Source organism: Chamaea fasciata, unplaced genomic scaffold (assembly GCF_029207755.1).
Source record: "Chamaea fasciata isolate MVZ Bird 193981 ecotype frontalis unplaced genomic scaffold, bChaFas1.0.hap1 SCAF_5, whole genome shotgun sequence".
In the NCBI taxonomy this organism is placed as follows: domain Eukaryota; kingdom Metazoa; phylum Chordata; class Aves; order Passeriformes; family Sylviidae; genus Chamaea; species Chamaea fasciata.
The window spans coordinates 60576171-60718233 of NW_027094090.1; the positions used below are offsets into that span (position 1 = coordinate 60576171).

The 142063-nt window shown below is 40.8% G+C and overlaps 7 protein-coding genes across 11 annotated transcripts; 4 read left to right on the top strand and 3 right to left on the bottom strand.

The window, feature by feature from the left end:
• The first annotated feature begins 860 nt into the window (after positions 1–860).
• On the top strand, positions 861–10521 carry HSP90B1 (heat shock protein 90 beta family member 1). Its single transcript, XM_066183934.1, has 18 exons — positions 861–986; positions 1450–1549; positions 2138–2279; positions 2368–2484; positions 2856–3187; positions 4132–4243; positions 4718–4837; positions 5433–5549; positions 6249–6386; positions 6470–6547; positions 6635–6700; positions 6959–7228; positions 7441–7686; positions 7975–8111; positions 8481–8559; positions 8656–8811; positions 9345–9443; positions 10261–10521. Exons 1-18 carry the CDS (start codon positions 938–940, stop codon positions 10288–10290), a joined length of 2388 nt encoding a protein of 795 aa, XP_066040031.1. The 5' UTR covers positions 861–937; the 3' UTR covers positions 10291–10521.
• Positions 10522–14376: 3855 nt separating this feature from the next.
• Positions 14377–16413, bottom strand: UQCC6 (ubiquinol-cytochrome c reductase complex assembly factor 6). Its single transcript, XM_066183941.1, has 2 exons — positions 16258–16413; positions 14377–14645 (listed from the first exon to the last, which is right to left on the bottom strand). The coding sequence occupies exons 1-2, from the start codon at positions 16411–16413 to the stop codon at positions 14550–14552; spliced, it is 252 nt and encodes an 83-aa protein (XP_066040038.1). The 3' UTR covers positions 14377–14549.
• Positions 16364–26393, top strand: TDG (thymine DNA glycosylase). Its single transcript, XM_066183935.1, is given in 11 exon segments — positions 16364–16680; positions 16682–16714; positions 19289–19437; positions 20214–20440; positions 20927–20996; positions 21570–21705; positions 21785–21867; positions 21949–22043; positions 23550–23721; positions 23998–24126; positions 24229–26393. Coding segments are annotated over 11 exon segments (1548 nt in total). The 3' UTR covers positions 24366–26393.
• A 109-nt stretch (positions 26394–26502) lies between these two features.
• Positions 26503–39918, bottom strand: GLT8D2 (glycosyltransferase 8 domain containing 2). Of its 4 annotated transcripts, none has more exons than XM_066183936.1 (10): positions 39668–39918; positions 37722–37776; positions 36228–36323; positions 34946–35114; positions 33124–33241; positions 31713–31797; positions 29575–29687; positions 28978–29144; positions 27655–27767; positions 26503–27086 (listed from the first exon to the last, which is right to left on the bottom strand). In XM_066183936.1, the coding sequence occupies exons 2-10, from the start codon at positions 37738–37740 to the stop codon at positions 26914–26916; spliced, it is 1053 nt and encodes a 350-aa protein (XP_066040033.1). In that variant the 5' UTR covers positions 37741–37776; positions 39668–39918; the 3' UTR covers positions 26503–26913. The 4 variants fall into 4 exon arrangements, with proteins under 4 accessions (XP_066040033.1, XP_066040035.1, XP_066040034.1 ...); XM_066183938.1 differs by lacking the exon at positions 39668–39918 and adding an exon at positions 39633–39652; XM_066183937.1 differs by lacking the exon at positions 39668–39918 and adding an exon at positions 38274–38380.
• A 2593-nt stretch (positions 39919–42511) lies between these two features.
• Positions 42512–61877, top strand: HCFC2 (host cell factor C2). Its single transcript, XM_066183942.1, has 16 exons — positions 42512–42677; positions 44523–44671; positions 45065–45225; positions 46272–46480; positions 46972–47056; positions 48096–48199; positions 48788–48976; positions 50113–50298; positions 50720–50823; positions 51841–51997; positions 52975–53175; positions 54357–54427; positions 55655–55792; positions 57098–57283; positions 57723–58008; positions 58936–61877. The coding sequence occupies exons 1-16, from the start codon at positions 42512–42514 to the stop codon at positions 58959–58961; spliced, it is 2418 nt and encodes an 805-aa protein (XP_066040039.1). The 3' UTR covers positions 58962–61877.
• A 6805-nt stretch (positions 61878–68682) lies between these two features.
• NFYB (nuclear transcription factor Y subunit beta) lies at positions 68683–84417 on the bottom strand. Of its 2 annotated transcripts, none has more exons than XM_066183944.1 (7): positions 84258–84417; positions 76158–76251; positions 75533–75663; positions 73524–73721; positions 71718–71799; positions 69345–69424; positions 68683–69124 (listed from the first exon to the last, which is right to left on the bottom strand). In XM_066183944.1, the coding sequence occupies exons 2-7, from the start codon at positions 76249–76251 to the stop codon at positions 69092–69094; spliced, it is 618 nt and encodes a 205-aa protein (XP_066040041.1). In that variant the 5' UTR covers positions 84258–84417; the 3' UTR covers positions 68683–69091. The 2 variants fall into 2 exon arrangements, with proteins under 2 accessions (XP_066040041.1, XP_066040040.1); XM_066183943.1 differs by having other exon boundaries at positions 84230–84314.
• Positions 84418–95214: 10797 nt separating this feature from the next.
• TXNRD1 (thioredoxin reductase 1) lies at positions 95215–130812 on the top strand. Its single transcript, XM_066183945.1, has 15 exons — positions 95215–95293; positions 105791–105900; positions 108084–108209; positions 111247–111319; positions 111434–111553; positions 112356–112498; positions 112628–112743; positions 114116–114341; positions 116355–116447; positions 118092–118168; positions 119778–119934; positions 122054–122161; positions 123535–123630; positions 125791–125925; positions 129127–130812. The coding sequence occupies exons 1-15, from the start codon at positions 95215–95217 to the stop codon at positions 129187–129189; spliced, it is 1722 nt and encodes a 573-aa protein (XP_066040042.1). The 3' UTR covers positions 129190–130812.
• Positions 130813–142063: the final 11251 nt, after the last annotated feature.

Sequence of the window (142063 nt, forward strand, 5' to 3'; positions counted from 1 at the left end):
CCCCTCACCTGAGGCAGCTGCTGGAGCCGCCACTCCACGGGGCGGCCGCGGGTGGATCAATAAAGGCCCCCAGGGGAGGCTAAGGAGCGCTAACGAGCCCCCGGGAGAATGGTATCCCTGGAGGAGAGCTGGAAACCAGGAAAACGGGGAGACCCGCCAAGCACCCGGGCCTTCAAGGGGGCGGGGGGGGCGCACGGGGTACCGACGGAGTGAACTACAGTTCCCGGCATGCAACGCGCAGAATCGGCGCATGCCGCCCCCGGCGTTCCGGTCCCATCTCGGTGGGGCGGACAGCGGGATTCGCCAGCGCCGCCCTGGCCCTGCCGGCGGCCCAGGCCCGGCGCTGCTCCCGCTGCTCGGCCCGGCTGATTATGGCTCTAATCATGACTTGTCGCTCCTCCCGGTACCCGGGGGGTGCCGCCGCGACCGGAAGTGCCCGTTGCCATAGCACCCCGCGTCCCCGATGAGCATCCCGGGTGTCCCCGGAAGCGGTCGGAGCCGGTGCTCCGTGCGGAGACGGTCCCTGTCGCTCCCGCGGCCGCGCCCCACGTGGTCCCGCCGTTAAACACCGCGGGTCATTCATCGCAGCGCCGCTCGGGGCCGCGCTGGCCGCGCCCCCCCGCGCACGCCATTGGTCGAGCGGCGCTCCGCCCGCCAATCGGCGCCGGCCACGCTCCGACCGCAGGAAACCGCACATGGAAAGTCACGATTGGCGACGACGGCTGCAGGCCCCGCCTCCCCAAGCTCTCCATTGGCTGCATGTTTGGCGTGGTGCGCTGCTATTGGGCGGAGTGGCGCTGCCCCCCCCCCACCCTGAGGTAGATAAGGCGGAGGGGGAGGGCCGCGGCCGCTTCAGCGGGATCGGCGGCGGCGCGGGACGGGCTCGGGAGCGCGGGGCGGCGGCGCCGAGGGCTCTTCTCTTGTCACTGCGGCCGCCATGAAGTCGGTCTGGGGGCTCGCTCTGGCGTGTGTGCTGCTCCTGGCCGGTGAGCGCCTGCGGGTTTCTAGAAGGTTCTGGCGGAGGGGTGTCGGGGTCCCGGCCAACAGCCTCCCCGCACCCGCCTTCCCCCGCCGTGTGCTGGGGTGGGGGGGACGGAGGCCCCCGAGGGGAGGTGGGGTCTCGGGCGGGACCCCTCAGTCTGCCCCGGGGGAGGGGAAGTGGTGCGCGGGCCCCCGCTGCCCTGGCCGGGCCTGGCTCTTCCCGGGGCCGGGGCGGCGGGGGGAGGGGGCGCGCGGCTCATGCGCCGTCACGGGCGGGGGCGGGCGGTGGGAGGGGGCTCCCCTTGCCCATCGCCCGTGGTTCCGGCTGGGCTGAACTCCCCTGGGGGCAGGCCGGGGAACTCGAGGGGCACAGCTGAGCCTGGAGACGTGGGGAGGGGTAAGCGGAGAAGTTGGGCAGTGCGTAGTGTGGGGGTCGGGCTCAGAGCGCTGGTTTCCTTGTTTTGCCAGTGTCGGTCAGAGCCGATGAAGTGGATGTAGATGGGACCGTGGAAGATGACTTGGGTAAAAGCAGAGAAGGGTCTCGAACGGATGATGAAGTTGTACAGAGGTGGGTACGTGGGGCGCTCTGCTTTTGGAAGGGTCAATTTGAGCACCACTAATGCCTAAGAAGTAAGGGGGGAGCGTCATTCAAATAAGAGCTACAGTCAGCTGGGGAAAATAAAACATTCCTGTAAAAGATTGTTTCCTTCTAAAGAAAAATGAGCTTGAGAACTTGGATTCAGAAAAGTTCGACTTGTTTTTATTGAATATCGATAACTTTTAATTGGGTTTTCCTCGTGCATGTCATAAACGGTGTCAGTTTGATGCCTATGGATGAAATAGCTCTATGCCAATGAAATGCCTCACCTGTGAGGTGCACCACATGATGAGAATTGCAGTAGCTTTAAGATCACCTTTGTTATTCCCTGAATTTTTAATGAAAAAAGTCTTATTTGCAAGCATGAATTCTCACTCAGGGTTTTGCATTATGGTTATGTAGTTGAGGGTGGCCACTCTTGCACTTGACTCATTTGATCATGTAATTTTATGCTGCATCAGTGATTTAAGTATTATTGCTGCTGCTTTCTGCTAAAATTAAATTAATCATGCTGTTTGTGGGCAAGATTCACTGATAGGTTTTTCATTGTCCTAACAGAGAGGAAGAAGCTATCCAGCTAGATGGCCTAAATGCATCCCAGATCAAAGAAATCAGAGAAAAATCTGAGAAGTTTGCATTTCAGGCAGAAGTGAACAGAATGATGAAGCTGATTATCAATTCGTTATATAAAAATAAAGAGGTTAGTGCCTTCGTCTGCAGATCATGTTAGAATTTTGGGAGTTGTGTGTCTGTCTCCTGGCATTCCTGACCGCTGGTTTCTGTTGCAGATTTTCCTGCGGGAACTTATTTCAAATGCTTCAGATGCTTTGGATAAGATCCGGTTGATATCATTAACTGATGAAAATGCTCTTGCTGGCAACGAGGAACTTACGGTCAAAATCAAGGTAAGAAGGATTAGATACAAGCAGCTCTTTCAAAGAAGTGGTGGAGGAATTAATTATACACTGCATCATTAAATTTGAATGTCTGGTTTAATACTAATGCAAATACAGACTAGGACCACATGAGGACCCTTGCAATTAACTTTATCAAAAACGTTTTCTCTTTTAATGGTAAAAATATGTTTCCCTTTTTATAAAGAGTAGCTGAAGTATTGGACTACTTTGAAGGAGTGTTTTCATCATTTCTGTAGTTAATGCCAATTCAGTTTATTGTAGGCCAGGCATGTTTGAGTTTGAATAGCTATTATGTACCTTTGGCATGTATTAAAATTCACAGTGAAGTCAAACTGTATTTTTGTCTTTATTTTTTTCAGTGTGATAAAGAGAAGAACATGCTTCATGTTACAGACACTGGTATTGGCATGACAAAGGAGGAGTTAGTTAAAAACCTGGGTACCATTGCAAAGTCTGGTACAAGTGAATTCTTAAACAAGATGACTGAAATGCAGGATGACAGCCAGTCAACATCTGAGTTAATTGGCCAGTTTGGTGTTGGCTTTTATTCTGCTTTCTTAGTAGCAGACAGAGTTATTGTCACATCAAAACACAACAATGATACTCAGCATATTTGGGAGTCAGATTCAAATGAATTCTCTGTGATCGATGACCCAAGAGGAAACACCTTAGGACGTGGCACAACCATAACGTAAGTATTAAGTTTCTTTAGTCATAAAATAAAAAAGGTTGTGTGGGTACACTTTGCTTATTGGAATATGTGAGTGACTTTAGATTTGTGACTGATTTATTTCTTGTAATACAGCTTAATTCAGTTTAATAGGAATATGCAAAATACAAACATTGTCCAAAAAGAAATGCAGTTCACTTCGTGTCCTGTTGGATGAACTAACAAAACTATGAATGTCTTGACAACTGTCAGCAAGTAATTCCAGACAGTTCAGCTGCCTTCAGGCTCCTTCAGTCACTCAGCACCATTCTGGCCTGGCAAAACCTATAGAGGGGCTGTAGAGCTTTGCTTGGAAATTGTCTGCTGTTTATATATCAGTGAGGCTGCTCTGCTGCAAATTTCAAACTGGAGGTAGTTGGCTAGTCGTCTTACCATTGTTTTCATGAGCAGGTGAATTTATTTAGTCTGGCTTTAGAGGATGTTTTTCTGGAGGAGGCACTCTGTAAAAACATTGATCTTGGTCAAAATCTAGTTTGAAGTAAAGCCCATGAGGGTGCATCAAGATCCTGATAAGTATAGTAGGACTTGATGTTGTCATTTAAACTTTTAAATATTGTGTTCTGCCTCAGCCAGTGAAAACAATTGCTGGTTGAGTAAGGATTGTGTTTTTAAGAGATGCTTGATGCTGAACTAATAAAAAAGCTTACTTGCATAAATCTGAATTGCTACATCTGCAGCAAAAATCACAGGTTTTTCTGAGTTGGCACCCACAAGGATCAAGTCCAGGTCTGAAGTGAATGATCCTATATGTGGATCAACCCCCACCCTTGGTTATTAGCACCATGCTTTGGCTCAGTTGGCCAATCTCAGTGGCATAAGAAATGTATATTCTGCTATAAAACTGTCAAAACACTTGTCCAGTGCTTTAAAAGATTTGGGATTTTGTTTGTTTGTTTTTTCTTTAGCCTTGTCTTGAAGGAGGAAGCATCTGATTACCTCGAGCTGGACACTGTTAAAAATCTAGTAAAGAAATACTCCCAGTTCATAAACTTCCCCATATACGTGTGGAGCAGCAAGGTAAGTGTATTTAACTGAGCATTGTTCAGTATCTGCTTTGTTTATGACATCTGTCTGGCCAGATCTTTCATGAAGGCTGAGGGCCTGCCATAGAGCTGCTTCGTGTCTAATTTCTAAACTTTCTCTGTCCTGACTCTTTTGACTACTATTTTACTAGCTTTTTTTTTTCTCCAAATGCTGGTCTGTTGTGAAAAATCACAAACTTTAAAGGAATTTGGTTTTATTCTGACTCAAAAGAACTTTACCAAAGGTAAACCACTGCTAATTACTAATAAGGATCTTTTGTCCACTCGCTTTTGTAGATAAAAGCTCTGTTAAACAGAGCCATGGTAACTGAAAAACACTACCCATAGAGAAGCTTGGAACAGACAAAGAGCAGAAGTCAGGGTAGTGCTGGGAAAGATTAAGGTGTTTGTGGGAATACTAGAACATACTTGGTAAGAAGTTCAAATCTCCTCCTTTGGTTGTCTCTAGACAGAGACTGTTGAAGAACCCATTGAAGAGGAGGAAGCAAAGGAGAAAGAAGAAGAAGAAACAGATGATGAAGCAGCAGTTGAAGAAGAGGAGGAAGAAAAGAAACCAAAAACGAAGAAGGTAAGCTTTGTTAGCCATGGGGTCCTGTAATTTGTGTCAGATAGAGAGCAATTTTCCTAGGTAGTCTTGCAGAGGTGCATTTCAGTATGTGTGCTTTCAAGAAGCAAATCCTTTTAAAGTGAGATGGTAGGAGAGAAGATTTTAAATGACACAGACTAGGTAGAAGTCAGGCAGATGATTGGCAGTAGCCTTGTGAAGCTGTGGTCACAGCTAATTATAAGTACTTGCATGAACTGCTTGGAATGGTAGTGGAATTCTGTAATCTGACACTGTTGACAAGTTTAAATTTAATATACTCTGCTAGGAAGATTTTTCCAGAGTGGCATTAGAACAGAAATACGGGTGCCCAGTGAATGTGTTAAATGTACATGGAACACGCTACATTTTAGACTAAAATTTTGTTCCTATGTGTTGCACTAATGTGTATACTTAAAATGAGAATGTCCAGGTCATTGTGCATAATTTTGTAAATTAGAAAGAGCGTGTTTGGAACTTTAACATGCCATTTTATGTTTTTGCTTCAGTGGAGTGCCTTTAATTGACCTAACCTGAAGTAAAGAATGAGTCTCTTTTTTATACTGTTGTGTTTACCTAGGTTGAAAAGACTGTCTGGGATTGGGAGCTCATGAATGACATAAAACCAATCTGGCAGAGACCATCTAAAGAAGTTGAAGAAGATGAATACAAAGCTTTTTACAAAACCTTTTCCAAGGTAAGCTCTGGGCCTCAAGATGATTCAAAAGCAAGAGGTTTGCTGTAGTCTCTCCTGCTATGTAAATAAAACTGAGTGCTTGTAGGACAGGCTATTTCTGAAGAATTAATTAACTGCTGTCAGTAGATAGAACTGCAGAGAGCCTGGAAGGTATAACATCTCAGGAATTAATCTTTTTTGCAGAGCAGGAGGTACTGCCATCCCAGTGCTGATTAGTCTAGATTTGGAAACTATTACGTTGCAGCTCATGTGGAGCTTACTGATGTGTTTAAATGTTGATAGGGAAATTTGTATTTAGTCTGAGGGTTGTGGTGTTTGTTGCACATGGTGGAAGGAAGAGGGAGACAGAGTTTCTTACAAGTGTTGCGTCTGTATCAGTACAGTGTAACGTGTTACTTAAGAGTATCTTAACTGTGGTGTCATGATACTCTGTTGGTTATTGTCCAGGTGGTAACTTTTCAGGGACTGGTTTGTTAAAATCTAGCAAAACACGGGTGGTCTCTAGGGAGGTTATTGTTACATGAGTAACTCTGCTCTTGTTACTTAAAATTAGTCTCCATGATCAGCTCTAGCAAAGCATGGCTACTTGGATTAGTTGTAAAATAATTGCACTTATTTGCCAAACTCATGCTATTACTGGAAATGTATCGACTCACTGGTATTTTTTCCATGTCAGTTAAAAGCATTCTCTCTTGACAGGAACACGATGACCCGATGGCATACATCCACTTCACTGCTGAAGGGGAAGTAACTTTCAAATCCATCTTGTTTGTTCCTAATTCTGCTCCACGTGGATTGTTTGATGAATATGGATCCAAAAAAAGTGATTTCATTAAGGTAGGACAGAAAAGTGTCTGGGTATGGTTTTGAGGAAAAGAAAAACTCTAAAGTAACTTGGGCACTCTGCTCTTGTAATTCAGCTGTACGTTCGAAGAGTGTTCATCACTGATGACTTCCATGACATGATGCCCAAGTATCTTAACTTCGTTAAGGGTGTTGTAAGTATTAGAAATCTTACTTGGATTTAATTTCTTTTTTAGCTTCAAGTACTTCCAGATACACTTAAAACTTTCTTTCTCGATTAGGTGGATTCTGATGATCTTCCTTTGAATGTATCCCGTGAAACACTTCAGCAGCATAAATTGTTAAAGGTAAGCTAATTGGTTTTAAGTTCCTTGATTTTAAGCATACAACAGCAGCAAGGTTTGGAAGACTTAATAGCTTGATGAATTTTGTTACATGACTGAAATTAATGTAAAGGGAACTCAGTTATTGCTGTTTCCAGATTACCTCTGGAATCTACTTCAGATCAGGGATACAAAGTGGAATCTGTTCTTTAAAGTGAGGTTGCGTTGAGGGCTATTCCAAATACTTACTGTTGTAACTCAATATTGCTGGGTTTTTTTTAGGTGATCAGAAAGAAACTTGTTCGCAAAACTCTTGATATGATCAAGAAAATTGCAGAGGAAAAGTACAACGACACATTCTGGAAGGAGTTTGGTACTAATGTGAAGCTTGGTGTTATTGAGGATCACTCCAATCGTACCCGACTCGCTAAACTTCTGCGCTTCCAGTCTTCTCACCATGAAAGTAACCTCACAAGCCTTGATCAGTATGTGGAAAGAATGAAAGAGAAGCAAGACAAAATCTATTTCATGGCTGGTGCCAGCAGAAAGGAGGTATGTAAGGGTCAAAGAGTGAAGGGGTATAGTATGTTATAGTACCATAAATGTTGTGAATGGTGTATTTACTGTAAATGCAGAGACTCCATGCTTATGTTACTACTGCAGTTCAGTTTTTCTGGTACCAGTATTTGCCAGATAGTTGTACAGGTTTTGGTAGCTGCTGCTACCATGCAACTAAACTGACATCTTAAATGTTTGCATCCTAGGCTGAGTCCTCACCATTTGTTGAGCGTCTGCTGAAAAAGGGCTATGAAGTGATTTATCTGACTGAACCTGTAGATGAATACTGTATTCAGGCTTTGCCAGAATTTGATGGCAAGAGGTTTCAGAATGTAGCAAAAGAAGGAGTTAAATTTGAAGAAAGTGAAAAGTCTAAAGAGAGTCGGGAAGCCTTGGAAAAGGAATTTGAACCCCTCTTAAACTGGATGAAAGACAAAGCTCTCAAAGACAAGGTAAAACATTGTGTTATATGTAGTGATTATTTTTACTTGTTGTGCTTGCTACAGTGTACCTTGCTGATTATTTGAGCACAGACTTGATAGTAGCTTCTCTGTCTTCATGGGTAAACCTTTTTGGATAACATCTTTATTCAGGAAGATAATGAGTTAGAATGACATCTTAGACATTTTTCAGAAATTCTTTAATTGACCGGGAAGTGCAGAGTTACTTTATTCACTGTATAAGCTATTAGTTCTGTGAACTAACGTGAAGGTGTTTTGGGTTTTTTTTTTTTCCTACAGATTGAAAAAGCTGTGCTATCTCAACGTTTAACCCAATCTCCATGTGCTCTTGTGGCTAGTCAGTATGGATGGTCTGGTAACATGGAAAGAATCATGAAGGCTCAAGCTTACCAGACTGGGAAGGATATATCTACAAAGTAAGCTTCCAGTTCTGTAGCAGCAGACACAAAATGCAGTTGATGGCCTCCCTTGCTTGGTGTGCCCATAACAAGCTTCCACCCAGTTCAGATGATCCTGGGTGTTTCTAAGGTCATTTACAACCAAGTTAGTCTCCATTGTAGCCTTAAATTGTTATTTTCAAACCCAATATGTAAAAGTGCCTGGTGAGCAAGGCTCATCGGTGGCATTTGGGATCTGCCATTTGTTGACAAGAGAAGATGAATGCTTTTTATACTTGCACCAGTATTTAAGGGGGTGGGATTACAACTGTTACTTGTGAGTGTAACCAGTGTATGTAGATGTAAAGATATAATTGGGTCCTGTACTTAGTGCATTTCTCTTCTCAGTTACTATGCCAGCCAAAAGAAAACATTTGAAATCAACCCCAGGCATCCACTGATCAAGGACATGCTGAGGCGAGTCAAGGTAAATAAATAACAGTAGTAAAACATTGACTTACTTGGTTGCGTACAACCTGCTTTAACAAGTCTGTTTTGATTTTCTTGCGTTCTTCCATGTTAGGAAAATGAAGATGACAAAACTGTTTCAGATCTTGCAGTGGTATTGTTTGAAACTGCAACTCTGAGATCAGGATATATGTTGCCAGACACTAAGGAATATGGAGACAGAATAGAAAGGATGCTTCGTTTGAGTTTAAACATTGACTTGGATGCAAAGGTTTGTTTGTCTTCCACTTGGGCTGATAATTGACTTACTATTGCTCCATCTTAATAACTGCAGCTGCCTGATTCACTTGCATAAAATAAAGTGTACCCAGCTTCCTGCACTTGAGTGGGCCACCAAAAGTCCAGCCATGAGTCTGTACTTAATATTCATGTTCTCCCTTCCTTGCTCTTCTTTGTAGTTGCTTGAGATTATTTCATTATACTTCTCAAGTATATTCCTGTCCTTAACTAAGTGCTGGCTCTGCAGGAGTAAAGTGGGCACACAGGCCTTTGGCCCCTGTCTCTCTAACGGAGAAATTCTTAAGTGGGTACAAGTAATACAGGTTCTCATAACACTGTGCAAGAACTTCTGCTGGCTGTTTTGCTGGAGTGGATCAGTGCTAAACAGATCTTGCTTTTTCCTTCAGGTAGTTTGTGGCAAATGTTAGGAAATGATAGTGAGTACTTCCATAGCCTGTATTTAGCTAGTGCACAACTAGTTAACCTAAGCGAGTAAAGCAAATTGCTTCTTACCTTTGTGTACAGGTGGATGAGGAACCTGAAGAGCCTGAAGATGCAGCTGAGGAGGCAGAGCAGGATGAAGAGGAAGTGGATGCTGATGCTGATGACAGTGAAACACAGAAGGTAAGGTCTCAAGTTTGATGCTTTCTTGACAATATTTATGTGTGACTTCATCTGTGGGTGCTACCTGGCAATAAAGTTGTTCACTTTGCCTTTCATGACTCTGGATTTTAGTGTCAGGTGTTCCAGGCTTTTCTTGGAGGGGAAAAATACTACTAAACTGTAGTGTGAAAAGATGACACTGATGTATGTTCAAAGCTGGAGCTAGATTAAGCTTTGGAGATTGTAACAGTGCCCTGTGGCAAGAAAATGGCAGCAAATCCTCTAGTGAAGATAATTATCCATGGTATTGCCACAGCTTGCGGGCAAAAACATGAACAAATCAGCAAGAGTGTAATTTTAAATGCTTACAACACTCCAGACAACACCATTGCTTCTGAACAGTTCACCTGTGATGTGAAGCCAGTCTTCACTTAGCTCATGCCTGCAATTTCTATTATGTCTTGATGGATATGCTGAACTCTTGTAATACCATAGCTTCTTGATAATACTAACTTGCAAAGTTGTTGTGAGGTGCCAGCTGGGCCTGCTTTCTTGGGTTGCTTTTGGAAGAGACCTGCAAGATGATATCCTGCGACTAGTGCAAATATATAGCTTATAGCAATGAAATTTCCTACTGATAAATGCCAGATTAGGTAAGAATAAATTGTGGAAAGAGTATTTATTGTACTATACCTACTTAATTTTGATGCCACTACCATTACATTTGTACAGCAGTATAACCTGCAATGTCAGTAGTATAAATTTCTGTTCTTCTGGGACAGTTTTTGTAACCTTCCACTTTCAAAGAAATGATATTCTGATTCTCTTGTCTTCACAGGAATCCACAGATGTGAAAGATGAACTGTAAACTGCACTCAACTACTGTCCTGCATTGGAGGGTTAAGAGGGAATGTGAATTAGATTTTGGTTTTTTCCACTGTAAAATGTTGAGGGATGGTATGGGGTTTTAAGGGTAAAGGAGGCTTTTTTTTTTAAGTTCACTTTTCTAAAAACATTCCTCATGAATGTAAATTTGTATTATTTAACTGACTTGGTGTAAAATCTTGTCATGTACAAAATAAAATGTTCCCAAACACCACCAACTCTAAATTTATACATAGCAAGCTCATTGTGTGGGCTTGCAGAAGTGAAGGTGTAAGGTATGGTCCTGAGTGTTCAGGTCCTTTGTGCAAACAGGCTGCTCTTGGCACTACTTGGGCCTTCTCATACTGGCACAGCCACACCTACTTGTGTAGCATCTGCCTGTGGCTGAGATTCACAATTACAAACCTGCTCTACTGCTTAGCCAAATACACCTGGTAGCTGAGAGATGTACTGAACTTGCTAATTAAGCGTTTGAGTTTGGTATCTCCTGCAAGCCTGAGAAGCAGGAGATGGGGTGTTTAAAAATGGCATTGGAAATAAAGCCCTGACAGCTTGTGGTGAAATCTGTGACTTGACTCCATAGAATGGACAGCAGAAGCTTCACAGATGAGGAGGGAAAACACGTTTCCTTTCACTAAATATGTGGACAACTACCACCAGAACTGTCTGACTGCTTGTGAGCTGGTACCATCCTCCATGGCACTTGGAAACCCTGCCTTTGACTTGTGTAGCTACAGCAGTTGTTTTCTGCAGGTTTTTTTTTTTAAAGGTAGAAGTTCTTTTCACATATTATTAATATTTTCACATATTCTTAAATGTTTTGACTCTTGTTCTAGGTCTCTGGTGGCAAAGCACTGTAGATACTTAATGTGACTGAAGCTAAACCTGGTTAGTTGTAGACATGTTCAACTTCCATTCATTATGTTAGCATTATGTAGTGGTTGGATGAAGCTCTTTGTTTTCTCACTAGTGCCTCTAAAATATCTTCACAGACCTGGCAGAAAGGTTTGGGGGATTTTTAGTTGCCTTCTCCTGTGGAAGAAGGACATAGGAGTGGTGCTTCTGTACAGTGATTCTACTTAAAAACGAATCTTTTCTGTTTTGTTAACAGAATTTCTGTAAAGGTACAAATTTCTGCAGTGTGAAGCAAAATAAGCTTTTTTATTAGGTGAGGGCACTAAGCACTGACCTGAAGAACTTGCTTTCCATTTACTAGGCTTCTGTATTGCCCAAAATATACCATGGATCAGTGTGGTGGTTGTGTCAGGGTTTAGAGAGTTGGATTGAAGTTTGAGATGTCAAGGAAAGGAAGCTTAGTTTGGGGGGTTCTCAAGGGAGTTTGGGAGGGCTCTGGTTTCTGCTCACTGCAGTGGTATCCTAGAGAAGAGCTTTTGTGACTGGCCCAGGCTGAGTGGTCTAACAAAAATCTCAGCGGCCAGCACTGTCAGCTTTAGAAGCAGCCTTTGGCAGTAAATTACTGAACAGGGCAGGAGCACCGTTTCTTGGGACACCTTCCCCTTACTATAGCAGTGAAACTTTGTGCTCTGTAGCAATCAGCCTCCTAAAGTACCACTTCTTTTCAGTGATACACTCAGAAATGTGTCATTACTACCCCCACCTCTCTATTTGATCTCTGAGTAGCAAAGGTCACTCCCACCTCCTGTATGGTTGGGAAGGATTTTGCCTAACAAACTAAAGGGGAATATTGGAAGTGTAGGGTGGCCTCCTCCAGTATTCTTAATCCATAAATTTCTTAATCCATAAATTACTTGTAGATTTAAGCAAACTCGGTTCTGTTGTATAGCTGAAGTTCTCATTGCTTTGATTGGTTTGAGGGTGACAAAACAGATTAAATTTCAGAAATAATAAAGAGCATACTTGAGAGTTACACTTTGTGCTTCTTCATAGACTTTAGCTGAGAGTATCTTGTGCAACATAGCTGTGGTCCAGCTGCTTTCTCTACACCCTGTAGTGACAAGTGTTTGCTATTGAGAAGCAAAAAATGCACTTCTAAGTTGACCTTTTTTTTTTTTTTTTTTTGGTCAGATCTGAGGCAAAATGATGTCAGTAGTGGAAGTGTCTCCCAGTCAGCACTGTTACTTTCTGTGCTGTAGTTCTGCTGATTCTGGGCTGTCACCTCTGCTGTTAAAACTTGGTGCATTGTCAGCTTTGCTATTCCTAAACGGGCAATAATGAGGACATTTCCCTCAGTTCAGTGTTAGAAAAGGCTGAGCTCCCTGTTGCTCAGTTTCCAGCAGCAGCAGGATACACTTCAAAATCCAAGCCTAATTAGTAGAAATTTCACTCTGCAGCCTTTAGATCTAAAAAACCTCTAGAAAGTAGAGAGAAATGCATCTTTCATGTCAGAAATCAACATAAGAGGTAATAATCTGACAAAGTGTAACAGTGCAAAGGCTGGTGAATGCGGGCTTTTTAAAGGGATCATCAAAGAACTGCTGTTCCTGCCCCAGTTAGAACAGAAACAAAATACTGCTGAGCTGTCCCATTTTCTGTTTAATAAACTTTATCTTCTGCTGAAGTGGAAAGTTGCCAATCTCAGTTTTGTTTAGGTGCAGTAAAGGGAAAGTCTTTCCACCAGACACGGATCTATTAAGATGTTTTCACTGATAGATTTTGTTTGGGCTAAACATCTGTGTTTTACCAGAGCCTCTCTCTCAATGCCTGAGATCTCTCTTAGGATCTCTGACATCTCCCATCTCTTAGGCTGTGACCTAGTTATATAAAAAGTGCACACATGGGCACACAAGACCAGGAGACGAGCTCATCCCATCAACAGCTGTAAAACTTGGTGAGAGCAGACACATACACATGCATAAGAATTATAAACTTTTCTTCCTAGGAAAATCACTCCATATTTTGTAGGCATAAATAAAATAATAGCTTCATAGCCAGAACCGTGTACATGTAGCACTTCCAGTGATCATTTCTGGATCCCTCTGCTCTGACAAGACTTTGAAGTACTTTGGCAGTAGGAATTAGGGAGCTTTTTGTTTCCTTACTGGGTAATGTGTCAGACTGTGTTTTTTACGAGTTAAACTTAAGTGACAACAGAGGGTGAAGCCTGTGCTTTGTCCTGGCATCTTTCTCAACGGAAAGCAATCCCAGCCTTCCCAAGCTCTATACATTGAAAACTGGGTTGCTGAGCCTTCACAGGATGGTGACTCTGCATCTTCAAGTTCCTGGCACAAGAGTGTTGTGGTGATTCTATTTCCAGACTGGTAGGTAAACCTACACTTGTTATTTCAGAGTTTTGCACACTTACAGCTATCAAAAGCAGACAGATGAAAACACACAAATGGAGGACAAACAACTCCGATTTCAGTGTAACCTGTATGTATTTGCCCCAATTTAACTGAGATGACTAAGCTGTAAGATTCCAGCCTTACAGTGTGTGGAGTCCCTCGTGCCATTACAGGAATTTCCAACTGCCCTACCCTGGAAAAGCGAGGATTAAAGATACCCCAGGTGTAAAAAAAGGCTACTCCCCCATCGCTCCTTGCAAACATTGTGCAATCCTCTCTCTGGGTTTCGCAAGTCCATCACTCCTCCCATGGTATCCCCTTTCCCTATTTCCTCATTGGCTACGGGGTCTGGGGTCCAGTTCCTCTCTTCCCTATGGCCACTTGCCCTCTGCCCTACCCCCGGTACCACCCATGAACATGAGACCCTACACAACCGAGGAAAACCACATGGGCGCACTCCTTCTGGCCTCGGATTCACCTATACCACATCGAAAGAAACGCTCGCTGGAAATTTATCTGGGGCCGGGAGCCTTCTGCCTCCGTCCTGAGCTAGCCTGGTAACATGTGTGGTTGTGTGAGCTTGATTGCTGCCTGAAAACTTCTCCAGCAGTTTCTCTACGGAGAGGTTGACTGGGATTTAGAAAGGCTGTAACTGCACTCCTAAAAGGACACACTGTTACAACAGTGGACCAAAGCTGATTTCCTGCCAGTGATACATCTGTGTCATGTTTGACACCTTATTCTGAAGGATACTTTAAATGTAATCCAGATTTAAAGAACTCACAAGCATCTTGGCACACAACTGATGGGGCTTTTACCAACAGCATTCACTTTATTTTTAAAGCTGCCTGCAACTCTGCTTAAATGAAAGCAAAAACGCATTACAGGAGCACAGTATTCCACACGCGTATTTCTGCAACTTGAACAGTTGGATAAATATTTTATCAGTTCTAGTTATCCCAATGAAAATAAACTCTGGTCACTGTTGTGAAGTCTGAACTTCGCTTGATCTTTCTTTTAGACCCAACAATTCTGTTCTCAGTTCTCCAGGCTTAGGAGGTATTTCAGGTATGCTCTATTAAAAACAGAGAAAGATATCAGTGTCGTGACAGAGGAAAAACTGAACTCCCAAAACGGTAACCAAGCTAAATTTGGAAGAGCATGACAGCTAAACTGATTTTACCACCCTCTTTTCTGAGCAGAAAAAAATTCCTACATGCAAAACGCCTTGAGAATTATTACCATTTTGTAAATCTGACTTACTTTAAAGTAGCAAAATACAATTAAAAAAAAAAAAAAAAAAAAAAAAAGGAAGAACAGACAGTCGGTTTTAAAGGAGCAAATTTTCTTTTTGCCATTAAAGTGAGTTAGGTAGAGATGTTCTAGCACAGTTGAAATTTTCACACATGCTGCTGGTGATAGATAAAAACGTTTCACTGCTTCGACTGCCCTGATTCAGAAATTAAGCACTGAAACTGGAGACAAAAAGTACCAGATAACATGACATTTCAAGAACTGCACCTCCTTAAAATTCATGCTACTTAAGAGATATAGATCATTTGATCACTCTGAATAAATATGTCTATTTGCCTGTAATGAAGGCTACAGTAGAGACTACTAAAACACATAAATTCTAATGCATCTATCAAAGACTGAAGCCTCATTGCCTAAATTTTGAGCTGACAGCTCAAGGATGGTAATTTTTTAAAACTTATTTCCCTCTTGAAAGTAGCCCAGAGAATTAAAAAACCCAAGAAGTATATGTGAGCAGGAGGATAAGAGAAAGCTTCCAAGTCAGGCCAAGAGGCAAATCCAAGCCATTATAAACCCTAGCGGATGGTCTCATTTAGAGTTTAGTTCTGTGACTGTAATTTTGACAACCTTGTCTGTCATGATTTCTAATGTCCACTTTTGGTCGCCTTCATTTCCGTTATTGGAGGAAACAAAATCTATTTAAATCTAGTACAGCCCCTTCTCAGCACTTTGGCACACTCTTTTCAAAACCCACCTTCCCATAGCAGAGACCCCTCCTCAACACGTGGTGCCATGTCCAGAGTGACGCAACTCCCCAGAGGAGTCACAGAATCACAGAATTGTTAAAGAGTTGGAAGGGACCTCTGACAATGATCCATTCCAAGCCCCCTGCCAAGCAGGATCACCTAGAGCAGATCACCCAGGAACGCGTCCAGGTGGGTTTGGAATGTGTCCAGAGAGGAAGACTCCGTGACCTCCCTGGGCAGCCTGTTCCAATGCTCTGCCACCCTCAGCGGAAAGAGGATTCTTCATATTAGGGTGAGACTTCTTATGGTTTAGTTTATGGCCTTTGCTCCTCATCCCGACGCTGGGCACCACCGAAAAGAGTCTGGCACCATCCTCTTGGCACCCACCCCTGAGGTATTCATAAGCATTAATAAGATCCCCTCTCAGTCGTCTCTCCCACGAGACGCCGCAGACCCTGCACCATCTTCGTGAGCCTCCACTGGACCCGCTCCAGTAGCTCCTTGTCCTTCTTGTACTGAGGAGCCCAGAGCCGGACACAGTGAAGTGCTGGCGGCCTGGCCAATGCCTCTGCAGAGGCTGATCTCTGTCCACCGCCAGGCCAGAGACCTTTCCGAGGCACAGCCTCTCCAGCAGACCCTCCATCCCGCACACACGCTACCAGCGACCGGGACCCTCCGAGCACTTACAAGGTCAGGCCTGTAGTACCTGTGCACGACCTCGGCCCCCGCGAACATGGCCAGCATGCTGGCCGCCAGCGCCCGCAGATAGGTAGGCCAGGGCACGCCGGCGGGCATGGCTGCGGGGGCGGGCCCTGTGCACGGACCGCGCCGGACGTGCGTCATCCCCGCCGCCGCCGGGAGAGGGAAGGGACCGGGGAAGAGGGTGCGGAGGCCCGCCCTCAGCAGGGAGCACGGCGCCGGGCGGGGTGAGTCGCGACACAGCGGCCGCACCGCGGGCCCGCCGCCCGGCGCCCCGCGCGCCCCCGCGCGCCCCCCGCCCCTGGCGGCCGCGGCCCCGCCCTGCGCCCCCATTGGCCGGCGCGGTCACGTGAGCGGGGCCGCCCGGAGGGTCGGGGGGGCGCGGGGGCGGCCGGCGGCGGCAGCGGCGGAGCGGCCCCGGCATGGAGGGCCCGGAGCTGGGCAGGTACCGGCGGGCGTCCGTCCGCCCGCAGCCCGCCCGGGCCTCGCGGGGGGATCGCCCCTCATCCTTCCTTCTCCTTCCCCGCACCCCAGGGCCGGCGGAGCCGGGGCCGGGCTGCGGCGGCCGCCTCCCTCCCCTTTCCCCGGGCACAAAGAGGGAGGGAGGGAAGGCGATCCCGGGGCGCGGAGGCTCCCGGGCCCGTGGCTGGGGCAGCGCGGCGGCCTTGGGCAGCGTGGGGCGCGATCGTGTCCCTGTCCCCAGGGGGATCTGAAAATTACTTAATACCTGGTTTTGTTCCAGTGAACATATCCTTTCCTTTACCTTTTTCTTTTTTTTTTTTTCCCCCTTTGTTTTTAGCATGAACGGAAGGGGGGGTGGGGGGAGGGAAAAAATCATGAACTGAAGGGAGGGGAGAGGAACAAATCACTACCTTTTCCTCGTGATACTGAAAGTATTTATTTAAATGTTCTATAATATATATACATCAATAGCGAAAAACAAAGCCAAAAAAAGTATTTCTGAACCCACGCGAGAAATCTGGCCTAAAATATGTGGGAAACTTAGAGGTAGGGGTAGAACTTCACTCTCAAAGCAAGTGTGTTTGTGGTGCATATTTTTTCTCTGTTCAAAGAGAATTTTATTCGCTTTACTAGAAGGAGACTTTATATACGTGTAAAATAAGAAGGTCTGTATTGCAAAAAGATATCTGGTCTTAGGTTGGATGCTTTCACATTTTTCTTATTCCCTCTGTTCTGTCTCTATGATTACACTTTTATTACATTATGGCCTGGATTCTGCATGTCTCGGTTTCTCGTGTGTTTCCCAATACAAATCTGAAAATCAGTTTTGTTTGGTTCATTAATTGCACAAGTGTTTCATATAAAATTGAACTCTTCCAGCAGAGGGTTTAAGGTATTCCCTGTACTCAGAAAATCTCCTATAGCTTTGTTAAGCAACTTCCCTGGGAATCTGACAGACCTATGTTCGTGTTTATTCTCCTTGTTTTAGGATAGATATTTGGTTCAAAATTAGTGGCTTGATCACAAGACTGTGAGTTCTTCTTGCATAAGACTGATTGACAGTGGGTTTCTTGAAAACCCAATGTGTAGTAGGGAATGGTCCCTTCTTTTGAGAAATTTAAAATCAGAATAATTTAGGTTGGATAAGGCCTCTAAGATCCTTGAATCCAGCCATTAACCCAGCACTGCAAAGCCCACCACTAAACCCTGTCTGTAGATTTCCACATCTACATCTTTTAAATACTTCCAGGGTGGTGATTCCGACTGTTCCCTGGGCAGCCTATTCCAATAGTTAACCATTTCTATGAAGAAATTTGTCCTAATATCCAATCTAAACCTCCCCTGCAACAACACGAGGTCATTTGCTGCTTGAGACCAACCCAGCATCAATCTCTTTTCAGTTGTTTGTGGAGAGTGATAAGGCCACCCCTGAGCTCTCTTTTCTCTGGGGTAAATACCCTCAGCTCCCTCAGCTGCCCCAGACCTGTTGCCCTTCTCTGAACACGCTCCAGCACCTTCCTGTAGTGAGAGGCCCAAAACTGAACACAGCATTCAAGATGTGGCCTCAGCAATGCCAAGTCCAGGGGGATCAATCCCTGCCCTGCTTCTGCTGGCTACACTTGCTAATACAGGATGCCATTGGCCTTTTCGGACAAATATCTCTATATCTAAAAATAATGTGGTATTTTTAAATATAGCTCTGAGATGATAAAATTATTTCCTGAAAATCTGCTGTTCAGCAAGTCCTTTCTATGTTTTTGTAAGGCAGTAGAAGCTATGGACAAGAAGGTGGCTGTGTAGGTAGAAGAGAGTGACAAAATAAAGCAGAAATGGGTGTGAGGGCTGTATATGACTAATAACTGTGGAGGGAGAGAGCTGTCTATGGAAAAATGTCTTTATGCATAGAAGGAGACTGGAAGGATCTTTGTGTGTGTGAACACTTCCAGGTAGAATAACTGGAATTCCTGTTTTGGGATCCTGTGTGTGATAGCGGGACAACATCTGCCCCATAATTTGTTAAAGCTGTTTAATAATCTGCATAGTAACAAAAGCTGTGTGTATTCTTAATGCTTTATAGCCTTGAATGATTCATCCAGTCTGTATCTTATCAGATCAAATAACTGACGGCACATAAAAATTATCTAAAATTTGGGAAACTTGTGGATATCCAGAGAGCTTTAGCTCCACATGCATTGTAAATTGTTGGTCTGTTTGACAGACAGTTTGCTTTGGAAATGTGTGCTACAGTGTTTTTACAAAAAAAAAAAAAAGGAAAAGAAAAAGAGAGAAAAGCTCTACTGTTGCCTTACAAATGCTGTGTTAATTCCACATCATAGCAATCAAAGAGAACTGTGCTGTTAATGTTGGGGTTAACTGATACCAGCTAAGCAGCCAGAGTGCTTCGATGGTGTGGATAATTTAGTGCCTTGCTAACAGTCATCAGAGGATGTTAAGTGCAGTGCATGCCAGCCTTGATAAAATTTGATGTTTACGTTCTGTTTGGTACATCAGTAAGTTTCTAAATTGTTGATACATTATCTCTCTCTCTCTCTCTAAGATACTACGCATATCTTCAGCAAGCTCAAGCATTTTACTCGTTTCCCTTCCATCAGATGATGTCTGCAGTGCCCAACATGGAAATGATGACTGAGCAGCCGACTCTAGAGGGCATTCCAGAGCCAAACGTTGCTCAGGAGCCTCCAAAAGGTACCTTGACTGGGCTGTGCTAGTGAGCTCAAGTGAGAGTGGTTGACTGGGGAAAAAATATTGCTCTTAAACTGCTTCCTTGGACCCATTGGATTTCCTTTTCTTGATGCTCACTGCAGAAGTATTGGTTAGTTGTATTCTTTAAGAAATTTGTTCTAACAGACAATTAAAAAGACAGGAAGTAAAGTCATGTGAATGTATGCACATTGTTCAGTTTCATATAATTATCTTGTTCCAAGAAAAGCAGATTTTTTTTCAATAGGTAAATGCATTATTTTAGCTGAAGTCATGGGTTTTAATATTGTGTTAGAGAGGGTTTTTTAAGATTCATGCTTCAAAATACCTGTTTTTTTAACTTTCTGCAAGAGAAGTACAGTATAATACTGTTTATTTGAAATGTTTTTGTTTGGATGGTTGCTTAGTTTTCTGTGGTAATCACAGGTAGGGAATTGGTTACTAAGAATTGTTTAGTGTGGCTTATTTAAAGAAATATGAATTGTTGGGAAGTGACACTGTTCTACAGCTCAACATTATTAATGAACATAGAGAGGGAGAGCAATTTCTGGGTGTTCATGTCATGGCCAGTGCCTGTGCTGCCTGAATCTCTAAACTTTTAAGAGCCAGAAGATGAGGAAGCTTCAGATGTGTTGTTTAAATTAATGAATTTTGAAAGTAAATTTACCTCTTTGATTTCTCTCCAACATTTAACTGAATCAATTTGAATATCTTCCCTGCAACATTGGAAATGTAGAAAAAGAATATTTATTATGTTTCAGAAGTTAAAAAGGGAAGGAAAAGAAAAGCCAAAGCAACTGAGCCAAAGCAACCCAAAAAGCCTGCTGCTAAAAAAGAAAAACCAGCCAAGTCAAAAGGCAAACAAGAAAAGATCACAGATACTTTTAAAGTCAAAAGAAAAGTGGACCGTTTTAATGGTGTATCTGAAGCTGAACTTCTGACCAAGACTTTGCCTGATATTCTGACCTTTGATCTGGACATTGTGATAGTGAGTAACTTAAAATTACAAGATTAAGTAGAAAAGTCTTGTATTTATTTGTTATGATTTACATTGTTTCTGCTTACTCATCTATACTGCTTATATGGCAAGATCTTGCAAGATAAAGTACATAAACTATTTCCTGTGTGTAGAGCTGCTTTGCATTTTCTGTTGAAGCCGTAGTAACTTAGTCCTAATTTCTGAGAAACCTAAGGCTCATGTTTAGTGCAGATTCATGTGAGCCCATATCTCAGTGCTTTATTTCCTGGAAGCTCTGCACCCTCTGAGCTGCTCTTTTGACCTTGCACATCTAAACTAGGGACTGCTGCAAAATTGTCAGTTTTTTTTAAATAGTGATGGAAGGTGCCATTAGTACATTTTTGTTTATTAACAGTAACTTAAAGAGAATTGAATAAGCACCTTTACTGTAACTTGATTAAATTCTTGAGTAGCAAGTCATGTTGTCATTGTTGAAATGGACTGGTGTCTTTGTAGATCGGCATAAACCCTGGCCTGATGGCAGCTTACAAAGGACATCATTATCCAGGACCCGGAAACCATTTTTGTATGTTTTTGTTCTCCTTTCTTCTTTTAGCATTTGCACAACTTTGTTAGAACTTGTGGCATTTTAGTTAAACTGGTTTGGTTTTTGTTTTTCCCCTGGGTTTTGGTTTGTTGGGTTGTTTTTTTTCTTCAGAGAGGGGTTTTTATATGCTAAATATGAGTTCAAGACAGCGGGTTCTGTCAGAGAGGCCAGGTGCAAGGGGAAGCAATGGCAAGATTGTCAGAGAAAGCTGACACATTGTATTTGCCACATTCTTTCCGCCCAAATCCGTATTGATCACTGCTTAAGTGAATCACAAAATTCTGAGCTTTTAGAACAAAAGACTGGTTTGCAGGATCATGATGGGGAATTCCTGTTCTCTAGGGCCTTTTGCCCTCTTGAAGGAAGTAAAGCAGTATTGGCTATTTTAAACCTTTCTGGATAGGGCAGTAGTCTTCCCAAATTAACTGATACATTGTTAAAATAAATTCTTCCTGTAGCGTTCCAGCACTCAGATGGTGGGGTGGAATTTTTTGGTTCTGTTTTCTTTTCCTTGGAAAAAGGCAAATGCATATCTGTCTTCCTACTTGACAGGGAAGTGTCTGTTCATGTCTGGTCTAAGTAATGAACAGCTGAACCACATGGATGACCACACCTTGCCACATAAGTATGGGATTGGATTTACAAACATGGTTGAAAGGACAACACCTGGAAGTAAAGACCTCTCCAGGTAAGACAACAAAGGGAAATATCAGGCTTGTTAATGAATTAATAGTTGTGATTATAATTTTGAGTACTTTGTGTTTTAGCAAAGAGTTTCGGGAAGGAGGGCGAATTCTGATGCAGAAGCTACAAAAGTATAAACCTCGTATAGCAGCTTTTAATGGAAAATGTGAGAACTTTTACTTTCAAATGAGTTTTATTCTGTCAGTAGCCTTTTTTTTTTTCCACTTACCCTATATTTTCATCTTAGGTATTTATGAAATTTTTAGTAAAGAAGTTTTTGGAATTAAAGTTAAGAACTTGGAATTTGGGCTGCAGCCACACAAAGTGCCAGATACAGAAACCGTAAGTATTGAGACTGAGAAACAAAACAAAACAAAACTAGGGTACTCCGTTTTGGTTATTAAAAAACTAATGAAATCTTAGGACTTGCACACACTTAGGATAACACCAGTTTGACTGAAGTACAAGAGGTGAAAAGTTTTTACTTGGAGAAAGGGGAGTAGTGCAGTTTTTAACACATCCTTAATGCAGCTTCTTCAGACTTGCAGACTTCATTTGAGAAATGGTACGTTTTGGTTAGTAGGTTGATGCATTCTCTGAGGACTACCTAAAAAACAAGTAACATATGCCTGCTTTTATGATAATTCTCATCTGATCCCCTGTGTCCAATTCCCTGGATATTCATATTACTGGACTTTGATACTGACCATGACCATGCAGTGCCACAGTGGGGGAGAAAGAACAGCAAGTCCATCCTTGGGCCACTGCATGCAGCCCTTCTGCATTGCAGGATCTGGGCAAGCCCAAGTGCTTCTGTCAGACTGAGTCTCCTTAAACTGATGGGCATTTTGAAGTTAAATTGGATGCTTAATATAAAGCAAGCAATTTGATGAAGAGTGCATTAGTCATAGACCTCTAGTGCTGGAAAATATCTCAGGAGACCAGCTATGTATCATTGGAGATTGGTTTGTTTAATGTGTTCTTATAAACAAGTTAAAGCAAAGGCAATTACGCTACTTGCCGAGGGAGCTTATTCTAATGCTTCATTACCTTGTCAGTTCAAAAGTTTGGATTGTTTTTCTTCTTGTTTCTATCCTCAATTACTAGAGCTGCAAGTTTCAGCTGCCTTTCTCTAAAGGTGGAAGTGTTACCATTAGAGCCTGAAGAATCATTGGATAAAGTGCTTGCTCCTTAAGTAGCTCTTAAGGACTTCTGCAGTAGATGTATTTGTAAGAAGGATAAATAATCCCCTTTACTGATACTTGTTCATAAAGACTGCATGGTAATAGAAGTATTGAATACAGTTTGTTTTTCTTGAACTAACTTGATATCTTTAGTTAGGGCTCTTGGCAGGGATGGAAACACTGAAGCTGGCTCCAGCTACACTAACAACAGTTTCACAGCCTGGTTTATGTCACGCAGATGCACTTGGCCAAGATGCCAGGCTAATTAACTGTGCTGCCTCCCTCACTGGTTTGGGCTCTTTGCATGCTGTCACATACTCCTCCATGCCCTAGCTCAGAGCTCTGCTTGTTCAGGGCGTTCTGGAGTGTGCTCTGCTCTCTTGTAACACACATGGGTACTGCTTCTCCTGCAGCACATAAATAATTGGTGAAAATTGTGCTCACTTAACAGCTGGTAATCAGCCCCTGTCTTCAGGGCAAGACAGATGGGTAGCCAAGAAAAATGAAAACTCCATTTAGCCCCTTCCACAATCACCTGTGGCATTATTTGAAGTTTGTACAAATGGTTGAAACAGTGAGCTTAACTGTTAAGTTGTTTTGAATGCACTAAGTATTAACTCATAGCTCTGGGATCAATAATGCTATTTTTCTTGCCCTTCTCAAGCTCTGCTACGTTATGCCATCGTCCAGTGCAAGATGTGCTCAGTTTCCTCGGGCACAAGATAAAGTACATTACTACATTAAGCTGAAAGACTTAAGGGATCAACTGAAAGGCATTGCACCCAACACTGAAGTCCAGGAGGTGCAATACACATTTGACTTGCAACTTGCACAAGGTATTTTTATTTTGTTAACACTTCATTAAAATGTAATGTAGTGTACAATACTAGCAGTTTCCCAAGCAGAAAGAAAGGGGAGGGGGAGATGTGATTCTCTAAACTGTGTTATATAGAATTACAGATTCCAGTCTCTTTTATACAGCCGAAATTATCTAAGGGGAGCAGGGATTATCTTGTAGAATTTGTGGCCATTTTTCAAATGTTTTCTGATAAAAATGCTTTTTGATAATTTTTATTCTAAATATTAATGCTTGAGCTGTTCTGTTTCTGCAGAGGATGCTAAAAAGATGGCTGTCAAAGAAGAAAAGTATGACCCAGGCTATGAAGCAGCGTATGGAGGAGCTTACTGTGACCGTGCACCGTATGACTCTGAGCAGTGCAGCTTGTCTTCAAATGGAGCTGGTAAAGTGCTTGGGGCAATCAGTCTTTGGGCCATTGCTGGGGAACAAAGAGCCCATGGTGTCAGCTGCCCTTAAAAATGCTGTGATGTTTGTTTGTTCACAGGCAGCAACGCACAGTTCTGCGAAGGGCCGTCCTTCGGGGAAGTTCCTAACGGACAGTGGATGACACAGTCCTTTGCAGACCACATTCCAGAGTTCAATGCTGGCATGACACGGGAAGAGGAGGGAGGCAGCATGTAGGAGCTGCTCCTTCTCGGCTATGCACACCTGCTGCAGTTTTAATGCAGTGATCAAGATTGGTACCTCGGTTCTCCAACTGAAGCATCTGAATAGTATTTTATCTCCCCTAGTTATTTTATTATAGTCCAAACTAAGTGTGTGGTAGGCTAAATCAATGAACTAGATAATTTTAAGGAACTGTCAGAACTTTTTTAAAAAAAGTTAGCCCTTTTTTGTATATGAGTTTTATATTTAATGTATACCTGACAAATTGCTTTCTCATTTGTGTAGATTTCTTTGGGGCGTTAATTTTATTCCATAAATGGTAACGTGGTAGGAGCAGCAGCAGTATACTTCTTACTGATGCCTCAATATTTGGATATCTCATAATACTTTTATATCCAGAGGGGCAAATTGGAAGTGTACCCTTACCTTGTGTGAAATGGTGCTTTTAATCATGCACAGTTAAGGAAATTGTGCTTTTTAAGCCTACCTTTTACCTTTTTAAAAAGTGTAGGAAGTTGTGTTCTGCAGCTGTGAGTGCTGTCTTCTGGGTGGGATGAGGGAGCTCTGTCTGTCCAGTGAGTGGACCAGATTCAGGATGAAGGGAGTGAATACATCATCTCAAGTCACAACACTGGGGAGGAAAATTTGTGTCACAGAGGACAGGGCCCTAAATATTCTAGCTGAGCTGTCTAAAGATAAGTTTTCCCTACCACTCCATCTCTTTCTCCCTTAAATTCCAATGTAAGGAACTGGAATTCCTTTACAAAAAAAGCAAAAACAAACAGCAGTGGTAGTTCTTGAATTCCATGGCATTTAAACTCCATTATTTCCATGAAGTTATTCCCTTCACCTGACCTTTAGCAGGAGATAACCCCTCTGAATGTGATTGAAAGAATGCATTCTCTTTTAGAAGTCATGTACAGCTATGTTATCTACATCAGATACAATTAGCACAGGGTGAAATAGATTTACAATTTAGCAGTTTTTAACATTATTCTCTTCAATCTGTAGGACTCTAGAGGGTGTTCCCTTTATTCCACTTAAAAGTCAAAAACACTGAGTTGAATACAGGGACAGCTGTTCCATGAATAAGAAGTTGTCTATAGAAACTGTAACTCTCTTCTGAGGAACTTGCCTAAATGATACACATTTTTGGCCAATATTAGTGACTGAGAAAAATAATGAGATTCCATCCTGGTGCCTAACTCTCATCTTCTTTCTCTCTTTTATCATATGAGGAAAAGATGAAGTAAAAGCAATAAGCTGATCAAAACATGAACGTTTTGATGATCTTATGATGGTGCTTCACATACTTGAAAACAGACACAAACAGTATCTCCACACTCCATGCTGGTCAGAGAATCCTGTACCAGTGTGATTTATCCTCCCTTCACAGCTAGTGACAGTTGTCAGTTGTAACTGGTTGGTGTAGGTTCTAATCCTGCTGTAACACCTCTTACAGGCATCACACACTGTCAACCTGTTGTGAGGCAGGCATGATGTTTACAGTTTCTTCCCACATTATGTGGCTTAATTCTGAGAATCTTAAATCAAGTGAGTGTGCATTATGATTCTGATTGTGTTTATTAGCTGCAGCATAAAGCTGTTCCACCTATTGTCAGAAAGCTATAGGACTTGTCTTGTCTTATTTAAAGTGTACTGTATCATGTATTGCTGTTTACATGGATTTTTTTCCTGCAGGTGCTCAAAGTATCTTGCATCAGGGATTTGTTACAATTCAGTTTCATTTTCAACAAAATTAGAAGCATGAAATTAGCACTGCTGAGTATGTAGTACAGTAGGATGTAACTCCTGAAAGGCTATCCTGTTTGAGTGGAAGGGAAAGGTCTCTTCCTTAATGGAATCACCCACTTGGTTATCTGGGTGTAAAATACACTTGAGTGTACAATGACCATTCCATGAAATACTGCAATTCTGTGTCCTCCCTCAAAACTGGTGCTCTTTTTGTTACAATGATACAGAAGTTCTTAATCTGTCCTAAATCTATCAATGTTTCACAATAAAATCAGGAATTGAACTGCAGTGTATTGGAATGTGCTTTTGCATCTTGCTAAGTGTACTACAGGATGTGTCATACACAGAAATGCCACAAAACAGAGTCACCACACAACAGAACTCAGTAACATGTGCCCAGGTTTTCAATTCAGGTTGTTTAATGTGGGCTAGATAACTAAACATTTCTTGTACATAACACTGCAGCTATCTCCTGGGTAGATTTTTCTACCAGAAGACATTGGACTCTTACTTAGAAAGACCTTAAATTAAAGCACACTGTCTGGCACTGAATTTCACCTCTGTTTCGTGAAAATACTTCATTGTCAAGTAAACTTGTTTCCTCACCTTACATGAAAGTCAAGATTATCTGAACTGTGTACTGTAGTCACTCCAGTCTCCCTTCTCCTGCCATAAGCACACAAAACTGATGGTTGGTTATTCATATTTTAACAAATACTTAGTTTTCTAAAATCAATTAATCATACAACATGTTGCATCTCAAACTATTAAATGCATTCCATACACTACATTTTGCTGTGTTTCAGTATCAGCTATCAGGACGAGTTAATTTAAACTTCCCTGAAGGGTCAGGAATAAACCAGTTTTCCCAAAGATCAGTGTGGACACTGGGGTAGTCCCAAGGTTTGTATCTCCCATTCCAGTGAAGTAATTTAGCTTCTTGAAGAAATTGCTCTGAGTAACGGGCATCAGGACTCCAACCTGCATGGGGACATTAAAAAAAAAATTTTTGAAAAATGCAGGTTTTGATAAAAGAAGACACTGTAGAGTGAGTTAAATTCAGGTAACTTTTTTTCAGAAGTCTGATTAGTATGCTTTCTTGTTAATGTACAACTACTTATATGATAGAGTAGCTTTTTTCAACTTGATGCCTCTTATGTTGCATCAGCAAAAAATCTCAGCCAGTTTCTTCTCTCAAAGTTTCCTTTTTTAGCACTTTTAACATCTTGGCATAGCTGGGATTAAAAACAAAGTAAAATCCATTCATTTTACCACACGAGCTAAGTTATGTTTTTTTCTAGGATAATTCACCACTCCCAGGTGAAGGGAAAATACATCCTCCAGGATGTTTACAACAAACACTGTTAAGCCTTTCTTTTTCCTCTATTGCTCCTAGAAAAAGACTGATTTTTTCAGTCCCTCCCTATATTCAGATATTTCATATATTCTTTCCACGTAAGTGGCACATGAGGTAAAGTCACGTAAGGTCTTGCACTGGAATCTCACAAACTCACCTTAGTTCCAACTTGCAAACAGAAATTAAACTTACCAAGATGCCTTATGTGCCACATAGGATTAATAGAGGAATGTTTTCCATGAAATACAATCAGCATTGGAGAGGTTGCCACGCCTCCCCCAAGGGTGCTGCTATAGAGGTTTTCCCTGCAAAAGGAAAAATAAAAGAATATGTTCAAAACCTCCAGGAGTCTTTAGTACAAAGGTAGAGGATTAAAAATATATTATCTGGCAAAATTCAAAATCGTTTGGAACAGACAAGTTTTCAGCATACTCCTTCCTTGTGCTGTTAATTGATTATATTTGCAACTCCAATTCCCGTGGAGTGAATTGTTGCTACCGAGTAAAATGGGCGTCAGACCCAACATGAAACCAATTTTTTCTACACAAAAACTATAGTTCTCAAGGCTGACAAAGTTAACCGTAGGAAAAACTGTCAACATAAAGCAATCAAACACAATTTAGTCAGGTTTCTTAAGAAAATGTATGTTTTCCATGTTTTTAATTCCCTCTTTCTTCCCCTTTCTCCATCGGCTAGCTTTTATACCTTTAAATTACCTCCAGCTAGATTTTTTCAAAGCCTAGTTAGTATAAATTGGTATCTAAAGAGTGTCAGTTTCCTATGAATTTTGTGATAAATCCAGGGCTAGATCAAATCAAACTATGGTAAGAGGAGGCACTGGTGGGGGTAGAAACTAACGAGTAATGTACACAGCACAATAGCACAAACTTTCATATCAATTTTACCTTAGTAAATTTAAACTTAATCCTTTGCAGAGAAAGAAAATAAACATCAAGTTTTCAAATGCATGTTAACGGGGAACTAATTTTAAAAATGGTGGGTTTTTTCAGTGTGTCACAATTTATTTGTGGAAAATAACAAAAAGATATCATGTAAAATTTCATCTAGTAGAGAAAAGTAAGTGTTTTCTATTGGTGTTTTAAAAAAGGTGGTGTCCAATTACAGCTTGTTGATGCTACAACAGGAGAGTCCCCAGGCAAAGAAGGAAACATTCCTCCTTTAAGCTAGCCTTGGGAAGGGAAGATCATTCGGTGGCTTCATCCCAGGCTAAGTTGGTCACCCAAAATGAGAACCACATGTTCTCAATGTCCCTAAGGATTAAGTGTGGTTTGTGATTAAAGACAAGACTAAAATTCCAAGTGGTCATTTCCTCGTACAGAACTGGTCAGATTTAAACAGATGGAAATGCTGGAACATGAATTACTTCACTTGACAAGATCTCAAAATAAAGATGGCTTGGAGTTAAAAAAAAAAAGTGTAAGAGCTTTTAAACAGAAAGTAAAACTGTAAACCAAGCATTAAAAGTAAAGTGAGAAGCTAGATTTCTACACATACTCTACATTTCTTTGCATCCACTTTTCCAACTGCTTTGTAATCCGCTGATGTTTCCATTCAGTCATGTTAGCAACAATTACTCCAGGATTAAAGGAGCAGGTGCTGGGGCTGATGCCAAGATCTCTAATGGCTTGCTTTCTGTAGTCCAGGAATCCCATGTATGTGTTCTAAGAAATAAAAAAAGTATGTTCATCCCCTATGAATCCCTATAAAGACACATGTAAATGCACCTCACTCTCACTGAGAGGGAGACTAAATATACTTCCCCAAAGATGAGTTTCTAGATGGTGTTTACCTGTCATGAGTTCCATATGATGAGGCTGTAAGGCAGGATACTTCCAGATACTAAATTTTTCCACAGTATTGTACCATGGAATTTTGATAAGGCTTTTCCCTTGCTATGTTTGTCTTTTGGTAGACCACAGTAAATCATGCAGCATCACAATTGTACCACCACAAGAAGTCCTTAATTACCTGTTCAACTATTACAAAGCTATCTCTATCTATATACACAAAACTTCCACTTTGGGGAAAACATAAAATCTTACACTTATGGGCAAACACATTCATTATTAGAATTCAAGAATGTCGTCTTACCTGCATCCCTACACTTCTAATCATTTCATGTGTAGAAGGCAGATCACAATCATCTGAAAAAGCTGCTGCATGTCCAGGTGCTAACTTAGTATCGTAGAGTTCCTGGATGTCACCTGATTACAGAAAAGTCACAAGCATCAGACAACACCTACTGCACTGCTACAGAGCTGATAGGATAATGTCAGCTCTCATATCTTGCTTACAAACACACCATTTTTTAAGGATAGCCGCTACTGAATTCAGTAATATGGGACCATTTTCAAATTTGCACCTCAAAGCCTAAGGTCTGTCTTTAGATCATTGGTATTTAATACATTCATATTCTGGTTGTCCAAAATCAGCTACAGCAGAAGCTGACAGGACTGTTAAAAAGCCTGATTACAAACTTGTGCGTTCAGAGAGCTTGTCTTCAGAGAGGGAGGGCACAGCAAATTCTTCTGAGCCTTTTCAAGTCCCACAAAAGTGTCACTTCAATGTCTTGCACAGATGAGGTTTCTCCTGGTGTTGTGGCAGATAGACCTTCTAGGAAGATACCTGGATTCCCAGCAGTGGCTGTTTGAAATGTGACTGACACTTGACCATCCCTGCTGGCTTCACGGCCCACCCAGCTCCTTCTTTGTAATGCCAAACATCTCACTCACCTGACTGTCAGGTACCCAAGATGTGCCAGAACAGTTTCAGGGCAGGTGGGAAGCACAGCACTGCCACAGCAATCGAGTGAGCCTGCACCCCAACCCTCCACAGCTTCCAGTTTTGCTTTCATGTCTTTTACTTTTGTACTGCTGGTCATCTGCCAGGTCAAACAACTGGATCAGCTGCTTCTGCAGCTGCACAACTGCAGGTTACACACGTAAGAGGAGCTGCCTGGGGACAGGAGAGGCCACTCGGTCAGCAGTAGCCTACCTCGAGGTGTAATGTGAAACTGCACCTTTATACTGCAGCTCCTCAAGCACCATCTGCTGACACCCCCGGGAAAGAGAGAGCCCAGTGCTGGTGAACGCAGGTGCGGGGAGGGGTGACAGGGAAGTGGGGGGCTCAGCTTGACCTGCTCGTGAAACTGGAGTCTAAATGAAGACCTAGAACCTTTCAAAGAGTTAAATATCACTGCTGCCCATTATTGACAGACACAATAATAAAACCAAAAAGCAGAGACTGACACTGGAAACATCCATGTTGGAGAACTGTGATAGGAAGTCTATGGCAAATTAAAATGAGACAGGCAGAACAGATTAGTTGTCCCTTATAAAGCCAATAGTGACCTCTAAGTGCAGGTGGTCTGAAATCTGCCTCTAGAGAGACAAAACTATAAACAGGTGCAGAAAAGCAGTGGAGAATTATGCTTTTGTCATGTGTAAAATCACTGGTCTTAATGTTCTTACTGCAAGACTAATTTAAGCCAAAAAGTTTATTGTAGTTATACTCAGTCCTTTCCAAAAGAAATTTTGCTTAGTTGCCCACCAGGGTTAAAGCACAACACTGGTTAAAAAGTGCTTTTCTTGTTAAAAAACAAGACCATATAATAAAACAAATATGAAAACAACAGCCCTACAGAGAAAAAAAAAAAACAACAACTGGGAAAGAGAACAGAAAAAAAACTCACAAGAAATTAACCTTTAAGAATAATTGGTCTTCAAAAGAGATATCATTGATGATAAGAAAAAAAGAAAATATTTTTTCAGGATTTGGATGTCTTCTAACTGCTCCCAATTGACCAGGAACTCTGAAATCTTTGTGATTCTGCAAACTGCTTTGAGTAAATCCCTCTTGCTCTCAAGAACAGCAATTCTGGATAAGGAATTGGTAGCATTTGTGGGAATTTAAACACTAGCAGGAAATGCATGTCACACACAATAAACATTGCAACATCTGAGTGAAATCCATGGTATCTTTCAGCAATAGACCACAATCAATTAAAATGAAACCCACCTACAATTTTGATCACAATTACTCAAAATATATGTGGGTAAATTCTTCCTCAAACTTGCATATTTAAACAAACAGATTTTTTGTAGTTTCCTTAAGTTTAAAACTCTTAGCAGCTGCCTCAGTTTTCTCTTATATCTCATATTTCCAAATGGCTGTAAAAGCTGCAATAACTTTGATTTTAATTCTGTTTGAATTAAATTCTGTTAGCTTACCTTGAACAATGACATCATCATCCAAATATATTACTTTCTCATGTTTCTGGATAAGCAGAGGAAGATAAAATCGAACAAAGTTCAGCTATTAAACAGAAAGAGAAAATAAAGACTAAATGGTAAACCTTTTTAATGCAGTAGTCTCAGGCTTCTCTCTCTAAGTCAGTTGGAATTTCTCTCTTTATTGAGCACTAATCAGTGACCATTTGCTTGCTCCCCCACAGCTTTACTGCTATCTCAAATCCAATTATTACTATTATTGCTATTATTATTTATCCACTACTGCCCTAACCATGCAGCCCAAATTCCTCACAGAATCCTTTAGGCTGGAAGGGGCCTTTTGAGATCACCTTGTTCAAGCCCCCATCTGCAGCAGAGTCCACTCGAGCAGGCTGACAGGGACCATCCCAGTTGGGGTCTGAATATGTCCACAGATGGAGACCCAACAGTCACTCTGGGCAACCTGAGACTTTTGAACTCATGGTTTTAAAAGTCTTTTGCCCAAGGGGAATTTCATGTTATTTCTGCCCATTATCTCTTGTTGCTCCCCTCAAGTATTCATACACATTGTGAAGATCCTCGTGAATCTTGTCTTCTCCAGACTGAAACAGCCTCAACTCTTGCAGCCTCTCATAGAAAAGATGCTTCAGCCTCTTAATCATCTTTTGCAGCCCATGTTGGACTCACCGCAGCAAGTCCCTATCTTTCTTGTACTGGTGGGCTCAGAACTGGACAATGCACTTCAGATGCAGCCTCACCAGTGCAGAGCAGAGATGGAGGAGCACCTCTCTGGACCTGCTACCAATGCTCTTCCTAGTCCATTTTTACAGCATACATCACAGCAAACACTTCAAAATGTAATAGTATCATCACTCTAAAGGAATGATTTGACTGGTGGCACAGACATGGGATAACTTCTACAACAGCAATGAAGAACAGAGCAGAGAGAAAGGGGACTGAGAATGCAAGAACAACTGTAAGAACTCAGACCATTTTACCCAGCCCCTGCCTTCAGAGTGGTCCCAACCAGATGCTCAATGAAAAATAAAAATAAGCATCCAGAACAGTTGTTACATGTATTCTCCTAGCTTTCAGCTATTTTCAGCTCAAGGGATTTTCTCATCTAGATGTGATCTAAATATGAACTTTGATCCTAACTGAACCCTTGTACATTTTTACATCCACAAGACCTTTCAGCAATGAATTCCAGAGATGCAGTACTCATTGCATGAAAAGTGTGCAACATCTTGTTTATGCTGTCACTCTGGCTAATTTCTTCTCACATTCATTGGCTCTTGCATTGGAAGAGACATATACACACACCCCCTGCATGAAATGGAACAGATCTAGGATGTTTTAAAGCCCATAATAAGTATCAAAAACCTCAATAATTTGTTATTAATTAACTCACAGGTTGCAGTAGCTCAGGACGGGATGCATCTTGTCTGATTTTTCCTTTTAGTACCATAGGATTGAATTCCACAACCTTAAATTTTATTTCTTTCAGTTTAGAATTTTCAATCCATTTTCTGTGATGGAAAAAAAAAAAAAAAAAAAAAAAAAAAAGTGTTAAAAGAAATATCAAGCGCATGGCAAGTATGAAATTCACAGACACTTAGGAGAATAATAAGAGACCTTGAAAGTTCACTTGATCTATTCTATACCAAAACAGAATCACTTATGTCTACTAACTTACATCTTAAGTCTACAGACCTACATTGCACACAGACCTTTGTTAAACCTGTTCTTAAAATAAAATACAAAAACTCCCCCACAAAAACCCCAACGAAACAAACACCCCACACCACTCCCAAAACCAGAGATTCCAGATGTAGTCCAAACAACTCATCTTTCACCATTACTTGCAATAAATTATATTCTTCTAAGTTTTCCTGGTATAATTAAAGATAATTATTTCTTATCCTATCTACAGTGTTTTTAAATATGAGGTTAGTTATTTCCCTTTCACAGTTTTATGTTCTTCCAGATGACTTCTACATCACCTCCTACTTATGTTTTCTTTAGGCTAAACTAATTTTCTTTTCATATTTTTGTCAGATTTCTTATCACCACTGTTTATTTTCTCTCCTGACACAAACTGTGTGTACAAAGGCTGTAGAAGTGAAGTAGCCAGAGGTGAGAACTGCTAGGAAATGTTTTAGTTTTCATTCACAACTTGGTCCTCTTTAAGACAACTTTTCTGAATTTTAACCCTGAAACATAATGAACTGAAACTTCATGAAATTACATTCATTGAAATATCAGTATATAATTTCCTTTCATGAAATTAAGAATTCTCATTTCATGAAAGGAAATCAAATGAGAAATCAAGGAATGAAGTGAAATGAAAAGAAGGGATATGAAATATAATAAAATTTTTAAAAATTAAAACTATGTAATGAAGTGAAATAAATGAAAGGGAACAGAATGAAATGAAGTGCAATCAAGTGAGATGAAACTCCAAGAAATTATATTAATTGAAATCTCGAGATATCATTTCCTTTCATGAAATGAGGAATTTTCATTTCATGAAAGGAAATAAAATGAGAAATGAAGGATTAAAGCAAAATGGAAAGAAAGGAAAATATAATAAAGTGAAATTGAGAAAAATAAAATTCTGAAATGAAAGCAATGAAATTGAATGGAATGAAATGAAGTGCTGTGAAATGAACTGAAACTTAATGAGATGAATATTCATTGAAATCCTGAGATTCCATTCCCTTTCATGAAATGAAGACTTCTCATTTCATGAAAGGAAATGAAAGGAGAAATCAAGGCATGAAGTGAAAAGGAAAGAAATGAAACTCATTGCAATACTTTTTGGGCCTCTTTTTATTACTTTAATACATTGTCTTAACTGAAACTAGCTTTAAACAGCAAGTTTTTCTACTCTGAAGCTGAAGACACAACACCAGAGGAGAGGTAAGTGCAGTGCCACAAAATGGGATGGTGACAGGTAGGCAGTGTATCCTTACTTTACTTCAGACTCTTCTGCAGCCTATCTATAAAAAGCTGAGAAGCACAGGTATGGCCTGGCTGTTTCACACCCCTTTACACGAGTCAGTGCCTTGTGGAGAACAAAGCGGTCCTTTCTCCATCATCTACAGAATCCTGAGGTTGCTACCAATGCACTACATTTCCCTGGAAAGTCCTCCAAAGCCTTATGCCTGTGCTAGGGGGAGCAACAACGTGGCTCTAATTACAGCCCAAAACCAAGCAAGGTTGGTGTGTACCGAATATGTGGGATGGTTGTCTTCAGCCCAATGATGTAGAACAAAACATTGGCCTCTGTGTTGCTGTAGATGCTGCTGATCGCTGCTACAGCTGCGCCCATCCTGCCCGCGGCAGCGCAGATCACCACTGGGATTTCTTCTTCCATATCCTCAGGGCTCTCCAAATCCACTGCAAGAAATAAATGTGTTTTACATCAGATCTGGGTCACAAAAATGAGTAAGAACTACCATAAGCAATGGAATTATTTAATTGACACTTCATTTTTCCTTAGTACATCCCTATCTGGCAAGGCACACAGCTTGAGTTGTTGCTAATCCAGAACCACTTGCAGGTTGGCTGGACTGTTGGATGCCTCCAAAAAGAATAAATGAAAGAGTTCTCAGCATCCTCTACTCAGCAGCAGCAAAATTTAGCCTGTCCTTCATGTAGCTGCTTATTCATATGAAATCTGGAGAGGTTTGAATACCTCTGGGACTTCTACTTCTCAGTTATATTTAGTACAAATTGAACAATAGGTTCCAAAATTATCAAAGGAGAGAGATAAGTCAAAGACGGTGCAATCACATGAGCTGCACTTCTTTGGCAAGCTGGCTTGAAAGGAGGAGTGCAAAAATTTGTACCAGAAGGAAGCTACTGATAAAAGGGAAAAACCTAACTATAACAGATATAATTATACTGGTTAAAATGTAACAAGTACCGTCATAACAACTCCAACAAAAATATATTGAAAACTGAAAAAGAAAGGATTTCTATCAATATGTTTGTTTGCCTTGGGAACAGTGAGTAAACTTTTTATATAAACATTTATATAAACATTTAATACTCATCCAACCTTATTAACCCTAGCAGGTTTCTGTCACTATAGGAATTCCAGCTAAAACTTCTGCTGTAAATATGAAGATTTGATGGTTTATCTAAAATGAATAATCAGGCCAAGAACATTCCCAAGGAGGCAGGTCGTGATCAAAGTTTGTTACCACTTGACAACTCCAATTTGTTCAGCTCAAGTAAGGATATACTCCAGCATCAATCTACATCAGTGACATCTAGATAAAAACTTAATCAGAATTACAACTCTTAGTCATCACTATCAATCTCCTATAATTTTATTCAAGCAATTCAGAAGCCAAATGTTTTTCATACCGGACTATATGCAACAGTGTGAGTAGCTCGTCTACTGCAGGACAAACAGGATTCAGTAAGGTGAAAAGGGCTGTTCAAGTTAAGACATGAGGAACATAAAACAGGAACATAAATGAAACTGATGTGCAAGTCACTTACCTGTTTCATTTCTTAATGCCAGTGGCACTTGGTGAACTTTGTTATACAAAATAGCACACACGGTTAAGACAAGAAGTAACAGTAAGATCTGGTTAACTGAAACAAGAGGGAGAATGTGTTAACAATCCATATAACAGCTAATTCTCAAGCATCTGATTAAAAAAAATCAAATTTGTAAGCAGTACAGATGATAGAAGAATTTGATAACCTCTATCTGTTGTGTTCTCATGTTATTTGATCAAGCTAAAAATTTTACGTTAGAAACAAACAGTAACTCTCCCTTACTAAAGCAATCCCCAGCTATCTGATTTTCATGGTTAATTTGCTCACTAAATCATAAGATTCCCAATATATATGGGTTATCTGTACTAAAAAATTTACATGTTTCTGAATTTTACCAGGAGCTTGGAACATTTTTTTCCTGGCTAGTCTGTTGTCTTTTACAAGTCACTTAATGAGTTAATTGTTTTTATGTAGCCTTTCCATTCTGTCATGCTTCCCTGATAAAACTTCAGACACAGGAGAATTTTTTATTTATTTCAATGTTGAGATCCTGAAGGTGTATTTGAGCAAAACCCCTAGAAATTCTAGAAAAATAAACCCACCACGCTACTGAAACCAGGAATGTTTCAAAATGCTTGTTTCGACAGGTGATTTAAATCAGTAAAATCAAAGCAAGGCAAAGACCTGACTGTATATTCTGATATATAGTTCCTAGAAGACTGTCCTGTACAAGTTTAAGTCATTCAACACAAACCAAGTATGTGCAGGTGTTGGGAGAGTTCACCGAGCACAACAGGGAAGGAATACGTTGCCCTCATCAACAGTCACTTTGATGATGGTTGTTCTTTTTTTCAGACTACTTTGTTACTTTTGTACCACCATAAAATGTATTTAAGGTGTTTAAAAGAGGAAAGACAACAGAGTTTTGATCTATTTTAATCAAAATGGCCAACTGACCACAACTGGGCATGAGACTAGATTGATAGTGGTAAACCAAACCTGCAGTAATTTAAACCAGCTGTGGAAAAAGCCCATTGACTTCTGAGAAATTTTGAGCACAGAAGTAAAGGCAAAAGTCCATTTTCAGTTACTGACCCTTACAGGGGATAAGATCCCCAAAGTTCTTGGGGCCGCACCTCTATTTTGAGTATGAGCAGCATTAACGTGGAGAGCTCTGTAAAATTCAGCTTCAGTCCTCTGGGCACAATTCACATGAAAACAGCAGCTGCTTGCAGTATTGGTGAGAAATTTCATAATCTCCAATCTGATGCAGTAAAGCAGTGAGTAATTTTAAATTAATGTGAATTATTGTTGTACTTATCTGACACAGTTAACAGGAAAAGACTTGTTTGCATACTTAAAGTTAAGAACAATTTAGCAATACTAGAACTATAAATTTGTATTCAACTGTGACAACAGTTGCATGAGAAATTGGATTTGACATTTCTGTCCTTTTTAAAAAACGCATCTTTCAAATGTTTTTAATCTTACTTTTCTTTAAAAGAGCCATGTGTCCTGTTGGATGAGAACTGTGATCTGTGGTAAACTAAAATAAAAAAAAAAAATTAAAAGAAAAAAAAAAGTGAAATATCATTAATGCCAGAAGTGAATTCTACTTAGTTATACAAAGCACTACATTTTGGATTATCAAGTGTTACTGGTGAACTCGTAAAAGTAAAACTGCACTTAATATCTGTAAATACTGGGGTTTTTTTTACAAATAACTAAAATTATGGGTTAGAAATAGTTTTATTAATAATTTAAGCAACTAATAGGTTATAAAAAACATTTTAATAAATCCCATCTGATCATCTATGCCAGTAGGCAGTTTTTATAACATTTTCAGATACTGTGCAAAGAAGTATTAAAACACACACTAATGCAATTTATACATATATTTATCTCTGATTTCATCTCAAACACAGTAACTATCGCAAATACTAATCTTTTGCTGGAGTATGCCTTCCTAAAATAGGGGAATATTATACAGTGTCTTCTGGACTCTCAAAACATTTCAAAGCAACAGTGAGAATATTTTCTTACAGCTGCATTCCTCCAGTGTGTGTAGTGTGCCTTGTATTTCTGCACATTTTTTGTGATGCTGAAGAAAAGATGGTAGCCTTCCCTAAAATAGTGCTTCTAGGCCAGGCCTGAGAAGACAGAACATAACCCTTAAAGCACAGGATTATGAGAAATACAATATTCATTGGAATTCTGGACCCAAAACTACTATTTACAAAGGAAAACACAAACCACATAACCAAAACAACAACAACCAACAGTAAAAAACAGCATCAGAAGTTGGTGGGGAGAGAAAAATCCAACCGTGTGATCTAACCTTTATAGTATGTAGGCATAGAACAGAAAATAATTCTTCCTGCTTCCACACGTACAGATATGGACACATTACAGCACAGATAAAGATAGAAGATGGATTCTGTGCACACATAAAAATGAAGTTTGTTCGAGCTCCTTGACAAATCAGACAGAACAGCAAACATTCTTGAAATCTGAGTCACAAAACTGACCACTTCTCATTGGTTAGTGCTGAAGTTCAGGCAGCATCCTAAATTAGTCTCTACTTTGAGCAACAAGTTAAATGACAACAAATATATATATACATATATATATATATAAAAATCTAAGATGTGGCTGTGTTTATAAACCACTTATATTCACATGTATTTAAGTCCCAGCTAATGACTAAATTGCAGTGAGAAAGGAATATTCTGGAAGTTCTTCCACATCTGCACTACTTATCTACATTCCAGCAGACCACTCTCTTCATGTGGTATTAATTTACACAGAGGAAATCAAGCTTATCTGTCGGAAAAAAACACAGCTGAGAAAGCCTTTCTCTCATGCATTACACAGAAGTATTGTTTTCTTTTACATTTAAAAACTTTACTCATTTAGGTAAGCAGAGAGACAACAGAAGCTGCTACACTCTTGGACTAATATCTAACCCCACTTTTGCTGATCACAATCTTCCCCTGTTTTTTACAGAGCTGCCTACTATGAATTAGCACTTGTAACAATAGCCACAAACAGTCCTGATGATCACTGCAGGATGAAAGCTGCACAGCCACAGCTTCATGTTATCTCCAGAAATTATTAAGTCCACACAAACTGAACCATGTTTTAAACTTTAAAATCCAAAGACAGACTCTCACACACGTTGAGTTCTACAACTACAGCATTCCTAAGCCTCTGAAACACCAATTGATTACCTACTGATTTTTAAGGAAAGAGAGGTATGTTTGCTACCCTGCAAATATTTACTCAGTTTTTTTCTGACTGTAGACATTATTTCCTGGAACCTGGCAGTCCCTAACTCAGCTGCCAAATCCTGTAACAAAACGAGGGGCTGCAGAAGGGAAAGCTCAAAAAGAGTGACATTACTTCTCAGATATTTCCTGCTTAATTAGTCTTTTTACCTCTTCAAAGCAGCACAGTACTCGGAACTCCTCTCTCCTGAAGCGCTGTGGAGCTATTTACTTGGATCCTAGATAGCCCACAGCTGTAAGCACTCTTGCCAAAGCGTCCTTGACCACCATCTTCCTCTGAAGTCACCCACACAAGGGCTTTAACAGGGCACAGAAACAGTTTTATGATTCAATTCCTTTTTCGAACTCTTCAAAGTTTACTTTGGAGTTGTGCTGGTTTTCTTTCCTTTCTCTGCTGCTGAGGAATAGTGCAGAGTCCAGACACTGCACTGGAGGAATGAGAGCGCACAAACCACTTCCAGATGTGGAGAGTGATGATGCAGGCCCAGCTTTGGCAAACTTGCCTCAGAGCTTCAGCTAGCAGATTGCAAACAAATCCCATAAGACAAAAAGTCTTAAAGGGGTGGGGGAAAGAGAAGGAAACAAACCCTTCCAGAAGTTACTTCCAAAATCTAGCTGCAAGTTATGTTTTCAGTCATTATTTATGGTAAATGTGAACAGGTAACTAGAGTGCAAGAGCCAGACTACAACATGCCAAAGTCTAACAGGAGGCCAAAGTTTTTCCAGTGTTTGTTGGCAGAGTTCTTGAGAGTCAAAAGCTAAGGGAAACTCACAAAAGTAAACTCTGAACATGCATTTTGACTTGAATCATGTCATTTCCTAATCTTTGAGCATTTAATCCACAGGTTTGGTTTAGATTCAAAAGGATCTTGGATCAAGGTAACCAGCTCATGGTGATACCTTGCCTCCTATGCTCTCCTGGATTGCTTTTGCAGCTTTTTTTCTACAGCACTTCTTTTATTTGAATTCAATCCCTCCCTTCTAGGCATGAAGTTAAATGATAAACCACTGTTTTGTCACAAGACTTTTGTGAGTACTGAAAGGGATGATAATAAACACCTTCAACTCTAAACTATTTTTCATATTTTTACTGTGAGGCACTGCAAAATTTATGAGCAGCAATCAGTAAAGGTCTTAAAAATCTTTAGTGTTTTAAATGAAGACTTTTGTTCCATTTGCAGGCAACAAAAATGTGAATTTTCAACTGCATGTCTCAAACATGCCCAACCTGTATTATTTGTGGCTGATTTTGTACAGTAATCCATCTTCTACTTGAACAAAAATTAAATGAAGAGTTATACATACAGTAATATTCTTTGTCCAGATGGCCACACTTAATAGTATCTTTCTGTGCAATGATAGTTAAGTTGTATTAAGATCACATTCATCAAAATATACCCATGGGGGTTTTTTACCTTCCCTTCCATTTCTGTGTGCATCTGAACAGATCTAGGCCGCACACAGTCATATGAGCCTGCAGAACTGGGACCAGCTCCTTCACCTGGCAGAACCCTCGGGATTACTGGCAAAGCAGTTACACCTTCACAGAATCAGGTTAGAAAAGCACTTTGAAACCACGGAGTCCAACCTGTGACCAAACACCACCTTGTCAACTAGACCATGGCAGTAAGTGCTGCATCCAGTCTTTCCTTAAACACCTTCACCATCTCTGGGCAGTCCATTCCAATGTCTAATCACCTTTTTTTATGAAGAAATTCTGCCTAATGTCCAACCTCAATTACACATCTCAGCATCATCATTTACTGTGTAGAACTCAACAGTGAGAAGAGAATTTTAGCACCTGTTATACATAGGTAATACGATGATTGGTTGTCGCAATTAGCGGATGAATATTGTGTGTATGTTAAAAGAAGTTTTACTGATGTACAGTCGGGCTATTGTGGTTTGTTGTTCAGATGTCCTCTGTTCACCCCACAGCATCCTTTCCCCCACTCTGTGCCGTTGCAGCCTGCGTTGTCCCGGGCATGTGGAGCGAAGGCCCCTTGCGTGGGGCAGCTGAGAATGGGAAAAGCTTGTTACTAGGAGGCACGGCATGACCACACCTGACCGCCCATCAAGTTGCAAGAAAGCAGCCTCCAACAACTGGCAGCAAAGAAGAGTTGGCTGACAGACTTCGGGACGGGCCAGGGTTGCCTGATGCAACCCCCCTGGGGGTAGAGAAGGCAGAACAGCCATTTCGTAGACGCGCTCGTGGCTGCCGAGTCACCAACTCCCAGCGCGCTGTCCTTTTTCTTTATTCAGTCCTTTGTTGTATTTGTTAAGGTTTAATAAACCTTCTAAAATTTTAAACTGAGCGGTTGTTTCTCACACACCAAAGGCACCTTCTTTGGATTCCCCTCAGCCTCACACGGTTATATATTCTCACAGAACACCCCCCTCACACAGGAAGGAGCAGCTCCTCTCCTGCAGAACGAGACCTTCGAATTCACTCAGACCACCCCCTGCCAGCTGTGGAACCGAAACCTCGGTTGCTAATCTCAGCCTACAGTGTTTAAACAGCAACTCATTTCTTCCTCGCCGCACACCTCGCAGGCAAGCAGCATTGCCTCGCCTACTCCCAGCCAGTCAAAAAAACAAAACCGGGAAAAGAAAAAAAAAAGAAAAAAAAAGAGAGGGGAAAAAAAAAAGAAAAAAAGAAAAAAAAAGAAAAAGAATGTGCTACACGTTTCTGAGGGCCCGGCGGCAGACCAGGCGCCCAAGCAGAGCAGCACACGCCACCTCCGCGGTGCCCGAGCACCCCTCGGGGGGCGTGCGCTGCAGGCAGGGCTGCTGCCCCGCAGGGCTCCCGCCGGAGCACGGCCGGGCCCGGGGGCGCCGCAGGAGCGGAGGGGGCCGCGCCGAGCCGGGGCTGCGGCAGAGGCGGCCGCGGGGCGGGACACGGGCGGGACGCGGACCCGCCGCCCTCACGTCAGCGCTCCCCCTTCCCCGGCGGGCTGCCCCGGCCGCGCGGTGCGTTGTGGGAGCGGCGCTGAGATGGCGGCGGCCGCCGCCGGGCTGAGCTGGAGGCGGGTGTCCTCCTTCACGGGGCCGGTGCCGCGCTCCCGCCACGGGCACCGCGCGGTCGCCATCCGAGAGCTGCTCATCATCTTCGGCGGCGGCAACGAGGGCATCGCCGACGAGCTGCACGTCTACAACACGGGTGCGCGGGGCGGGGCCGCGCCGCGGGGCGGGCGGAGCGGGGGGGACAGCGGCGGGGCTGTCCCGTCTGCGACCGCCGGTGGCACCGGGCTCCGCTCGGCGCCCGGGATCGTCCCCGGGCCTCCCGCCCTCCCCCGGCGCTGCCCGCGGCGGGCTCGGCCGAGGGAGCGGCGGGCGGGCTGAGGAGCTGCCCGGAGCCGAAATGGCGGGGCGGGAAATGTGCCTGGGCCAGGGCTCTTCCCTGGGATGGTGCTGCGCTCTGGCTGATGCTGCGGGGTTAGTGCTCCGTCCTGGGGAAAAGCGACCGGGAGAATCTCCCGGTGCGTCCCGCGGCTGCTCCGCTTTCCCCGGCTGTCGCGGGGGTGCGGAGCCTCTCTCCCCTGGCAGGTCGCGGCTGAATGGCGGCAGGGCGGGATTAGTCCCTGCGAGTGTCGGGATCCCCCTCCTTCCCTCTGGTGGCGGCAGCTCACGGGAGCCGAACGCGCTGGATCGGGAATCTTGTTTGGGAAAGCGAACGTGTTGGCATCGGGGAGCTTTTCCAAACAGGAAGCTGCCCCAGACCGATTTTGTTTGTGAAAGATCAGGCGCCTAAATGGTTACTGTACGGTATACTGGATGAGACTGGAAAACTTGCGTGTAATTTCAGGGCTTGGGCCGAGACGGGAGAGTTCAGCGACTGCTCTGTGCTTTTCAGTCAACCGGTGTTGGCTGCTTGAGGTTTTTCCAGGCAGATTTTTCTCTGATAGCTTAAAGATCCGCTATGCTTAAATCACATTTCTGAGGGGAGAAGGAAAAAAAAAATCCTCTTAACCTTTCTGTTCTGACAAGTAATCCAAGTAAAACTCCTAACATAGTTATGCCATCAGAACAGAGGTTCTGACGGGTGCCTTTTGAGTGACTCTTATCATGACTTTGTTTTTTTCTTCACAGACTTTCTACTTAAGGTGTTACCTCTTTGCAGCAGTGACAGAAAGGATCATGACTCAGTTGTTCTAGTTTCTGGATGAGTGCTTGGCCCAAACTGACCTTTTTTATTCTGGGGTTTTGAGATGCAGGGTTATGACCTGAGCTGCCTGAGCGTGGGATGTCATCCATGGCCCTTGCTATGCATGTGATGATTTTCGAGGAGCTGGCACACAGTGAGAGCATCTTAATCCCCTGCAGCAATACTCACTGGAAGCTTCTAACTTCCTACTTCTCCTCTTTGTACTCATAAAAAAGTGCAGGGAAAAAAGACATTGTCTCCTGTAATTCTTAAATTCCAGAACAGTTTAGGCACCAATATGCTGCTACTGGATCAGACAGTCTCAGTTGCTTTTTCTTGACTCTGTACCTCTCTTCTCCCACATATCAGTGCAGCACTCTGTGGATATTAAAATGGGTCCCAGAACAGTGTAATTAGTTTTTCAGTAGGGCTATTAAGTCCAGGCACAGTGCCACATTGCTGTAGCTCTAATAATTCTGTTTCTAGGGCTAGCTCCCTCCGAGTTAGCGTGGTTATCTCTTTTGTGTGGAACTGCACTTGTGTTCCTCATTAGCCTCTATTCTTGGCCAGTCTGTTTAATTGCTGGATGACCCTTCATGACTGACTTAGTTAAAGTGACCTCATGGGCTCATTCATATAGTGAGTAACATTGGTTTGATAGAGGTGTTTGCTTTTCTTTTTATTAAAAAAAAAAAAATCATTTGAAACTTTGTGTGAAGCAAATAGCCCATTCACAGTTGTCTGCAGATAAAAGGTAATTCTTTAGAAGGGAGAAGTGTTTAAAAATACATGTTTCAGTGTTTGAAATATTTTTCTAACCTTTTTTTTTTCTGGTTTTTGTTTTTTTACTTCCTACTATAGTTACAAATCAATGGTTCCTTCCTGCTGTAAGGGGAGATATTCCTCCAGGTTGTGCAGCACATGGATTTGTTTGTGATGGTACCAGAATACTAGTTTTTGGAGGAATGGTTGAATATGGAAGATATAGCAATGATTTATATGAATTGCAGGTAGGAAATGTATGAATGTGTTTTGATTTTCAGGACTACTTTATGTAGTATCTGCCTCTGAAGAAACACGTTTTGTTTTACCAGCTGCAGATGAATGATGGTCTTTGCTCTTCAGAAAGATTTTCTCCATCTTAAGAATCTAAAGTTTATTCTAAATAGCTTTGAAATAGAGACTTCCATTTAGTCTAAATAAAGTATGATATATTTAATATTTTATTAAGGTTAGCTCTTACACATCCCTTTTAATGAATGTCCTAAGAAAAGCCCAGCACTCCCTTGAAAATAATTCAGAAAATATATGTTTATGTTAATATGTAAATATGACATGAATTCTATTTGTTATGACTGACTATAAATTAATTTATTTATGAATAAATTTTTCTTGTCTTCAAGGCAAGTCGATGGCTCTGGAAAAAAGTAAAACCTCAAGCTCCTTCAAATGGATCACCACCCTGTCCTCGGCTTGGCCACAGCTTTTCTTTGTATGGTAACAAGTGCTATTTATTTGGTGGCCTGGCAAATGAAAGTGAAGATTCAAATAATAACGTTCCCAGGTATGCTGACTTGTCTTGGAATTTACTGGCTTTAAAAAACAATTACTGGATTTGACAGCTTTGGAAAGGAACATTTTAGGCAGGCTGTCCTGCACACCAAGTATTCAAGGTTGGATTATTTGTGCAGTGAAGGGGTTACATGCGAAGAAGATTAAATATTCCTTTTGCTAATCCCACAATATGGAACACTGAGTGACAGCTCTGACACTTTTATAGGGAAACCTGAGTAGGCTTTGATATTTCTTCTAGTATTTGGGGTGATATTTTTAAGAATGGCTTGCTTGTTAAAATTATCTCAATCAGCAGAGTCTCATGAGTCATCAGGGAATTCATGATGGATATTTCTTCTTTATTGCTGTGAAAAACAGTTATGAATTCATCTGGAAATTCTTACAATAACAGCTGAAGTTGCCGTTATTGTCAGCAAACTGTGCTACAATGCTGAAGTTTTATATCCACGTTCACCTGCAGTTCAGAGCACTTATATCCACTGAGCTATAAACTGGCAATTTCAAGCTCAGTAAACAAGAGGTATCTGGTGTGAATGCCAAGATTCAGAGACCATTATCTAAAAATAACTTGCTGATAGATTCAGCAACAAATGGATAATTGTGCATTGGCCAGCCTGAAGACACGAGAAAACAAACAGCTTCTTCTCTCACCTTTGTTGCCTTAGGAGTTGCAGAAATTTCTCTCTAATACCTCTTGTCATTGTGTCTTTCCCACAGCTTTGCAGTTTATTGGTGTCCATATGTAGCAATTTTTGCAAGAAATGTTTTCATATTTCTTTCATGTAATACAGTGTAGCAAATGTGAGAGCATGTTTTCTCAGAGGCAACAAGTTATAACTGGTAATTTTCTTTGTTTTAAATCCATTTTAAATCCAGATTTGGTACTGCCCACGATGCATCAAATGTTTTGAGAGTTTAAAACTCTACACCCTCCCAAGACAGAAGTTTGTAATACTTGGAAGTGGTCAGGGTTTAAAGCGCACTTGTCATCATGCTTATAAGTGAGTTTTTCATACTTTGACAATAATACCCTAGATATTTAAATGACTTCTATGAACTGGAGCTGCAACATGGGTCTGGTGTGGTCGGCTGGAGTATTCCTGTGACCAAAGGAATCTTGCCATCTCCCCGAGAATCTCACACAGCCATAGTGTACTGCAGAAAAGATGTGGGAAGCCCAAAGATGTATATTTTTGGAGGCATGTGTGGCTGTCGGCTTAATGATCTCTGGGAACTTGACATAGGTGAGTTGGTTTGCCAGCAGAAGTCATTACTTACTGGCTGAGGGGAAAAATGAGAGTATAGAGTGGTTAATAGCATGCTGTGATACTGGTTTTGTTGAGTCTGACCCCATAGTGTTAACCTTTTGTAATATTTGGAATAAAATACATACAGTAGGGTTTGCATATAGTATCCTCACTGATTTTGGGTACTCCCTGAGATGGGTGTCATAGTCTATAAAGCACCCTAAAGAAACAGAGTTGAATAACCACAATGAAACCATAATTTATGTTTTTGATAAACACTTAGTTTGTCAGTATTTCCTGTGATTTTTTTAGAAGAAGTTTCAAGTGCTTGTTATTGCACCCTCTTTCTTAAAGTAGCCATCTTAAAAAGGTGAAGTTTAGCTTTGCTGAATATTAGAGGTATGTTCTGTCCTAAAATCCAGGTAGTGAAATATGTAGCAACAAGATAAGTTTTTTGTTTTTGAGGATTTTTATTCTCTTTCTTTTAGAAACCATGACCTGGTCAAGACCAGAAACCAAAGGGACAGTGCCACTTCCTCGCAGTCTCCATACGGCCAATGTAATAGGAAACAAGTATGTCTGTTGTTAAAAGCTCAACTCTAGAAAGGTACACCTAGTAGGAGAATGATGATGCTTATCCACCCACTACTGCTCAGTGTAAACATCAGCCCTGTAGAGTAGTTTTCTGCTATTTCAGTGCCACTGTTAACTCAGGGGTAGCGAACTGTCAGTGTTTCCAGCCAGCAGGACAGTCTGCCCAACCCACCAGCAGCTTTCTGGGCTTCTTGGGGCACCTTTGTGCATTCTGGGGCAGCCTCAACTGGGCCTGAGCTCTGTCAGGAGCAAGCTTCAGTGCCTCTGTGTGTGTGACACAGATGAGGTAGCTGTGCAAAGAAACTGCTTAAAGAGTAAAACTAGTTCCAGGCAGAACTATTCCCCAGTTTTTCTGTAGTCTGTCCCTCATTACTCTGCTTCTTGCCAATATGGTTTGTTTTGGCAGGTAGCGTTGATAAAATGGATTTTTAAACATGGGTTTCAGTCCATTTTGTATCAATTTACAAATTGGCATAGGAGAAAGAGGCAAGGGAGTAAAGAAGTATGAAAGCTTTATATCTTCTGATCCAACAGCTTAGTTTTCTATTAATTACTTAAAATGTTAGCAGTCTGTAGCCTGCATTATATTTTTAAATTTCTATATCTGAGTTAGATGCCAGTCATCTTATTTTAGCATGACTTACTGAGGGGTCTGCAGTAAAGGATTGTAGAAGTTCTGTAGGATGTGTGGGATTTTTGGAGAGCATTAGCAGTGTGATGGTTTACTAAATGTTACAGTATTAGATTCTGTTTCTAGGAAGTTGAGGAATTTCTGGGTGGTTTTTTTGTGTGGTTGGGTTTTTCAATCAGTCAATTTACTCAAAAATTTCAGAAGGTAGATGTCTGCAACAGTACTTCATAAAGACAGCAGATACAAATAAAATTTGCTGTGAACCAAAACTGTAACACACTGGAAATTTTCTTTTTTGTCCTAGTTTGAGAGAGCACATGCAGCAGATCTAGATGTTAATTGGCATTTCTTTTCTTTTTCCCCTTTCCCTCTTTTCCTGTATTTCAGAATGTATGTTTTTGGTGGATGGGTTCCACAGTCAGCAGGAGGTGAAATTTCTGCTCCTGATGGTGAATGGAAATGCACCGGTTCATTTTCTTACCTTAACTTGGGTTAGTGTTTCTACCTTTCTGGGAAATGGGTATTTTGAATTAATACTTTCTTAACAGAGTAACTATTTTGAAGACCTTGACAAAAGTTTAGGATACATAGTTGTAATCCTGGCTGACTAAAGCAGTTGCCGGTTTTTTGCATGTTGCTTGAGAAATACTATTTTAATTACTATTTTTCTTTGAAGGTTCAGCAGGTTTGCTTCTTTAAATCTTTGTTAATGCGACTTTAAAACAAGTTATGTAAATACTCCTTCATTTATAGAAGAACACGGGAGACAGATTCTGAAATGGGGTTTTTCTAAGCATGATAGTACTATCCCTGAATTCTCACCTTCTGATCTATTTGCCTGAGAGAGACAACCAGAGGTCAGAAAATCCAGCCTGTATGCATTGATTTCATCTTGCACACTAGTTGGAAAGTGACCTTCTCTTCATAATATTTCCATTTTAAATGCAGTTGTCTATAAAAGCAGAAGTGATTTATTTTCTTTTTTTTTTTTTTTTTCTGAGCAGTTAAGTGTGTTAACGTCTTGATTTCTTGTGTTGGAAAACATCTAGAAACTAAATGCCTTGAGTTTCATTTACTAGATACCACAGAATGGATAGGTCTGATCTCAGATTGCCAGGAGGACAAAAGTAACTTGTTACCAGGGCCAAGAGCAGGACACTGTGCTGTAGCAGTTGGCACTCGCCTGTATATCTGGAGTGGTAGAGATGGTTACAGAAAAGCTTGGAACAATCAAGTTTGCTGCAAAGATCTTTGGTACCTTGATACTGGTGAGTCAGAAATAAATAAGAGACTTGTACTGGGTTCTGTGTTTTATTAATATATGGAAAGTTTGCATGATTGATGATCAGAACATTAAAGCTGTAGCAAACTCGAAGACTGTTTACATTTTAAAAATTATTTTTAAATCGTGCTTCACTGCTGGTTGTTTAAAGGCTATTACTTAAAATGAAAAAATTAGGAAGGCTTATTTAAAGCCTCTGAAAAAACTTTGTGCTAAGTTCTGCACTGCATGCCATAGTCATTTGATATGAGATGCTAAAGGCTGTTTTGCCTAAACTCAGGGTTTCTGGCCTCTCTTTTAAGTGATCTTCTCCATTACTACTTTATTTTTTCACCAAATCCTTTCTTCTCTTGGGACCATTGCTGCTGCTGCTTCCTTATCTCTTGGACTGCGAAAAATACTACTCAATCTAAGAAAGGACCAAACTGTTCCTGAGGATGAAGGGAGTTCTGGAGGCTATTCACTCATTAGTAGCTGCATTGATAGCAAGACACTGAGATGGTGTTGGGACAGAGGGAATTAGAATAGAACTTTTTATTTTTCTGTTTCATTTTTCCCTCAGAAAATGAAAAAGAGTAGCAGGGGAAGGATGTACTTAAGATTGCAGCCTTGTCAAACATAGAGGCGTGTGAGAGGAGCAAGTCGTTGGCATTAGTCATGTCCAGGCTTCAGCCTGTGCAGAAGAAGTTAGAGTGAAAGCTCACTTCAGCTACACAGGAATAATTTGAATTGGAATAAAGAGGAATAATTTGTGAATTAAAGGAATATGTAAAGCTTTAGGAGCCAAAGTGCTACCTGCAGCATTTCAGGAAAGCACAAGGATCTCCTGTCCCTGTAATCCCTACAATGATGTAGCTCTAACCCAAAAGCCTACAGGCAGCAGAAGAACCATTGAAAACAAAGCACCAAAACTGGAGCATTTTTGAGCACTTTGAAAAGACACTTTGTAATTCTCTGTCTTGACTTGACACCTTTGACAGTGTTTTCTTGTTGAATCTGGGATATATTGTACTTTAATGAGAAAGGAGCAACTGATTTTACTTGCAATATGCAGCTATTTAATGAGCTTGTAAGGGAGGGCAGTTTCTAACGTGCCATCTGTGTTGTATTGGTTTCTTGTAGAGAGACCTCTAGCACCATCTCAGGTGCAGCTGATCAGAGCTACAACCAACTCTTTCCAGTTGAAGTGGGATGAAGTACCTACAGTTGAAGGATATCTTCTTCAGTTACATGCTGACTCACCAGTGCCACCAGTGGCTGGAATTCCTGGTGCTGGCATTCCTGAGACATCAGTGCTGAGTTCACAAGGTAGCAGTCAGATCACGTTACACTAATGTTTGTGCACAGGCTGACTGGAGGGTTGCATAAGTAATAAATGTTAGTTCGTTTTTTAAAGAACCATTCTGTGAGAGAGAGACCCTGTTTCTTTGGGTATTCTCCAAATGCCTGCATCATAATTATGGAAAACTCCCCTTTCACTTGTTTCTGTTGGTTTTGGCCAGCTATCTGAATTATGAAGATACTTGTAGAATGCTGGGCACAAGTTGAGAAAGGAAACTGTGAGGAAGGGATTTTATCTGACTGTTGGACCACAGTTTCATTTCAGACTTACAACCAGATTTTCCTTCAGGCAACTTTGGCCTCCCTCTTCCTTACTGAAGTAGGTTAAAACCATCATAATATTAAGTTTTAAATAACTGATGGGAATTTGCTTTTGTTTACCTGCAAGGTGGCTGTTCTCTCCATCAGAGTCCACAATCATTGCCTAGCGTCCCTTATCCAGAAATGAAGGTGGATCATCCCAGCCAAACAAATAATCTCATTCCTAATAATGTAAGTGTAAACTGAAAAATGCTTCAGTGTTAAAACAGTGTGGGAAGGTAGTGAACTGCCAGAACACTTTCTCAGTTTTAAAACTCCTGCATACATTTTGGGTCTTAGCGAAAAAAAAAACAAAACAAAACAAAAAAAACCCAACCAAATAAAACAAAAAGATGGACACCTGCTGAAGTACTTGTCTGCTTACCTACTTTTTGCTTTTATGGTTGAGAGACAATCTTTCAAGTCCTCTTCTTGTTCATGCAGAAGGGAATTGCAACTGTATTGTGTTTCACAATGCCAGCTGGGATCCTGACACCAGTAGGAATGCTATTCATTGACAAAATGTTGGTGACATTAATGTGGGAAGCAAAAAGAATAAGGCATATTCCTTCTTTGTTAGTCTAGTTTAGTTTTATGCTAGTCTACTTAGTTGTAAGTTCCTACAGCAGGTTAAATTCAGTTATTATCTGTCTGGTGTGCAATTGTAAATCCTCCTCTATTTTGCCAATTTAACAGAAATAGTGAGGACAAACTCTGGGTAAAGGATCCCATTTTTAGAACTTAGGACCTTTTCTTAATTGTGTAAAGTCTTAGGTCTGTATGGGATCCATGATGGATTCCTGGAGAAAACCATGAATTTCACTAAGAGTAGAAATATCTCAAGTGCATGCAGGAAAGTAAAGGTTGAAAGCCTCTGTAGTCGTGATTTTTCCCATCCCCCAAAGTCCCCCCAGTAGACTAAATATACACTAAAAAACTAATAACAACTAATATTGCTACTAAATATAAAAGCAGTGGAATTCCATGTAATGATAAAATTTAGTGTGACTCTTCCAAATGAACTCAGTGTGTCTTTGTTTTATAATGACTAAGGTAAGGACTGAGAAACTGATTTCTTGGTCTAATTTAAAGTACTAGGGGGAATTGTTGGAGGAGTTTATATTGTTGTTTATGAGCAAGCATTTTCATGCCGTGTTGCAATTGAAATTTCTGAACTTTGCAGTTTAACAAATGTGTTGTTTTGGTTAGGTCCAAGCTGCCCTTTCATCCAGTTCAAAAGTAGAAGGAAAAGAAAAGGTTACAGCAGCTGAAAACAAGGTTACACAGGAGACTATGAAAAACCACGCAGATGCTACAGGATTCAAAGAATCAAATGCCCCTTCTCTTTTGCCTGGTTGTACTTCAAGTAAGATCACTGTAGAAAAAAAAATTAAAAAGTGAGAGTTAAAATTCATCTCAAAAACATAAAATGAGATTATTTCTGTCTTGTAATTTAAAATTATTTAAGAATCCTTTATAGTTTGAAAAACCCAACTTGTGTTAGTTATTACTGAACATATTTTTAAAAGACACAAAGAAAATTGAGATCTTCATTTGTTGAAGTGTTGCAAGGTACATGAAATTGTCAATATATTCATTATTATGATGGCAAATCTGTCTGTTTAAATGTAAATAGCCATTTTTAGCATCAAGTTAAAAGGGACAGATGACATTTTACAACATTATGGTGATAGTATCTCCAAACTGACACTGTTTCTGTCTGAAAAGCTATTGGTTGATGTAAAATTTCAGGCAATGTAGAGACAAGCACATTTCTCTCTGTAGAGGAAGTAAAAGATGACAAGGCTCTGATTTATGCATTTCACTGAAGTTGTCTTAAGTTCAGTGTAGTGAATCCAGGCTTAATCGTCTGGTTTGTTTATATTTGCGTTCAATGCATTTTATGGGTAGTTGGATTTTTATTTCCTTCACAGTGTAATTTAATTAGATGTGGAAATTTTGGTTCGTATTGCTAAGTGAGAAGCAGACTTCTACAGGAGTTAATCTTAAATTGATTGTTACAAATCTATGCTACTCATTTGTGTGGATGCTTTATTTTAGTAGGGGTTTTTTTTCCCCAAATTAATTTTTTGTGACCAAATACATAAAAACCAGCAAGCTTAAAATAACTGCTTACATGCATCTGTTTATGACTGTGGAGACAGACTTTTGTTCAGTTAAAAACCTAAAGTAAGCATTAGCAATCAGTATAATCAGATCTGTTCTAACCTAACTCTGAGCTAAACTCAGGCTTTATTTGAAACTAAATCCCTTAGACCAAGTTGAGATTTGTTGTGTTATCAATATTGAATTCTGGCTAATATTTCATTTATTTTTTTTAAGGTGCTCAGACATCAGCAAATGTAGGTGAATTACATGACTTGGACAAACAAAGTGTAAATCCTGATGCTTCTGTATCCTGTACTGTCTCCAGCTCACAAACTATGGTAACCCAGCAGGCTGTTAAAACTGAATCATCAAGTACAAATGGGGCAGTTGTTAAAGATGAAACTTCACTAACAACATTCAATTCAAAATCTGAAGGTTTGAAATGTGTTTCACATACTGTATTTTGAGCCATGTATTTCTAAGGCCATCAGAGTTCCTCTAGTGTGGTGGGATTCCTGTCTTGAGTAGTACCTGGGATGTAGATAGGGCTTTGGGCATTGAAGACCTTGTGCAGCCTGGATGATCTCTGTTAGCATTTATACAACTCTTAAAATCAGGATATTCCTTCTATGCATTTGTAAATCACCATGTTTCCTGTAAGTGAAAAATCTTCATTTATGCCGAGGCTCATTTTCTAAATATCAGTGGGAGCCTGTTTTGGTGCTCGTTGCACATTTGCTCTCATTCAGTGATTGTCTATTTAGTCAGTGAAAGACTAAAATAGTGACCTTAGATGTTTTTGATTTTAAGCAACTGTAATAAATGTGGCCAGTTAATATGGCCAGCTCACTTCTGGTCTAATGTGCTGGCCTCTTCACAGTCTGCTGGAAACACCCAAAATAAGCAGCAATGCAGATCATAAATAGGTAGTTTTTCAAGTTTTGTTTTTGACAAATATCAACAGGCTGTGCTTGTTGTTGTTTTGAGTGTTAACTAAAGAACTGTATTCTCATTTTGATGTTGTGTGTATAGTGTGATTTTTACCAAGCAGTATTGTATTTTAAAAGCAAAACTCAGGAATACAAGCACAGAATACTAATACTCCCATGTGTTACTCATGTGCTTAATTTTTTTTTTTTTTAAGATTCCATTTTAAATTTAATGAATGCTCTGTTCCCATTTGTTAGGATTGTTTAACTACTTGTGTTCAGAATTCAGACTGTATTGATGTTAGAAACAATACAATCAAATTAAGAATTCACTTAGACTATTCATACGTTGTCCCCAGTATGTGTCTCAATCTGGTATTTAGATTATTTGTTCACAAATATTTTATATCTATTTCATAATGCTGTCACTTTTTAGGATTTTCTGAGTCCTGCCTTCTGTTTCTATTATCTGTAGCAGCCTCCAGTGCCAGACTCTCAGAATTGTTCTGTGACTATGGCAGAAGCCAAAATTAGTTTGTGCTATAAATAGAACTGCATGCCAAAGAACTGTGAGACATTCTTGTGCAACAAATACTTGGCTATTAAGGTCAACTTTCATACTCTGTGGTTTTTGTATTAAATCTTTTCTATTGCTTAAGTTTTTAAAATGTAACGTTTTGTTTTTAGCTGCTGAAACTGCCTATGTCATGCCTTCAACAAGGGTCAGTACTGAACAGACAAATGATTCACACTCTTCTGTAAGTCTGAAAAAGTATTATCAAATTGCTTTACCTATTGTTCTGTTGATTAGTTGTAAGGGCTCTTCTGTTTTCCTTTAATTATAGTTCTGAAAGAAAAGCAGTGTTTATTTTGAGCTTGGAGTGAATGTTTTTACAGGGGTAAACATTTCTGTTATAAAACTAATTGCATTGTGTGGGTTAGATGTGAATCTGAGTAGCAGTTGTGTAGTTGGGAGGAGATCCAAGTACATGTTTCAGCTGTTGAATCATTTTTATCAACTGGCACAGTGGAATGGTCTCTTCTGCATGATGTGCAAAAGTGAAAAGTTTTTCTGTATGCACAACTGAATTTAAAATGAAGTATGTATTAGATCAGACTAGTGTAAGCTGCTGATTCTATAGATTTGAAGCATAACTTAACTGATATCTTGATGTTTTTCCCTAGAGGAGATGGGGACTGACTATGCAAGCTGTAAATACTGCCTGAAAAAGTAAATGCTTCCTATTTCACCTGCTTACAACTTAATACACAAACCCAAGGTGCCACTGTTGCCACCAAAAGTGAGGAACTAAGGATGGGGAGAAGCAGCTGCTAATAAAGGGTTGGGGTGCTTTTGCCAAGAGCAGCTGCAGCTCCTGCCCCATTTCCATGCCAGCAGGATCATGGCCTGTCTGTGCTGGGCACCTGACTGTGCAAGTGCCCTCCCTGGTGCCTGGAGAGCAGCAGGAAAGCCAGTTTGTGTTTCTGGGTCAGTCAGGAGCAGTGTGCATCCATCCATCCCCCTGGCCCCATGGCAGAGGGCTGTTCTCAGCTGCAGGCGAGTCCCGCAGTGCCTGACAAGGAGCACGTGTGGGGCTGAGCTACAGCTGAGCCCCAGGGGCAGCTGCTGGTGTTGGACCACTTTGGGAAACTTCTTGGCCTCTGAGAGAAATTAACTCACAACTACATGCTGCTACAGACACCTAGTTCTACAGCTTTAAGTTCTTCCCCTCCCTGCTCAGAATATCAGATGCGACATCCCAGCTGTTGCTTTTTAAATGACAAGCTGTGTCTGAGTAAATGTAAATAAGAACCAGTTGGTTTTGCACAGTATTTTAATAATACATGCATATTCATTTGAAGCATAAAAATGTAATAACACAGGTATAAAAGGGGGTTGTCTCTTACATACACTAGAGCCTTGACATTTTTTTCCACGGCATTGAAGTGTGGGTAATCTACATGAAGTGTTCTTCAAATACTAGAGAGCTGCCCAGAGGCCGCCGGCACCGGTGAAAACCAGGGACCGCCGGTGGTACGATGTGGGAATTTTTAAGAACAACAGTGCTGTGGTGAGCCAGTTCTACTTGCTGCCTGACGAAACACTGAACATCAATAGCAAGGTAGCTGCTGCTTCTCTGATGTAACTTGCAAGTACCTGTTTCAGAATCTGTTGCTTATGTAGTTCACAACAAAATATGGGACTTTCTGATACTGCAGCAGAATCTGGGGCTTGTAGGAGTTTTGTATTATATGACCAGTAGTTGCTCATGTATTTTTCTCATCTCTTTTTACTGTTTCCTAAACGAGGTGAATTTTCTTTTGTTGTTTATGTATGATAATACAAAATATCTTATTTTGCTGTTGCTAATTCTTCTCTTATTTCTTGCTTTAGGAAACAATTTTAAACTTACGAAACTTTCAAGCCAGTAAAATTCTTCAAGCCCGCACAATTTCTTAATGTTATTTCAATCCAGCATTGAAATGTTTCAGTTTCTTCTCTATTTCCACAATCTTTGCATAAAAATTGTTTAAGATACTAATAAGACATTGGCTAGGCTGTTTAAAATGGCTAGATCTGGAACTGTAGTGGCTTTTGTATTACATCTTTCTAATTTAATATTTGGTGCATGTAAGTTGATACATGAAAACTAGGAGTGTGAAACTTGGAAAAGTGTCACAGTTTTGATGGTAAAAGTGTAAATTAGTTATATCCTAGTTAACTAGAAACAAAAATTGTGTGGTCTTGAGACAGAAACAATATAACAGAAACCTTTCTTTGAAAGCACTTCACTATAAATATTCTTAGTTTTGAAGAGCAGAGTATGTTGTACAGTGTTTACATTGATTGTGGTTCTTTGACATTATTCGGTAGGAAGATAGTTCCACTGTAAGGATCAGTGATGCATCAATGCATATTTTAATCATGGAAGTATGGTAGCATATAATGTTTCAGAAAGCTGTTTGTTACTAACTTACAGGGCTTTTCCTTAAAAACATTTTGATTACCTACACATCAAACTGCAGCTCCTGACGTTAGGAATAACTGCTTTTGAAATAAAAATATTTTTTAGGACAGAAGATTATGTTAACTAAATCATAACTTATGTAGTCTTAAATGCTACTTTGTTTTAACTTTCCTGAATAAAAATAACCACAAGGTGCAGCTTAATTTAAATGACTGAAAAAATGGGCTATCTTTTGGTCTAGAGATTTGGTCTCACACTGCATCTTAGATTAGCTGTTTTGAGGTGAGATACTGTGTCAGTCAGAACCTTTGCATAAATTCTGATGCAAGTACAACATCTTTAAATAGATTTTCAGATTCAATTAAACTTAATTAATCTCAGCTTAACAGTTTATAGTTTTTTAGGCTAATTGTGTTTATAATATTCTAAAAAATAACACAAATGTTGCTTTATTTTCAGACAGAAGGTGCAGATGTACCAGACTACAGATTACTTAAGAAACAGGATCTGTTTCCAGGCACAGTGTACCGGTTCAGAGTTGCTGCAATTAATGGCTGTGGTGTTGGGCCTTTCAGTAAAATCAGTGAATTCAAGACGTGCATTCCAGGTTTTCCTGGAGCTCCTTCAACAGTCAAAATCACCAAGGTGAGGAATTCTGGTTCTGATGTGTAAAATTCTGGTCACTGGTGTATTCTCAGAACTCTTGGTTATAGTTTATAGTTTTATTTTTAAGTTAAAATTTTCATATAAAGTAGTCTCCAATACTTACTTGATTCACTGTGCTTAATATAATAATCTCTAAGAAATTTGTTAAAAAGAATTATTTTAGGACTTAATGTTCATGTTAGCAGACACCCATTCAATCATCTGATAGTTTCCCCATGGTTTTCTAGTCTTACATCATTAAATCTGTAGGGGTTTACCACACTTCTTAAAAAAGAGTCAAAAGGCATCCTTATCTCCAGAGTGGTGATGATAGGTTAGAATTTTCAGCTAATCTTTAGAATTTGTTGGGGGTTTTTTTAATATTGTTTGTATATTTACGGTTAGCTACATACTATCATATTTTTTTCTCCTTCTCCAGAGTGTAGACTGTATTCACCTTTCTTGGGAGCCTCCTGCTTCACCCTCTGGAAATATTTTAGAATATTCTGCCTACTTAGCCATCCGTTCCACGCAATTACAGGAAAATCCAAGTCAACTCGTATTTATGAGGATATACTGCGGTCTTAAAACCTCGTGCATAGTGACTGCTGCCCAGCTTTCCAATGCCCACGTGGATTACACCTCCCGGCCTGCCATTGTGTTCAGGATTTCCGCCAAGAACGAGAGGGGCTACGGCCCGGCCACGCAGGTTCGGTGGCTCCAAGGTAAAGTCACTGTCACATGCAGCATTCCAGTGCAGCAGGAGCTGTGCATTTCTTCCAGAACCAGCACAGCACTGCGTGTGAACTTCTTGAAATGTTGTTCTGTTCCTTACGGGAGTTTTATGCAATTCTGGGGTTGTCGCTTCTGACTTCCCTAGAATTCACTTCAGCTCAGAAGTTTTTCAGTCTAATAGGAAGTAATCCAGTTATGTGAATCATGTGCATGACATACAATGTAATCAGGGTTTTTTTCAGTCTTTTCACCCTCCTAAATGGAAAAAAATGTTCCACTAGGTGATGTAAGGTGCATTTTTGTGATGCATATACACTTGAAAATCTGTGTTACGCCAGAAGAGGTTTTGTCATCTTGTCCCTGGTCTTGAATTTGTCCAGGTTCATGATGATTTGGGGATGGGAATGGATCCACTGAAAATAAAATTAGTGTTAGGCTGGTCAGTTCTGGCATGCCTTATAAGTAAGCCAGTCTGGGGTCTCAAGTTTTGCCAGCTTCTCATCCCACTCCCTCCTGTTTCTGGCTTAGCTTTGTTGGGATCTGCCTTTGCTCAGCAAAAGATGCTGTGGGCGCAGAGGAGGGTAGCAAGGGCAGAGTGCCCACCCTCTCAGGCAGCAGGGAACTGTGGTCTGGGGGTAGCTGACCTCAGCTGGTGGGCTGGGGCCCACCTGTTGGATGCTCCACTGCTTGGTTTCTAATATGTGCTTTTCTAAGATTGTATAAGATGGGCAGTAACAATGAAGAAGTTGTCTTCTATGATGTTCAGTATTTCAGTGCTGTATTAACCCTTTAATTGGCAGGGGTTTTGACCATGATCGATATCCTAGAACTCTGAAATAATGTTTGTTTGAAAAGGTTTGACTGTGTATACCATGTGAAATTATGAAACATTTAACAATGTCTCCTTCTTTTTGCAGATCTGAAAACATCAGGCTCAAAGTAGAAACGACTTAATAAATCTCAAGTTTCGAATGTAGTGTTTAATGTAACTCTTGTACTATTTGTAAATGCTACAAATATTTTATTTTTGCATTGTTTTTATCTGAAAAATATATAACCTTTTTTACGTTTGACACATCAACGTTATAGAGCCTTGCTCAGGTATGAGTATCATATAGAAAATATATCAGAGATGGTCGGGTGGAGGATCACACCCTATCCAGCAGTTCCTTTTGGTAGTGATAAGTTAAAATGTAAAGAACACAGAGTTTCAAATTAAAAATGAATAAACGAATTGGCAGAAGTAGTAGTATATGAGGTAGAGTCCCCATGATTGCTACAGATCTTGCATAAATAATTCATAAGATTTGGGATATGAGCAAATTCTGTTTGGTTTTGGTTCCCTATACCACATTCTTCATTGTGGTGCCTGAGTACAAGGCAAAAATTTCCAGTTATTATATAGTAACTTAAAATGTATAAATATTTTAATATATACTTTTTTTGTAAAGAAATGATTTTTTCTACTATTTGTAACAAATATCTTAATCTTGAAAGATATCCCCTGAAAATTTAAAAGGAAAAAGATAAACGTATCCATTACTCTCGTTACAAAAAACACAAATACATTGTAAATGCACTACTATTACTTAAAATTATCCTTTTGTAGTTGTACAAATCTCAAACTTGTAAATACCAATGTTTACAAGAGACCTTTCTGGTCTTGTATTAAAACTTCCATGAGATTCATTCTCTCTCTTTTTTTTTATTTTTAATCCATATGCTTTGCTTTTAGCATATGCTTGCTTTTTGCACTAATAATAACTTACCTCATTCCTGTGTTAGTAATCACTTGTGTTGCTTCCATAATGTTTCTGTAAAATTTCAATCTGAAAATTTTAACCAAAGTTTAGAATACATGGTAAGCAATTTTGCACATGTTATATGGCAACTTTCAACATATTTATTCCAGTTAATCTTCTTAAGTGCTTGTTTGCTTTACCAATATATTCTACCAATCAAGTTCAGTATCTCCCTTTTACTATGCATCATTTTACATTAACTAGCTAGCTGATAAAATCAACCAAGCATTACTTCTAGGAATAGGTTGATCCATTCCTATGTGGAAAGAAAAAAATTGTTCACAGTAGTGAAATAAAGGTAAACATTTTAAATGCTATTTATATATCTATATATACAACTATGTTTACCAAAGCGTAGAGGAAAATGGCTGAGTTGGACAAGGTCACTAGGGGAATAGATTGAGGCACTAAATAAGGTTTATTTTAAAATAAAATCTAAATTATTTACTGTGCAGTGAAGTTTATACTTTGCACTTTAATTTTGCCCCAAATGCCAAAAGATTATACATCAAGGTAGAATTTCTTGCCTCTTCCAGTTAAATTTGTCTTAAGAGCATTTGTAAATATATAAACTAAAATCAATAATGTGCCTGGTTTGGTGGGAGAAGTATCACTGAAATAGTAGAGATTTAGCAGCTCAAGTATCCCAGAGCAGATTTAATAGCCAAGCGTTGGCTGCCCTGAGAATTAGGGTTATAACGAAGTGCTGGTACGGCCTTAATTATCGCAATGTATCACATGCTTCAATAGCATCTGGAAAGTGCTGGGGACCATAAATGGCTATAATAGTGTTAATTGTGGCACAGGAGTAACACACGTGGTTTGACTCCAGAGAAAAAACACGTGTTTATGACAATGACAGATATCCCAGTTTCACTTTAAACAGTGTTTATAGTATGAATGTATAGGACTTTTCCTGAAGTTAACTGGCTTTAAGATATTTGTGTTTTAATGGTCCATTTCGTCAGGTAGGATCTCACTACCAATACTGTCTGATAACTAAAGTACCATACACATGAACTGTCAACTAGAAGAATAGAACTTGGTTTTCCTTATTAGTACTGTGAAAGAAGCCTTTAGAGAAAACACTTGTGGCTTTGATTTTGTTGGTTGATAGCTGTGATTGTAGAGTTGTTATTTAAGAATAAAACATGTTGGGTGTGTCTGGGTGGAGTTTTTTTGCACTTGGTTTCACATGCTTTGCACAATTTCTTTTTTCAGTGGGTATGTCACGACTACCAAAGGGTAAAACTGTGGCGTTTTCAATGAAAGTTTAATTTCCTTGGGAGTGTGCTTTTTTTCAGCTGACTTGACATAAGATGTCACTTCCTCTTTTCTGTCCAAGTTGGGTAATGTTGAATAGTGATCATATGCAGCTCTTCAGTTGCTCAGTTTTACTTTTAACTGAAATTGTGGTACACACTGTAAAATACACTTTGTGGTCTGTTTTAGAACTGTATTTATAATGTCTAAATCCCACCTGTTTGCCTATCAGCTAGATATCAGACAAATATTGATTGTTCGATTTTAAAGTTTAGAAGATTATTGACACCAGCTCTTTGAGACTCCATGTTATCCATTTATTTCAGATACTGCTAAAGGACATGTGACAAGCTGAAATCTATCAGATTGCAGTATCCATATTGTAGAATTGTCTAGGTTTACTGAACTCATTGGGGAGGTTGTGACTGTGTAAGCATAGGGCAGTCATGCCAGTTGTGGGAGACACTGCCACAGCTTCGTCTTCAGAATGTTCTTGTGAAAGTGGAAATGAAGTGAACAATAATCTACACTTTGTGTTTTCAAAGTAATTATAGCAATATCTTTTGAATGTAGCTTGGAGTAGAGCACATGATCATGCCATAAACTCTGAAGATATAATAAGTATTACTGTTGTTATCTGATTATTTCAGGATAGCGAATTTGACGTGAACTTAGTCTTACAGCCTGTTACTTAATGACCTCTACAAGGAAACTGACATTTGTACAATACAAGTTGATTAGTCTTATTTTGATGCGTTGTTTGTTCTTTGTAATAAAGTGGTTGTCCTATCAAACACATTGTGAATACTGCTGTGTCTGTTTTCTCAGAGGTGTACCTGTACAAACTTGGAATTTCTGATGCAGAGAGTGAGTAAATTTGTCAAGTTGGGGAAGGGGCTTTAATGATAAGCACGTTCATAATACTTCATAATTCATTACTCTTCCATAAATATTGTCTCCTAAGTTAATTCTTGGTTACCTCATGAGCTTTTTCCTTAGTTGAGGTTCTCCAATATCCCTGCCCCACTGTCTGCAGTTGCTCTGCAGCCACCATTACTCCACCCCCTTCCATGCCTTTGTGCCTTGCAGGCTGTGGCCTCTGAACTGAAATTTTGACATTATTTCCCCTGTCTATACAGGCATCATGTTGCTGCTGTTGACAGGGAGTGACAAGGAGTTTGGTGTTGCTTTGTTTCAGTTTGTTAAAAAGATGTGTGAGCACTTAGTGTGCTCAGAAGGCACCTGCTAAGGATTTGAATTGTGTTCATGTCCAGCTCTGCTCAAAATGGCACCATCTTTTATGGCAGCTGACAATGGGGAATTCTTGTGGGAATAAGCAGTACGTGTTGCAAGAAGCAGGAGAGCAGAGAGGAGCAAGTGAACTGGAAGGTCTCTACTCAAGAGACTTCACATGAGAAACTGCTAAAAGCTGTCTGCTTCAGATTGATTCCTTCATTGTGCTCCTAGCTATTGTAATAATGGTTGTTGTCTTGTTATTTGTGATTCTTGCATCAGTGGAAAACAAATGGGAAAACCTAAAACATCAGCAAAGAATCCTCTTGTGCTGTTTTCTTTTTGTTAATGAGATTTTAAAGGTAGGAGTTATTTTCTCTTGAAGGCAAATTTGAATTTGCTGTATGAATTTATCTTAAAAACAACTCAAATTTATTTTTTTTTCTTTATAGCATTAGCTGATCCCTAGCGTATTTTTTGTAATATTTCTAGTGAGATAAACATCAGCGCTTTTATTCTGTGGCTTCCAGTTCTGGCCCTGAAGTGTTTCCAGATTCCCAGGACAGGGGTGGAACACTGACTACTGGCATTGTCTGGGCAATGTGTTCCTCCTGTTAACAGCAGTGAAATCATTTTGAGGTGTTTGCCATTGGTGTGGAAGTGGAGATCCCTTTTATTAGAATTTCAAGTAGTCATCTTAAAGCATTAGGAAGATGAGCCTAAAATAAATCCTCTTGATCCACAGAGTCTTTAGGATACTGCACCTCCAGCGCTTCCCCCAGAGAGAGGAAATGCCCATGATGGGTGGGTGGGCACCCAGCTGGATCCCAGCATGAATGAACGGTGGTGGGCTCAGCCAGAGAATGTGGAGCACCTGCAGCCCCTGAAAGGCATTGGGATGGCAGGGAGGCCCAAGAGATCTGAGTGAGCTACTGGGCCCCTTTCTCTTACTCCCTCTTTACATGCCTCATGCTAGGTGGTGAAAATCTGACATCTGTAAATGTGGTGAATTTCAACTTGGGCTGTTCCCTACATCCTTCAAAAGCCTGAAGTATTTCATGGTACTTATTTGGCTTACAGTCCTGACAGGAACAAAAATAGTATCTCCCAAACTAGGGCTGGGCAGAGTTTGCTGTTATGGGGTTTTTTTGGAGGGGATTCTTGCCTCTAACAAGCGTCTGCTTTTAATATCTGATGTAATTGCTAAGTTGGTACAGAAGCTCCTTAAAATGAAAACTTAAGCTTGGACGTGGTATCTTCAAAGAGAAAAAGAGATGAAGCATTTCAGTGTGGCCTAGTGTCCAGACAGTTATTTCTGTGTCTGCTGAAATTATAAAACACTGTTATCCACACATGGAAGTTATCAATATACAGTTATTTCAAAGCAATTCTTAAAAGAGGCACACTGGGTATATGCCATTTTAGAAGGTCCAAAATGTTGGTTTTGTTTGCATCCTCTTTTCTTTGTTTCCATTCACTCATTTAAATGTTTATTGCCAGAGATTCTTAACTGCCTTTTAGGTAACCATCATTCTTGCATGCAGTGCTGGTGATTATCTTGGAACAAAAAGTTATTAGGTACAAGCAATTATCTTGTAACTTTGAGCAGTATTAACAAATATCCCAAACTTTTCTTTTCAGTAGCAGTTTCCTAATTATTTCTTCACTGTATTTTGCCGGAGCAGGGAAGAGACTTTATATGTTGACTTAAATGCTGCCTGCTCCAGAAGTCTTTGGAGTCTGGGAGCAACTCTTTGTAATTACTGTCTTGAAAAAGAAAACTTGAACTATCACTCTAAACAGCTTGAGGTTTCAGCTACTTACTTGACAGCCATCAGAAGCAACATGAGAGCTGTCAGGCCAGATGACACAAAATGGCCAGTTTTTGTCAGTATTTCTTCTTGTGTGTACAGAACTTGATCCCACTGCATCTACTCCAGAAACATTTTGGATGAGTTTCAGCTGCTTGGCTTGTAAAACGTGGCAGTTGCTTGTGGTTTTGGATAGAGTGAGAGCAGACTCGTCCTCTGCTGCAGCACTCCCCAGGCTCTGCAGTCTCCATGTTCTCATCCCCATCTCCAGTGCTGGAGCCTGTTTCCTTGAGGCAGAAATGCTCTCCAGCTGGCCTGAGGTGAGATTTCAGATCCTTTCCCTTCTCCCTCAGTGCTGAGCTTTTCCTGTCAGCTGGTTCCTGGCATGTGCCTGTTCACCAGGTTGCTTTTCCCAGGATGTTACACTGCACAGGGAGCTCAGGTGTCTGGTGGATTTAGATTTCCGGGCTGGGGCCAAGGAGGAATCGGACAGTGCAGAAACAAACCTGTGCATTCCACCATCCTTTATCTGTGTCATGCTGCTCTTGGCAGTGTTGGGACATGAGCTCTGCTGTGGTGGACTGTCTTTCCACAGGGTGCAGAAAGTAGAAATAGTATATACTGCTCCTGCTGTGCTGTGGCAAATCTTTTAGCTGCAGCTGTATTTCGAGTGACACAGCCCTTGCACGTGAACCGAGTCTTGGCTGTGCTGCTGGAGGCGGCTTTATTTGCTGTTTGTGTTGCTGTACAAGCTAGGTAAGTATCAGGCACACACACATTAAATTAGCAGTCCAAAGGCTGTGCCTCTGCCCAGGAGATTTAAACCCTCAATAGTTTTCTTTCACACATAAGCAAATCAGGTGTCATTGCTCTGATAAATGGGTCCTCTGGCCTGGTGTGCTGCAGTAAAATATTCCAGGAAATGAGCCTGGAAATGTGCCTGGAAGATTTCTTAAAGCAGAGTAGCTAACTCCCTCAGAGCTGCTGTGCACTGCATTGCCTCTTGCCCTGCCTCCACAGCCATCCCTGGGGACTTGGGTTTAATAAACTCAGTGCAGCTGGCAACAATTTGGAGACTATTGTGCATAGCAGCAGACTGTCCTCCCTCCTAAGAGCACACGGCCTTGGATGTCACTGCAAGCTGAACTAGCAGTTTCCAGGGAGCTTCCCATTAAACTTTTACATCCTGAGGGTCAGAGGTGACATTGCACTCCATTACCATCCCAGCTTCTCAAATCAATAGATAAACAGATCAATATTTGGTTGCTTAAATGTATCTTTCAGCCTTTGAAAGGGTGAAAATGTGAATTATTTTATCAGAACAGCATATCTGATTTTCAAAGAGGAAAAATTGGTTGGTATTTTCAACTAGGTGCATGTCTAATAAGTACCACATCCAAAAGGCATCCTCCCACCACTGCACTTTTCACCAAACCCATCTGAGGGGGGAAAACATAAGAGTAACCATTAGAGTTAACATTATCAATAACTTCTTCCTATAGGACTGCTTGAGCCCAATTTAAAATACAGTTTCCTTATAGCATCGCTTGTCTTAGAATCTACATCCAGCTTTGGAGGTTTTTTTTCATCTACAGACACAGGAAAATTCACTACTAGCTTCAGTGAAAAACTTCCTTTCTTCTACTTGGTACAAATCAAACCCCAAAAAAGAGTCAAGCGTGCACCATTTGGTAATACAGTGACTTAAAGGCAAGTTGTCTTACTGCTGTAAATGTAACTGAGGCAGCGACTCTCTGTGCCGTAACTGGAACATTAATCACATTCAGAGCTCTGCAAAATGAGGAATATTATAGTTGTAAGCAAAGCTGCTGCCAAGTCTCATCATGACAGCAAGCTGCTGGGGAAAACACTAGCCCTCGGCTCTGCCCTTTGCTTTGCACTGAGCAATCGCCCATATGCTTCCTCTCCTGCGGAAGGCTAGAGAGAAGTCACCTATCCCTGCCCACAACATGTTCATGAGCATCATCTTCAAACCCTGCAACAGGAATCATCCCACACCATTCACAGGGATCCAGAGTGCAGTTCAAGGAAGATAGCTCTTTAAAGAATAGCCCACATAATTCAGGCTGATTTTTAGGTACAGGCAGATAAGCATGGGGCAGTAGGTATTTAGGATGTACCACCTCATGCCAGAACTCCATCTGTGTTCTGGCTACACCACCCAGCCACATATTTTGGCATTCAGTAGGGATCAGAAGGGAGGAATAAATAAAATAGTTAACAATGCATGTGTACATTGACAAGACTGGTAAAGGAAGAGCCTCAGCTCCCATTATGCCTGTAATGAAAATGGGATGCAGAAGAACACCATCTAAATTAGTTTTCCTCATAACTGCACTTTAACTAGAGATAACAGCATTTCAGTGCTTTTAAAGACACCAAAAGTATCCTATAAATACCAGACGGATCAAGTTACACAAAAGTGCATTTTTAAAGAAATTCCTGTGGTCAAACTTGCTTGTGTCGTGAAAAGGCACCTAAAAAGTCACTGTTCCTGGAAAAAGATCTCTGAACATCACTGCTATTTCAAGCAGCCTTTCACCAAGACTTAGCATAGGCTGCCACAGCTGGCTCGAGCTCAAGTTTGGGGGTATCTTAGTTCAAACAAAACATTCAGAGAACCAAAGACAGGAGTTTTGTAGAAACAGATGAGATGTAGCAAGAATGGTCATTTTTGGTTTGGGTCTTAGCTATTTGTAAATTTAAAATACTTAAAGAGAACAAAATGAGAACACAAATTTGTTGAACAAATACAAAGAATTCACTGGTTGTGCTGCTGCTAATACAAATTAGGCAAGTATTTCTTCAGACCACATTTGTTTTATTTGGTGTACCATGGCTACAGTACCCTGCAAACTTTTATTATAGGAGAATGGTTTCAGAGAGACATGGAACAAAGTGCTGTACTACTACTTTTACCGCTGTAGTTTCAGGAAGAGAATAAGCAAGTTAGTTTTATCCCTGGCCCTCAGAGGGTGAGGGAGAAGAAAAAAGAAAAACAAAGTATCATCTTCATTGCTCCCATGATGGTGCATAAACCACAAACTTAACACATTTAAACCTAAACTCTCAGCAGAGAGGGGAACCTGAAAAATGTTGCTTGTTTCAAGCAAGTGTGTGGGATCACCTCAGCCCGCTTTCTATACATCAAAATGCCAAATCTTTCCTAGCTGCTCCTTAGCTGGTATCACAGTTTTTTTTCCATTGCAAATCTGGGAACAGCAAGAACAGGCTATGCTGGCCTGAAATAAATGGAATACAAACAGAAGGGGCTCGTGTAGGGATTGCGTTACTCAGTTTTACATTTAATCAGAAACTCCATTTGTTCAGTCATAGCTGCTGAAGAACAACAGGCTGCCACAAAGCCCAGAACATCCACGCAGATAGCCCCAGAATACACTGGAGTTCATCCAGAGGCTCTGCCAGCAGGATGCTGACTGGTAGGAAACACTGCTCAAATCTGCACATAAAGTTTTTTGTTTAGCTAAAGAACTGCCTGTTTCAGGCTTCTGGGATATCTTAGGTTATGCTAATTTCCCAGTATTGAACTGTTACTTTTCTTTCTTTCTTTTTTTTTTTTTTTTTTTTTAGGAAGACAAAACCAGCAAGAAATCATATGGCAACAGTTTCAAGGTGTGGACAGGTATGTGAAAAGAAAATTAATATATTACATTTCAGTCAACTGCAAATAGTAAAAATACCAAAGGTCCCAAAATTCAGTCTGAGTAAAAGGTTACTAAAACCCCCACCCTTACCCTAATAGGCTAAGACATGGCAATAAAATTACCCACCCAATTATTAAAGAAACAGCAATGTTACCAAAAACAGCTCACTAAATATACAGAACTACATTACCTAGGTTGAGTTTATTGCAAAACCAGGAAAGAGATAGCAAACCTGAAGTCCATCTCCCATTTCAGATTTGTATCACTTGTTCAGCTGTCAGCCACTCATGCACACACACACACTCACACACACACACAGCACGCAGCCTGGACACAGAAAGTCACAACCACTTTTGAGTTCCCACAGGCCCACAAGAAACGTTAAAACATTTCAGTAAAAAGTTAAAATGAGATCTTTTACCACAAGGACTACAAAATCCCCCCTACCCTTGGATTTCTAAGTCTGGGATTCTAAAAGCCATACATAAAAAGGAAGAATTATTTCAATAGCAGAAAGACTACCTTAAAAGTATCAAAGTAAGTCTAAGGAGAGTTAATGCAAATGAAAAAAAAAATATAAGAAAACCTGCATCGCACAGTCAGTGCTTTCATTAACACTGCTGATAAGCTCTAAACCTCTAAATGTAGTAGAGCATTCATTGGTTTTGATTAACCTTTAATTCAGAAGTTACATTAGAAAAAACAATTGTAGCAATTCTTTTGAGCTGCTAGTTTCATGAGGAAAAAGTCCCTTTCAAAATTTCAATAAATAAGCTGACATGTAAAGTTAGTTGAGGTTGTCATGCAAGACAAGTTACATAACCAAGACTAACTCAATCTTTATAATAAAGGCAACTTGCATTCAAAAATGAACTTTACCCTTACAATTTTATTCAAAGGGTAAACATGAATTAACCCAGCTGTTTACCTGAATTACAAAAGTAACATGATTCAATATGAAAATAAGAAACTGTCTACAAATCTCTGACAGTAATAAATTGCAATATACAATGCATACAGGAGTTATACAGAGCAACAAACTCTTGTACAAAACAAAAATACTTTAATACCTTTAAAATCCAATTATTTCTTTAAAATCATCATGAAAAAGATTTGAGTCAGAACTCACACCTCAATTAGTCAAGCTTCTGGTAGCTACATTACAGCTATTTAATATACAAAGAGATAAATCTCTTCACCAGTCATTAAAACTGCCTCTTCGTTAGAGTTGCACAGGTTTTCTGTCTTGTGTTCCCAGATGGAAAGTTTTCTTCAAAATCATGAGAACTGAATTTGTTGAACACCAGAGATCTAGAGAAAGAAAATGCAAGCTTACATTCCACTGCACCTTTTCTGAAGTGCAGAGCAGCTAACAGCAAGCAGCCATGAATTCTCAGTGTTGGAGTGGCATAACAGCCACCACCAAAGGACTAAATAAAATTAATTCTCGTAGTTCAGAACAGAGCAGCTGAACTAGTGTTTGAATTTTAGCAGCAGGAGGGAGAGTAGGGGACAGGATGCAGGATCATACCTGTTGATATGATGTTGTGTAGACCATAACATTCTGCTGTTGGCCATCTGTGGTTATTAAGCCTGCGGGCAACTGGTTAGCTGAAAGGAAGAGCATTTTAAAAACATTAGGCAGGAACTGCTTGATATACAGAGCCCTGTTTGATGTGTCTGTCACCATTAAATAATTGTGGTCCACTCCAGGACTACAGAGCCATTCATCTCCTGAGTGACCATCCTACACTGGTATAGTCACATTTCTTACCAAGTGTTACAAGTGAATAAGTTCGTTCCCACTCAGAAGAAACGCATAAAACCCAACTTAGTTGTGCTCCCAGAGTAAGCAGAAAGTCCACACCTGTACACAGGCAAATGGAGTGGAGCTCACCACCCTGACTAGTGAAAAGGCCATCTTCCAGTGCTCAGTATCCCAAGAAACTTGGAGAATTCAGTTGGTTTTGTTTAAACACAAAGTTAGCACTTAAGCATAGCCATAGGGGAGAAACTCAAATCATTAAATAAATTTGGATCCATCAGGGACTTCATAATATGGAAGCCCCATGGAAGGCAGAAGAGAAGAATAGGCAATGACAAAAAATAAAAGGCACAGCCAGAACCTGACATTGCACTGGTTGACTTCAGCATGTCCTTCAGGACACACACAAGAGCACTGATTTAACACAGGAAAGAGGCGACCAACAAAAGGAGTAAAAAGTACTTCTGCGATACTGAGAGAAAACACAAGGAGTGTTGCTCCAATGTAAACTTCACAACAGGTATGCTGAGCTCTCACATTCAGAGTAGGTGCCTTACAACTGCTATTTGTAAGCAAAGTAGCAAAACTCTTAAAATTGTAGGTTAAGTCACTGTAACACATTTTCCCCTAGGACACAAACAATGGGGCTTTGTTCTTTCAGTTACTAAGTATGAACAAGATGTATAACCAATACAAAATTCTGAAAGCACAGCATAATCCTAACAGTTTTCATTTGAAAGCTGATGCTTGAGGGTTTTGTAATTAGATTTTTGGTTGGTTGGGGTTGCTGTCTTTTTTTTTTTCCTTCCTCCTTCATTGAACAAATTTTCAATTGCTTCAGTTGCAGGCTAAGAGATGCATTAAGATCATAGAGAGAGTGGCTCTGGCAGGTCCAAAATTTACTGCCCTTCAATGTGCATGTTCCAAATCCAATACAGCTAAATGGAGAGTCCCCGACCCAGCCCTGGCACCAGGCCATCACAAAGAGCTGCGGGTCATGCCACAGAAGCACAGCCATCACTGCTACTGCTGCAGTGACACCATCATTCATCCCAGACACATCTAGAGCTTCCCCTGCAGAGAGAAATACTTGCAGCACTTGACATGATCACTTATACAACAATATAACAATATTTTGTTTCACTTTCTTCTACTACTGCAACATCTTTGCATCCTTAATCCTGCCAGGACATTTCTGAAGTTGCTTTTTTTCAAGTCACAGCAACCTGAAGTTTTTTCATAGAGCATTCTGAGGCTCCTAGGTCTGGAAATTAAAAATCTAAATCTAAATATTGCAAGGGATCCTTGCAACTCCTCTTCCAGGCTAGAAGAGACCCACTGAGTCTGCACTGCTTTATGTAATCAAAGTCAAACTGAGAACAACGTGTATTTCCAATCCTGAATAGGTCATTTTACTCCTCAGGCTTTGAATTTTTGCTATTTCAGTAGTTTACCAGTGATTTTAGACAGGTATTTATCACATACTTAAACTAAATCTTGTCAGTAGATATGACTAGAGGTGTGCTTCTTAATTCCTCTTGTATCAGCCTAATATTCAACATTACCAGCCCATAACATTTAAAAGCCAGGGTGGAGACTGCATGCAAGAATCAGCATTAACAAAATCAGTGCAAATCCCAAAAAAACTGTCAGGTTTTGATCCACAGTAAAAGGAAGAAAAATTACACAGAATGCACATGATACTCCTCAAGTTACACCTTCCAGTTGCCAATCTGTGCATTCTTTTGAATGTAAGATACATTAAGTTCTTTAAATTAGACAAAGGTGATTTTCATCTCTGCCTCATTTCTCAAAGATGAGCTCCTTAAGCCATCAAGAGGAGTTAATTTTACTTTTTTCCCCCAACAGTCTTGCAAGTAGAATGAATGGGGCCTAAATAAGTAGCTACTGGGGAAAAAGAAAAAAAAAAAAAAAAGGTTTGCACCTTTCTTTACAAACTGTGTTTAAGTGCAGAGAAAAATACTAGCACTAATACATGCATTTATAAATTTTCCACAATTGACATGAGCTATTCCTAGTCCAGAATATATCCTCAAGTGAGGATGCTGACGCCTGATGGAAGAGCTGTTTTTATAAAAGCTGTAGTAATAACATAATAAATTAAAAAGTATTACTCACTAAATGCTTCTTCTGTGAGCTCCTCACTTAGACCATCTCCAGTTGTAACTGTTCCCCCAATTCCCTTTTCTCCTTTCATTGCCTAAGAAGAGGAAGCACAAAGAAAGCAGAAAAAAAGCTTAAGATTTTTTTCAAAGGCCCAGGAGCTCTAGCTGAGGTTTGAAACTTGCAGAAGAGTCACAGTGCAACAGCTGGAGCTTGAAACCCAAGACCTGTAAAACTCCATGGGATTTGAGGATGTGCATATCACAGGAGCGTTTTTCATCTCAGCCGTACTCCTGAAACAAGAACTTGGCAAACTAGGACTGTGTAGTTCCAAGAAAGGCTTTTCACCTTCTGCAGAAAGTTCAAAATCTGTGGTAATCCAGAAGGAGCAGTTACAAGAAATCACAGAATCTCACCTACCAAGAATGTGCAACATTTGCTTACCAACCACACACAAGCACCATCACCATAAACTAAGAGCTGACATTTAAAACCGAGATGAGGAATTTCTTCTCCCACATCAAGGACTACAGCCAGAAAGGATATCAGCACAGAAAGCCAAGGCCCCTAGTCATCTGCATGCAGTTTTACAAGTTTGAAGTTTGATACTCTATGCTATTACATAAGAACATCTAGAAAAATAATGTGGGCATAAAAAAGGATTCCCTGCAACTGCTTGCTGCAGACAAAATATACAGTTACGAAACAGAAGTAGTTCACCCTGAAGACACCCTGGCTGGAATGGAGATTTAAAAAAGCTATTTAACCTATCCATGCAACTAAAACCCAATACAATCACTCTGCTACCACAGCATCTATAATCTGCAAAAATGGTCAATTAAGAATCCAAGTAGCACAGACCCACTTCAGACATTCAGTAGGAACTGGAACTAGTTAGGCAATACTTGCCTTTTTAATAAAAGCACATACTGCACTATCACAGCATGTGCAACTGCTACACAGAACTGGAAAAAGACAGAACACAGCACTACTCCAACTTTACTTTGCACTTCCAGGTACTCAGTAATTAAGCAGATGACCTGGGAAGGGGAAGCTTCAAGTACCGTCAGCAAAACAAATATCATTACCGAGTCTAACTAAAAAAAAAAAAAAAAATCTTAGGTTTACAAAACAAAAACTCTGAAGACCAACCTTATCTACTGTACTGTCAATTTAGACAGGGGGAGGCAGACCAGAACAAAAAAACCCAAGCAGAAGCAACTTCCTTTTTGAAAAGGTCTAAATTGCTGAAAGGAAGAAAGTCACTTTCTGCTAGGGAAGGGATAAATTAAACTGTTTGGATCACATACCTGGCATGTACTATGTATCAAAAACAAACTGAGGGACAGGCTAAAAAAAATCATTTTAAAAACTCCATTGAAGCAGATAGTTTTCCATGTAAATCATTATTCCAACATGAGAAAACAATTTTTTCTTTTGGAGATCTGAAGTCCAGACAAACAAGAGGCATTAGGCCAGTTCCTCAGAGGATGCAGTCAGTACATATTGACTGAACCCAAAGATCGAATTAAACATTCTTAATAGGCACCTTTAAAGAGCAGAGCAGTTTACTACTGCCAGTACATTAGAGATTTATTCACTTGAAAGCTTTAACTACTCTAAATCAGCAAGTCTAATCAAAATGCTTACTTCCTCCTTTTTCTCTTGACATCCTCTGGAATGCTTTTAAACATTACATTACTCCCTGACCAAGAGCTGTGAGATCCTGTGCAAGTTACCCATTATACAATTCCAACAACAGAGAGCTAAGGATAAACACAACCAGGTTAAATGAATGAGGAAATACCCATATATACCAACCTCTCGGAATTTTTGGAGGTATAACTTCAAAGGCTCAACATAGCTATCAAACCCCAAGGTAGACATGGCAAAGAGAATATCCTCTCCATTGATGGTCTTTCTTTTCTCTTGGTGACACCTCTCACTTGCTTCTGATGTTATAAAGCTGATGAATTCACTTACACACTCTTGTACACATTCCTTTGCGTCCTTAGCAATCTAGTAAGGAAAAAGTATCATAAAGTCATTAAGGAAGACACAAGACTCAAAAACAAAAAAACCTCACCACAAACCCTGCCAAAGAATACACCAGATAATAGAGGAAACATCCCACAACCCAAAGATAATACCCATTTAGGCAACACCTGCACAGCAAACCACTGGATGTCCTCACTGCTCTACATAAGACCAGCTGCAACAAGATTTTACCCATGTTTTACAATTTCAAGTAGCACAGCCAACTGCCAAGATCTCCTGAAGTCCTAAGTTCAGCACAAGTTTTACACACAGCTGGTTTTTGCTTTGCTTACTTATGTCTCTTCAAACTTGTTCATTACAATGTCACAGGCCACTTCCTCTTCGAGAGACCTGGTGGTTCCAACCTCACTGCAGTAGATTCCCACAAATTCAGCAATGACAAGTATTTTTATCCTGCCCAGATTCAAGGACTAGAATATAAACCTAGCAGCAAGCCTTTCTAATGCTTTAGTATTGTGGTATAAATTTACCAAATGAGAATTCAAATGAAGAAACATATGCCTCTGGCAAGAATGAAACAAGTAAATTTTTTTTGTAAATTTGATTACAGTTTTTAGCTGGACAGAAGTCATTTACCTGACTAAAAATTACAGCAAGTATTACTCATGATTACTTGGGAAGCTGACAGGAGTTAACAAAAAGATTGTAATAATTAAGATTCTTATTCTTCACATGAAAAGAACCTAAAAACTTGAAGCAGCAACTGTGTGCAGAGTCTTCACCAGTTCCTCTGGTATTTTCAGACACGTAGGGTGAGATTTTCAGAAGTCATCAGCCAGCAGCTTCCCTTGCATTTTTTCACAAAAAACCATCCTGATTTTTCAAGATAGCTCTACATCCCATATGCTAAACTCTTGAGAAAAATCTCATCTTGATCACTAAAAATTTATGACAATATGGACTGGGGTAGAATTTTTCACAGCAAAGTTATAAATGTGACATCTAGATCTCCAGAAAGCCCTGAACACTACAAAAATACAAGCAGATGCAAGTAAATTATGTCTTGCTTCTATTTAGAGTGAACTCCAAAAAGAGAGATCAGTTTTTAGCTAGAGTAAATGTTACTGTGGCTGGACTTGTATTGGAATACAACAGAGAAACAGCAAGTCACAGTAGCACTGCAAAGGATTAAGATAAACAAGTAGAATGATGAAATACTTATACAATCACCAGCTCAGCCAAATGGATTAAAAAGTCTATTCTTAGAAGTAACAAATAAATAAGCCTTTCAATATCTGGCCTTACCTGCTTCACGGTATAAAGCAGACTTCTTAGGTCACTTGGGCATTTGGATATGAGAATATTCAGGTGACAGAAGGCTAACCATTCTCTTTCCTTCATGATGAGCACTGGATTTCTATTTCAGCCAAAATTATTCACTTTTTCCAAATTTTATGCACCTCAATGAAAGCAGACTAAATCTCTCAAGAGAATTGCATAGAAAATATTCTTAGTGATTGTCATCAAGTCTGATCCTTTACGATGATTTCGGAGAACACATCTTAGAAAAAGGAAGCTCTTGAAAGCCCTATGAAGAACAGTTCTGGCATTCTAATTACAGCAGTTACTAAAAGCTTTCAGAAATCTAAGAAAAATGGACTTGGTCTCAACCACCTCCTGCAACTGGGGCTTTTTTCCCTTTCCTTTTATAAGGCTTTTCTCCAATAAACCAGTATCATGTGGAAAAATATATTGTTCTAATCAGCTCAAGTTCACTGAGAGGAAGGAATAAAAGCCATTAACACACTTTCTTTACCAGACAACAGTATTACCTTTCCTGTTTGGGGTATGGCATTTTTCATTATCCTTGCCACATTTGCAATTGGAAGATATATATCTTGTTCTCTAAAACTCTCTTTTGAGCCATTTGTATCTTCATGATCATTCATGCTGTCTTCTGTGTCTAATGAAATGAAGAAAAGTTAACAGAAATGGTATTTGATAGACAGCAGGCACTAACTCAGTTTAAAATCTTACACAGGAGGATGAAGACCTTTGAAAGCACAGTGTGTTAGCATCATAGAAATAATTTTAAAAATAGATGCAACATCAGGGCATCTTTATAAAGATAGCATTTTATCACATTACGCACAGAAGTGTACGTGGTTGCTGATCACCAACCATTCTTAATGCCATGTCAAAATACAAATTGTTTCCTAGAACGTCAATTTTTTTTGTCATCCCCTCAAGGTCTCTGTGCCAACATCAAAAAATCCAACCTCCCCCCTTCAGACTGCAGAAAAAAATGCTTTATAGAGTGAGGCATTATGAAAACAATGACAAATTTTCGCCTGAGAGAAGATAGCAGAGAATGATATAAGAACTGGAAGAAAATATATGTAATATATGTATACACACATATGCAGAGAAACAGCAGCATTTATTCCCATTTCTTACCATCGTGAGGCTGTATCACATAGTGACTGCCACCAATGTAATCTCCAGCAATTCCTAACTGAGAAGCATCTGTTGTGGAGCTGTCACCATCCATCTACAATCAGAAGAAGGAAACCTTTCAGGTGTGATTGTTACATCACTAAGTGCAGCTATTACTCAAACCCAGCACATTAATCAAACTATGAGATCGATTTATACAAAGCATAAATATTTTCTTATTGGAGAACAGCATCCCCACTGTCATTCCTGAGTTTTATTGACAGTGGAAATAGTTGAACTGTTTTATGAGGCTTCCCAAAAAACTCAGCCAGAGGCACAGGACACGCACAGAATCATTTGGTTCATGTAGCACACAGATAGCTCCTGTGAGAGTCTGACCAGAACATGCAGGTGTCTCTGAACAACCCTCAAAACCTACACAAGTCCCCTGTTCACTGAATGCTTTACCTATTACTTACTACAGAGAGTGCATCTTTCACTCACCTTTCCCCTCCATGTTGGTTTGTCAAGCCCACTGACAAACTTCTAGCCAGACCACGGGACCAGCTCTGCATCCTCATCCTCCCTGAGACACCAGTTACTGCTATGTGTCTTCTCAGTCATGTTTTAGCATTCCCTGGTCCTGCCCTTCCCTACTCTCTGGGCACCCTCAGGTGCTCTTCTCTCAATGTTCTGATGTGGTGGCCAACAAGACTTCTTCATGAGGCTTTGAAGATAGGGGTGGTCACAGTTTAATAGGTAACTCAAATGCCAGGAGAAAAAAGGAAGCCAAATGAGCCTGTACTTCCCTCCTTCTTACTGAAATGCTACACACACAGCCCCTGGGGAGGCAGAGCCCAGCTGACTGCACTCACTGACCTCACACACACTGTGAGGGTACCTTGGTGTCTGAAGGATCACACGGTTGCTGCCAGTGAGACCACAGAGCTCACTTCTTTGCACACCCATTAGCCTGAAGAGGGAAGGAAGGAGGGAGGGAGAAGCAATGTTGTACTATTTTTACATCTACCCAGAAGTATGAGCATTTAACCTCTCACTAATCTGCACTTCACTTGTGGCCACAGGGCTGAGTTTCACTTTGAAACCTTCAAGCAAGGTCCACTGTTACACTTGGCCACAGATGCACAAATAATGTGAGCGCTGCTCACATTCCTGCAACAGCTGGACAGAGCCTTAGGAGCTGCTCAAGAGAAAGAGACTCTTCCAGCCCTTCTTCACTGTACAGAATATTATACACACTTTTATAAAGAACTTCAGGTCCCTTTTGCTGGGCTTTTGTAAACCAGCTTCACTTCTTACACAGCAGCTCTGCCCAAAGGAAGGGCAATATTTCAGGCATTAACCTTCCATGTGCCAACCTTTACACAAATTCACTTTGTCCACATTTTGCAGACGTTTTCTTGGGAGGTTTAACTTTCCTGTTCAATCTCCCAAAGGGTGTGCAGTTTGCTTTCTCGGCTTACTGTAATGACAATGTCAGGATATCACAATCCTGCATGTCATGATCACAAAAACTGACATCATACATCATTAAGAGAATCGTGGCTTTCTCGTCCTTCTGCACTTCGAAACAAATAAAATTGTAGTCTGGCAAATCCCAAAAGCTACCTCCAAAATTAAGTTAAGGTTTTCTAGTAGTCTTGTTCTCAGTTTTGGCTCTCTGATCCCTACTAGAATTTAATTCAGTATCTCAATCTTTACTCAGCCCCAGCACAAGATATTTTAAATACCTGGATCTTTCTTCCCCCTCTCTTTTTTCAATCCTCTGTAAAACATTTCTTCTAAATTGTTTCCTTCCTCCAGGGTGGCAATATTCTTCAAATTTCAGGCACGATGTGATAACTGGTTTCTGCTCACCTCTGCAGGCTACTCCATCTGACCCAGCCAAGACCCGGCAACACTAAGAAATCATCTTGCTTTCATTAGCCCAGCTTGCCTTCAAAAGACAATTCCTGCTTGAACCTCTTTCAAACCTCTGCTGCATCTACAGACAGTTCTGGTCATACTAGACTAATGCATCCTCAAGGTAATACCTTTGCCTCTATTCTTTTCTGTGTGCACATTTCCAGATCTGCTTACAGGATGTATTATTTCACCATTAGTGGAAATTTGTGTGGACGTTTATCAGCACTATGAATCTAAAACAGTGATTAGCAAAATTGACAGGAAAAGGCTTGCAACAGAAAAAGGCAGATCTGACTCAGATAAAGAAAACAGGCACTGACAGCTTAACATCTACTGAAATTACTGTCTGTATTACTTGAAGAAAGATTTTTAGCTGCAGGGACAACCTTGGGACAAGACATTAGGGACAGCACTAACACCCTCCTGCATAATGCTCAGAATAACCAGGTCCTGATCCAGGACCACAGGATAATTCATGTTGGAAGTGGCCTTGGGAGGTCTCTACTAAAAGCAGAGTTAGCTCTGAGCTCAGAGCAGAGCACTCAGGATTTTCTCCAGCTACATTTTGAAGGCCACCAGAGCGGGAGCCTGCCCAGCTGCCCCACGAGCCTCCTCCTCAGCCCGGCTGACCTCACAGTGAGGGAGGGAGTGGATCTCAGCACACTAGTTCAATCCAAGTAACTTGATGGAAGAACTTCAGCCAGAGTTGTCATCCAATTCAAATCTAGACCCAGGCATCTGAATATAGCAACTGTAATTAATCTGCCATCCAAGTCACCCTACTAGTATTTCTTTGAGCCCAAGGGATGACAAACATGACCTTGCAGGAAAATGTGGCCACTGCTATCCCAGTCATCTCATAACAAACAGTTACACACTCACACATTACGGTTTTCATTTCAGATGTTCAAAACTCCAGCCAATCATCAGATCAGCTTGATCTGATGGTCAAGCTCAGCACAAGTTCTCTAATTCATACAACAATGTTCAGAAAATAAAAAACACTGTTCTCACTACACTGTTGCTACTTAATCCCCCTTCTTTAAACAAACAAATCCCCCAAACAATCAATAAACCCCTCCAAAACCATGACACAAACTAAATTCTGTGTCCCTGAAGTTGCTCTGGAAAGGCAGAAGCCCAATGTAGCATAGGAACAACCCTTGCCTACCCTAACTGCAGTCACTGGGAGACTAAAAAGGCCAACAGTTCTTATGTTGGCCCACTTAGTAGGATGACCTACTACTTTAGATAGAAGTAAATGCTACAACAGGCAAAAGCCCAGAAGATCTAATCCTAAAAGGTTCAGGTGGGCAAGAACTCTCCTCTCAGACTTTGCTTTAGACTGCCACGTTGTTACAACTTGCTTTAAAGCAGCCATTTGCAGACTATACATGACATTTGCATGGCAGTTTCAGCATGCAAACATTGCAACGCCTTTTAACACAAGACCATCTCCTACCTCTGTGTGGCTGCCAAACTGCACAACGGAGGGTTTCCAACACCTCAGTCCTCCAGCAGCAAGTGCTATGCACAACTGCAGGAAGCAATTACTACAGGTTATACATTACCCTCAGCCTCCAGTGCTAGGAAGACACTGAAGCTCCTTCATGCATACACATGGACTGAATCAAGACTGAGAGCTAAGCATATCGCAAGTGACATGTCAGTCTCTAAAATGACCATGCCACTATCTGATTTTGTCAACAACCAGGGACAGTAAACAAGTACAGGACACAAACATACAGCACTACACTGCAAAAGGAAAATCTGAATACAGAGCAGCAACGCAGTGTTTTCTGTTAGTGGTTTTCTGTTTGGTTTTTCTATCTCTAAAAAAAAGGAATATTACTAGAGATATATAAACTACTTGATGCATGGAAATTAAACAAATATGTTAAAAGAGAAACATTCCAAGGGCATCAAAGAAGGTTCAGTGATAAGATGAATGAACATACAGGTTTACACTGACATCTGGCATAAATATTCTGGAGGATGCTTAAAAAATATTGCTCCTGTAAGCTGCCCTCAACTCAGACTGTTCCTATAATATGTCTATACTAAACTAATAAAACATCAGTATCTCAAAGTAAATCTTGCATCCTGTTTAATCTTATAAGTTCCCTTAAGAATGCAGTCAGTATCAGTGGCTCAGCTAAATGATAACCAAAGAAAGCAAGCCCAAAGCTGCTAGCACTGAGAAGGGACTAAAGCTTAGATCAGTATAAAAGGAAAAACAAAGAAGAAAAAAAAATTGAAGAAACCAGATTTTTGTTTTCCGAACAGGGAAGTTATATGGCAAGGAGTATTTCATGTGGTATTTTTTCACCCTGTCTCCCAAAATTGCTTACCCTACAAGAGGGGCAGAAGAAAATTATATGCAACGAACTGAAGCCTTTGGTAAACATTCCATGCAGTCATGTCTGCCAAAGAAGCAGGACAGAAACAATAACTAAAGCTGTAGGTAGTAACCACATCATTCATTTTGCCACACCTTATCAGGAGAGAAGTAAAACTGTGAATCAGTAAAAAACGGCAGAGATACAACGTTTTATTTGAGCTATCTGCACTCTCTTCTGTTAAGCAGGAAGATTTTTCAATTGAAAATACACCTTCAATTTCCTTTTATTTTTCAGTGCCTTCTGGGGATTCTAATTTCCCACTGAATTCTTACCTGCAGCAAGAAATACCAACCGGTGAACGCTTTCACAGGACATTGTCCCAGCAGATATACAAAAATATAACACTAAACCCTTTAGCACATAGCAAGAACAAAACCAGATGCTGCACTCTATCTCGGGCTTCTCTAATCCCTTACATTCAGTGTTTTCCCCCACAGCAGAATAACACTGGGAAAAGCAGACTGATGTTGAGAGGACCAGACAGTGCCACCAAGGCTCATTAGCATCTGGGCCGTACCAGGACCCTGCCCGTGGCCCAGGGGGAGGAAACTCTCCCTTATGAAATCCAGAGAGGGCATTGCCCGCTTCCCACTCCATGTAACAGTCTACCAGCTTGACGTCTTATTCTACAAGCCCCCATGCCACTGACCACAGGCCCCTCTCCACATGGATCCAGCTGTGCTAGAGCAGCTGCTGGCTCCTTCCCAGGCTGGATAACACCCACAGGGACTGTTAGCTCCAACACACACGGCTAGACTAAAACCTCACGTATTTCCACATCAAGGAGTGGGTCAGTAATACACAGCAAGCAGGACAAACCGAGTTTCCACGCATTCTCTTTTTTGGCAGTAGAAGAGGGAAGCTGGAGGGGAAAATAAACAAGATGAGCAGAGGAGCAGATGCAGTTTAGTTGCTTTTGCAGAAGCTGGAAGAGGAAAGCAGTGCTGAACACACAGCACTGGCACCTCCTTCCTTCAGCAACCTGACTGAAATCCCTTTTTATTTATTTAAATTACCTTTCAATAAAAAGTTTTTTTGATACTTTTCTAGCATTTTTTGTGAAAAACTAATCTTATCTGTTTATTAAAGCAGCAATCCATAAATCCTGTCTTTTTCTTTTTAGAAGTTTGATAACATTTTAAAGTACATTATTTTTTCTTTGTTGAGGTAGTAACTCAAGTATGCCAAGCAGCTTTTTCCTCTCAAGCAACAGGGCAAATAAGAGTTTTACAAAGCTAGTTCAGACCAAGCCAATATTTTCAGCCAAAACTGTTGAATTTGCTGACACTTGCTTTTATTCTACCAATGTTGTTTACCCATATTGTATATGGGTATATACACAGTCATGTTTTGCTCTTTTTACAAGCATCCTGCCACTAAAACACCAATTTCTAAATATTAAGTTTCTTTAAAATAGTACTGCAAAACTCAGTACTAACAGTCAAGTTTCTTTCTAAGCAAAATTGTAAAGGTGGAGCAACATTAGATTTACATTTGAACGCACTAATGGAAGAACCTTGCAAACCTTTTTTAAATGTTGACAAAACAAGGTACCAGACTTTCAAAGTTTCAGCGTTTAATTTTTCGTATCCTGACATTATCTTAAACATTCTTGTTCATTCAATTTCTGAACATTGCCTCCCTTTATGCAATTATTACCACAAATAAAAGAGTTAATATTTGTGGTAATAATTGCACTGCTGTGACTGTCAAATCCTGAAATCTAAAGAGTAACGCCCAGTGCTCCTAACTTCTCCCAATATAATGCCATAGCTGTAAATGCCAGCAGCCAAGACCATGGATGTCTTGCAAAAAAGCAATTCACACAGGCCTCAAAATGATTCAGACTGAGCCATCTCAGGTGTCCTAGAGAACTGCACACGGATCCTGCCTTTACAGTGTAACTGTCAGGCCACAGGCCACATAAGCAAAAAAAAAAACACCAGAGAAAGCAACCGCTGGCTATTGTTTAGGAACAGTATGCTAATGATTATATATAGACACCATTTCTCCATTCCTGCAAGCCAATTAAAGCCGGACTCTGAATACTGCCCAAAGTGGTGCCTGCCATTTTCCTTTTTCCTACTATCTTGCTAGAGCTTCTCTTGAGAAAGCTGATTTTATTTTCAATTGGCAATAACCGCCATCTACCAAGATGCCAAGGAAAGGTTACTACATGTAACAGAGTCCATGAATGGGCCAAAATCCAGATTTCTGTGTTCCTCACTGCCTAGAAATGTTTGGATCGTTGTTATCAATAACTTTGCCATCCCAAAAGCAAACCAAGCACACTAGATAGCTTTGACCTGACAGCTCTTTTCAGAACAAAATCTTTTTGGTTGAGCCTTAAAGAAATCGGTAAAGCTAGATGTTGATTTTTCTACTGCTGCTGTACTGCAAAATATATATTATAGTCGCAGAAACATTACTAGAACACACGAATTTTTTCGTTGTTTTCCAACAGGATAGTCTGTGAATAACCTTGACAATACTCTTCAGGACCACCAACTACATAATTTCCGGAGGAAGAACAGCGGCTAGCACACACAGGTCTACCCAAGAACACATGCCACACAGAGAAAAGTTGTGTAGACATTGCTAATGGCAGGGTCCCGTCTCTCTCCCATCTGTCATGTGTGTCACAAGACAAGTGCTGACGCCACCCAGCTGCTTCTGTGCCACTTCGAGCCGATCGATCCCATCTCCCGATTTCGTGCCCTTCAGGGATGCAAACGCGGCCAGCGCTGGGGCACGGGGGACGCCTTCCTACTTACACAGCAGCCTCCGAGCCTTCCTGGCACCCATCTCACATCTGTTCCAGAGGTACCTCGTCTATCGTGACCCCTTGTTTACAAATGGCACAAGACGACGAGTCCTCAGTTAATCAGCAACTTTATTGTTGGTCACCTTGGCTGGGATTTCGCGCTGCCCGCACCTGCCCGGGGCCGGCCGGGCGCCTCTCCCGGCCCCCGTGCAGCCCACCGAGGCCTCGCATTCCCGCCCGCACGGCCAGCCGGCTACTGGCACCGCATCCCGGGGCCTCGCCCTACGCTCCTCATCCCTGCAAAATACCGCCAAACCTTCCAGGAAATTTCGGTCCCGACAAGGGCGCCGGGAGGAGACACCGGGCCGCTGCGGTCCCGGCCCGACCAGAGGCCGTGGGCGTGGTGGGGGTCCCGGCCACTCGCTCCCGCGGCGAGGGGAGGGGGCTCGGCCGGGCGGACACAAAAGAGCGCGGAGCCCCCTCCGCCCGGCGCGGCCGCCACAAAGCCCCGGGCGGCCCCGGGACGCGGCGAGCGCGGCCGGCGCGGAGACGGAGGGATGGCGAGAGGCCGTGCGCCCCGCCAGCGCCCGCCGCTTCTCAGCGGGCGGCGCGGGGTGCCGGCCGGCCGCGGGGCAGCTCCGCCTGCTGCCCCCACCCCTACCTAGGCCGCAAAATGGAGCCGGAGCGGGGAGGGCCCCGCGGGGAGAGCGGGACACCGGCGGTGGCAGCCACCCCGCCGCCCCTGCCGACACCCCCCTCGCCGCCGCCTCCCTCCCTTGCCCGCCCGCCCGCTCCGCTCCCCTCCCCGCCCGCCCACCCCGCTCGGCTCCCCGGCCGCGCGGCCCCCGCGGCTCCGGCCGCACAAAGCGACGCGCGGCCGGTGCGGGGCCCGGGGCGGCAGCCCCGCACTTCCTGGTGCCCGCGGCGGCGGCGCGGCGGCAGCGCCGGGGCCCGGGGAGGGAGACGGACATTTCATTCGAGCCTGCAGTGGAACCGGTTACCAATCATTGGCCGGAGCCAGGCACAAACCTCCAGTGCGGCCCTGGTTGGCTCCCTCCGCAAATCGGCTGTTTGGTTGGACGGAAAATGGCTGCGAAGGAACCAGTCCCAGCGCGGAGCCCCGCTTCCCGCAGCCGGGCTGCCCTCCCTCCGCGCCGCCTCCCCGCCACTCGCGCCGGCTCTTCCCTCAGCTGCCGCCCTCCCGCCGGGCCGGCCCTGCCCGCCTCCTTTATGGAGCGGCCGGGCCGGGGGCGCCGGGCCCGCCTCCCCCGAGCCGGGCCGGGGCACAGCGGCGGCCGGGGCCGCACCGAGGGCTGTGCCTGCCACGGGGCTCGGCCCCGCGGGCCTGCTGCTGCCGCTGGCCGGTGTGCAGCGGGGCCTCTGGCCGGGGGCAGCTCTTCCCTGCGGCCTCGGTCTCACCGAATCACAAATGGGTCGGGTCGGAAGGGACCACAGTGTGTCATCTGGTCCAGCCTCCCTGCTCAGGCAGGGTCATCCTAGAGCACAAAGCACAGGACTGCATCCAGGCTGTTGTGGAATATCTCCGGTAAGGGAGACTCCTATGTCTCTGGGCAGCCTATTCCAGTGTGTGGTCACCACACTGTAAAGGTCTTCCTCATGTTCAGGTGGAACTTCCTGTGCGTCAGTTTCTGCCCGTTGTCTCTTGTCCTAGTGCTTGTTACCACCTAAAATGCTTGGCTTCATCCTGCGACACCCTCCCTCCAGATACCGATGGACACTGATGAGGTCCCCTCTCAGTCATCTCTTCTCGCAGCAGACCAGGACCAGTTCCTCCAGTCTTTCCTCATAAGAGAGATGCTCCAGGCCCCCAGCTGTCCTCACTGCCCTGGGCGGTGGGGGCTGGGGGAGAGTGGCCAGCTGTGTCCCACTGGTCTTGTTCCTGGCCTCGCGCCCCTGTCGCCCCATAACCGGTGCCTGTTGTCAGCAAGGCAGGCTCCATTATTGTGAAGGCTCCTTAGATCTTTTCCAACCTGTCCTACACCTGCATCAAGACTCACCAGCTGAGAGGAGAACAGGTTACACCCCCAATGACTTCCTACATTTTGCACAGCCTGAGGAAGAAGAGGCCGATGAAGAGGAGGAGTTCCCTGAAGGAGGAGGATGGCTCATGAAACCCAGGTCCAACCAACCATTTGGTGGAACAGAACCTTGGGTGACGTGATCTGTGGGTCAGTATTAACCCTTTCCCCAAAAGAAGTAAAATTTCACTGCAAACCAAAAAGAATCATTTCCCCCTGGTAATACAGGGCTTAAAGAGAACATTTTTCTTCTACTTTTAGGCTTTGTTCTGAAGAAATATGGGCTGCTGAGTCAAGATATTAGTTGGACTGACTTCTCCACTGAGATTTATAAACCTCTCTTATGAAGCATTTATATGAAACACTCCATAATCCACCAGTCCTTCCATTCACTAGAATCAGAAAGAGCCAAAAGGCAGCCAAAAACATCCCACACATCTGCCACCAACATGAGTATGTGCAACCTCCACATAGGAGGTAATAAGAAAAATTTTGGTTTGTGCAATTCTTAATAACCTGTAGTGATTCTTCATTATTTGAGGGTCTTAAATATTTTAACTAAATTAATATGAAACTCACATTTCACAACAGCTTCTGCTAGCATCCTCTTCTGGTTAATATCTGATAAATACAGTACACTCCTAACTCTCTTCTGGTACTGGGATTTATACAAAGCAGAACTCAATTAACCTTACACATTTCCACATGGTTTCATGTAACAACATTAGTTTCATGGGCTTTGATACATCGTAAAGATTTAGATTCACTCAAAATGTCCATGTATTTGGATCATTTTGAGTTTAAAGTGAAACATCAAGCCAGAAGAATTTTGCATGGCCCTGGGTTTTTACTGTAAATGCTATATGCACCTCAATGCTGCCTCATAAGTACTATGAGCAGTAATTAGTATTTTTTTTTTTTAATGCCCAGAAGATGTTAAGTGATGCAAGAATATTCACTGTTTGGGACCTTAGGGGATGCATTTTCCCCCTTATCTGTTTTATAGCTTGTGTTCACTAAGTACAATGCCATGATGATACACTATTAATCTGTGCACTCTTAAGATCTTTGGGTGGATTTTGTCATGTCAGACCAGAATTTCAGAAGTGATTAGAAAGATGAACGCTGACCAGTGTGAGGTTTTTCATGGCACAGAGCAGACAGTGCCCTTTTTTTGAGCTGCTAGTGGCTGGTTTTGAATCTTCTTGAAAACACAGCTCTCAAATTTTTCTACTGCATTTTTTTCAAACTTGAAATGAAAATATTGCTTTGATGCCTTGAGTTTTAGCTTTCATGTTTTTCAGATTCTGTGTTGCCTAGGGGCAAGGCATCAGTTTGTCCTGTGATTTTTTTACTGATATCTATCAATGTTGTGTGGATGGAAAAACTACTTATCCACTTCTACTCAGCACTTTCCTTTAGGACAGCATAGTGGGAAAAAGTGTTCACTGTTACAGTTCTGGTGGCAGAACAGCACTCAGTGGTTAAACTTGTCAGCCAGCTGGAGTCAGGGAATCCAAGCCAGCACTGCCATTTACATACATTTTATTTTGTGTTCCTCCATTTCTGTCACACACTTGTCACTCAGTCTTCAATTGGTTTGTTATTTTATTCCTATGCTAAGTATACTCTCAAGCTCCACATTTTGTGAGGCTGTGATATAGTTCCTGAGATTGTCATTTTGTGCCTAAAATTTCCAGTGAGGAAATCAAAATCTTCAGATACCTTCTGTTCTATTTATTAGGTTTTAGCTAACGTGAGCAAGTATACCTCTTTAAACCAGAACAGATATATCAGCTTGTTCCAGAATGTGCCTTACTTGTGCTGTGGACTCTGTCAGTTGGAAAAATATGTGCTTGAAATAAGAAATAGCACTGGATGTAGGGTGGGTGAGTTGTTCATGTAACTTTCTCCAGAGTTCTCAAAACTGTGAGATTCTTAGTGTAATAGACTGGAAATAGGTCTGTCATCAAACTGTGAACTCCATGGGGCTTCAGGAACTGGTGTTCATTCTTAATAATGATCTTTCTAATGTTCATTATCTTCTTTGTTTTTGTAGATCAGAGTGTTCTTATTTGTATTCCTAAATAAAAGATACTTGAAGCTGCTACAGAGCTAAGCAATGCTATCTGAAAAAGATGAAATGTGGAAATCCAGAAGAAATTATCTACAGGTAATTAACCAAGTCAGAGTGGGATGAGACCAGATGGAATTAAATGAAGTTCAAGACATTTTTATTTTTCTAAGGATGAGTAGCTTGCTGCTGTGTTGAAAAATTCTTTAGCTAATTAAGCATGCCTTCCTTTTAGATAGTATTCCCCCTTTAACAGTAAAATTTCTGCTACACTTGGAAAGAGCTGGGTGCTCAGGTGGCTTTTGTGCTATGTGATCCCACAGCTCTGAGGGGGAGCATGTACTGTGTCTGCACTGTGCCACACTCTCACCTGAGAGGCAGACTTAGACAAGTAGCTAGCTTTGATGCTCATGCCATGGGGACCAAAGGATGTGTTTATTCACAGCAGACTGGTATCCCGCCAAAGAGGGGGCTGGGCCGCTGCAGTTCTGAAGTTACTACATCCCATTTAGGAAGTATGGTCCAAAGAGCAAAGTGCAAGCTTGGATACAATTCTCAGGCATATTGCATGCTTCTTGTATAACCTTGGGCAAATTACTGTAAATTTCATCAGATTTCAATTGAGATGTTCATAAATGCCTGTGAAAGTCTGAATTTTAATCATATTGTGCCTCAATTCCCCATCTGCTGAATCAGTAGCAATATTATTTGCCTGTCTTGAGCTGAACTGTGAATGGCTTAGATACTGGGAAAGCAGGAGAGGCAGCAGTACCAGAGGTAAGCAATGACAAGTGAAACTATTTTCTGAAGGCTTCTTGAGACCTAGCTGCTGTACGCAAATCCCTAAGGAGAGCTGAACTCATTTTGGAGCCTTTTCCTCACTACTGCTCAACTGCATTTCCTTCACAGGATGTGCAGAAATGTAGTATGTTGAGACATATTCCACTAAGTAAGTTTGATTAAAATTGACTAATGTTTCAAAATTTATTTGGGGGGGCTAAGACACATAGGCTGTACCTAATACCTAAATCTTGTTCCTTTAGAGAAAAGAAAAACCGACTTACTGTTTTCACCAGTAGAATGGGTAGTCAAGCAAATAGATGCAAAATACAACTTGAAGTTTAGTTTGCTAGTTAATCTCAGCCCAGCAGGGTTAAATGTGGCTGGCAGCAATCCCTTTGAAAGGTAGCTGGAACAGAACTGACTTTTAATCAGGTGATTTATATGTTAAGACATGTCTAAAACATCAAGTATAGACATTCCACACAAGCAATAGGAACTTCAAAGTACACATGCAAGACAACCACTTAAAGGACTAGAAGAGATCTTGGCAGAAGCTTCTAACTTGTCCATGAGTAATACAGCAACAGGTGGAGGTGAAACTATAACAATATCTCCTCTGCTTTGTTTTCAAAAAAGGAAGGACACAGTTTTGCGATGCAATCTGAGAAGAGCTCACTTTGCAACTGTGCCATTACAGCCTCCTGGATAAAACCATTAGCATTGGTTTTGTCTCTTCTCAAAACACGGAAGAGAAAAAAAATCAATGCTCATTTTAAATAGCAAAGGTTGAAGTAATTTAGCTTTTTCAAACCTTATGACAAGTAATATAAAGTATAAAATGGAAAAGCTAAGTAGTTCTGATAAAACTTTAATTTTTCATAACTAGATTTATTACACATTTGCAAGGGTCATTCACATGAATATGTTTGATATCACTAGCATTCAGCTGCATTCTATGGTTATGTTTTGGATTTTCTCTGTATTACTATCTACATGTGGGATTTAAATTTCTCAGTGGTACAAGTATGGTGAAAGATGTCTTATTTAATTCTACTCTTCAAGAGGACAAGCAGCTGCTTAATGGCTATGCAGTGAAACTCTACATCTCCCAGGGGTGGGGATGCTGGGTTCCATTACAGTTCTGTTTTGGGTACTGCAGTGGGAGCACAGAAGGCATGGCAGATGAAGATGGGAAGTGAGGAAATGTGGACTTTTGCCCAGTCCAGTTGTGATGACAAAGTTACAGTTACAAAAGCCTTGAGGAAAAATTGACATAGTGGATTTACAGAGCAGGAGCTCTGATGGGCTACAGAACTAAGTTTTTCTCTGTATAATGAAAATTTACTTTCATAAGGCCTATGTTTTCACACTGTGTCCATGTGGTTGAATTGCACAACTGTAACAAGTTTGATCATCTGGTTTTGCTTGGCATGTGCCATGGCTTAACCACAGTCAGCAAGTTCTACACAGTTGTTCACTCAGTACCCCTCACCTCAACTGGGAGGACAATCTGAAAGAAAAAGTAAACCTCATGCATTGAGATCGGAACAATTTAAGGTTTAAAACATAGTGCTATGATACTATTACAAGTAGTAGTAAAGAAAAGGAGAGAGAGGAATAAAACTCCAGGGAAACAAGTGATGCACAACACAGTTGCACACCATCCACTGACCAATGCCAGCCTGACCCCAAGCAGTAATTGGTAGCTTCTGGACAACTCCCCATAGTTTATTTACTAAACATGACATTCTGTGGTATGGATTATCCCTTTGGCAAGCTATCCTGGGTATGTGCTTCCCCCAGCTTCTTGTACCTCTGCTAACTGGCAGAGCTTGGGAAGACAAAAAGTCCTTGACTTAGAGTAAACACAACTTAGTAACAACTAAAACATCAATATATTATCAACATGATTCTCATACTAAATCTAAAACAAACACTGTGCCAGCTACTAGGGAATAAACTAACTAATTCTCAGACAAACTCAGCATGAATGGAGGAATTCAGGACTTTCCTAGAAGTATCAAAGGTTTCCAGAATCTGTGGCATTTGTCAGCATTTGTAGATTCCTCCCTGTAGATATGGGACCTGAAGTGCACTGCTTCAAAGGCCTGAGTACATTACCATTCTGTCGGCAGCATGATGAAAAAAAAACTGTTCTCTTATACTTGGTCACACAGGGAGCATCTTAGCTGTGTCCCTGAACTGTCACTAACATACTGACTGACACCATCACATCCCAGTGTAGGCAGAGACACAGACAACTTCTGTCAACTTAAACATGAAAGCTGAAATTCTTTTCTCTTGAATTTGTCCACATTAAGGACTAGAGATACGGTCACTCTTTAGAAGAGCCTTTCTTCAGAAGGATGAGTTAACCCCTGGACATGACTGTCTTTCTCTGTTGGCTGAAGAAGGAGCTTAGATCCAGAGCTTATACAAGAGGCCAAACTTAGAGGTGAGATCCCGAGGTAAGAAAATGAAACTGAGCTTGCAAAAATGACCTGTGGTATTTCAATTACATTAATATTCTGAAAATGCAAGGACTGTGTCAGCTTTAATAATGCTAATATTTAGGTGATTTTGCATTCAGCACCAAGAATTCCATACTTTATAAGAAGGTGGCACTATGGGCTCTTCATTTATTGAAACAGCCTTCATCTCAGTTAATATATAGAAGGAATATTCAGAAATTTTTGTGGGAACAGAAATTCTAGTACTATTTTAATGATCACTGTTATAATAGTCAACAGGGAGCTGGAAATCAATTATCTCAGAAACAACTGAAGGACTCTCCCATTGATGAACCATTTAGATAATCGTAGCTCTGTCACACAGTTCTTCAGCAGCAATCATGCATCCAGTATATTTGCCATAAAATATCCAAAATACAGCCCCACACTAATCACTGTGAAGAAAATTAACTTTGCCCCAACCAAACCCAGCACATTTCTTTATGAGATTTCAAGGCAGAGAAAAACACCTTACATTTTGTCTTTATAAAGGACATTATCAGGTAATATCTTAATGCAATTACTGTTTTTATTAGTCATTCAAGTATTTAGTAGACTTTTTACACATTAATTTATCACAACTGATCTCTTAACACCAACACTGGAAGCTTATGCAGGCATCCTGGAGCACATAGCACAGAACTGTGTCCAAATGGTTCTGGGATATCTCCAGTGAGGGTGACTCCACAAGTTCTCTGGGCAACCTGAACAGGTGCCTCATCACTCACACAGTAAAGAAGTTCTTCTTCCTTTTCAGGCAGAACTTCCTGTGCCTCAGTTTCTGTCTGTTGCCTCTTGTCCTGTTGCTTGGTACTACGCAAAGCAGATTTAAATCTGTGCTTTGGTACCAAACTGAAACAGGGTTTCAGTCTCCTAATAACTTCAGTACACAGACTTACCTCTGACTCTCAAGAGGGGTTTGAGTTGGTGTCTGTGTCAGGGAAATACTACAGGGTCCAGGATCTCTTTTGACTGTATGATCTGGCTCTCCTATACATGTCCTTACTACTGGAAAAGGACAGCTGAAGAGCATTTATGAAGATGACAGCAGTAGAAATTGAAATATCAAGTGTTTTCTAAGCAGAGACGAAGATACATTCTGTCTTCCAAAGATTCTAAATAGTAAGAGAAAGGCACAGACTGACAAAAATATAAGTCACATATGGACAAGACATCAGATCACATTATTAATTATTGGAACATACTGCATTTTTTTCCTATCCTTTTCCTTCTGCTTTCCATTCGTCTTGTCATCATATTCTGCTTATATTACAGGGGTTCAACACTGAACCTCATGTATGTGTGCAGTTCAGTCAGCTAAGAATAGATTGAAAGATAAATTAATGTGTTCAGCTTTTCTTAAGCCTCATTAAAAGTGTAATATCTAGGCAAAATTTTAATAGAAAGAAGCCAGATCTGCTTCCCCCCCCCCAAAAAAAAAAAAATAGCTTGTGGAATTGTGGAATACCATGAGAGGAAACAAATGTCTTCTGTGGAGAAGCAGATAATGAAGTAGGTAAAACTGGAAGGAGGATGATCTAACAAGACAATAAGAGTAAATCAGCCAAAAAGAAAGAGTTTAATGGCATCTTGGAGTTGGTTGTAACCTGGGATTCAGGAGAGAGCATGAAGCCTGTGGAAAAAAATAAAGGAATTATCTTTCTAGAGGTCAAAATCAGAAGTAGTCAGACTAAAATAAAAGTTTAGGAACAGAAATTCTCCAGCTGTACTTTCAATGGCCTGATGGTAGTGTTTGTGAGGGGGTAACAAGTGGTCTAAGAGGTTATGTGGTCCAGTAACATGGCACAGAAGCAGCAACCACTTGGGAGGAGTGGGGTAAAGAATGTGAAAATGCATGCTAGTCTTTGGATGCAGCATCAAGATTCTGTTCTACAGTGAGACTCCTTGATTATAAGTGACACTGGGTAATTCTGATTTTGTATGCACTGGCTTTACAAAACATCTCAAAAATAGAACTCAGCTTTTTTCTTTACTTCAGTGGATCTTCACTGCAGCAATGTAAGACCTTTTTCTTAATGAAAGGAAATGTGATTAGAAGAAAATTACAAAAGAATAAGCAAAATGAAACACTGTGAATGAATAACAGGACTGCAAGGTGGTTTTTAAAATTTGATTTTTCTCAAATTGCCTGATTTGCCAGCTGGTAGTCCTCATGTAATGAAAATATTGAGATGGAGTTTGGTGGAATAGGGTTCCTTCCTTAAGCTTGTTCAGCAAATTATTTTAATAACTATATTTCTGAAGTAATAATAATCTATGAATGCCTGCAACAATTATTATCCTCATTATTATAATAATTGTTGCTGTTACAGATAGCTATATTGAAGATATAACTTCTGAAATCACAGTGGTCATTCTCATAAGTTCAGAGACTTTTTTCCACTTAACAGTCTTAAGTTTAGTTGGTTTTTTTTTCTGTTTGAAACCCCAGCTGACACTGGAGATATCATTGTAGAGTAAAAGAGTAATACAGGAATACAAATAGGTATTGCTGAAGTCCTCTGAGCAAAAAAACTGAGGATGGGGATGCAATGCTTCTTAAACATGACTCAAAGTTATTATCCTGTTCTCTTGCTTCCCTTTCTTTTGATCCTTTGTGGCTGCTCATTATTACTGTTGTGGCAGAGTACTGAAGTAGATATGACACACGGTACACTGGGGGACACTTAAGACTTATGCAGGGCAACAGAGCAACCCAGTGGTCTACAATTCCTCGGTCTACAGCATTTATTTCATTGCCTTGTGTTGGTGGCACAGCATCCTTCATGCTCGCTCAGCCACAGAGCCCAGCAGCCAATCAGTGCAACTGAAAAGAAGACCCATCCAACAAATCAATGGTTGGGTTTGCATCATTTTAATACCTTTCAGACAAATGTCAGTGTTTGCAGTAAGCAAAAATACTGATCAGATAAATTGCCTTGTTTGATGTAATGTCACACTTTTCTTTCCATGTGAAGCATTTTGTTGGGTTTGTGTGGCCAGGTTTTGGTAGTGGGAGCCTACAAGGCCTCTGTGAAAAGATTTCAGAAGCTTTCCCTCCAAGAAGGGGAAAAATGTTATTGTACAGATATAATTGCAGACTGAGAAAAGAGGAGTAAGAATATGTGGGAGGAGCAACTCTGGAGACAGTAGGGTCAGTAGAGAAGGAAGGGGAGGAGGTGCTCCAGAGGCTAAAGCTGATTCCCCTGAAGCTGTGGTGCGGCCTGTGGTGAAACAGGCTGTCCACCTGCAACTCATGGAGGTCCATGGGGATGCAAAGATCCACCTGCAGCCCATGGAGGAGACCCACGCTGGAGCAGGTGCCCCAAACAGGCCTGTGAACCCTTGGAAAAACCCCTGCTGGAGCAGGCTCCAGGCAGGGACCTCCAAATCTGTGGAGAGAGGACTCCATAGTGGTACAGGTTTCTGGTAGGAATTGTGACCCTGTGACGGACTCAGGCTGCAGCAGGCTGTGCCTGAAGGACTGCACCCTGTGGAAGAGTGACCCATGTGGCAGCAGTTCATGGAGAACTATTGCCCATGGGAAGAACTCATGTTGGACGAGTTCATGGAGAACTGTCTCCCGTGGGAGGGACCCCATGCTGGATAAGGGGAACGACTCTTCTCCCTGAGCAGCAGCAGAAACAACCTGGGAGGAACTGATCATGACCTGCATTCCCTATCTCCTTGTGCTGCTGGGAGAGAGGAGGTAGAGCTGGGAAGGAGGGAGGGCTGGGGGGAAGGTGTTTTTGAGATTTATTCTACTTCTCATTGTCCTGCTCTGGGTTTGTTAATAATACACTCAGTTAATATCCTCAATTCCAATCTGTTTTGCCTGTGATGGTTTTTGGTGAGTGATCTCTCCCAGACTCTATCCAAACCCATGAACCCTCTGTTATATTTTTTCTCCCCTGTCCACTTGTGGAAGGGAGTGATAGAAAGGCTTTGGTGGGTGCCGAGTATCCAGCAAGGACCAAACCACTAGGAGAGTGAAGAAAGTTCACATTGGCCAACGACAACAGCGGCCATTTGTGTACAGGCTTGGTGGTAGTTTAAACGGTTATGGCTTTCATCTTGCTTTGGCTTCTCAGCTGATTCCAGCAGGCCTAAGGCAGATGCTCCTCTTGCCACATATTTGAGTGTAAGCCACCAGGACGGGGCCACAGCCTCGGCAGCGCTGTGAGGTGACAGTGGCAAATAATGCCCCAGGGCCACACGGGAGCCGTGTGAGCAGCCTCACGCAGGCAACCCTCCGGTTACAGTGCGTTTTCTGTCTGTGTATTTCTCAGCGCGAACCATTAATTGTGAGGGGAGAACTTCTCCCAGAACACCTGAATGCCCTCGTCTCGCCAGAACCCCAGAGCCCGCAGGAGGGAGGGCTCGCTGGGGAGCCGTGCCTGGGCCGGGCCGGGCTCCGCCAGGGGCCGCGCCAGCCCCGGGCTGTGCCTGCCCGCGTCCGTCGCCATCGCTCCCGCTCCCGCCAGGGGGCGCCGCGGCGGACGGGGCGGCGATCCGGGCCCATCCCGTCCCGTCCTACCCCATCCCAGAACAGCCCGGCCCGGCCCGGCCCGGCCCGCGCCATGGGCAGCACCCTGCGGAAGAACCAGGCGGTGCGGCAGGCGCCCGGCGGCGCGCCCCCGGAGCGGCGGCGCCCGGCAGGTAGGCAGCGGGCGGCTGCCGGCGGACAGCACCTGCCTGGCAGCGCTGCGCACCCGGGGGGCTCCGGGCGCGGTGGGGCGGGCGAGCCCCGAAGGAACCGGCTCTGGTTTCCCTGTGAAACACCCGGCAAGGCGGAGTTGGCGCCCCCGTCCCTTGCTGGCGGCCGGGCGCCCCGCGGGGGTACCGCGCTGCAGAACAACTTTGCCGTGCCTTCAGCAGGGTGACCGCGGGTCCCCTGCCTGTGCCGGGTACCTGTTCCCAAACACGGGTTCTCTGCCGCCCGGCTGTGCCCTGAGGGATTTGGTTGGGCAGCCCGTCGGCATCGTCCCGCTCACGGTGGAGCAGAGCGATGCTGGGTGTGGGACCCCGGCCCCGGGGACTGCCACAGTGTGGCCTGAAGGATGTCTGCGCTGAGGAGGGAACGAGATTTGGAGTGAGGACTACAGTCTGGAGTTAGATGGGAGCTGAATGGTCCTCTGGTCCACGGATATGATTTCTGCATACCAGGATTGAGGCATCTTGCCACGGCAGAGTGGGGAAATTTGTTTCAGCCGACTGCTCTGTACCTCGTCAGAGTCAGAGCTTCAGCCTGAGATTCTCCATGGTCATAGAATTAACCGTGCTCTCACCGGGTCTATAAAACCCCAGGAAAGAAGCTAAACAGTGGGCTCAAAGTAATGAACGCCTGAAAATGAACCTATGCTTGCATCTGGGGCTGAGCAGCAGTTCTGCCTAAATGAAAAGGCACTCTTAGGATGTAGTACTTCATCGAGCATGTACTACTATAGGAGTGTTTTCTGCTCTACCAAATCCTTGGGAGAGGTGACTGTTTTTAAACATGTTCTTATACTTGCAAAATTTTGAGGAAATTGACACAAAACCACCTTGGGAGCTTTAAGGTGTTATATGGTATTTTAAGTCTCATTAGGCAGATGCAAATTGTCAGAACCCTGGCAAACAAAAAGTAAAGATGCCTGTGCAGTAAGAGTTTGCATAAGGCACAGTAGGAGCTGGCAAATACAAAGATGAGGTTTGTAACAGTTAAAACTCTTGAAATAAGCTTATTGTTATGGCCCCATATTGCTTAGATCTTTCAGTTACACCAACATAAAATTCTCCAGTCTGAGCATTGGAAGCACTGGTTGTTCCTCGATCCTAAGAGGAGAAGAAAAAAACACAAAAACAAAAACTCAAAAAAACCCCACCCCCAAACAAACGAAAAACCTCTGTCTAGAGAGTCCAGATGTCTTTGTACTTTCAGGACAGTGCTGTGACCTGACAGCAGTTCCCTTACCTTATGCTGCCACTACCATGTTATGCTTTAGAAGTACCTAACTTAGTTTTAAATCAGATACTGGAATCTGTGCAGGTGTGGTAGCATGGACTCTGGGGCAGGGTGAGCTGCTCTGGAGTTATACCCAGACTTGGTTCCTCTGGCCAACAATCTATCTGCTAGCATAAACTCAGAAATGAAACCTGCATCTTAATGAGCATTTTCAGCCTTGTGAAGCTGACTCATTTAGGCTAAGTGACTTAAAAGAACATGTTGTTTGGGCTTTGGTTTATATGCTCTGCTGTATCTTTGGTTTTTCAGTTTAAGGCATTACTATTCCCTGTTGCCTATTCTACAACTCTGGCAGCATCTTAAAGTCTCCAGGAAGGTTGGTTTGAACTGTGAGACAAGGTTTATATTTCAGCATCAAGGCAGTTTTGCTTCTAGGGTAGTTGTCCAATGCCCAGTGTCTGTTTCCCAAAGGAACACATCAAAGTTTTAGTGTCCATCAAGGACAAGAGATGAGAGGAGTTTTGGGTGCGGTTGAAGAACTTAAATAGAAGATTAAAGACAAAAAAAATTACAGAAACTTGAACAGGGATACATAATTTACATTAAACTGGAAACATAATCCAAATACGCTAATTGCTCATTGTTTAACTGACTCTAAAACATGAAGAATCTAAAATTAACCCCTTTCTGTAGTTGGTCATACCAGCATATACACCCCTTGGACAAAGTCTATTTAATCTTCTATGTGTAGTAGGAGAAAGAAGTTGGGTTGTTGATAGCTGTAAGAATTTCTTGGTTTTTCTCTGGATTTTTTCCCACCTTTCCATCTTTTATCAATGGCGATATTAAATTCAGTTACGAATTCACTGTAAGATCTAAAAATGTTTAAAAACTAAACAGTAGCAAGCTGGCAATGAGCACAACTGGAAAAAAATGGTGCCTAGCAGAGGAAAAAGTAAAAATGTTAAGACAAGGTTCTTATATATAGTTTGCATAACAAAACTCTTAAATTCCCTTGTCCTTACCTTGTGCTTCCAAAAAGGTTATTCTCAGTCTTCCAATATCATTCAGTATACTTCCACAATTACATTTTGCACGTGCAGTATTTATTGCATTTTGTGAGAGTAAAGTTATGAAAATTGGAAGTAACTGAGAAGAGACTGCTTTTCCTGATTTTTTGTGTTAAATTATCTCCACACTTACTTAGTTTTCTGTATAATAAACAGGCATTTGACTGCAGAAAGGATTAAATATAAAACTCAAAGCTGTACAATAAGGGACTAAACTTACGCATCTCAGAATTACCATAGCCTGGGTTGCAACTTTTGCTTTATAAAACATATTGTTTGTTTCTGTGGGACTCTATCTTGTTATAACATCAAGTGCTGATTTTTTACATCCCAGACTGTCATAGTTGAATATTATGAGGGGATGTGTTTTACGTTGGTTTGACTTTGATGTAGGTTGAAGCTGCTCGGCTTCTTTCAGGAGTCGGCACTCAGGACACACTCACCGGTGGGCTTGGAAAGTAGATTTGGAATTAAATTTGGGCTGGCTTAAAAAGTAGTTTTAACATAATTGTTCCTCATTTTTAGTGCTAATATGAGACCCTCTGAATGCAGCATAACTCTGAGATGGAGTAACAGGGGATCTACTTTGGTGGTCCTAGTTCTGTGCTGTAGTACAAACACCAGTGGTAATTAGGTTGTGTTGACATTTACGTGTGCTGAGCGTCAGAGTAATGAGGCCCCAAATATTTTTACTTTTGCAGTATTTCCTGGAAATGTGTTGACCATATAATTTACATGTGAGTTGCTCAGGTGACAGCAGCAGATGTATCATAACACTCTTTGTGCAGAAAAGTAGAGTGGACTCAAATCCTGGGCTTAATGGATGCCCATGTACTTCCTCTACCTTTGTTAATAATTATGCCATCCCCTTGATTTCTGCTGTGAACAGAATCAGTGCTTCGCCCTCAGCAATGTATGGTATTTGTCTCCTTTTTCCAGTCCTTTTTTAATGGTTTCTCTATTTTCAAAACTTTGGAGATAAAACTCCACTGCTTGTGCCTTTCTGAAGGTTGTTCCTCCATTAAGCCCGTCTCAGTCACCCTTTGGTAGCATGCCTTGTATCTCTTTTGATTGTGCTTGTAGAAAACAAACCAAATACCAGATAAAACTGTGCACTCTGGCTTACTTAGTATACTGAATTGCTAACTTATTCCCCTTTTTCTTTACCACCGCTATCTCCTGAGAATATTTTATCTACAACACCTCCCTTGTTTTTGATATCTGTTTTTTTATACCTGCCTGTTGTCATGCTGCTGCCTTCCAGTTTATAGCTCAACTAATGTATTTCCTTTTTTTTTTTTTCCCATTGCTTGTTCATTTTTTTCCTCATTCATACTTCTAAATAACTTCCTTTTTTGAATGTGGTGTCACATTGTAGGTCTTCTTTGCAGAACCATCCCCTAACTTGCCTGGTTATTTCTGATGCCCTCTCTTTTTCCTTATCTTCAGTTTGGTTTTACCTTCTGTTTTTCTCCCCAAAAGTTCACAGCTGTTGCTTTCTTTGGCATACGGCCTTTCCTATATATACTCTGTGCCTTGTAGTACTGAGTATGTGAAGGGATTCATTTATGGTGGACTCTATGGAATTGTGTGACCCCCATAATTTTTGGCGGTTACAACCCTATCGCATCCAGCACTGTCATTTGCATAAAAGAGATACAAATGCAAAGAGAGGGAGTAAGTAGAGCATGCAAATACTTTTATTTCCATAGAAGATAGTAGTGGCTTAGTCTAGTGTAGTCTTTCTTAAAAATCTGTTAATGAACTGGTTTTACAAGTGAACAGATGATGGTATCATCTCATTTTATCTTCTGTTCTATCTAAGTTGTCTGTTTTGTTTGTTGAGTCAGAAGATCAGGGACGAAAGAGCTGTTTGACACGGTCACTTCTGTGTCCTGGCATTGCATCCCCAGTATGGCGGGAAGGAAACTCTTAACTTCCTTATCTCCTCTGCTGTTTGCACAGCCTGACACAAAGCAAGCACTTCTCGGTAGTTCTGGCTCACAGGTGTAAGGTGTTTGTTGTTTTCCAGCCACCCTTCACAACCGTTCCCGGCCAGACCTTTGTCATGGCCGTGCGCATTGGATCACTTTGGTGGCCAGAGAGTTCAGAGGGCAGTGAGTGACCTGTTAGGCTGTGTTGCTTCCCTTTCCTCTCAGAAATGCTGTGTCATTGTTTGCTGGGCTGCTACAGGCAGGATTAAGTTGTTCCGCTCAACTCCTTTTGTTTTTCAAAGACAAGAAGTTTTGATTACTCTGGATTAAAATATCTGGGTTTTTCCTCACCTCTTAAAAAATGCCCCATTTTGGGGGGGAGGTGGGAAATCACAGGTTTCTGAGCCAAGTATGCAGGTACTTTCCGTGGTGTTGTACCTGCCTTAAGCTTCATGCCCTTACTGGGAGATTGCCTGCAAAGAGCTTGTTTTGCTTTAACCATGTTCAGTTTTAATACTGGGTTGTTCAACAAAAAAAAAGCCTGATTGTGAGTTGTTTTCCACCATTTTTTATGTTCTCTATGACTCAAATGAAAGCCTGATTACAAAGAAATGTGTGGGAATGAATAAATGGCTTTAGTTGTGGTAGAAACAATAAAGGCATGGCCAGTGGCAGTAGGGACTAATGAATGGCATCAGCACCAGGAGATCCTGTTCTATCCCTGCTGAGTACTGTTTTACCTCTCTGGCCTTGGGTGCCACACTTATTCAAGTGAGGCTGGTGGTGCTTCCTTCTTTGTGTCAGAGAGTTGTTTATTTACTGACCAGGAATTAAAAAAAAGGTAGCATGAGAATATTAATCACAGTTTGTGGGAACTGCAGGTTTGTGTTGGATTGCAGGAATTTCAAGAAGAAAAGTCAGGAAGCTCTTTCAGATCATCCTAAATAAAAGGTGAGCCAGTATGGATGGCACTGCGAGCCTGATACACTTTACAGGTAGTTATACCAGAACTCAGCTTCCTTTGTTATGATTTAGATTAGACAAAGCATTAACTAATATGGCTAAATCCCAAAGCAACTGCGACTTTTGAAGGAAATAGACAAAAATCTATGTTAAAATTGCTGGTATTTTAAGATGATATTTTCCATAATGATTGCATATAAATCATTATATGAGATATTGTAGCTTTTATCACAGTCCCAGAGGCAGACAAGTTTTATATTAGGATTTTTATAAACCTACTTAATTTAGTTCACAATGAAATAAAATTGAAGATGAAATTGATCAAAGATGCATAATCAATGTAAGATTGGCTGCCTTTTACTGCGGAGGAGAGAATCTGAAACTTACTTTTATAAGTTTAAATTTGTACAGCTTGTTCTGTTAAAGCCAACAGAGTTTGTATTGTAGATGTCCTAGAAATACTTGAGGTCAACGTGGGATGTTATGCTCACGGAAAACATCCCTATTAGTGCTAATTAAAGCAACCTGGCTAATTCCTGTATGGTTTACTGTAAACAATTACATAAGGAATGAGGAATGGCTGAAGCTTTTCAAGGGCAAGTATCCACTCTCTGATATTGCTGGGAAACTTCTGTGGGTGAGAGCACTACTAGGAAAGTCTGTGAGTAAGCCCAGGTCTGGTTGGAGTTGGACTTTAAGTTCCATAATTATTATGGCAGGAACATGTCTTGTAGGACTTTGTAACAAACTAAGGAGTATAATGATGTCCCTGTTGAAATTACTAAATAAACTTTTTCATAAAGAAGTTGGACTTTGTGGTAGTTGCATGAATACTTAGAAAAGCAAAAGGAAAACAAGTGCCTGGAAGTAGGAATTACTTAATTTGCTAGGAACTAGAAACTGAGACCAGTTTCAGAACCCTTATTTTCAGACTAACAGGATGAGACAGATTATAAATTTGAGTGGATGACTGTTAGAGAAGGGGGTGTTTCAGTGTTGAGTTTTTTGCCCTAGGTTCTTGGATGGAAAGATGGTGGATTGCAGCCCTCCAAACACAGTGCTGACCTATCTTGAGTGGAAAGCTGTTTGGAGGATATGGTTGAGTCAGTCCCCAAATGTTCATTGGAGAACTAGGCTGAAATTTGTCACTTAATGCCTTTTTTTGAGTGGGAACTTTTCTGCTGGGTATAGAGAGCTTTGATTCAGGCTCTCAGATGGATGTCACTTGTAAGTTTGTCTTTCATTTGATCTGGCGTTCATCATTCCCCTGTCAGCATTTCTTCTTTGGTTTGTCTTGGTTTTGTAATTCCTGTCCTGCCACGCAGAGGTTAGATTACCAGTTGTCAGTAGATTTTTATTGTCCTTTGAGAATACTGTGCTCTGGGACTTGCTGCTGTTTTCTGCCTTTTTTGTATATTAACTTTGTTTTTTTGGCTGAGAATGATGAGTGTTTCTTTCTCTTCTGGCTTAGGGAACTCAATGCTTTGGTTGGAAAGTTCCCAGAAGAAAGTTTGTATCTATATGTTTTCCCACTTATGGAATTTACTTTAAATGCTTTTTGTTCTCAAATAGTTGTGATAAAAACAAAGAATTTATATTTTCATGGAGGAAATAGTTGTTTTGGACTAATACAGTGTACCACTGTCAGGACTCTCCTAACAGAAATCTGTCGAAGTAGAGCCCTTGTTTCAACTAGTTGCAAAGTTCAGTTATTCCACACTATGCCTTGATGTTGATCCCATTCAGGCAGTTATTTAAATACCAGGAGTTTTAAGCTCTTAGATATGAAAAGGGCATTAATAAAAATACAATTAAAATAAAGGGCTTTGCAGCAACACACTGGATGAATGTAAGCAGTAGCATAGTTCGGTGATATTTTAGGAACGTGCGCTTTACTCTTTTGCCTGTCAAGTCTTAAAGCTTGGTGGGTTTTAGATTTGAGAGCCCAGGTGACAGTTCAGCCCCACACACTCCTCCCTGGTGAGATGGGGAGAAAATTGGAAGAGTTAAAGTGTGAAAACTCATAACTGGGACAAAGACATGTTAGTAGGTAAAGCAAATGGCACCATGCCAGCAAGGCTGCAGGCTGTCAGTTCAGTTGATTGTGAGGCAGCCTCTCAGTGTGCATTTGTGATATCATCCAGGCTGGAGGTCTGTCTTTTGAGGGCTCTGGGTTTTTCCCTGGGAATCTGAATGATGTAATGTCTCTGTTGCTGTCACTACCAAATGTTTGAGTTTGCGCAATAGGAGAGGTAGTGACCTGTGAGGATAGTGCAGAAATGAGCAAATCTAGAAGAAGGAAAACCTGCAAATTTCTCAACCTACAAAGTTCACTTGGGCATAAGGTAAATATTTGTTGTCATATGAAATAGCCTGTACTTCCCAAATGTCTGAAGATAGGACTGTAAAGCAAGTTACGTGCTTGCTCAGAGGCATTACAAATTTAGAGGCATCTTCTGAACTCCTGGAGTAGAGACAACTATTTTTTAAATTATAGTTTGTGAAAATGTGAAGTTTGTTCTTGTTGGTAATGTTCTTTTGTGTGATACAGAAACTCTAGGTAAATCATTGGAGACTTTTGCCTTGAAGCACCACTTCTAGACCTCCAGAGTGAGTAGTTGAAGGGCAAGTGCTTTCCATGGGTGCCCATGTCCTGCCTCTGCAGCTGGTAGGATCCCTGGATTACTTTTGCAGGGTAAGGAAATTCTTATCCTGGAGCAGTTCTGCTTACAAAGCTGATCCAGGCTGTTGGGTTGGGCTGGTCCTGTTCCCACCTGATGAAAGCCTTCCAAAACCAGTAATGCCTTTTTTTTCATTCTAGCCAGAAGTTACACAACAGTCAAAAGTTCAGAGACCTTGGTGCCAGGGAGGACTTTGGTTTGTGAGGAAGCTCCCTCCCAGTAAGGAGGGATATGGATTGAAAATACCATAGTTGTTTCACTGTATTTTTTTATCTCCCGAGGTGGGGTTTTTCTGGTTTAACAAGTTCAGAGCAAAACTGACAGTTTTTCCACTAGCAGCAAGAGGTGTTGCTGCCTCCTCTTACTCTCCACTGGTCTGGTAATGCCTTCATCCTGGGACCAGCTGTCATGACCACAGGGTTGCTCCTTGAGCTGGCTGAGCTTGTTAGACTGGTGGGAAACCATCCACAATTTTTCTTCTCCTGGGTTAGTTTTCTCCTAGGTTAGTGAGTTGATTTACTCATGCACGGGTCTGAAGTCTGCCAGAACTGGTGCCAGGTATGCAGACACCAAGAAGGAAAAAAACAGTGTAGTGGAAGAGAATAGACTTGTCCACTTTTTTTGGAGTTGGTTGGTTAGGTTGATTCACCCCACATGAAGGAGCCCTTGGCAGGTTATAGGGAAGGTGCCACCTCACCAGCCATTACATCCTAGACTGGGATTAACAAAACCAAAAATTGGTGGTAGTTCAGGGCAAGAGCCTCACTGGGCTTTCCTGCAGTGACTGTGAGTTGCTACAGACTTGCTGAATAATGCTGAGAGGTACCAGGCAGAGAGTCATCCTCACCACTAGATCTCTGGTCTCTGTGGGTTATCCAGGGCATATCCGTGGTTCAGGTTCTCTTTAGCAGTGTCACTCTGCAAAAAGGTGTCTGCTGACTCATTTTTGGAAAGTATTGATTATTCACCAGGACTGTGGGTTATTGCAATTGCTGTTAACGGATGGAATTTTATGGAGAGCAAGCTGGTGACACACAGAGCACTTTCTGCTTTGTCATCCTGCCCGTGGAAGGTTGCCCAAACCAACAAGGGAGAGGCCCCCAGAAGCAGAGCCAGCCAACATACAAACTCTTTCAAGTCTCTGCCAGGGGCTATGACTGCCTTTGGGTTTTGGGGCTATTGCTAAAACTTGGTACCTCTGGCTCAGATTTACCTGAAAATAATTAGAGATATTTATACAAGTGCTTGTGTTGGCTAATGACTAGATTTTTATCTCACTGAAGATACAGTTTTAGGTGAACATTCCTGAGATTGTTCAAACTTGCAGGAATAAAATACTCCTTCCATTGCTTCAGGTACACACAGGACTGTAGCTTTAATATAATGTAGTGAGGCAAAAAATTATTCTTTGTGGAGGCTGTTCAAAACCTGTGTTCTTGCTTTTCCTTTTTTACATATGCGTGTTCCCCAACTAGAATAGGAAAAGTAGTATCCATCACTAATATTACTTTAACTGTTGCATAACAGTTCTGATCTTTAAACCCCTTTACCACCATCACCAAAGTACTCTTCCCAATACCTTTGTGAGATAAAAGAATTTCAGCTACAAGTTCAGAGAAGAAGTCAGAAATGACAAGATTACAGACCAGTTTTCAAGGAGTACCTATTTTCATTTGTGTGTGTGTGAATGCTTTTCAGGTTAGTGGGCTCAGTGCCCAAGGAATGTCTACGTAACATTCAGTATGGCTGTTTCTCTAAGTATGGGCACATGTCAGGGTTTGCTAATTAATGCTGGCTGTACAGTGCAAAGCATGTATATGATTAAGTACAAACAACTGTGTACTGACCCATTTATTAGAAATTAAGCATAACATAATTCAGAGTTATGTGGAGGAAGGTAGAGCTGATAATGGATTCCAATCAACTGTTAGATTTTCCACTTTTTTCTTTCTCAATGCCACATCAAATAAAGTTTCACTGTGTGTAAATATTTTTTTTTTTTTCACAAATATGCTTGAACTTTTATATTGGGTATACATGTATATATATGATCAGTTAGAACCTGTGGGAAAACTAATGTTTTCCAGCCTTTTGAATACATTTATCAATACATTGAAGTGAAAGAAGTTCCCAGGCAACTAATTGCAGGAGAAAACAAAAAGCTTTTAATTATGTTTAAGAAGTACAAGACTCTTAAGTGTCACTTTCTGGGCAAGAAAGCTAAAAATCCTCATTTTTTTTAAAGACTGAAGAATCAGGCTTAGCCGCAGGAAATATGATTTCCTTGCTTTGATCCAAGCATATTGTTAGATTTGCCAAAAGTACTGAAATCTCAGCCAACTCTCGCATGGGATTTTATTAAACAGGAAAATATTGCAAGTCATCCTAACATTGCAAACGAGTCATGAGTCACCTTAGGAAATGCTCCCCTGGGACAGACATGCCACAGATGAGGAAGCGATGAAGCCGCCAGGCCACTCCCCCAGACAATTTCTCTGGAGGAGCACAGCCCTCATAAAGGCTGTCTCTCCAGACACCACGTTATTTTATCCTTTATTTCACAGGGGGAGCCCTGAAGCTTCGAGAAGGGCAGCACGGAGCAGCGGCAGGAACTTCCCAGCCGGTTGTTTCTGTACAGGCGAAGCAAATAGGAGATCATGAGAGAACTGTAAAGGTAGGGGGAGATACATTTCAAAGTCTATAATTTAGTTTTGACATTGAAAAATCATCAGAATGTAGATTTTATTATAAAATTTGTAGTTCATGTGTGAAGAGTAGAGATCTGTTCTCAGGATGGGATCATGGTCATGAAGAAGTTCCCCCAGTAAATGAGATGCAGAGCTTGTCAAGAGCCTGGCTGCTTTGGAGCAGGGTTCACGAGGAAGAGAGGAAACTTGTAATCTACTTTGTCTAATTTAAACTTTGAATGTGTTTTCATAAAGAGTTTTTTTTACGAATTAATGAGAAATGAACCAAACAGTATGAAATGAAAACTGAACTTTCTCAAACCATGGGTAAAAGCATTTTTCTTAAAAGGAGAAATAAAAAGTAGCATGATATAAATAGTGGTCTAAGCAAATGAGTAGTTGGTGTGGTTTCCTTCTATGCATCATAAAGATACCATTCTCAGTAACTGGGTCTGATGACTGTGGGGGTGTTGTCTCCCCTTATGCTTCACATCATCCTGTTTCTACTAAGCAAGTAAGAAGGTGTGTTTTGGCAAAGAGTGCCACCCTTTCTTCTCATTTTGCATCTCTAAATAAATGAAGTGAAGCTGCATATCACAGTACAATACCTGCCCCTTTGCTCCAGTTGTGCTAGGAAGTTTGATCCTGGCTAATTGGCTGTGTTAGAGAAATAGAAAAAGGAACCAAGCGCAAAGTGGGTTCAGAGGTAGGGGTGTGTGTTGTGGTGGAGCAGGAGGAGAAGAGGAAGGAGAATGAAGTATTTTTGGATGTCTTCACTGTGACCCCAGGTGTTTTCCAGCTTTTGTTTCTACTGTTAACACGCTGCCCAGGGTTATGAAATACTACTACAATCTAACTTTGTGCTGGCAGATGCACAGCCAGAATTACTACTGACATTGCTGTGTAATTCCTCTGAGCAATAGGGAATTGTTGTCAGTGGGATTGTCGAGCTGGCGGCAGACAGTGGGGTAGACGTAGTTACAGAGAGGGACTAATCAAACCTCAGAGGAAGGTGACAGAGAGGGAATAACCTCAGAGGAAGGCAACAGTAGAATGGGTTGAGTACAAAGGGCTGTTTAATGCAAAACAAAATTAAGATGAAAAGACAAGGGAAACTTCTTTGGGCTCTTTTCTTTCCTTTGATTTGCCACAACTATTCCAGCAGTACTAAATCAAGTCCTACCAAGCTAGACAGACAGAAACACGTATTTGTAAAGTGGCAAAGTATGGGTTTCTTAATTTATGGGTCTGGTCTTAAAAGTTTTTTCATTACTTTAGGTGTTGTTCACTGATTTACATCAGCTAAGGAATCTGGTTTTTACTCACTCCAGATCTTGTCCTGCAATTTGGGAGGCATTGAAAATTTTGCCATAACTGCAAAGGCTTAAAAGTCTGAAGACCTCAGACCTTGGAGTTTCACAAATGAAGTATGAAGGCTCATTTTAGAAAGTGTATTTGAAGACAGTGCCATGCTTCTTGTGGCATAAGATGCCAAAATGTATTTTAGTACTAATGGGCAGTTTTTCTGTGGTAGTAGTTGTGATTAAAAAAAAAATCTTTTGTGAAACCATAGTGGTCACACTTGATCCATTTGATGCCAAAGTTATGCTAAACCAAAGCAATAATCACTGGCATATTACTAAAATGCAGTTTTCGGAAAGGGTTTTCTTCATTCAGTTCTGTTCATTCTGTTGGTAAGGCTGGTTAATTATTGGGGATTAGTACAGCGTCGCATAGGATTGCTGTATTTTCCTACAAACATATGCAAGAGGAGGGGAAAAACACTAATTAGGTAAGCCCAGGGCAGATGAAAAGAATGAAATAAATTAATGGAATGCTTGTGTCAGCAGTTATGTATCTCATCCTGGAGTACAGTGTGAGGAGGCACTAGGGTTGCATTGTTGTGGAAGACTGAGCTCTGCAAGGAAGCCTAGTACTCCAGTGAACAATGAAGAAAATTTATAGTTCAGTATCTGGCAGATATAGAGCTATTCACAGATGGATTAGGAAGATGAATTTTAAAGCAAATTAAAAGCAAAAAAAATTGCATCAGAAAATTCAGATGCAATTATATTCCCTTATCACAATATTTGTTACTGAAAATACTAATTTTTGAACACTGTGGGTAATGTTTGAATATTCCCTAATACTTTTTGTTTTCTCTGTTCAGGCACATAAGGAAGAAGACAATCCTCAGAAAACAATGGAAGTGAATGGGCTTACACCAGTGCTGCATTCCTATGACTATGATCTCATTGTCATTGGTGGAGGCTCGGGAGGTCTGGCAGCTGCCAAGGTATGAGGGGGAAAACACACGCTTAAATTTCCTTGTAAGTAGGTGGGTGACGTCCTCAGTGTCTTGAATTTGGTATCTTTAACACTGTTGGGGCACAACACTTCTGCCTGATCAGTGAAAATTCTTTCAAGGTTAGTGCCAATTATACAATATTCTTTTCTTTATGTTCTGAAGAAGGAACACATGGCGTACTCCTTAATATTCCCTAATACTCCTTACTGAAACTTGGTCCCCACTCATGGGAGATGATGCTGTTGGAAAACTGGAGGTAGATATCTTAATATTGTTTATTAGTAGTTGAATTTAAACTCATAAATGAAAAGGTTTTCAAAACTATTCAAAATTAACATCAGGAGGTATGTACTTTTGTATAGAAGTACTGTATTTTCAGACATAGTTGTGTATCTTGTTTTAATTCTTGGCAATGGAGGAGAGTGTGTGATTTTTGAGCTTACATAGTTGCATAGATGGAGATTTTACCTGTACTTAAGCTATGGTCTTACCCTTCATTTCTAGGGTCTGGTATTTCCTGCCTGTAGCCAGAAGAATTATGGGGTTTGGTTAGGATATTGCTATTAGAAGCATTTCCAGAATTAATTAAAATAATTCACAGTGGTACAAAATATACCAGCTCTTAGAGCTGTCATTATCCCAAATATTTTAAACTTGCAGAAATTTAATATCAGTCAGTAGCTCTCCTTTTCATCAGTACTCAAACACGTTGTGTCTCTCCTGTCTGTGGTAGGATTAACTATTTAGAAGTGCATTGAGCATTCCTGTAAATAAAACTACTTTGTTGTTCAAGACCTGGGGCTGGATTACTCCTCCAGTCAGGGGCATTTCTTTTGTTCTCAGGAAGTGGAGGAGGTCATTGCAGAATGAAAGAAAATAAGGAGAAAATATTTTAGAATTTTTAGAATATTTAGAATAGCACTGGGTTCACAGTGAACCCCAGCCCTTTAGAAGTGCTTCTGTTATAATGGAAATGCGCAGGGCTGAGTGATGGATTGTAGGTCCATAGTCTATTTTGGTAGTTTACTGCTTTCCTATCCATAGGGGCACTGTTGTCATGCTGTAGGATTGAGGATTGAAGCTAAGATCTACGTAAGTTCTGAGACCCACAAAGAGAAGCAAACACTGGTTTTCAAAGGATGGAGAGGTTCTGGAATGGGAGAGAGTAACAAGAGTAAAATAGAGTTTGCAGTAATGCAAAAATAGTTTGCAGAAATAAGAAGGCAGTTGTTGAAATTTCCATAAGGAGACTGGCTGACACAGTGATATTTATTGCATCATTTTTCAGGACAGAAAAGGTGTGCAGAAGGAAGATGAACTGCCTAATTCCTTCAACTCACTGTGTGAAGTATATTGATTCTCAGTGTTCTCAAGTGATTGTTGAGTAGAGCAGAAGATGGTAGATCAATAAAGTCAACATCCCTATCAGTAGTAATGTGTGTATTTCAAATCAGTTTCATGTAGTTGAAGTGAAACTGTTTAGCACACATAAACTTCTGACATTTAGTTAGATTGTTCAATGTTTTTTAATGAATTAACTGACAGTGCTTTAAAAAAAAAACAAAAACAAACCAAAACAGAAAAAAACTCAGCTCCACAGTTCTCAGAAATTTCCAGATACCTGCACTCAGGTTTGCTGCAGTTCACCTAGATTGGTTAAATGTGTGCTTTTCATTCTGACACATGCACCTTTGTGTGCACATCTTCCTTTACATTGTGCCCAGAGCTTGTTACTTTGGAGGCAATTCTGCACAGGGAGTGCAAACACTGCCAGGCTGACTTGGTACAAGCCAACTGCAGACTCAGACTGGTGCCAGGCCCCTGCTCTCAGTTCACACAGAACAGCTCCCTGAGCAGGCTTGCTGCCTTCCTGCAGCACTGCACTGAGCCCCAAAAGGTTTGAGAGCCTGCAGGGCAGGTTTGTGGCTGTGGGCAGATCACTGAGCAGAAGTGGTTAGATCTGTGTGTGATCCCTGCCAAGGTGGCAATGCAATGCCATGTTGTGTTATGTGAGCGTGTAGCTGAGGGAAGCTTGGGAATCCATGCATTCTGCTTAGCTAACCCTGGTAAGGCTCTTTGGAGCAGTGTTTAAGAGTTGTCATCATAAAGGAGCTTTAATGACACGTCTCGGTCCCTAAAGCACCTTTCTGAACTTTCTCAGAGGTGGGTAGGAATTAGCTTCTTGGCCAGACTAGATCTTTATTGGAAGTGGAAATCCAGTACAGCAATATTTTCCAAAGGTGTATGTAGCCTGCGTTATTTGAGGTGTGATTTGCGTTTTGCATGAAGTAAGATACATGTAAAATTGAAATTCTGCTTGTCAAGTATTTAACAAGCATTACTGGTAACAGAATGCTGAAGGCTGTCCAGCTGCTCCCAAACCGAACCCAAGACCTTAGAGTAATATCCTGTTCCTACAGTTGTTACTGCTTACATGTCTGAGAACTCCTCATATGATGCCAACATAGTTGTGGCTACTCCAGGTAGCAAAACAGTTCTCAGCATAATTTACAGGCATTAATTGTAGATTTGCTGATGAAACTTCTTAGGGGAAATATAGAATCATAGAGTCATTAAGGTTGTCATGCTTGGCCATGTGACTACTTGTGACATTTTCTGATCTATTTTCAAACGAATGTTGGAGAAACCATCTTTAAAGGGAAAACTGGATTAATTAGGAATTTGTTAAGTAGGTTAAAAGTAAATGGGCATGTTGGGATATAGTCTGAACAAAGTGACAGGATGGAGGAGTGAAGAGGAGGTTGGACTCACAGAGTCTCCTGTGCATCTGCTGCTGCCATGGTGTTTTGTGGAAGGATGAATGCCTTTTTTTTCCTTTCATCTTCTTTTTCCTACTGAATGCACAGATGAATTCAGAAGATTAAGGACTGTCTGTTCCCTTGAAAATCATTCATTGTTACTTAATTAAAAGTCACAAAGCTTTTCAGCAATGCATGATGTTATCGTCTACTCCAAATTTAACTTCTAATATTTAGGTATATGTCTTATTTAATTTGTTGTGCAGGAGGCTGCCAAATATGAAAAGAAAGTGATGGTGCTGGACTTTGTCACGCCTACGCCTCAGGGAAGCTCGTGGGGTAAATTTCTCTTCATTGCAATCCTGTTATAAAGGAGCTTTGCTCAGAGACTGATTCTCATGTTTGAAATCTGCCACATTGATGTGAAAACCACATTCTGTTCCTTTCTCTCAGGTCTTGGAGGAACATGTGTAAATGTGGGCTGTATACCTAAAAAATTGATGCACCAGGCAGCTTTACTGGGACAAGCCTTGCAAGATTCACGCAAATTTGGGTGGCAGTTTACAGAAGAAGGTAAAGGCCACTTTTTCAGTTTTGTCATTTGCACTGAGAATCCTGAGGTGATTCTCATAATCAGGTGCTTGTTGCACTGCAGCATGTGCTGACTTTGACAATGTGAGGCAACTTTGGAGAGATAACACATAAATTGAAGTGCTTTTCAAGTCTAAAGCCATAGGGCTTATTGCCTCCATGTTTTATCTGTTTGTTGATAGCTCCTGATCATGTTAGTAATTGATGAGACTGTTGCGTGAATAAAAGCAATGAGGTACTGCTCCATTTCAGAATGTACCACAATATCTAAGGAAATACCCCAGAATGTTGCCTGACAGAAATTTCTTATAGTTACAAGCAAGGATTTCTTTTCCCTAAGTGTCCATCACTACTGTGTAAGAAGAAGGATTTTACTTTTATTATCTCCAATATGCATGGTTATAGGTTTATGATTTATTTAGGCTGTAATCCTGTATTTGGAAGTATGCAGAGGCACCTCTCAGATGTGCATTGTCTTCATTTGTTGAGCAGTGTCACCTGCTCACAGCTGTCAAAATAAATCTATCAATATAAAACTGTCAATAATTCAGTGAGTCTTAATTTTCAATGTTTTAAGTCATACCTATTGCACTGTGGACCTCTCATGTTATCTGTGCTGATGTAATTCTTTGCATTTCAGTAGATTTACCCTGAAATAAAACAGGGGTAAGACAAACCCAGTAAGACTGGGTCATGGAAAGAATCTGTTTGAGAATGAAAGTTTTGCTGTGGAAAAAGAAAAACTCAGACTAAAAGACGACCCTTCCTCTTTTATTTCTGACAGTCAAACACAACTGGATGACCATGACAGAATCTGTTCAGAATTACATTGGGTCGCTGAACTGGGGCTATCGGATTGCACTGAGAGACAAGAAGGTCACGTATGAGAATGCATATGGAGAGTTTGTTGGGCCACACACAATTAAGGTACTCCATAGCCAGTGTTTGCTGTGTCTTCCTGTAGTGTTGTCTGAATAGAGATGCTTTTCAAGTAGAAAAATTTTGCCCATGGTGGGACTGTAAAACACTCACTTTGCACTAATACTTTGTATGCAGGCAACAAACAAAAAGGGAGTCGAGAAACTATACACAGCTGAGAGGTTCATCATTGCCACTGGTGAACGACCACGCTACCTGGGTATACCTGGAGACAAGGAATATTGCGTTAGCAGGTAAAACCAGGAGGAATATGAAGTCATTCCTTGTGTGTAAATGCTTCCCCATACTGAGGAGCACAGTATGCTTGAAAGAAAACTCCGTACTCAGATATTAGGGGAAGTGGGAATAGCATATATGCTGATGTTATGAAGTTGGTAGAAATCTGTCTTCATGCACTGGGGCAGTCTTGAAACTCAACACAATTATTTTCCCAGCTACTCAGTGAAGGTAATTCAACTTTTGAGAAAACTGGTTTTGAGTGTCTGGTTAATTGCTAATGCCAAGCAAAAATGTTATATGAAGATAAAATGTGTTTCCATATCAGAGTAACTTTTGAGTTTCTTGATGTAGAAACAGAGGCTGGAATTACAGGCTGGCAAACCTATAACAATGAGATAAATAACTGACACAATCCCTCTGAAACCAAAACACCATGTGGGATGTTTCCCTTTTAATAAGTAGTAATGAAGTTAAAGATAACAGATAATACAGCCTGTATAGTGGTGTTTTAAAGTAGCTTCAAGGTGGAGGAGTCAGGAATCCCAGAGTTAAAGACTATCAGATTGAGGCTGTCAGTGTAATCTTCACTGAGTTCCTTGGGGTATAGGAGCTATGCTACAGCCTTTAATTGCACAATCACATTTCATTCCATCACCCTGAAAAAAGGGACACTTATTTTAGATTTAAATCTTTGGAGAATTGTATTGCCAAGCTTTGTCTATGTGTCTGCTGAGTAAGCATGGTGCCTCCATGAGTTCTGGCTTTGTGGAGAAGCCCTGGTTTTACAGCCTAGGTCCTATAGCCTAAAGTGCGGTAGAACTGATGTAGCTTGATGAAGCAGTTGAAAGAAGTGAAAAGCAGGCAAAGGAGCATGTTTTCCATAATTTCATACTTCTGTGTTCGCCTGTTACTGTGGTTTGTTGTCTGTGTGTATCTGTCATTGTGTATAATGCTTTCGCAAAAGGGTAAGTCTTCAAAGTGATGATGATATTTTATCTTAAAGCCAAGCCCCTTTGTGTTTTAGTTCTCAGGAGCTAAAATTTGCAGCAAAATATTCAAAGCAAGATTCAGAGGGTAAATAAATGCCTACCTTTTTCAACAGTCGGTCATAGATTTCTGTTAAAAAAACCCTCCACATTTTTGTGGTGATTCAGAGTTTTCATACTCCTTTTTTTTTGGTATGTGCACTCCTAAATGTAACTTTTATATCTGTCATGCACTGATTTTGTATTCCAGATGAACTTCCAAATAATTTAGCAGGGTTTTTTTGGTGAGCAGGAAAAGGAATAAAGTTCTGTTCTTACAGAAAAAACTTAGATAAATATAAAGCAAAATACATTTTTCTGACTGCCTCTAATTTCCTTTTTCCTTTTTTTTTTTTCCCAGTGATGACCTTTTCTCTCTGCCTTACTGCCCAGGGAAAACCCTGGTGGTTGGAGCTTCTTATGTTGCCTTGGAATGTGCAGGATTTCTTGCAGGCCTTGGATTAGATGTCACTGTAATGGTGAGATCCATTCTCTTAAGAGGATTTGACCAGGACATGGCAAACAGAATTGGCGAATATATGAAAGAACATGGAGTCAACTTTCTTAGGGAGTTTGTGCCAATCAAGGTAGGCTCAGAGTGACTACAATTGATTGGGATATACCTATCATAATGTTTTAAGATGTAAATTATTTTAATTAATGCAAAAGTTGAACTTTTGTTACAGTATCTGTGTGACATAGAATGGGTTAATTTTTGTTTTAAACTAACTCCATGAAACTTAATTGAAAGGTATAATTTAATCTTAATATTAAAATTTTGTGAGATTGTGAAGTCCATTGTTTTTATCAGAATTAGTTGGATTAGTATAAGTTGCACTGAAAGTGTTACACCTGCTTGTCCTGGTTCTGCAATCCAGTTGTCCTAAAATCTGTGAAACTTCTTGCAGGCCCATAATTAAGCAGGTACATAATTTCCTCTAAGATGAAGGTCCAGTGCATCACAAATAGTCCCGTTTTTCATTGCCACTTTTCAAATTTTCAGCCAGCAAATACTGTTTATATGCTGAGGATTAGTGGACCATCCAGAAAAGTTAACGGGATTTAGAAGTATCCATCTGTATTGTGTACTTGGCAGAGTCCTTAAATACTTGCTCAATTTTTGTTGAATTCAGTAAGAGTACTTATACAGCTACTTACCTACATGTATAGGCTCATGTATAGGTAAATTCAGGTTGAATTTAAACCAGATTAGAAGTTCTGGAGCTTTTCTAATGCAAAATTGCCGTACCAAAGACTTCAGAGGGTGCTAACAGTATTTTTCTTTATAGTTTTTTCACAGTAGTCCTTAATTATTTTGAAATAGCAAATCATGTATTAAGCAATTTCAAACTGGTGTTAAACCACTGTGCTGCCGAGTTGAACACTTTGGGGATTAAAACATTAAATCCAGTGAAGACTGTTCATTTCCACTCTTAGTGGTATCAAGAGCAGCTTTAAAAACTCTCTTGGCAGTTCCTGCTGTGGGTCTGAGCCTCTCTCACAGAGTGAGAGTTGCTGTGAGAAGTCAAAATGGATGTTACTAGGAACTTAGTTTTTATACAGGTTTTTGTTACATAAATCCCATGCTGTATGAAAAGTAGGGATGATCATCTAGGGTTTGTTGCAGACATAGCTTTTTGTAAGCTTTAATGGGGAATGAGAAAGAAGGAAGCTATTTTTAGGAGCAGATCATTTCAACTAAATGGCAAGCAGGCTCCTCCAGATGCATCTTGTGATGAGCAGTCCATTGCCAGTCACAAAATGCCCTTCTGTGTAGTTTACTGTGTCCCTTCACTATATTCTCTTTGATTTCAATGGGAATAAAATATTTGGCCCTGTTTCTGATTGAGAATATCCATCAGCTTAAGTTGCTGGGTAGGTTTTTAGCAGATTTTCTCATCTCTTTCAGACATTGTGTTTGAAGTTATGAATGTTGTGCTTATTAAAACCCTTTGTTGGGACTTTTGAAGGCAGAAGATGAATTATTATAAATAATAATATGTTTTCTAAATTTTAAAAAAAGGACAGGAATAAAAACTTCATCAGAAATTTTTTTCTTTCTGCCTCTAAGTATTGAACATGAAGTAGGAACAAGGGTGTTGTTAAAAAGTACCTTTTTATCTGTAGGATGAACACTAAAATTTCCCAGAATTGGGTTAAGTGTTGCACACTTACATGTCTCTTGTATGTACTGCTGAGGGCTTTCTATGACAGTGGCTTCCCATGGGTGGAGGGAATGATGGCAGCACTTGGAGAAAATGTCTGATGGTACTTCCAGGCCTTGTAAGAGTTTCCTTCCTACTCACTTCCTCTGTCCCCCATGAATACAAGAGGTCACATGATGGGCTTGGACAAGAACTTAACCATCAGTCCACTTTTATAAACAGAAAGGAGATTTTGTTGTGTTGGTCATAAGAATAAATGCAGGGTCATTAAAAAAACACATTAAAATACACAAGTAGAAATGTAAAGAATCTTGAGAGTGAGTGCCTAATTTTAGGTCATGGTTAAAACTCTCAAGAATATGTGGTGGGAAAAATATGCATTTGTGTATTTTTATTTGAAACTTTTTCTTTTTTACCCCATCCAACCCCCAAAAGATTGAGCAGATTGCGGAAGGAACTCCTGGAATACTGAAAGTTACAGCCAAGTCCACAACAGGGGACCAGATGATTGAAGGGGAATACAATACTGTGAGTCCTGTCTATATGTGAATGTGAATGTGAAATAGCCTTCTACTAAATGTTGATAATTTGTGGGGTGTTTTCAGTATTTTAGTCATTACAATATACTAATTGCACACAATCTGCAGGTAATTAATCTGGAAATAGAAGTCCCAAATTCAGTGGTTATTTTGCCTTGCTAAATTTGCAAGCTTGCATGCTTTTGAAACCTGTTTCTTAGCTTAGGGGTGTAGATAAGCTTGGTCCTGTAGAATCAGTTGCAGGATTTTTTTTCCAGTGGGATATTTGTAATAAATGATAAGTAATGATTTATAGTAGTTTTCGTAATAATTAGGGCACGTTTTGTAGTTAGCACAAAACAATGGTCTGTGCAGGAATTAAACTAACAGGTGAGGTGTCATCTCAAGATTTGCTGTTGACACATCTTCACAAACACAGCCAATGCCCTGTGGCAAGTCAGTCAGGAAACTTCATTACACACTTGAGACAGTAAAATTACAGTGTGCAAGTGTGGTATTGTATGTTTGATTGACTATTTCCGTTACACCTCACTCCACTCATTTTCATAGGCCATGATGCTGAAAGGAGAAAAAAAAAAAATTAATAGAGTGTTTGGAACCACACAGAATACATAAAGACAGGCCTTTGCCAGCTGAGACTTCAGACTGCAAATACAGTATGCCAGTGACCTCGTTTACCTGCACAGGGCATCAGTCATCCCCTAACAAGGACACACCTCAGTGCATCTGGGAGGCAATACTGAGTGAAAGTTTGACTGTGGCAGCAGAGCTATTGCACAGGGTTGTAATACTGGGGTTTTTCTAGTCCATAATAGTGAAAGCTTTTTAGCAAAGAAATCAATACCATCCCTTCATAAAGGAAACTTTTGGTTTCTTATTGTACATCTTCACTGAAATGCTGTCACTCCTCATAGAAGCTGTGAGCTGTGTGTGCTGCATTTTAAGACCTTCAGCTCTGAAGATGTGTTTGATCATATGTAAGACTTGAAGGAGATCTTGGGATTCCTTCAGGACAGTTCTTAGTTGTCATATGAGAAGCATGATATAGTTATCTGGGCAGTTGTCCAAAACTACAAAGCAAGTAGCAATTTTCCTTGTGATAGCAAAAGCTGGAACTTGATTTAAGGCAGCAGAGTTGACAGGATGAGCAAGAATTTGGCCTGGTCTGAACAAATGTTCAAAAAAATAATATTCTTTGACAGTGACTTGGCTGAGAGCCTATATAAGTAAATTATGTTTTCAGATCAAAAAAAATACTATTTTATGATATTTTTATTCGCTTAAGCATTTGAGTTTCTTTCCTAAAAAGCCCTTTCCTTATGGAGCATTTTCAGGTCACCTGCTCTGGTAAGGATACGGGATAACACCTTGGTGTAAACTGCAAGGAAATAATCTCTCCCTAACGGATTGGTTTACAATATTCTTGGGGTATTCTTCTAGGGAAAGCTATTTGCCTGGTTTTAATCATAGGTTTGTCTTAAACTCTGCGAATATACAATGGATAACAAATGCATTCACCTTACTGTGACCAAGCCTTAGATGCTAGTCTCTAGTATATATTGAAGATAATAGCCAAAGGAAAATGCACTTTTGAGTTTTTAAAAATCAGTCACGTGTATTGCTGTTTTTGCAGGTGTTGCTGGCAATTGGACGAGACCCATGCACAAGAAAAATTGGTTTGGACAAAGTTGGAGTGAATGTCAATGAAAAGTAAGGACAGATGTCTGTGTACCACTCACTGCTGAGCTTGTGTCATGTACTGTTAAAATGGTAGTGGTGCAGAGACATCCAAAAGCTTTGAGGAAGAATTTTCCCCGTTTGTGTACACTTGGATGGAAAACTGTGTAGCAGATAACTGCATTTTCTCCCATAGTACTGCTACATTTGCTTTTTTATTGCTGAAATGTCAATTTCTAATTCCTGGGAGAAAAAAGTGTCTTTCATTCTTTCTAGATTTACAGGTCTCTATCTTAGCTTCTTCCAGTTACAGGGTTTTCTAGGATCTGTCAGTTGTTCCTTGTACTCTCTTTTTCTCATCTCCTTGCTTTTATCACCTCTTGGGGCAAAAATCTGTTCATACAGGCTTTTAGAGCAGTGAGTTTTGTTTATATTTTAATGTTATGTTATTTTGAAAGCTAAGGTTCAAGTAGTATTCCTTAAACCCCCAGGTGAAATTCTTAGTGTGTTTTAGGTTTTGGAGGGTTTTATTTCTTGCCTTGAAGCAACCCTTGGGTAAGAACTGTATCTTCTGTAGAAGAGTATTTGGTTTAATGTAGTGAGGTTGTTGCACCAGGGAGTGGAGCTATCAGCAACATTTTCAGTATTGGTAACTTAAACATCTTGCAGGCATGTGGGTCCTCAGAGATCTCCTCCCCTTTGAAGAAAAGACGAGGGACCTTGATCTTGACAAGTGCAGAGTTTTTATATATGAATGCAGTAACCGATGTTGTCAAGAGGAACAACTGTGACATTCCAAATAAGTGGAAATTTGGGTCCACTAAAAATTGGCAGACCCATGTTGACTTGTAGAACAATACACATCTTTCTGATGTCAGGACACCTATTACTAGCTTAATAGAATGGACTATAAAGTTATTCTCATAAACTGTAATTTTTAACAAGTGCAAAATTGAGGAAGTTGGATTTTTAATATGGGAATTGCCACTGGTCTCTCAAGTAATTGTGTGGCTGTTTCTGTGTCTGTCTGATTAGGTTTCCCTGTTACATGTGTTTCCTGTGGTGATTACTGCACTGTCTCATTTATTGATGAAGTAAGAAATATTAATAATTAAAAACTTCCGTTAGCTCAGTGCACTTACAGCTAAAAAGCTTGCTGGCTGTCCCTTAGGTAGGGTGTGTAACAGCTTGGCCTGTCTCTGTGTAGGAGCCTGAAGGATAAGTTTCTATAAACAGCTTAAACCACTGGACTGAAATTTCAGTCATGGAAAAAATGTTTTGTCCTACAAATGGAGTGGGAGAAAGTCTCTTCCTGTCATTCCTGAAAGTTGCCAGTACACAGCTCAGCTGGTGGTAGAGAGTGTTTCACGAAGAGGTTTATGCTTCACTTCAGTGATTCAGTAGATGAATTTCAGCTTCTCAAGCTACCTCCATATCCAGTGTGTGAATTACTGTAGTTTTGGTCAATTTTTCCCTACTTTATATTCCTGCCCAAGACTGCAAGATTATGAATATGAATTCTTTACCTCATACTTCACATACAAGTCTTTCTCTTAAAGCTAAGGGGCCTGCAAGGTTATTTACACCTCCAGCCTTCACAGCAGAACACTTAGATCTTTTTTCTTGTTAATTCCGATTGCAGAACGGGAAAGATTCCCGTCAATGATGAGGAGCAGACAAATGTGCCATATATCTATGCTATTGGAGATATTCTGCAGGACAAGCTGGAACTCACACCAGTGGCAATCCAGGCAGGAAGGTTGTTAGTTCGGAGGCTTTATGCTGGGGCAACCACTAAGGTAAGGAACCAGTTGCCACAAAACACTGTCACTGCTCTGCTTCTAAGTGCAGCATGCAAGTCTGCTTGCTTATGGAAAACCCAGTAGAATTTTAAGGATTAGCTTTCATAATCATTTTAATTTCCCCCTGGCAAAGATATTACTGCAGATGTGTTCGGCTAATTGTGTAGGATGAAATTAATACCTTATGGATTAAGCAGTAGTCTCTTTTTTTTTCCTATTAAGAGGGTTTAGTTTTCGCTCAGAGTATAATGATAATGAAATTAACAGAGATCATTTAACTTGTTTTTAATTCTACTGCCTTCCCTAAAAGTCAGCAATCTTTCCCATCCTGTTAAGTGCTTTAACACCAATTCAAAGGCAGTTCACTAAACCTACTTATGGTCCCTAAATAGAGTGAAATAGGAGCTTGCGATGTTCTTAATTTTCTGTGTTATTTTCACAATTTTTTTTTTCACTTCTCATCTCTATGTTTTCAATGTAATATGCAGTCCTAATTGTAGTTGAATATGGACACAAAGGCAGATCAGGTGCACCAATAACTCAGCACACATTTATACCTGAGTAATTGAATTAATGGATTCAGTGTTTATGTTTCATACTAGTGCAGTTCTGGGTTTCAGCCAGGTTATGGTTGTTCAAATGGGAGTAACATGGGTACTCATTTACACCTTATGTTTAAACCAGAAGGAAAGGAGAGTGCCTTTAAAGACCTGTTACACTGATATGGTTGCTTGTCTCACCTTCACAACTATATGGCATGACCATAAAGGTTTCTCCCTTTCAGAGCATGCTGTATTCATAGCAAATTCAGCTGTCAGCCAGATTTAGAGCTTGATTGAGTTGTTTGTTTTACATTGGCAGATATTGCAGTAACAGAACCCTGAATCAGTGTGCATAATGTCATTGAATTAGACAGGCAAGGTTTAAGGAACTGTAGCAGAAGCCAATTTTTTTTTATTGCTGTGATGCTATGGATATGTCTGAATTCACATTTTATGCCAGATAAGTCTCTCAAGGTACAAAAATTGTTATGCTGCCAAAGGAAGCATTCTTGTTCAGTGAATCCAAGAAACAAGTAACTACTTAAAATAATGGGAGTGTGGGTTACACTCCATAACAAATCTGGAGAAGGTGATTGAAATGTAATAAGGTGTTATGGATAGGTGGGGCAAGAACGGTAATCAGTGTCTTAGTTGATCTGCAGTCACAAAGGAAATTAATTAGAGTTGAAATATGTAGAAAATAAAGTTGCTAGAAATGAAAAAGAGCTGACCAGCCTGCTAGTCTGCTATGGCAGAATGAGTCATTTGGTGGATATGGGAAGAGCAGTGGATGTTTGTTTATTCTGAGTCTAGTAAAGGCTTTTGACACTGTCTCCAGAGCATTGTCATGGACAAATGGATGAATTGCAGGCCAGGTGAGTGGGCAGTGAGGCGGGTTCAAAACTGGCTGAACAGACAAACTCAAAGGGCTGTGACCAGCATTCCAGAATCCAGCTGAAGGCTGGTCACTGGTGGTGTGCCACAGGCTTGGACTTGGGTCCAGTGCTGTTTAACATCTAAATTATGGATCTGGATGATGAGAACAAGTGCACCCTCAGAAAGTTTGGAGATGATACAAAACTGGGAGAAGTGACAGGTTTTCACTGTCCCCGCAAATGGCTGTACTTCATGTCTTTGGTTCTTTTGGCATCACCTAGGCCACAGCTAATGAAAAATGAGTTTTGGGTGGTAGTGGTGCCCTTGCAGCATCCCCAGCTGAAAATAGCATGCTTTGTAGAAATGGTTGAATGGGCTGGTTCAGAACAGTGGTTTTGTCTCCAGTTTGACCTGTGATCTGGTACATTTTTAAAATGGGGCACTGAATTTCCTTTTCCATTTAATCAATGCATATAATGTTAGTGTGGCTTTAAACTGTCTTTTTATTCTTGCTCTAATTAACACCTCTGGAATGGGCAAACACAAAACTATACCTCAATTTAAGACAATTTAAAAAAACAAAAGAGCTTTCAGAATTGTGAATAATCAAGCTTTTCTTGCTGTGTTTCAGACTGCTGTATGCTGGTTTTATTACTGATGTTGTGTGGGTTTTCTGTTTTGTTTTGAACGCCATACAGTGTGACTATGTGAATGTTCCAACTACTGTATTTACTCCTTTGGAATATGGAGCCTGTGGGTACTCTGAAGAGACCGCAGTGGAGAAATTTGGGGAGGAAAACATTGAGGTAAATGCCTTAATTTCATCCGGGTTTTAGTTTTCCAATTTGTAATTTGAAATAATGTTGAATCAATTAAAACAGCATTTTGCACTGTGATGTAAGGGCAGGAGGTGACTAGGTACATTTTTTTGTCTTCCTTGGCTGTTCCTATACATGTTATAAAAATAATCCTCAATTCCAATAACTCTAATTGCAGATATGTTCTATTTTTGGCAGAGGGGCTTAAAGGTGGAATATTTGGTTAAAAAAAAAAAGAGAAAAAGGGTTTCTTTGTGTCTGCAAATACTTCAGGTTAAATTTAAACTGGGTATGTGCTGGAAGCAATACACTGGTTTTAATGACAAAGTGGGTCTTTTGTACCTACAGCATGGCAAATTCCTTACCATTAGTAAAAAAGTGACTTTTACTTTATAAAGCCAAATGTTACGCTCATTTTTCCTGTTTACTTTGACTGTACAAAGAGGTGTCTGCTTAATTTTACTCACATGAGTAATCCCTTTTCATTCCCTGGGATTGCTGGTAAGGAGTGAAATTAGACAAATAGAAGCATTAAGTGCCTGAGGCTGTTCCTCCAAAATGCTGTACTGACCACACTACAGAAAGCATGAGGGGAGGAAATCTCACAATAAACCTAACTTTTATGTCCTACAAATATCACCTGAGGAGAATTATTCACAGAAATAAGCAGGGAAGTGATAGTGCATGAAGCTGAGAACTTGTCCTCCTCTTAGCTGACATTTTCTGATTTGGAATGTGGAGAAAAATAAGTAAATACAAGTCAAAATGGCAGTGTGCTAAATACTGTTAACTTGACCACAGGGAAAAGGCTTAAATGCTTTTCTGGCCACAAAGTTTGTATATACCCAAGTCAAATTTTTGTTATTGAGTGAAATTCTTGATGTTATATGTGAAACACTGGACCCTTTATTCTGGAAAATGCATTTTTGATTTTCAATGCATTTTATTTTTTAGAATGTGCACCCAGAAGCATTTGTGTTCTGGCTAAGTCCTCATTTAGTGTATTCTGACCTCTTTATTGGGTCACCTTATTGGCTTTTGTTTTTGCAAGCCTCAGTAAGATTATTGAGTCACTTGTGATTTTGTAATTTAATAAGAGCTTGTAATTAAATAAGAACTGTGTACTGGAAGAGTAATATTCTTATGGCTTCTCCTTTTTTAAATATTGGATGACACTAGTACTTGTTTTGTAGACTTCTGTTTTTGGCATTCATTAAGGGAAAAGAGCATCGTCATGATTTCAGATGTTCTAAACGCTGAGTATATTGCTCATTATTTGAGATAATCTGGCAGCTTTTGGAAGATCATACTCTCTTCTTAGAAATTATACAACTCTTTTTTAACCTGTGCTTTATTTCCAGGTGTACCATAGTCATTTCTGGCCACTGGAGTGGACTGTGCCATCCAGAGATAACAACAAATGCTATGCAAAGATAATTTGCAATGTTCAAGATAACGTAAGTGCATCTTTCCTTCCAGGAAATACAATATCTGTATGTTTATCAAAGGAACTGTTGATGATACAGCAGTTATAAATAGGTTATTATTAACAAATTGAAATTAATTTAAATTTGCCTACCTTTTGAAGTGTGATAAATATTTATAGTGATGCATATTTCTGTGTATACAAAACCAACTCCCAGTAAAATACAAAATTCTGCCATTGCTATTTGTATATGGTACTTCTTCCATATATGTAGAATAGGAAGTAGAGATCTTTTATGCTGTTCATTAACTTTGAGAAGTGAGCAAATCAAAGCATGCAAAAATGGTTAGGAGTTTTATTGGTTTATTGTCTCCTCCCCAACCTTTGACATTCTTTTCTGCGAGATTCTTCTCTCTGAAACTGAGGTCTCCCAGAAGCCATCACAATTTGTAACTTCTCCAAACTCATGTGTGTTCATAACACTCTTGAGCTTGTTCTAACTGGATAATGCATCTTGCCTGCACAAATCCCATTTAGGGTGATAATTCCAGGATTATCCTTGGACTAGGATCAAATTTCCTGGCCATGGAAATGTACAGTACCTGCTGAAGCAAAAGCAAAGCTAGTAATTGGTTAGAAGAATTGGTGTGCCCATCTCAGGATGATCCTCATCTGTTCAATAAAATTTAGTTGATTTTAATAATATAAATTATTATGAAGAGTGATGTTCTATTAAAATGCATTCCTGTTAAGATGATGGCATAGCTATCTGTCCTATAAGAAAAAACCAAAACTTACTTTACCTATATTCATTTTTCCTACATACAGATTTATCTTCCTGCAGCCTTTCTAAGCATCATGTCACCATTTTGTAAAATTTGCAAACTTGTCAGGTTTTGCCCATCCTCTTTCTGGAGGAGTTTGCAGTAGTGTGGAAGGTGTTTTAGAACCTTTGGCTATGCTCTAATCCAAGGTTACTTAAGAAAATGCAAAGGTTTAACAGTGATTTAAAGTGTTTCATTAATTTATTTTCACTCCTTGTCCTGAAAATTTGAAATGTGTTTAAACATCTAGGGGTTGTGTTGAAAGTTACCCTGGGAAAAAATAGTTCAGTAACTGTTTAAAACTCTTATTGCCTTGATTTCATTACTATGGTTTCATTTTGATGTATGTCCATATTTTTAAAGGAGAATAAGGATAATTCCATTTTACTTATTACCCAATTACTTTTCTTGTTCAAGTAAACCCTGTGGTAAATCTCAGTCCTCAGACATACTGAAAGAATAATAATCTTTCTGTAGTATTCTCTATACCCAATATATGTGATATTTAGCAGGAAGAGCAGATAACTTTCGATACTCAGCGGGGCTACATCTATGCTCACCAAAATGTGATTAATTCCCTGAAGGTCACTAAAGCCCACAACAGGTGATGTGTGCTAAATTTTCGTGTGTCTCTCTTTAAGAAAAGCAGGTCAGGTCAGTACAGCTTGTTCTGCTGGGTGTTTTCTGAGGATGTTATGTGCAGTGTGATGTGTTCTGCAGCTGAACAGGAGTATAGATAGAAGTGTGAATGGTACTTTCCTTGTAACTGGATGGGTTTTTTCCGTCTCTAAGTATATTATCTCCCACTGAAAGCCAACACTGCCACAAGAGTCACTGGCAGTTCAGTCACAATGGACTTCTTGCCATGTCTGATTTGCCACAACTTCAGCCTGTGGTCCTCTACTGTGAGCAGCTATCAAACTGAAAATTCTTCAACAGCTACAGACCATGTAGCCACCTACCCCAGGCCCTCGTACTGATAACCTTCCTGCAGGGTGCTCAGCTTTACTTAGGCAAGGGTTCTGTTGGCATGAGTGGAATAACTGAATAAAATTTCAGACTCATGTAATTGAGCATAGACCATGGTGTGTGTTAAATTTGCATGCTCTTGATGTACTCTTGTACAAAACTTTGTAAGAAAGCTGACTCCTGAGTTCCTAGTTGAATCTTTAGAGAGAGAGAAAAAAAATTACACCATCTCACGTCTGTTGGGGCTAATGATAGTTCACATTTTAGTGGTTACATTAATTTGTGATACATTTTGTGAGCTGAGTAAATTATATACTCTGAATAAGAAAACTTTACACGTTGTCTAAAGAGAACTGAATTCGTGACTGTGCTTGCGTTTGATTATTTTTGGCATTTAGGAGAGAGTCATTGGTTTCCATGTCCTTGGTCCAAATGCTGGAGAAGTCACCCAAGGGTTTGCAGCTGCTATTAAATGTGGGTTGACAAAAGAACAGCTGGACAGCACCGTAGGAATTCATCCTGTCTGTGCAGAGGTTTGTATACAAAGTCACCTCAAAGCCCCTGGCATTCTGGGACAAGGTGTTAGAAATCTGAATAACAGAGCTCTGTTAAAGAGGTCCAAATTTGCAGGAAGGTAGGGGGAGGAAAGAAGAGGAAATGATCTGGTTTTAATATTTAGAATTCCAGCGCTTAGGTTTAGTCTGTGATATTTAATTTTATTTTTTTATTGTGTTCATTTGTGAAAAGTTTATGGCTTCTCTTAATCCAGTTCTCTCTCTACTGGGGAGTATAAAATTTTTATCCCACTCAAGATTATGAAGGCTTCAAATACTGTTTCTGCTAAACTGGTTGTCAAAGCTAGATTAGTGCACTCAAAATAGGCTTACAAACTGGTGCTGGGAAAGGAGAACAGCTACATGACAATTTTTCTACTAAACTCTCTCCTCTTAAAGATCTTTTCTTTATCCTGAAAGTCTTCAATTCATGGAGCCACACAAATATTTCTTCTTCTTTTTATCTTGCTGTTCCTCTTTAATGAAGAGCTCAATGTTCTCTAGCAGATGTGGGATTGCTCCTCCCAGATGTAAATCAGAGATTGATTTTAATAGCATTAGTACTAGTTTATATTAGCTGAGGATCCCTGAAAGCTTATTTTTGACCTGTGTAAGTCTTTGTACAGAATCTCAGGTTGCATTAGATGTAAAGCATTACAAGAGGGCACCAGGATGCTGCTCTGCAGATGTGACATCCACCTCTCTTGTTTCCTACTCTCAAGGTGGTGTAGTAAAAGCAGTGTAATAAGAACTCCATAAATGGAACGGACTGCCTGCAATCTGAATCATCTTCAAAGCATCCACAATACAGATTCTGGTCTTTGTAGTACCATCTAATGGTGTTCTTGGGGGCCCTTGAAGAGGGGTAGCAGGTCCTTGTCTTACCAGGGCCCCTGTGGAGATCTCTGAGGGAGGCATTCAAACCTGTGAACTCAAGTGGGGTATTAGCATATGCAGTGTGAAGAGAGGATGAGAGTCATAATTTATTCTGGACATCTGAGCTGCTAAAATTGAAACTGAATAGAATGATGATTAGACATAATTCAGGAGGTAATTTCAGATAATCATATTTGTTTGAGTGGGGGAGGAAGAAATTGGCTCAGGAGAAATACACTATTTAAAAGCTCCAGGGAACGGCGATCATTTTTAGTGGCAGTCTTCAAAAGGGTTTTTTATGCTTTTACTTAATTTAATCTCTTGAGCAGTAAACAAAAATCAAAGTGCAAGATGGCACTCTTTGATTAGAAAAATGCTTGAAAACTGGGATTTGTGAGGAATGAGCATATTGGATGAATAGAACAATGGATAATATCACTGTTATTTTTGGTTACATCCCTTTAAAAGTTAAAGAAAATGAAGTCTGATCTGAACAGGAAAGGGGCAGTGTTACAGGGTCAAGTGCTGACATCTTCACTGGCACTAGTACTAATCAATTGCTAAGTATTCTGTGAAACATGGTTTAATTCCACTTGAAGAAAACCTTAAGACCGAGGGTCCCATTCTCACTGCTTACAAATTAGACCCAGATTTCCCTTCTTTTCTTGGAGCATCATTTTATTCTGCAGAAAACAGGAGCTCAGAATGGAATTTCTTGCAAGGTTAAGTCCAAATTACTGCAAGCACAGAACTGGTAGGACCTCAGCCCTACAGAGAATTACATCCCTGCCTCAACTGCACTGTGCTGCCTGAAATTCAGGGGGGGCTACTATTGATCATCTGTGATGAAGAGAAATTGTCTTCTGAAAGCTGGAGTGGTTCTTCCAGGTAGCTAATGATGGTTTTCCAGCCATTGGATCTAAGGTTTTGTCTTCACTTAAGTAATGAACAAATTCTGTCCAAAAATACGTGTTTCCAACAATTATCAAATGACTCCAGCTGGCTTACTAGGGAGCAGGGTGGTCTCCTCCCACACCTGGAGCTTGCAGTCTGGCCAGGAGGAAAGCAGATAAATTTTGTGCTTTTTAATCTTGGTCTTTTGAAGTGAAATAACAATAAATGAAGACTCCCATATATTGTCAGGCTGTGGATCAGAAATAAAGTCTTCAAACCCCTCTCTCAAGACATGTAGTATACTTTAGATAAGTCACTGTTCTTCTGCCATATCTATTAGGCATGCATTTTTCTTCCTGATTTATGTATAATGCTTTACATGCTTATAGAAAGTGGAATAGGTTTATCATTTATTGATGTTGTTCTCTGAAGAGCTGCTAGCAGCCTTAATGCAGCAAGGCTACTGAGAGAAATATAGGTCTTTCTGATCGCCATAATCTTTAGATACTTCAGTGTTATTTTCATGGCTGAAATGTGTATCTATTCTATTCTATTCTATTCTATTCTATTCTATTCTATTCTATTCTATGCTAAATTTGTTCTTCCTGAGAGATGGCTTTGATGATAACTAATTATTGCAACTTTGAAGCATTTAGATAGCAGTGGTTTTGATTTCCTTTCTTCTTTTCTATATTATATGTATGCAAAACCATGCAATTATTTGCGTGGTAAAGTACCAGTACTCAACAAAGTTTTGTAGAATTTTCCTTCCCAAATTTAAATCTGTTAATCTTACAACAATTATTTAGGAATAATATATATATATATATATATATATTCTTCGATGTGACTTGAAAGCAGTAAAGATTGGAATTTTTCGAACTAGTTTTACTCAGTGCTTTCATAGCTATTGTCGAGAGGACACAGATCCCAGACATACCACCTTCATCAGCAATCACTTCCACATTTCTGTAATGTCTAGAAAGGCACAAAGGCAAAATTCTCTCCAAATGCCTAGGCCTTGAGTTAACTTCACTTTCCCAAACAAAGAAGTTTTCTTTGAGCCATAAAGACACTTATTCATTAGGTGTACTGGAGTTTATTATTGCTGAGCTTGTTGCCCCTGTAAAAACCTAGGAGCATTAAGACGAGAGGTGGTATAAAGCCATGTGACTTCCTTAATTCTTTCTTTTCCACTGTAAAAGGAAGAACATAAGCTAAATGAAGAGAACAAAAGTTATTTTTATGTGTATGTGCTGTTTAATGGCAAGGATTTTAAATGTATGGTTTTCATTATTATTTTCTTACGTTAAGAAATGGCTGTTGTTTTGAACATCATGCCCAAATTAATCTTCCAGGATAAAAAGAAAATTGTCCATACTAAGAGTCTTCTTTCTTCTTTGTCTCAAGGTATTCACCACCTTGTCTGTGACTAAGCGTTCTGGTGAAGACATCTCTGTGAGTGGATGCTGAGGTTAAATTCCCCCATTCTTGCTATTGCCAGAGACTGACTTTGATGAAAGTGTCTGACTCCTGCAATTGAGAATGAAAGTTCTGGGAGAAGTCACCCTGGGACACCTGCAGAAGTGTGTAGAGCTTAACCTTGACGTTCCATCATCCTAAGAAGAGCTCTGTGGGAGTTGGTCACTTGTGGTGCCTGGCTGGCAATTAGCAATGCAATGGGAATCTTGACTGTCAGCTGTTGTTTAGCAGGGCATTTAATGAATGCTTTCATGAAGTCATAGCCTGAAGCCTGCATTGTCTGGTGGGCAGTGATGGAAGAACTGCTAGCACAGCTGGACAACAACTGTTTTGGTTTGGCTTTATTCCTCTCTAGTTTCTTTCCTGAACGTTGCTTTCTAGTTATTTCCAGAACAAAGAACTTCCCAACTCAAAAAATTCCCTCCAAGTTCAGGTAATTGTATCAGATAAAATAGCTCGTGTGTTCTGGGTCATGACACAGCAAATGCAAGGTCTCTTCATGAGCATGCACTCTACCAGCTCACGTGCCTATGGAGGGCAAGCTCTACTTGTTTGATCATGAGGAAGAAAAGAGCCTTGGAAAAAAGTTTAGTGCCATCTAAAATAACATACTTCTTGCCTTCCAAACTGACTCTTTTGTGACTTTATTTAGAGAGCCTTGTTTGTGAAAACATTCTTCTCGGTGAGAAAGGAAAATAATTTATTAAGGCCTTTTGATACAGAAAGTTGTTGTGTTTCTTCCCTGAAATCATGCATAAAACACAGATGTGATGATCTTAGCTCTTCTTGAAGCTTATGTGGTTATAATGAATCTGATTTGGAGCTGACAGAATTCCAGTGATGAATGGATTGTACTTCCAAGAACTTCTTTGCCACTTCATTAAATTTAAGTAAATTTCTTTCTTTCCGGGTGAGCTGTTGTAAGCTGCACTGTTTCAGGTCTAAACTGGCCACTTTGAACACAAAAGTACTGAGATTTTCTGGAGATTAGTGAGCCCTTAGAATCAAAAAAATACACAACCAAACAACACTCCCCTAAAACAACCAACCAACCAAACTCTCCAGCCAAACTCCAGAAACCAATAATGAAAAATCTGTTGTGTAGAAATGGTCTAGAAGTTATGCTTAGTTCCATGTGTGCTATGTTTTATATTCAATTAAGAAAACAATACTTTTAAAACAGAGGTTTCTGTGGAAAGACCAGATTCTTGAATATCCCTCCTGTGTTGGATAAGCTGCATATTTACTTGTCAAGAAACAGCAAAAATGCCTCTTTGTAATGGAAATGAATGTGGATTTTGATCTGTTTTTCCATTTCCCTCTCTTTTAGCAGAAAGGTTCAGATTACTTTTATTAAATGGTTCTTGGGAGTTCAGTAGTGCGGTGTGAACAGGAGGTGAATTCCCCAGCCCTGTGGGCAGAATGCCTCATGCCTAAATTCCTGCCTGGTAACAAATTCTTGTATTTCTACTGAGATTTCTATAATAGTGTTGTAAGTTATTTTTATAAACCCATATATAACTGAAGGATTTTTAAACGTGTTTTGTATGGTATCTAGAATGCTCTGTGATGGTATTTTTCTGGCCAGTTTAATAAAGAAACCGATTTGCACAAGCAGATGCTCCTTTTGATGCCTCTTCCAAGGAGACACCGGGTTACAGCAGGTGACACCAGGTGACAGCAAGGCGATTGTTTTTTGCAAGGGCCAGAACAGGGCACCGTGATAAACCCAGCTTGATGTGCCTTTGTCTCTTGCATTTTGAAGGTAGATACTTCTCTGAAAAACCGGGTTTGAGGCTGTTTCAGGTGCATTTGTTTTGCACATTAAACGTTTGAGAAGGACATACTTAAAAGATACTTAGGAAACAAATCTTTCACTATTTGCACCAGCTGCCATCCATGTAACTTCTGAAAACCCAAGAGTGCAGGTTCCTGAGCTGTTGGGCACTGTAGCTGCTCGTATTTAAGCACATGGATAGCAGCATTTTCAAGCAGGTGTGTAAGAAAGCCAGGTCCTGGAGATCAGGATCTTTCTTTTCCTGTAGGGAATAAAGATATGTATGAGCTTGGCTTTGCAAGGCTGGACCTACACATATCTATTCTTATGGGTCATGTCATCCATCATTAATGATGCATATTTCTACACTGATTGCTTACAGTTCCTTAAGCAGTTAGTTTGGTGTTGGGTTTAATTCTATTTTTACTTTGAATTTAAATTGTGAGACTTTTTTTGGTAGGGCTTTTTCTGTTAATTCTCCATAAGGAAGACATTTTCAGGTGTGTATTTATGGCACCTGTGCATGATGATAGAAGTATGTAATATATTATCACATAAGGATTTATTAAATGCCAAAGCTAAGTATTCAGTGTTTTTATCAAATAAGCATACTTTAGGTAATGCATGGTTTGGAAGCACATACTAGAAAATTTACTAAACTAATCAGTATTTATGTTCTGCTCATATTTATTTGTTATTAACATTTTTGGATGTTCTTACCTGAGTGTTGAAGTCATCCTCAGATACTACAGATGCAAACATTGACAAGAAATTTCACAGATTTGAACAGAGAATTTAATAAAATTTCACTGACAGCTCCCAGAATTTTTTCCTTCCCTTTTTTTTTTTTTTTTTCCTAAGCTCCCCTGCCCCAGCTGTTCATTCCCATTTTACCCCTCTCCCCTTGGTGTGAGTTGTCTAAGAAATCTTAACTTTCTTGTAAGTCTTGTATTCCAACCTGGATCCCTCCTTCGAGCCATGCTGCCTGCCCAGAGCCCCAGTGCAGGAGGTTCCCTTCTTGTAAAGCTGTAGGATGGGCAGGACCTGTGTCGGACAAGGTGGATTTCCTGGAGATGCCATGGATGCTGGAGATTTCATAACAGGGTGGGTGTCTTGCTGTGCAGTGTAGGATGATGACCTTTCACTCATAAATCGTGTTACTGATCCTGTCTCTGACTGTGCCAGAAAGAGCCAGATGGCTGAGTCTCTTACTTGACTTGATAGACACCTTTCAGGTCAAGATAGGGTATAAATGCTTGTGGTAAATGTCAGCACTGCAGCGAGTGATGTTTCGGAAGCCTTTTCTCTTTGAAGACCAGCTTTTCTGGTTGCTCAATTGTCTTCAGTGTGGGATGGTGTGGGACTGTTCTTGCCAAGGCCTGTTTGGCCTCCAGAGAGAAATTAAACCTGAAAAGTACAAACTAAAAAACCAAGAAAGAAGGCACCAGGGGATCTGCCACACCACTGGCCTCCCTTCTTCATGCACAAAACAGCTTCTGAAATATTTCCATTCTGGAAGCAACCATCTGTGCTGTGATGGTACCAGAGGTCTTGGTGGGGGGTATGGCTGAGAGTGCTCCCAAAATTCCATGGGAAGTGGTTCCCAAGAATCCATTCCATTGGGAAATACAGGAGGGCTTCTGCAGGGAGGGGCTGCCCTTCAGCTGGGCCCATCCTGTGGGGTTTGTGGGAGCCTGCAGATCTGAATATGTTTGTTTTCCTTCTATTGCCAAATTCTCCTGACCCATGTTCTGCTGTGCAGAATTTGACTTTACACATGTGATTTCTTTTTCATTCAATTGTCCTTTTCATGTCTCTGCTCTGGAAGCTAGAAATCTTCCTAGTTATAGACTTGTCTGAGGGAGTTCTCCCAGCACATTTTTGCATCTCACAGTCATGAAATAAGCTGACACAAAGTAGGGTATATATCAGGACAGAGAGGGAAGGCTTTCCTTTCCCCTAGCAAACCTATGTGACTGGCCTTGCTCAGCACCACCAGTGACTCCTGACCTGCCCCATCACGTTGGCTGACCATCAGGGATGCTCTTCTGCCAGGAAGGCCATACCCTGGCTGGACACCTTGAGTGAGCCCATTCCCTGCTGCAACTGACCATCATGAGCCCAAAGAAGTATCCATCTCCTTCTTTAGACTGCAGCAGAAGCCGACTTAGGCACATAGTGACAAATCTGCAGCTAAACCCCAGATCCTTCTTTCCTCTGTATATACTTGTCTCATCAAGTGATTCTTTCCTTGAAAATAGGTTTTATCCTAGGCTAGGTACAGAGTAAATTGATCTCTGCCTTTTCACTTGGTTTCAAAAATAAATGGTAACACCTTTAGCCTAAAGATCTGCTTTCCCTCTTAATGTCAGAGTAAACTGACCACCCATGATGAGAAGTGTGTGTATGCCATGCAGTGTGATGTGAGGTAGGCAAAAGTGGTAACCTGCTTTTGGGTTTGACCCAGAGTAGCTTTTCGTACTCTGGAGTTTCTGCACAACTACGTATATCTATATCCATATACAGATATATACATGACAGTGGGATGGGGCAACTCAAGGTCTTTGCAGCCAAATTTTCTCTTGGGTGAGACTTTGGGGTTGCTACATCATGTAAGGAGGGAAGATGCAGGGAGAGAAACTGCATGGCATGCGGTGTCTGGTGGACCCAACACCACCAGCGTATCTGAAAATAACAGCTCACGACTTCTTTTAACTTCCTCTGGGGTGTGGGGGGCCACAATGGAGTTGTGTGTGGAAGAGGGTATGGCAGGTCAGCACCATGGTGCCAGTGCACGGGGGGATGCAGAGAGACCACACCACCCTTATTTGGGTTTTTCTTGGCTCTGCAAGTACCATTTCTTCTTTAGCTCTACAGCTGCTAAAAATAACCATGCTAAATTAATGGCTTACACTCACCTTAAACTGTTAAACTTGCATTGGTCACTTCAGCATGGCATGCCAAAAGTGCTGCTTATTGCACATTTAAAAGCTTATTTCCTTCAGGTTTCTTTATAGTAGCTGAAGTTGGACAGGTAATCCTGATTGTGGAGGCATTTGCTTTTTCTTGGAGCAATGATTTCTTGGAGGAGGGTCAGCTACAACCCAGGAAGGTAGAAAGGTACCCATGTCTGAGGTTAGTAATCTCCCTGAGGCTTCTACAATAGGCTGTGGGTTATTTCTGGGGGACATTTGATAAGCAGAACTTGTCCCAGGGCTGGGATGGGTGAAGACAGCGCATCAAGGCTATTTCTGCAGATCACCTCCCCTCATGAGCACTCTGAGGATCTCTTACTGCAGGGCCAGAGGAGAAAGTAAAGCAGTGATGCTGCTAACCCCCTTAAACATGTTATTTTTATGAGTCTGGCAGATCAAGCCTATGTTTATTTCTCTGCTATCTGAGGTATGGTGTTAAAAGAAAACAATGGAAAATATATGGGAGCCACAGCTCAGTGCTCAGACAGCTCTTGGGCTCTTTTTAATGCCTAGGGCCAACCAAAGCCCGATCATAAGGCTGGGACAGTCATTGGGAAGTATGCTGGGGTATATGCGTGTGTGCCTTTCAATTTAGGAAGATAAAAAGGACAAATGTGTGTCAAAGCAAGAGTTAGACTCCTGACTAGGCTGGGGATGTGTACATGAACCATCAGCTGTGTATGTTGTGAAGTATCTTTGCAGGTGAAGTCATGGTGGAAATCAAAGCAGCCTGAAAATAAAACCAGTGGGGAAGTTGCCATAAAGCACCTTAAAGTAGTGCCTCTGTTTTAGACATGCTGCCTCCTACAAATTAGACAGAAGAAATGTGCTCAGGAAATGTGAGGTGCTACTGATTTTCTTAGAACAAGAGGCATGGCACCAGCATCTGTTTAAATGTTGCAGAGCTTTAACACTCTGAGGTGATACATGTTTACTTTTGCTTTAATCTGCTTGTCTTTCTTCTCCCTTTGTTTCTTTATCACTTTTTTGTTGTTTTAGACTTGTCTTGTGGGATTCTCCCAGCCCTTGTTTTTAGCAGTCCTAAAATCATAGAACTTGTGGGAAAGGCAAATGAGGAGCAAGGATTCACCATTTCTCACCATAGAAGAGCTATGGCTGAAGGAGTCAAGGAAGGCTGAGGTATTCTGCTTTACACAAAACTAAGTGCAAGTCACTGTCATGGTATGTTATAATCTAAAAATACACATATGTCGAAAAAGAGATTCATTGTATGCATACAGAGTGGGGGTTAGTAAAATATGACTGTAGTTCATGGTGCAGGATGCCCTTATACCCCCAGGTGCTGCAAGCTTGGGCAGGAATCCTACAGGAAACATCACTATATACTCAATATGGGTTTTTTTATATAACCTTTAACTAACCCTTTTTTAGTGAAGCGGTTAGACCTGCACTTTACATGAAGGTGTTTTGTCTCCATTTTGGAGAGGTTCTAGTACTGTGCAGACGTTGCAAGGTCTGTTCATACTGCTGTTCAAAGAACATTCAGTTCTCCTGCAGTGGTGGAACATTCAGTCCTCCTCCATCCATCCATGAGCTGAATCAGTGTCTCTGGTACACAAAAATCACATTATCCTGTCTAAGATATTTCACCCAAGAGAGTTGTTAACACTGCTACTATATGTGAATTCTTTCATGCACAGCTGCTGTGGAGTGAGTCCCCCATGTGTCTGCCCTGGTTGATGACACCAAACCCTGTGGACACAGAAAAATTACAGTAATTGTTTCTGAAGGGTGATTTGTGCTGGAGACTTCAAGCTCAGTTACCCTCTGAGCTCACTGCTTACATAGTTCTGTGGAGAAAGGAGCTCCCCCCAGCTGGCCCTGCATTCATCTGTTTTTCAGTTTGGTGGGTTTTCTTTTCAGACCTTCTCCCCTTCTTTCCTGAAAGAGGATAAACCCACCAAAACAAACAAAACCATTGAATCAGTTAAGAAGAACATGGAAATCATTAATGAGGAGCTGTGTTCTGGCCTCTTTTCTTCTCCCCTGGGATAACTAACTGAGGTCTGAAATGGCTCACCAAGCAGCCAGATGAGCAGTAGAGGAAGTGTCGGAATGGGAGGACAGGAGAGTAGGGTCAGCTCTTTTGGTGACAAAACTCATCTAATACATCTGCTCAGCCCATCTTAGCTCCAGCAAGGGCAAAATCCACTGCCTAATGCCTGTGGAGTGGAATTTTCTTCTTTAACTTGACTGGTAAATTTCCAGTAGATCCCCAGGTAATTTTAGTTTTAAGGAAGGTTTACTGTCTTTCAGTTCATAGTGGTTTGCAAGCAAGCTATTAGACTTGCACACTATTACTCTTTGCAGCTCCAAGACAGTGTGAGTGAACTCTGTAGAGTCAGAATGACTGCCCACAGCACAGGGGCTTAGTAGTTGTTTGAAAACTCCCATACAAGTTTCTTGTCTCCACAAGGCATGAATCTCTACATCTGCACTGCTCTGAAATCAAAAACAAACAGGAAATATCTGCTGCTTGCAATTACAGTCCCATCTGTAATCAGCACATTTATCGTAGAGCAAAGGTTCTCATTCTTGAGTGCTGGCTTCCCACCACTCAGGTTTTCTCACTGACTTAGAGTGAAGGAGGTGGTGGCCCTGTCCCACAGCTTCAAAGAGACTGTGGTGGTGTTCACAGGTGCACCTGGCCATCTCTGTTGTGTGACACCAGGCTGCAGGGCGGGCAGCAACACAACAGCAACTCAGTCACTATAGAAATTCTGGGGGCATTGCAGATTTGTGGATAGTTGTCAGAAATTTCAACAGCTTGTTTACTTGTGACTTCTTCACATACTCACTGTTAAACCTAAAATTCTACTGACACATACTTCTGGTAGCATTTGGCCCTTTCCTTGCAGTGGGTGGAAGTGAAGAGATTTGTGGATAAGTGCTCGTGGGGATAGAGTAAGATGCATCTTGCCCTTGAAGACTTTTGTAGTTACATTTAAAATAAAAATCTGTCTGAATTTTACATGATGTGGGAGTTTATCACAGAGAGCCTGCTTTATCTACCTGATCCGTGCTCGTTCCAAATCACCAAACATGATAGCAAATACTCTGTGTCATTTAGTAGAATGTCATACTAAAAATCTGAAATTTTCTTCTGCAAAACTGCTTTTTTTTTTTCTTCACTGGCACCAGTGGTATGAAACTTACACAGCTGGGAGAGGATTTCTCTCACACTGAGCTGAGTCAGAAATTGAATCCATTTGCATGCCATCCACAATGCACATTTTTGTATTACTTTGGTTACAATTCCAGTATCAGCCAAGACCCAAGCTGGCTTGGCATACAGTAGCACCAGTAGCAGTCCAAATTTCTGGGTCACCCTGTGCTTTCTGCATAATTTGGAAACTGCAGATGCAAGTGCCTAGGACACATGAGATGTTTTCCCATCTGGAGATACTGGTATCTTTCCACAGGTTACAACAGAAGCCATCACTACACCTTAAGATGAAAAACTACCTTTTTAATGGCTAAAATCATGACGAGACAAATCCCACTCTAGGGAACATGAAATCTTGACAGAACTGAGTGCTCTGGACTGTGATATAAAGATACATATTTCTGTGGAGGAGGGTTTCTGTGCTTTGAGTGGAGATGAAATATCTCCATGGATCAGTTACTTAATCCTATTAATATAAAATGAGAATTTTTGTTGTGATGGCACCAATCTTATTCCAGCTGGCATTAAAAGCTGTCACTCTGGTGGGCAGACAAGTCAAGTTAGGAATAGCTACAGGAATCGATTTACCTCTCATGTAAGGCAAAACTATGTGTCACAACAAGAGCATCACGTAGAAATACTCCCCCTAAATTACCTCCCTCAGCCATGCTCAGCCAGCATGGCTATTCTGTGCTGCCACCCAAGCCTCAGGCTCTTGAAGCCAACTCCAGAATCTCCACATGGCGCTTCCCTGTGCTGTGTTCTTTCAGAGCACAGGCAGAAGAAGAAGGCCCAGTGTGCTGCAAGTTGGAAAACCGCATCCTCCATCAGGCAAATCAGCGCAGTGATTTCACTCTAGCTGCATCGAGTAAGGGATCTGACTCCTGCCCAGTCCTCCCCTACCGTGGGTACTCAAGGCTGTCACTAAACTGATTTCTTCCAGATTTTCTTTCAAAGCTTGTCTTTGTGGGATTTTCAGTCTGTTGTTGCTAGTGAGAAACATCTTTTTTTAATGGACTGTAAAGACATAAAACAGTCTAAGCTCATATGACTTGTTAATTAAAGTCATAGTCAACACACATAAAATTGTACACAGCCACCCAAAAAGGGTGAGTGTGCCCATCTGTGCAATTCAACTTGCATTTTAAATCACATCTATTAATAGCCAACTTGTTTACGGAACACAGACCAGTAGAGCAGTTTAAAACTTTAATAAATTTTACACAAACATTTTTTTACTTTTCCTTACCTTTCTCTTAACAAGTTACTCTGGGAGCACATCAAAGCTGACATTATTAACTTGCCTGAAAACTGCTGAAAACCACCCACAGTACCTGACTGTGGGATATTTCTTTTTTTCATTGGTGTGCTTCCTGGAAGAAATCGCCAGTTTAGTACAAGTCCAGAGCACTGCTGGTTATGAAGCTTGGCTTACAGAGAAAGTGTTCTGGGAGTAAATAGACATTGGCTAATAAAGACAGTGTCCCACAAGCTCCATCCTCCTCTTCTTCCATCTACAATATGGAATTAGAGGTTCATTGAATTTTGCGTGTAGAATTAAAGCTTGGTTGCAAAATAGTTCTGTTTGAGCATTAACTTTGCAGAATGAATTCTTGTTTTATGGAGGATATATTTGTATCTGTTATAAACAATGTTGCTTTTGAAAAGACTAAAACTAGCATTACTACTCCAAAGTGGAAAATGACATTATTATTTGCAGTGGGAAATGTCACTGCTGTGCTGATAGCTGTTGACAGGTACTTGTCGTGGCTATGTGCTGTGATGTGCTAATTATTCTGAAGTTCAATCAGATGGCATTTTGTGTTTTCATTTCAACTGTAAAAACACAGTATTTGTGACATGTTGACAAGTGCGTGTTTAATTGCTCTGTGGATATCTTCCAAGCACATGTGTTTCCCACTTACTTTGTGAAGAAAGGTGTGTAATTAGCTCTCAGGCTACAGGGTAGGTTGCTCATTATTGTATTTTCATTTCCTCTGCAGCGATAAATCAAGAATAGTGACAAAGGTGAAAACCCATCTTTGATGCTGAATGCTACCTTGACTGGATTGCAAAGGTGGAGAGTTCTGGCTGATTTTGCAAATCAAGGTCGTGAACCACCCATGGTATGAGCTTCTTTTCTTCCTCAATTTCTCTCTGCCTTCCTCAACTTCTCTCTACTTTCCTCAACTTCTCTCAGCTTTCCTCAACTTCTCTCTTCCCTTCACAGGTCTACAACCTAAAGAAAATGGCCCAAATGAATCAGACATTAAAAATGTCATCACATATCTTGGGGACAGTCTTCAGCATGCACACTGCTACAGATTGTATCTGTTGTCTTTCTTGCTTATTTCCTTGGGACTGTGTTTGTGTCATCGGTGTCAGGGTCATGGTGTTCCATGAGGAAACAAGCTAAACATTACAATTGCTCCAATCTAGCTTAAAGTAAATAAATTTGGCATATGTAACTGGAAATAGAATAGGGTTGTCTCTAACATTGCTTTTCTCTGGACTCAAGGGGGTATGGGTTTGAACACCACAGCTGTTGACTCTTCAGGTACAAAATGTACATCCCTGTTTAGACACTGAATTTTGTCCCTTGTAGGTGTTCAGAACAGATATTTTCTCCACAGAGCTCCTAGTCTGCAGCTGTGCAGGCCTGGATTCAGTGACTCTGGAACTGTCTCCTGCTCCTGTCTCTTATGGACCTGCCCATGTTAGGAGGCAATTGACAGAAAACTGAAATCAGTATGAAAGTTATTTACAGTTTTCACTGCTGCTGAAAGTTGCCATGTTGGATCCTAGCAAGGAGAACTTTGAATAAACCTACTAACCAGCATGAGATTTAGGAGAAAAAAGCATGAAGATGACACATCCTTCTTCCCTTGCAAGGATGATCTTCAGTTGCTTCTCATATCAAGAAGATGAAGATGATAGTCTTTAGGTGCACATATGCATTAGCTTGGCTTTAATCAGAATTTATTACATGCAATTATACAGAAATTATAATTGTAATACTTGGCTTTGTTGTTTTGTTTTGGGTTTTTCTCTTTTCCAAATACATTATATGGATTCTTTTAAAGACGGGCAAACAAATATCTTTCCTCAGTTAGAAAATAGTGGAAATTAAGTTGTTTGTTCGCTGCTTGGTTAGCAGAGCCCCATACCAGACCCAGGAGTGTTCAGGCTCCTAGACACAGGAGAGCAGCCTGAAAGCTACCACTGTGCAGCCTGGCTTGTTTTTGGGCTTCGAGAAACTGTCTAGATTGGAAGCATCATTGTCCCTTGAGAAGTGATTCATATTTGTTGATATAACAGGGAGAAATGATGAGCAGGTGCTAAGTATCATTCTTGTGGCCTTTCCTACTTGATATGGAAGAACCAAGCCCATGGTTGTAACTCATAGAACTTTCTTCCGCTCTCCTTCTCTGTACTGCCATTCTCCTCTTGTCTTGGCTTGCTGCTCTCTGTGATCCACCTGCCTGTCCCTCATGTGCTCCATCACAAGCAGAGTTTAAACATATCTATTTGAAAGGGAGACTGGTTAGTTTTGACTGTGGGAATGTGGGTGCAGGAACATCCCTCTTGGTTTTTGTGTGGTGTTAAGTGATAGAGCATTAACAATTTTAGGGTAATTTAATGTTTAATGCCTCATTAATTCTTGCTATATTTAGAATTCAAAATAGCCAAAGTGTTTGAAGGATCAGTCAATCAAGCTTTTCTCTTCTCCCTCTTCCCCTTTAACCTTATAATTCTATGGCTTTCCTTAGCTAAACCTCTTATGCTGCAAGCAAGCTGGGAAGCAAAGCAGGGGCTCATCTGAAAGGGACAAACTTTGGCCCTAAATTTCAGTATGCCTTCCCTGTAACTTGAACAGGGGGAGGAAAGGATCTGCTATTCAAGTTACAAAATTATGCGACATCACAATAAGCTTGCCAGGATCCTCCAGTGAAGAATGTGCAGCCATGTTTTAATATTTATAGCCTATATAAAAATACAGGGGAAATTATTTCATTAAAAGGAGAAATAGGATATATTTCTCTTGCTCCTTTCTTTGCTAGTGCAAAGACCAGACACTGTGATGTGAGAGAACCTCATCTGAGCCTTCTGGTTTTCTTTTGAAATGACCATTAAGTTATTCTGCTTTTCTGCCTTCAAATGCTATTTCTTTAAGTATTTATTTTGTCCTCACAAGGCTGAGACAAATGGTTATGATATGTAGGCTCTTACTCTGGTACATGAGGGAAAATGCATTCATTTGTTTTCACACACTGATGTATTGGCAGCAATTACATTATAGATATAGAAGCTATTCCCTGCTTCCCCCCCCATTGTGACAATTTTTGAGTATAATAGCTGGTGAAATGCTTATCTTGCAGTACTATTAAGAAACATGAAAATAATTACCATCACAGTTGCCACAACTCTCATGTGGCATGCACAGTTTAATGGTTTTATCTTGTTTGAAACTCTTTTACAGACTTAGTTCCCTGTCTTGTGTGTTTGCCTGTACTTATTAGGCAAACAAGACAGCAACTCTTGCTATCTGTACACAAGAATGAAATTTTCCCTTCTCTCCAGGCTGATGGAAGGGAGCCAGTTCAGGAGCTGTGGACTTTTGCATGTCTCGATTTTAAATTCATTTTTATATCTGTAAGCTTGTAGATGTCCAATGTTGTTCTTCTGAGCAGCACTGTGCATGAAAACAGGCAGGCAAAAGTGCCTGAATTTCCATGTAAACATACACACAAACCCAGAACAGGCAAACAAGCTTGGAATTAATCAAATTTTATCTTGAATTTGCTGCAGGAGAAGAAAATATTACTGCTATGTCAGAGCACTCAGGGGGAGCTGCCACACTCTGGAGATGGTGGGACAACAGAAATAGATAAATTGAAGTTTGTGTAGCTACAGCTTGTGCTATAC

Coding starts and splice junctions, on each gene's coding strand:
- HSP90B1 (XM_066183934.1), top strand. CDS start 938: ATGAAGTCGGTCTGGGGGCTCGCTCTGGCGTGTGTGCTGCTCCTGGCC. Junction 2,485..2,855: donor AACTTACGGTCAAAATCAAG/GTAAGAAGGATT, acceptor TATTTTTTTCAG/TGTGATAAAGAGAAGAACAT. Junction 6,387..6,469: donor AAAAAAGTGATTTCATTAAG/GTAGGACAGAAA, acceptor CTTGTAATTCAG/CTGTACGTTCGAAGAGTGTT.
- UQCC6 (XM_066183941.1), bottom strand. CDS start 16,413: ATGACGCACGTCCGGCGCGGTCCGTGCACAGGGCCCGCCCCCGCAGCC. Junction 14,646..16,257: donor GGTACTACAGGCCTGACCTT/GTAAGTGCTCGG, acceptor TGTTTTTAATAG/AGCATACCTGAAATACCTCC.
- GLT8D2 (XM_066183936.1), bottom strand. Junction 35,115..36,227: donor GGCATTAAGAAATGAAACAG/GTAAGTGACTTG, acceptor TATTTCTTGCAG/TGGATTTGGAGAGCCCTGAG. Junction 29,145..29,574: donor TTAGAAGTGTAGGGATGCAG/GTAAGACGACAT, acceptor TTTATTTCTTAG/AACACATACATGGGATTCCT.
- HCFC2 (XM_066183942.1), top strand. CDS start 42,512: ATGGCGGCGGCCGCCGCCGGGCTGAGCTGGAGGCGGGTGTCCTCCTTC. Junction 48,977..50,112: donor TCTTTGGTACCTTGATACTG/GTGAGTCAGAAA, acceptor GGTTTCTTGTAG/AGAGACCTCTAGCACCATCT. Junction 55,793..57,097: donor CACTGAACATCAATAGCAAG/GTAGCTGCTGCT, acceptor CTTTATTTTCAG/ACAGAAGGTGCAGATGTACC.
- NFYB (XM_066183944.1), bottom strand. CDS start 76,251: ATGGATGGTGACAGCTCCACAACAGATGCTTCTCAGTTAGGAATTGCT. Junction 71,800..73,523: donor ACCTCCAAAAATTCCGAGAG/GTTGGTATATAT, acceptor TCCTCTTCTTAG/GCAATGAAAGGAGAAAAGGG. Junction 69,125..69,344: donor ACACAACATCATATCAACAG/GTATGATCCTGC, acceptor TTCTTTCTCTAG/ATCTCTGGTGTTCAACAAAT.
- TXNRD1 (XM_066183945.1), top strand. CDS start 95,215: ATGGGCAGCACCCTGCGGAAGAACCAGGCGGTGCGGCAGGCGCCCGGC. Junction 112,744..114,115: donor AAGGAATATTGCGTTAGCAG/GTAAAACCAGGA, acceptor TTTTTTTCCCAG/TGATGACCTTTTCTCTCTGC. Junction 118,169..119,777: donor GGAGTGAATGTCAATGAAAA/GTAAGGACAGAT, acceptor TTCCGATTGCAG/AACGGGAAAGATTCCCGTCA.